This window comes from Coffea arabica, chromosome 2e (assembly GCF_036785885.1).
Source record: "Coffea arabica cultivar ET-39 chromosome 2e, Coffea Arabica ET-39 HiFi, whole genome shotgun sequence".
In the NCBI taxonomy this organism is placed as follows: domain Eukaryota; kingdom Viridiplantae; phylum Streptophyta; class Magnoliopsida; order Gentianales; family Rubiaceae; genus Coffea; species Coffea arabica.
This window is the reverse complement of record NC_092313.1, coordinates 71,496,368-71,619,727: the sequence shown is the minus strand read 5'-3', so window position 1 is coordinate 71,619,727 and position 123,360 is coordinate 71,496,368. Positions and strand designations below refer to the sequence as shown.

At 35.0% G+C, this 123,360-nt stretch overlaps 13 protein-coding genes and 1 pseudogene across 20 annotated transcripts in view; 7 read left to right on the top strand and 7 right to left on the bottom strand.

Annotated features, from left to right (window-relative positions):
• Positions 1–5,804: 5,804 nt before the first annotated feature.
• LOC113732931 (probable galacturonosyltransferase-like 6) lies at positions 5,805–8,009 on the top strand. 2 transcript variants are annotated; one of them, XM_027258986.2, is made up of 3 exons: positions 5,805–5,899; positions 6,141–6,970; positions 7,470–8,009. In XM_027258986.2, exons 2-3 carry the CDS (start codon positions 6,181–6,183, stop codon positions 7,811–7,813), a joined length of 1,134 nt encoding a protein of 377 aa, XP_027114787.1. In that variant the 5' UTR covers positions 5,805–5,899; positions 6,141–6,180; the 3' UTR covers positions 7,814–8,009. The 2 variants fall into 2 exon arrangements, with proteins under 2 accessions (XP_027114787.1, XP_071937033.1); XM_072080932.1 differs by having other exon boundaries at positions 5,876–5,935.
• A 107-nt stretch (positions 8,010–8,116) lies between these two features.
• Positions 8,117–9,230, top strand: LOC140036451 (probable galacturonosyltransferase-like 7; annotated as a pseudogene).
• Positions 9,231–9,918: 688 nt separating this feature from the next.
• On the bottom strand, positions 9,919–18,186 carry LOC113732930 (uncharacterized). Of its 2 annotated transcripts, XM_072080931.1 has the most exons (10): positions 17,839–18,186; positions 16,578–17,458; positions 15,068–15,169; positions 14,872–14,917; positions 14,568–14,643; positions 13,659–14,025; positions 12,414–12,663; positions 11,874–12,116; positions 11,673–11,792; positions 9,919–10,673 (listed from the first exon to the last, which is right to left on the bottom strand). In XM_072080931.1, the coding sequence occupies exons 2-10, from the start codon at positions 16,647–16,649 to the stop codon at positions 10,225–10,227; spliced, it is 1,725 nt and encodes a 574-aa protein (XP_071937032.1). In that variant the 5' UTR covers positions 16,650–17,458; positions 17,839–18,186; the 3' UTR covers positions 9,919–10,224. The 2 variants fall into 2 exon arrangements, with proteins under 2 accessions (XP_071937032.1, XP_027114786.1); XM_027258985.2 differs by lacking the exon at positions 17,839–18,186 and having other exon boundaries at positions 16,578–17,492.
• A 1,813-nt stretch (positions 18,187–19,999) lies between these two features.
• LOC113732929 (tlg2p-like protein a) lies at positions 20,000–27,335 on the bottom strand. Of its 2 annotated transcripts, none has more exons than XM_027258981.2 (8): positions 26,880–27,335; positions 23,902–24,178; positions 23,295–23,384; positions 21,619–21,696; positions 20,937–21,014; positions 20,779–20,844; positions 20,614–20,694; positions 20,000–20,495 (listed from the first exon to the last, which is right to left on the bottom strand). In XM_027258981.2, the coding sequence occupies exons 1-8, from the start codon at positions 27,083–27,085 to the stop codon at positions 20,385–20,387; spliced, it is 987 nt and encodes a 328-aa protein (XP_027114782.1). In that variant the 5' UTR covers positions 27,086–27,335; the 3' UTR covers positions 20,000–20,384. The 2 variants fall into 2 exon arrangements, with proteins under 2 accessions (XP_027114782.1, XP_027114783.1); XM_027258982.2 differs by having other exon boundaries at positions 20,377–20,495; positions 23,902–24,175; positions 26,880–27,233.
• Positions 27,336–31,985: 4,650 nt separating this feature from the next.
• Positions 31,986–37,937, top strand: LOC113732928 (protein DEHYDRATION-INDUCED 19 homolog 3). Its single transcript, XM_072080930.1, has 5 exons — positions 31,986–32,297; positions 32,468–32,643; positions 33,827–33,906; positions 34,323–34,577; positions 37,565–37,937. Exons 1-5 carry the CDS (start codon positions 32,222–32,224, stop codon positions 37,671–37,673), a joined length of 696 nt encoding a protein of 231 aa, XP_071937031.1. The 5' UTR covers positions 31,986–32,221; the 3' UTR covers positions 37,674–37,937.
• A 1,951-nt stretch (positions 37,938–39,888) lies between these two features.
• LOC113732927 (uncharacterized) lies at positions 39,889–44,159 on the bottom strand. 4 transcript variants are annotated; one of them, XM_072080929.1, is made up of 4 exons: positions 44,031–44,159; positions 42,150–43,435; positions 41,055–42,033; positions 39,889–40,487 (listed from the first exon to the last, which is right to left on the bottom strand). In XM_072080929.1, the coding sequence occupies exons 2-4, from the start codon at positions 43,401–43,403 to the stop codon at positions 40,222–40,224; spliced, it is 2,499 nt and encodes an 832-aa protein (XP_071937030.1). In that variant the 5' UTR covers positions 43,404–43,435; positions 44,031–44,159; the 3' UTR covers positions 39,889–40,221. The 4 variants fall into 4 exon arrangements, with proteins under 4 accessions (XP_071937030.1, XP_071937029.1, XP_027114778.1 ...); XM_072080928.1 differs by having other exon boundaries at positions 42,150–43,439; positions 44,031–44,158; XM_027258977.2 differs by having other exon boundaries at positions 42,150–44,062.
• A 16,597-nt stretch (positions 44,160–60,756) lies between these two features.
• LOC113732926 (kinesin-like protein KIN-14I) lies at positions 60,757–68,565 on the top strand. The gene is given in 20 exon segments (XM_072080927.1): positions 60,757–61,286; positions 61,667–61,833; positions 61,931–62,074; positions 62,255–62,512; positions 62,599–62,670; positions 63,238–63,306; positions 63,475–63,546; positions 63,723–63,794; positions 63,942–64,091; positions 64,177–64,258; positions 64,346–64,441; positions 64,525–64,698; positions 64,803–64,909; positions 65,019–65,285; positions 65,287–65,456; positions 65,688–65,941; positions 66,032–66,195; positions 66,461–66,652; positions 67,265–67,683; positions 68,002–68,565. Coding segments are annotated over 20 exon segments (3,168 nt in total). The 5' UTR covers positions 60,757–61,168; the 3' UTR covers positions 68,123–68,565.
• An 8,747-nt stretch (positions 68,566–77,312) lies between these two features.
• LOC113732925 (probable protein phosphatase 2C 5) lies at positions 77,313–81,238 on the top strand. The gene is made up of 8 exons (XM_027258974.2): positions 77,313–77,602; positions 77,938–78,197; positions 78,285–78,456; positions 78,555–78,769; positions 78,874–78,981; positions 79,055–79,180; positions 79,278–79,510; positions 80,721–81,238. The coding sequence occupies exons 2-8, from the start codon at positions 77,982–77,984 to the stop codon at positions 80,938–80,940; spliced, it is 1,290 nt and encodes a 429-aa protein (XP_027114775.1). The 5' UTR covers positions 77,313–77,602; positions 77,938–77,981; the 3' UTR covers positions 80,941–81,238.
• Positions 81,239–96,781: 15,543 nt separating this feature from the next.
• Positions 96,782–101,025, bottom strand: LOC113732924 (single-stranded DNA-binding protein, mitochondrial). The gene is made up of 6 exons (XM_027258973.2): positions 100,800–101,025; positions 100,285–100,472; positions 99,945–100,153; positions 99,773–99,873; positions 97,543–97,602; positions 96,782–97,200 (listed from the first exon to the last, which is right to left on the bottom strand). Exons 1-6 carry the CDS (start codon positions 100,870–100,872, stop codon positions 97,184–97,186), a joined length of 648 nt encoding a protein of 215 aa, XP_027114774.1. The 5' UTR covers positions 100,873–101,025; the 3' UTR covers positions 96,782–97,183.
• Positions 101,026–103,100: 2,075 nt separating this feature from the next.
• On the bottom strand, positions 103,101–112,956 carry LOC113732923 (eukaryotic translation initiation factor 3 subunit A). Of its 2 annotated transcripts, none has more exons than XM_027258971.2 (14): positions 112,816–112,956; positions 111,187–111,315; positions 110,615–111,090; positions 109,572–109,787; positions 109,081–109,449; positions 108,965–108,994; positions 108,156–108,383; positions 107,638–107,799; positions 106,611–106,832; positions 106,307–106,513; positions 106,023–106,229; positions 105,722–105,802; positions 104,591–104,792; positions 103,101–103,883 (listed from the first exon to the last, which is right to left on the bottom strand). In XM_027258971.2, the coding sequence occupies exons 2-14, from the start codon at positions 111,233–111,235 to the stop codon at positions 103,468–103,470; spliced, it is 2,865 nt and encodes a 954-aa protein (XP_027114772.1). In that variant the 5' UTR covers positions 111,236–111,315; positions 112,816–112,956; the 3' UTR covers positions 103,101–103,467. The 2 variants fall into 2 exon arrangements, with proteins under 2 accessions (XP_027114772.1, XP_027114773.1); XM_027258972.2 differs by having other exon boundaries at positions 111,187–111,292; positions 112,816–112,950.
• A 2,202-nt stretch (positions 112,957–115,158) lies between these two features.
• On the top strand, positions 115,159–116,194 carry LOC140037370 (uncharacterized). Its single transcript, XM_072081493.1, has 2 exons — positions 115,159–115,685; positions 115,777–116,194. Exons 1-2 carry the CDS (start codon positions 115,334–115,336, stop codon positions 116,076–116,078), a joined length of 654 nt encoding a protein of 217 aa, XP_071937594.1. The 5' UTR covers positions 115,159–115,333; the 3' UTR covers positions 116,079–116,194.
• Positions 116,195–116,869: 675 nt separating this feature from the next.
• On the bottom strand, positions 116,870–120,153 carry LOC113732922 (uncharacterized). The gene is made up of 6 exons (XM_027258969.2): positions 119,771–120,153; positions 119,542–119,663; positions 119,352–119,442; positions 118,700–118,829; positions 118,526–118,596; positions 116,870–117,585 (listed from the first exon to the last, which is right to left on the bottom strand). Exons 1-6 carry the CDS (start codon positions 120,058–120,060, stop codon positions 117,087–117,089), a joined length of 1,203 nt encoding a protein of 400 aa, XP_027114770.1. The 5' UTR covers positions 120,061–120,153; the 3' UTR covers positions 116,870–117,086.
• A 1,477-nt stretch (positions 120,154–121,630) lies between these two features.
• On the top strand, positions 121,631–122,428 carry LOC113729441 (uncharacterized). Its single transcript, XM_027253736.1, has one exon. The coding sequence runs from the start codon at positions 121,631–121,633 to the stop codon at positions 122,426–122,428; it is 798 nt and encodes a 265-aa protein (XP_027109537.1).
• A 145-nt stretch (positions 122,429–122,573) lies between these two features.
• LOC113732921 (thioredoxin-like protein CITRX, chloroplastic) overlaps positions 122,574–123,360 on the bottom strand; it is a 7,220-nt gene continuing 6,433 nt past the window's right edge. Inside the window, exon 3 of the mRNA XM_027258967.2 lies at positions 122,574–122,744. Coding sequence (XP_027114768.1) covers positions 122,703–122,744 — 42 coding nt within the window. The 3' untranslated portion in view covers positions 122,574–122,702. The remainder of the gene's footprint in view (positions 122,745–123,360) is intronic.

Here is a 123,360-nt window from a genome sequence, read left to right as displayed (position 1 = left end):
TATGACACCTCCATTAAATTTTTTTTGTTGCAGGTGGGGTTTGAACTCCCCACCTACACCCTTTCTTGGTGGCCAGTAATTTGTTCTGATCAATTAGTTTGGACTAACTTGATTTCAGATAAAATAATTTGCTTCACAAATTTCAACCATCTTTTTATCTTTTCAATTACCTTTTTATCTCACATATGTCACATCACAAAAAGTGCTACAGTAATTATCTCAAATAAATCATCCAAATAAACTCCTATCCAAACAAACTCAAAAAAATGAGTTTGTTTTACAGTGAGAGCTTTAGTTCATAATTCCATGCGCCTACTAGCCATAGGAGACGTGCAAGTTTCGAATTGGAGCTATATAAAAAAAAAATAGTCTCAGTGAGCATTGTGCTTAGAAAACATTAATCATCTTCAAATGTCTTTTCTTGATACTTTAACCTTGATTGCTAAAGAAACACGTGTAGTGTAATGGTACAAATGAACTAATTAAGTCAATGTCATTTGCTGAAGTTTGCAAAAGATCTTCCTTAGTTATGAATCATTGACACTATTTGTTAGGTGGGTTTGTTTGGAAAGTGTATTATTTGAAATATTATTTGGAATAATTACTGTAGCACTTTTTGTGATGTGATGTATGTGAGATAAAAAGGTGATTGAGAATATAAAAAGGTGGGTTGGAAAATGTGTCTATGATGCAAGTGAAATATTATTTGAAATAATTGGGGTATCCAAACAAACCATTATTATACAGATCAACATGGTTTAACTGCATTTTTTGGATTAGAAAGTGGGACTTGATCCTAGGCCTCATGATTGATTTAAGCAAATTTCAAACCTTACAAGCGAAAAGGATAATAGTGGGGGGTTTAGGCTTCGTTTTAGACTTAGAGGATTCAGGCAGAAAAAGAAAGGGAAATAAACGTGGGGATCTATTTGGATTCTTCCGATTTTCAAATAAAACATTCCAAAAAAATACTTCAAATAGACAATATCAAATGCAATTAACAAAATAACAAAAAAAAGTTTTTAAATATAACAAAATCTAGTGCCTCTTTCTTCTTCCACTCATCACTACCAATAGCCATCATCCAATTCCTTCCTCCCTACTCTATTGTCATCACTGCCCTTCTCCTATTTCTCATCGTCGTTGCTTTTCCTCTTCTTCCCTTTCCCTCCTTTTTCCTCCTTCCCTCCTTTTTTTCCCTTCCCTCATAACCCTTCTCTCCTCCCTCTTCCTTTGGTCGCGTCACAACTAGAAGGAGAGAGAGGAGATTGAAAGGAGGAGAAAGGAGGGGAGGAGATGAAGAGGAAGAGAATAAGAGGGAAGAGAGACTGTTGTATATGATGAAATATTCAATAATTTTTTAAAAATATTTCAATAAAATTTAAAACTTAAAAAAATATCTCAAAATACATCAATAGTGACAAATTTTTTTTGACATACAATGCTACAGTATTGTTGAAAAACACTCTGAAAAATATCTAATCTACACGGACCTATAAACTTTCAGTTGTTTGGAAGTTTTTTCGGAACAGAAAAGAAAAGAAACTGGCTGATTTGGACTAATACTGTAGATGCTTCAGTTTGAAAATGTTTTCTGCCCAATCTAGGTGAAAAAAGGACGAAAAGTTGGCTGGAACTTTTATACAAACCTTTTGAATGTCAATTTTATCTTTATATGTCTAGAACACATTTTTATCTATGTATACATCCAAAATCAATCCATTTCTTTCCTACACTTTTGAATAATATCAAAATCTCTTTCCTTCTCTTCTCTTCTTTTTGTTTCTTTCACAAATTAAAGTTTTTGTTCTTTTCTTTTCGATACAAAACTCTCAAACGAAGCCTTGGACCTGAAAGGAGAATGGGAAGAGCGTGGAATTTAAGAGCCCACTTGGACTGCTATTTTAGGAGTTGTAATAGAAAAAAAAAATATATATATATATATATATATATATATATATATGTATGTAAGATAAAAAAAAATGATTGAAAAATATATTTAGTGAAAACTTTTTGTAAAAATTTTTCTGTGAAAAATAGCAATTCAAAAGAGGCCATAATTTTTCTTTGGATGATAGCTTCAGATGCCATTTTCCAAAGCCCAGGGCAGAAGTTTTTTGACAAATATCCGGACCTAGCTTTTCGAGCTGGATCATGGGTTTGGACCCTTGGTTGTCCTTTATTTTTCTTGGGCAGAATCAGAGTTAACCTTCTATTTTGGGCTTCGGTGCTTGCCTTTGAGTCAAACAATATGGGTGGAGATGATGTTTAGGCCACAGCCCACAGGAGTAACGGGACAAAAAAGACTCGCCAACTATGATCAGTCCTTTTCTCAGAGCTGAACCAAGCCCCTGTTGATAATCAACCATTTGCTGTTCCACACCCCAAAGAGACAAGTTGATGCTATTTAATTAAAATGAGCCTTTAAATAAGAAAAAGAATTCATCAAACAAAAATTACAAAGTTAAAGTAATTAAGAAGACATTTGCTTGGTCAGTTTAGTCGTAGTCTACACTGACAAAGGCAAAAGTATCTTTAACACTAGAAACGGGCTCAAAAAAAAAAAAAAGAAACAGAGTTTAAGTAATAATTATTTATAATACATATGTATATCAATTATAGTTAATCACTGGGGTCGGCCTAATTGCCTCTCCACTAGGTTCGGGGTTCGAATTCTATATTTGGCAGTTAGGGGTGAAGAGCATGTGAGGAGGGGTGGGAGAGTGAAAAAAAAAAAGAAAAAGAAAAAGAAAGAATTAACAAAAAAGTATATCTATTATAGTCTAAATTATTTGTGTCTCATTGTTGTAAGGTGGAAAGGATGTGGGGAGCGAGGAGATTTAAGAAAAAGAATTTTAAAAAGTAGATATATTATATTCACTCCGATCCAATTATTTTGTCATGTTTAGGAAATTCAACCTTTTTAAAAATAGTAATTCGATTGTGATGTTTGTGCTTCTCTTTCTAATTTTACCTTCATAATTTTAAAATTTAAATTTAAATGATAACACGTATATGATTAAAGGGTGGGATTACATTAGAAGGAGAGAGTAAAAACTGCATTGATCTTCTCAAGATGACAAATAATTTGAAATATCTCAAAATAGAAAGTATGATACTCTTAATGAAACGAAACGAGAAGAGGGGAGTACTCTAAATCCTTCGTGTCCCCTGGTTGTGTGGTGTCTACATCATGCGGTAGGTGAAGACTCTTCAATTATGAGTGCTAAGAATCACTACAATTTTTGTCATGTGGTCATTCGTGTCGGTGTGAAATAAGTTTTACCCAACTTTAAAGTCTTGACATCTTTAAAAAAGAAAAGAAAGGTCTCAGGCTCATCGTCTGGAAAACCTGAAATAGACAGTTCTTGATTTGGATTTCTTAACATACGATGATTATAGAAGTGAAGAAGGAAGTGGTTGAAGTTTGGACTTTGGAGTTCCCAGTAGCATCCCCCCAATCGTCCTTATCAACAATTAAATAATAAGGTCTTGCCTAATATTAATGCTATTAGTCATCTGCCACGTGAAGCATAAAATGTCTACATACCCTTCCCATTTGAACTTTGAAGCAGGCGATTGGTATGTTGTGAATTTAGAAGTGTGAAAGGCTTACTACACCTAAAGCAATTTAGCTAGCTCTATAATCCCTAATTGTTCGGATTTAGATTTTTGAGAGTTTTTGTAAAAAAATATACTATAACAATATGATGTATGCGAGATAAAAAAAATTATAAAAATTTTTTCACAAAAGTTAGCAATCCAAACCTGCGAGTATTCCTTTTCTAGTAGCTGCAACTCTGAAGTATACGCACAGAACACACGCGCGCACACACACACACATATATACTCTCTCCCTTTTTTTATAACTGACGTTTAAGAAATTTGCTCTAGTGTACTTTTATCTGTCGTTTTATTATCCCCATACAGTAGTAATTATTTTTTCACAATTTTACCCTTTTATCTCTCTTTTCCAATACAGGGTTCTTAATTACTACTTTTGGCCTAGTAAAACAGCACTATTTAGTACTCTAGTGAGAGAAAACATTGGTGAATTGGACAATTAATGAGGGTACAAAAGGAAAGTAATGTACAGATTTAAGCAATGAAAAACTTTTCTTAATTGGTGTGCAAAACCTTAAACGTCAGTTATAAAAAAAGGGAGGAGTATATATAACCACTTTACTCCAAAATATATAAATGCAGCGGAAACTTATTCTAATAATCGAAGGTGATGTGAGTAACGTACAATAATGATTTTCATAAAAAACAAAAAAAAAAAAAGAAGAAGAAAAAAGTACAATGCTTAAATTGACTTTAACAAAAAGAAAGGAAAAGTATTATCGTACGATTAGTTAGCCAAGATTTTTTTGTATTATTATTATTATTTCTTCTATCTCTTCTGAAAGTTGTACATAGTTTGCCTTGCCCAATTAACCAATCGACCTCATCACTTTGAAATTTTCTTGGGATTAATCCATTGCTTAAGGACGAAGACATCAAAGAGGGAGACGTTGGAAATGGTCTGAGAATTAATTAGATGTGAATTGCCATCGGATATTATTAAATCCCTTACGTCAAACTCCACGGATCCATCGGATGCTTAGTACCATCATATTTTTTCTTTCTCGGTGGGTAAAAGTTGTTAAAGATTATTATTATTGTTAGAACGTTTCCTCGTAGCAAAAGCATGTGCTTTTGAAATCACCTCTCATCCATCACTCACCTAAATATGTATTATAACATTTATATATACCATTTTATGCACTAATGACTTTGATAATAATAAATTCGAGATTAGGATGAAACAAATTGAAATGGTATTTTTGTTCTTGGAATGTTTTTTTTTTAAAGATCATTGGGCGTGTAGAACTGAGAAGAATGCATAAACATAAATTTGAAGAGTAGGGAAAAAAGGGGATAAAAAAAGTGCTTAACTTATGAGCTTAGAAAAAATATGAAATCCCTAAATTTTTTATCTGAAAAATAAAAGAAAGAAAGTTGATATGTGTTGATATATGCTGCTATTTTATGTTTTATGTCCACTGAGTTTGGTGACTAGTAATTAATTTGGTGTGTCTTTTGATTAGTTTAATATTGAGTTGAAGATTTCTTCAAATGCGCATTGCGCTGTGCTTTCCTTTTCAAATCTGCCTCTTCCTTCTCAAAGAATAGAAGAATAATGCACTCTTCCAAGTTTCCCTAACTAAATATTACATTGTAAGATTTAAGAATTAAAGAAAAAGGATTTTTATTTTTTAAAAAAATTATTTGTGCATATAACATGGAGCAATTCCATCATTGAATATAAAACTTGTTAGGTCCAAAAAAGAATAAATCTAGTTTGAGAAGAATTGAAAGATGTAGAGGTGGGAAAAAAACTTAACTCATTTCCTGAAAAAATAGCTAATAATTAAGAAATCAAAATACCGAAATGTATAAAACTTATAGGGTCATAATTTTGGCTTGCTGAATTACTTGACTGGTGTTGCATAGACAAAAATTATGGGTAATGAATTCCTGACCTCTAGAAGAAAAATCCAACTTATTACATGAAATCCATTCAATTAATCTCACAATTGTTAAGAAATTTCGAATTTATGACGGAAAATTTAATGTCAATCTGGATCAACTTATGACAAAGTGGTTTTAAGGCTGCTAAGATTTGCAGATGACATTTAAGTCAACTTAAATACTCTATTAAAGAACTTGTTTAATGTTAAGGCATTTTGAAATAGAATTCAGTTTTTTTATTAATATATATATATATGCATTTGTGATCAATTAAAAAATGTCTGTTGGGATGGACACATCTTAAATAACGGTTAGTTTTGGCATTCCACATTTCCACTATTTCTCACCTTGTCAGTGGGGCGAGAAATTGTCAAGAATTTAAAAGGTAAAGACTCAGATATCTAAGTCAATTCATCCCCTAGTAAGGACTCCACCACTCCACATATGTCTGTGTGTAGTAGTATCTGTTTTTGTTGAGTTATATATGATCGATCACCTTAGAAAGATTGAAAATTGGATCAAGAAGAAAAGAACGTTGAGAAGCAGTCTCTAATTTGTAGCTTGTGTTCTTTTTTTTTTTTTGAAGATTGATTGATTTCTTGAAACATTTTCTGTTTCTGATATAGGTCTAGAAGAAATAGACACCAAGATTTTCTGATAAAGAAAATGTTGGCAATCGTCAAGGTTGCCAATTTAGTGACCATTTCAATCGGGATCATCCTATTTTGTCCATCTTTTCAATCATCTCCTCCTGCAGAAGCCATAAGATCAACCTCATTTTCAATCATTTCCCAGAAAAATTCAGTTCCCCACCTGCAGTTTTCCTACAGGAAGTCGGTGCCATTCAACAACGGAGAAAACAACAAATGCTTGTCTTCCACTTTCAGCAGCAATTCTTTGATGATGATCAATCATGGCCATCATCCCATGCAAGTGGCAGTATGCAATCCTTCTCTTATTCATTTAGTAATGACTCTTGATACTCAATTCCTCCGTGGCACAGTTGCTGCTGTTAATTCCATTCTGCAGAATGCTTTCTGCCCACAAAACATTTTTTTCCATTTCATACATTCGGATTCTGATCATCATCTTCAAACCCTTATTAGAGATATTTTTCCATCCTTGAATTTCAAGGCATACTATTTTAACCCTGAAACGGTACAGAACAAGATATCATCCACTATAAGAGAAACTCTTGAACAGCCACTGAATTATGCAAGAAATTACTTGGCTCATCTTCTTGAGCCTTGTGTGGAAAGAGTCATATATCTTGACTCTGATGTAGTTTTGGTTGATGATATATCAAAACTATGGAGGACAAGTCTTGGATCAGCAACTTTGGGATCACCTGAATATTGCCATGCAAACTTCACAAAGTATTTCACTCCCAACTTCTGGTCACAGAAGAAATTCTCCAGAGTCTTCTCTGGCCGGAAACCCTGTTACTTCAATACAGGTGAAATGTCAAGTTTTGTTACTTTTTTCTTTATTCTGTTTACTTTATCTTTAAGCCTGTTAAGACAATGACACCTGAGGTGCAGACTTTAATGCATGTCGTTATTGTTCCAAGTTTTCTCCTTTGCTTAAGTGCAGGTATTTATGGTGGATAAATAAAACAGTAGTGTCTCTTTAATTTTTTTTCCCCCATTTTTCTTCTAATTCTGTCTTGAGTTGGTAGTGTACTATAAGTTTCATTCACAATGCACCACCATATATGCTATTGGGGTTTTTTCCACAGTTATCCCTTATTTTTTATCGTAATTCTACATCAGTCTTGGGTGGAAACTCTCAATGTAGAAGAACTCTGCAAAGACTCTAGAGGACTTGCATAAAATATTCTTTGAGGACTTGCTTCTAAGTTTAAAACAGTTACCTGAACATATGGCATTGTTAAAAAGGGGAGGCTCTGAAAGTTGACTACGTGCTAATTTGAGCTGCTGATGACTTTTTCCCAGGTGTAATGGTGATTGACTTGGTCAAGTGGAGAAAGTTTAAATACACAAAGATGATTGAAAGATGGATGGAGATTCAAAGAAATCAGAGAATCTATGATCTTGGATCATTGCCTCCATTTCTTTTGGTATTTGCAGGAGAAATTGCACCAATCGACCACAGATGGAATCAGCATGGCCTTGGTGGTGATAATCTGAGTGGTAATTGTAGGCAACTGCATCCTGGTCCAGTTAGCCTGTTGCATTGGAGTGGAAAAGGCAAGCCCTGGATCAGGCTGGACTCTGGCAAGCCTTGCCCACTTGACATAATCTGGTCTCAGTATGACTTGTATGGCCAATCATTGTAACCAATAACTGCATATTTTCTCTCTGTTTTGCTAAGATTGGGTTGTTGAAAAGTTCCCAGCTAATGCCTCAGATACATTGGCAAAAAGTTTAAAAAGTATTTAATTACTGCAGTTAAGGTCAAGAAGTACAACCATGTTTGCATGCACTGCCTGCACCAGTGATACAGAGATAAAGAGTTACCTAAGCATTTGACCATTGTGACAATCTCTTTTGACTAGTTAACAGGAAATTCGGTTAAAAACTGAAGTCAAAACCACTTGTTTCTTTTTTTTTTTTTACTGGCTTTGGTTTCATGCAGATGAATGTTATCAGGAAGTGTTGGTAATGCATGTCAGGATCCCGCTGGGTGTTACATCCTACAGTTTGTTACTTTATACACACACCCGATGTTTCAACCTTACTACTAGCTGCTAAGTTACCCTCCCCACAACCAAGTCCACTGTCCATTGTCCATCTGCCCTTGTGTCTTCGTCTGGCTCCAATTCAATTGCAAATTAGCTGATTAATTTACTGAACTATGTTGGAAAATTTGCATAAACTTGTTAAGAAATGCATATCAAAATTATGGCAATCATCAAGTTTGCCGCTTTAGTATGAAGCTAATAGATCATCTCATTTCATCACATAAAGAAATCAGCTGTACTTTGAACAATTTTGCTACAATAAACCGCTGCTATTCAAGAATATACAAGAAAACAATGAATGTTCGTCTGCAACTTTGTTCAGCAGCAACCCCTTAGACACAAATCGTCCAACTCAAGTAGCATGTAACCCCTCTCTTGTTCATAGAGCCATGACCCTGGTAATCAGTACATTCTTTGCTACGATTGCTGCTATTCATTCCATACTTGAAAACATCTTTTTCCATTTCATATATTCTGATACAAATCCTCTTCTTCAGTCTCCTCTTAAATGGATTTTGCCATCACTGAAATACAAGGCATACTACTTCAGTCCTGATATTGTAAAGGACAAGAGGTCCTCCTCTGTGAAAAAAAAAAAACACATGAACAACCACTTAATTATGCAAGAAATTACTTGGTTTACCTTCTTGAGCCTTGTCTGGAAAGAGTAATCTACCTCAATTCTGATGTTATCTTGGTCAGCGATATCTCAAAACTTTGGAGGATAAATCTTGCCTCAGCAACCGTGGGATCACCAGAATATTGCCATGTAAACTTAACTCAAATTTTCACTGCCAACTTCTGGTCACAGACGAAATTCTCCTGAGTCTTCTCCGGCAGGAACCCGTGTTATTTCAACAAAGATGAAGTGCTATATGCATTCAAAGTCTTTCAGCATGATCTTTTTATTGATCAAAGCCACTTGCGTGCTGTAGTTTTTACAAGTTTGCTTAAATGCATGCCTACAATTGACACCATGCAGAATTACTATAAGGGTCACAAATACTGGTAAAATTATCTATCTAGATCAAGATGGCCTTACCCGTGTCTTTCCTTCTAAGATGCACATATATGGTCTTGTATTAGTTACTTCTGTGGACGTCCCGTGGCAATTCTTTATCTAGCTTACATTGGTATTGTGACTATTGTCCAGACAAGCCTAAGATGAACCTCTTATAGAACAATGCAATGCCACATTATTGTCGAGGTCCTAATTCAACTTTAGCTGCTCATCCATTCAGGTGTTATGGTGATTGAATTGGCTAAATGGACTAAGTTTCAACACACTCAGATGATTGAAGAATGAATGAAAGTTCAGAGAGAATAGAGGATCTACGGCCTTAGAGCCTTGCCTCCATTTCTTTTGGTATTTGCTGGAGACATTCCCCCAATCAACCGCAGATGGAATGAGGTTGGCTTTGGTGGTGACAATCTCAATGGTAATTGTAGGCAAGTAACCCCCGAGTCCATTTAGCTTGCTGCATTGTAATGGAAAAGAAAAGGCCTGGCTCAGCTGGCAGTCTTTCCTTGCTCCATTGATATATAATCTGGTCTCAGTATGACTTGTACGTTCCTGCAAAGCCATTTAGAGATGCATATCTTTTCTCTCAGTTGCATCTCTAGTTATCGGAATTACTAAGTTATTGGCTCTCTAGTCTTTGAAACATGCCAAAACACCTTCAGATAATTGTTCACGAAAGTAAGCACATGGAAACCTAATTTCTGCATTGGTTCAACCACCTCAAAGGTTAAACAGTCAATACCACTTCACGCCAGTTGATACTTGAGGCTACTGTTTTTCCTAGTCTGCTAAAGATTTGGCTAATGATCAACTCAAGATTTCATAAAACAAGCGGTAACCTAGAAATCCCTTTTTTTTTTTTTTTGCTTCCTCCTTTTGGGCAATGAACTTAAAACAAGTTCAAATTGTGAAAGCAGTGAAGAAAATCTATTTAACTTCACAAACTAGAGAAACATTCACAAAGGGCCTGAAAATCCTAAGCCACTTAATCTGACTCGGATGATTCTTCAGAATAGGGACTCAAAGTCCTGACCATATTAGACAGTGCCTCTCCAGCATCTACCAATTCCTCCTTGCCAAAACCCCAACTTCTAAGAAGTCCGGCTCCAAGCGCTCCTCGCTGAATACCAAACCTTTGAAGATTGTGCAATCTACTTTCCAGAAATGGCAAAATAGCGCTGCTGGAACGTAATCTTGCTGCCATGGGAATGGAATGGACATCAAGGGATCCCCTTGATGGAGAACCTAAAATTGGGGTTCCCAACAGCTCGCCATGTTGACCAACAAGGTTTCCAAAGATTGAGGGAAAAGGCAGAGGAATGGGAAGAGGGCATCGAGACACAGACAACTGTGAGAATCTGGGTCTTTGCAGTGCCTTTTCATAAGCATTCTGAACAGCACTTTTCACCTCAGAAACTGTGGCTTCGTGCACTCCTAAAAAGAAAAGAAACAAAAATAAAGATAAAAATTAAACAAACTGACTCTGTAACTCTCTCTCCCACGAAGCAGATTAAGCGTCAAACCACAAAGCAGCTATTAACTACTCGTCAAGGAGTCCAAGTAGAATATGCTTTCATCTTGGTAGTCTAAACATTCTTGCTAATGCAGTTCGTGGCCTCAAATATATGGAAACTTCATGATATACTGGCTAGTTTCCTTGCAACAATTTGTCCATTCAAGCATAAATTAAATTATTTTATGGTTACACTAAGGGTAGGTAGGCCTTCTAAGCAACTCTGGAATCCCACGAGTAACAAAGCTCAACCGGACCTTCATTCATTGGCTTCGCAAAGGCTTACAAACTCCAATATAAACCTCTGCATATTATAACCAAATTGGAAAATTAAATAGTTTTGATAATGGGTTAAAATCTGAATCATCTGATTAGATAATTTTTTTTTTTCTTTTTTCATCTAAATAGACAATTAAGATCAATGATTAGCTGCAAATTTCCAACTAGTTCCAGATACATGTGTTTTGCGTACAAATAAAGGTGGGGAAAAGGAAGATGATCCTTGGGATGACAAGAAGTTATCAGCTTATAGCAATGGAGAAACAGCTAAAGAAACCTGCATCTTATTTAGAGATCTTGGAAATCTCTACATTTCATCAAATAAAATTGGAGGGCATAATTTTTATATTACGTGCTGGACATGTTTAAGAATTTTTCTTTATTTGCTTGTAATCTTGTATATAGCTTCATGATTTACTATTCTTGTCACATTGAAATGCTGTGGATAAGTGTGCTGTTGAGTAGTCCATAGTCCAAACATCCTCTTAGGAAACCAGACAGGAAAGAGAAATGATTGCACAGCTTTCAAATATCAGTATAGTCTAGCACAACATGGACAAACTTAAGGCAAGGTAGACTAATTCACATATGTTTGTTTGACAAGACGAAGATAAATAAGTTAAAGCACACCAGCCAAATACCTGCCCCAAGTACTCCATGAACTGACATGGCCTCCACTGCTTGCAAGTCCTCAACATTTTCAGCTATCTCAGGCGTCAAAGGTTCCAAATTTTCAAGCAAGGATTGCTCAAGTTGGTTCCCTATGCATAAGAATTAAACTTAAAAAGCTAAAGAAATTAACAACTAAGAAAAGTCAAATTTCAACAGGCAGACCAACATACCAATCAAAGAAGGTGCTGGCATAGCGACATCCAAAATAGTGACCATATTCTGTCTTGCTTGTCCAGCTAACATATGTATGACCTCGTTCATATCCAGTGCACCAGACGCACAGGTCAGATCTGTAGTGGGCCCAATAGGTTCCATTCGAAAAGGGAGGCTGATGGAGTGCATGCCAGAGGCATAAACTGCACTGGAATGGTAAGGCTTCTCATCGTCTATGCAAAGATACCTGGAAGCTTTACCTTCACAGTTTTCCAGGCAGAAGAGTCAATGCAAGTTTTCTAGAATTTGACTAACCAACTGGGCAGCCGTTAACAGAAGCAGAGTACATATAAAGTTCTGCAGACATTCATGTCATTATTAAACTAGAAGAGGTAGAACCATAAAAGAAAGACTGCGCTGATTTTTAGTTCTTAAATAAGCTCCAATGAGCTCAAGAGGATCATCTGGTATTCCACAAAATGTATATGAATGAGGAGACAAGTATAAGAGAACAGGTCATATAAGTAAAACTCTTTTATGGAATGAGGACTGCTCACTTTTACTCAGGGAGGGTAGTCCAACAGGGACGATCAGTTTACAGAAGGTTGATAATCTTGAAAATGAAATTGCATCATGAAGACTACTAGAGATTGACTGCTTCTGACTTTTGGTGGTCATGTGCAAGCGAGGATTGCGGGCTGAATATAGTAATACAGGGATGTTGGTGTAATCATCTGCAATGTTCTCCAGAAACTCTGCAGCTACACCAGAAAACCCTCCAGAGTCATCAACAACAAATTGGATTCCCTATTCAGAAGGGTATGGAAGATTGAAGTAAGACATTCTGCCAATAAAGGAAGAAAATGCACAAGCATAATAGCAAGATCCGTGAGATCCATGTCAAGGATCTTTGCCCCTGAAAGTGCAGATATTTACATGATAACCGACTGTGATTGTCAAGGTTGCAGCATAATTTTAAGGCTCAAAGCATGCACCAAAGTGCCAAATTTAAAGCTTTAAATTTAAAGAGAAACAGAAGAAAAATGTAAACTTAATTCTCCTTTCCTTGAGGACAAGAAGGGAAATGTCAAAAATTATAGCTGATAGACCCAAAAGAAAGGCAAAGGAAAGAAACATAAGTTGTGTGGCAGAGACAGACGATTTGCATCCCATTCGAGTTTAAAGGCCAAAGCAAATATGGGAATTTCCTGCATTGGACAGACCAAGTAACTATGAAAAAGGATCCTACTGTTTCAGAATTTCCACAATACAAAAGTGAGAAGGCAGTCTAATTACTGGATGAGCCCTTAATTATACCTTTGTGTCGCATAAGTATCTAAAGAAATGTTTAATTAGAAAAGAACATGAAGGTTTACACCGACTAGATATAAGTCCTAATTTGTTGGAACAAATCACAATCTTCCAAAAGGTCCAACCAAAGCCAGACTCCTTGAACATTATCCTATCAACACAAAAAAGTTAAAGATATGTTGTACAAATGCCTCCTGTGAAGATTTGGACATATTAAATGGGTTCAATGCGACTATGATGTTATTTCTTCAACTTTCTGCTCATAACAGCGGACTGTCTTTAAGGACTAAACCCCCGCAGATAGCAAAAACAACACCCAGGTACCAGCTCACAAGCTTGAATTGAAGTTTTGACACAGACAAATCATATCCTTTATTCCCTTTACCACTTTTACGTCACAATGAGGAAAGACAGACAATACAATAGTTAATAAGAAGATAGGAAATATTGCCAAAACAGAAATTAAACTAAAGTATACATTTGATTTTTACCTGAATATGGTCACACTCCTCAATGAAAAAACGAAGCCTGTCATTTATTTCTTCTCCATGTCGGGCCCCAACAAATGCATCCCTTCCAATTCCATAGTTGTCAAACCCTTCACCATCCATCCACAGCCCATTTAGTTCATATAAGCTCTGTGGATGATAGTGAACTTTCGAAAAGTCTGTCCAATATTGAACACCATTTTCTAGACATTCAACAATGTCCTTGTCCTGGATTTCATTCTGAGATTCATTCTTCCCTGAGTCAAATCCGTTCACTGTATCCATCTTTTCCTGCTCTTCTTGATATAAACTCTGAAGGAACAGGTTTTTCTTTAGAGGCGCGGAAGCCTGAGTTGTAACTTTTCCACTCCTGCAGATTGGTGAGAAGACATTCAGTCTTTAACCTACTCATCTTAGAAAAAAAATTTTACTTAGAAAGAAAGGGAGATGAGCAGCAGTCAAAGTTCAGGATCATATTTTCAAATGCTTCCGAGTTTCAAATTTCAATAGAGTCCAAAAACTAGTTAAATGACTATTATGTAGCAATACCATCGAAGATCATATCCATTTACACAATGTCCAACTCCAAATTGCAAGGTTATCCTACTGTTAAAGTTGCTATCTGTATAAAAATGGAAACCCATATGAATGTAGCAGTTCTACACTTCACCAACACCATGTAAAATAAAAAATAACAATCAAGCACTGGAAAGCTACATTCTAGTCATTTTTCACTCGCAGTTCAATATGCAAGAGGAAGTAAAAATGTGCCTTTTTCATCAGTTTATCATCTTTTAAGCAATGTCATCAAAGACAAACCATAATGTGAAACAGCTATTCACTTTAAAGATTGCTCATACAACAAAAAACTTAAGAGAAAACAAAATAAAGCATCTAAGCTCAAACCCTTACCATGAGACAACATCCATTGGTCTAGAAGGAGCCTCGTTGTATAAGGTTCCACGTGAACTCATCGATCCAAGTGAGCCTGTCAAATCACATATTTGAATAACAATCTCAATCACAATGAATTATGCTTAAAGAGACATAATTGACATGAAATTAATATCTTTTAGTTTAATTCCCTGAAAGTAAGGTGTAAGCCACAGAATAAGGACTTCACAAAAATTCCCGATTCACTATCAGATAGTCCTACAACTTAGACCAAACAGAGGTAAGTATGAATGACCATCAGCATCACAATTAAATAATATACCTTGAAAATCTACTGAAACCAGGCGAGGGGTGTATGTTAAAATGCCCTGCACGTGATTAGCATGAATGATAAATATCAGAAGATTTTGCCAGAGAAATGAGAACTAATAAGAAATTTGTGGTATAAAGCTAGGCATTTTGAATATGAAGGTGCTTGAACCAAAATGTGCTAGCATAAAAATTTCAGCTACATTCACCTGCTGTGTTTCACCAGTTCGATAGAGAACATCCATATTAAGACCATGATTCTTGAATGCTGGATTAGTCTCAGAAGTATCAGCCAAACCAAGCAATTCATCCTTCAAGAAGGAAAGGAAACTAATTTCATGATTCAGGAAGAAGACAACACTAATACTGATCCAATAAGAAACACATCAAATTCTATTCATCATTTAAATCCCACCCTAAATCTCCATTACCCCTAAAAATTTTTGAGATTAAAGTAGGTTATAGTCCAAATATATATGTTTCAATAGAAAAGAGAAAATCAACAAACTAATAATGAATAACCTTTTCTTTTTTCAGGCAACAAGGAATAAGCTTTACTAGAAGAGATGCATCAAAGTTCTATTACTTCCTAAATCCCACCTAAGTCTGCACAAACCATTAGAACAATTCCAAGATTTCATAGCTTCTACAGTAAAACTGACAGACGTTAACCAATACAACTAAAAAAAAATTTTAATGTCAAAATGTGCCATTAACATTCTATGATATAACCAGTTGCATCAACTTTAATATGTTCTATCAAATCATAACAGCAAATGGTGCATTTAACTTATTTGTTAATGTTTTTCTTTTCCTTTTTTTTATTTACTCCACAACCTACATCACTCCAAATAGTGACCAGTCAAATAAGCTCTCTATGTCCAAGAAGACAGACATACACACACATATAGTTGAAAAGTTCCAACCAGGTCATGTATAATGCTTGAGATCCAAACGTAAATAAATCTTGCACCCTTTGATCAACTATAAACCATCAAGTTAACCATGCCAGAGCACCCAAACTATTGACTAAGTACCATTACAAAAACAACATATCCTACTGATGAGCCCTGAAGCATACCGTGTACTACACCTAATGACACAACTTGCTCCTTCAAATTCAAATGTTCCATCTGACCATTTCCCAAAACCAACCTATAATCCCAAAAACTTGCAAAAAATAGTACCCCATCTGTTCACTAGAGCAACCATAAATCGGCGAAGTTCATGATTACTCATTACCCCAGATCATCAATCATGATCAAATATCAGCTTCAACGCATGTATTCATCAAAATATACATTTCTTCACCCATCTATTCTCAACATCACACCAAGTAGCTTTTGTCTACTAGATATCAAACATCACTGGTAACAGCTTCTCATTTATGAACCACTAAGATATCACATAATGAAAGAACCATGATTTCTTGCCCCCAACAAGGTTCATGGTCAAAGTTTGAAACTTTAACGACTTATCAATTACTTACTATGCTTTTCCAAAACCCCACCTTGAGAAATAAAGTTTGCACCATTAAAACTCAAAACATTATTAAGTTAATTTTTTTCTACACCCTTCAACCATGTTAGTTAAAAAAATTAGCCTTTTCAATAAAAAAAAAACAACAAAAAACAAAAACAGATAAGCCCATTAGGATTTCATAATTTGTGAACTTAAAGAACCCAAAAACAGAAGCAAATTGACAAGATAAAGAATTACCTGAAAATTCCAAAAATGAGAACCGATGAAGTTCGCATAGCCCCCAACCTGGATGGTAACGATTTCCCTCATAGCTTAACGTAATTAATCTTCAGTAACTAAATCAGAGTGTAAAAGTAAGCTTTTATTCAAAAAGACAATTGGGTTCGTCGCGCAGGATGGACAGTATTGTGGCTTAGTTTAGAATTTGGCGGCTTCAGAAGTATTTCTCCGTTTAAGTAGGGGTGGGCACGGTTGGTGGGCCCGCCCCGTTCACCATTAAGCTAATTCGACCCACATCATATGGGTTAGCCATTTTCTGATTGGGAAAATGGTCAAATTCGTCCCTAAACTTTTTATTAATATCGATTTAATCCCTAACTTTTGTTTTCAGTCAATTTGATCTCTAAACTTATATTATGATTTCAATTAAGGATCTCTACGGCAGCGCCACCACGGAAAATAGATCAAACTCCACGTTGACCAATTAAACAGGGTATTTTAGGAACTTTTAGATATCTCCTCCCTCTATTATCAATTCCTACGGCCTACCAGCCACCTCCCTCTTCTACTCCTACCCTTCTTCTCCGACCTCTCCATTCCCTCCATCTATCATGTCCATCATCTTTGTTGCAGCCCACTAACTAGTCCTTGAGCAGCCCAAAACACAATCCTTCTTACATTGAAGAAGAGGCTTCCTTTTTCAAAAGAGATAGCAGTAAAAGCTTCTCTCTTTCTTGCTCCTACACAGCTATAGCCATGCCAAGTTCAAAGCAGGAATCAAAGGATTATCCCAAGCAGCCATCAAAATGACTTTTGTTGTGGTGGATGATGAGTGTTAGGCGAAGCCATGAAATCCTTGTTAGTTTCTTGGGAAATTTTGGCCTTGCTGAACTTGTACACTGCAAAAATAATATGGATACATTAAAATAAAGTTTTTCGTAGCTTTGGGTATAAGTGATACATCAAATCATGCCTCCAGTAGTCCTCCAGTTTTTACATATATGAACATGCCCTTTTTCTTCCATGGACGGAGGATAAAAATGAATTTAAAAAAAAAAAGAGAATTTACTCTTCACTCTCCATCCAATCCACCATTTTTGGTCCTATATTTGATTTTGATAATATAATGCTTACAAAACTCAAATTACTACTACTACTTGTATGTAGAGAATCACTGGATTAGATCCACCTTAATCAACAAAATCATTCCTAATGATTACCAAAAAAACAACATACTTCATCATGTCTAGATCTTCACTAGAACAGATCCGATACTTACCCAACATCTAGATTTGGGGCATCATATGGTTTCGGCTTCACCAATCCAAGGGAGTCTCTTTGCTTAGTTTTTGGAATATCTTGGCCCTCAAATCCCTCCCAAACTCTACCCTCTCTCCATCATTGGCTCCTCTTCGCACCCTTCTCTATCCCAGAAGTCAAAGTATCGCATCTTGTTCCTGATCGATTCTTAGTTGCAAAATTTATAGAGATGACTGACATAACAGAGAGAGGAGCAAAAGAGGTGGGAGAAGAAGGGTGAGAGGAGGAGGGAGGTGGCAGGTGGTGGAGATTGATGGTGCAAGGAGGACATATCAAAAGTTCCTAAAATACCCTTGTTTAGTTGATAAATTAGGAGTTTGATCTATTTTTCGTGGTGGCACGGCGTAGAGATCATTAATTGAAACCATAATAATTGGGATCAAATTGGCCGAAAACAAAAATCAAGAATTAAATCGACATTAACAAAAAGTTTAGGGATGAATTTGACCATTTTCTCGATTTTTATCTTGTGTATATTAGTGGATACCCGCTAAAATAGGGTCGGATCAATGAATATCCGACCCTATTTTATTTAAAAACAAATATTAATTTATATTAATTTTACTTTATATTTTATATATTCATCTAAGATTTAATAAATATTTTTTTCAAAAAAAGTCCCCTACTAAGAAACAAACATGTGAAGAGAATACAAGAAAAAAAATTAAAGAATTCAAAATCAATAAAAATTTAAAAACAAGTAGCACATTTTTTTAATTATATATTCTATATAAATTAAACTCTTTTCTAAAAAACATAAGATCATAACCTCTACAAATAAATCTCGTAAACAAACTATAGTATCCTATATTTGTAATGCAATTTGTTCAATGAAATTGTTTATTTAACTCTAAACGTATTATTTTATAGTATGCGTATAAAAATAATATATATACATGCGGAGCGAGTCGGATGCCCTACGAGTTTTTAATTATATGATCCTAAACCGCCTCACATCTAACTGGGTGTCCGACCCTCTTTTGATCCGATCAAATAATAGGAACGGGTATACTAATTTTTTGATTGGATATGGCGGGTTTTCAGGTTAACGGATATTTTTGTCTGCTCCTACTTCTCCATGTTTTTTTTGATTAATTACATTTAACTCCCCTGAAGCTTGGCAAATTGCGAGTCAGTATTTTGTTTTTTCACTTTCTAGTATTGCTGGGTAGGCTTCCAACGCTACCCATTGTCCCCATATTGTTATTATTAAAAAAAAAAAAAGGGATTATGAACAGGAACAGTGTCTCCATAGACAAAATTTTTATAAAAAAAACCATGGATTACAAAAGAACCAATGAATTGATACAGATTAATAGTTAAGATTAGGTATCTGAGAAATTAAATGCATGTATTTTAGATAGATGATATTGGCATTCTTGAAAATAGTTATGGCACTCCATCATTTTATTAACAGCCAAAAAGGAGTTGAAGCGCTTGAGTTCGTTTTTCTTTTCTATTTTGCTCTAAAAAAAATTTTACGCTTTTTGTACACATATTTCCTAACCATTTTTTTACCTCACATACATTAAATCGTTACACTACATTTTTCTACAAAAATTCCAAAAAAAAATGGCAGCCCAAACCGCCTCATAATTTGTCTCTTTTAAAACTAAATTCATTTGTGTTTCAGTTTTTAATTATCAATTTCAAAGATGCACAAATTAATGCAAGAAAAGGTCTGGTTTTTTTTATTCTTTTTATTGAGTTTAGCTAGCGAGTGCCTATGAGTACGGCCATGTGAAGAATATTTATTTTTTGTAAAAGCATGATTAATTTAAAAAAAAAGTGGTAAATGTAGAAAATGCAAACTCGAGTTCGAAATTCGATTGCAGCGCGAGAGCGCGGATATCCAGGGTAGAGGATAGTCACATGACAAATTCCTCAGGCTCACTTTTACAATAAGCAGAGATCTAATCATCGAAACAGTTGAAGATGAGAAAGAGCCAGACGGCTGTGTCCTCCTCGTACAGCCACATTCACTAGATCTACTAATGTAAAAGCAAAAATGAGTGTATCTTCCATTAAGTAGAGTTTGCACAAAGCGATTTACTGGAAGGGTTTTCCTAGCTCTGATGTTGGAACTACTACAAAAATTCAATGAAAAGACACAGGTCAAATGCAAAAACGATTTTCTTCATTTTGCATTTCAACAATTTATAGATACAGACAACTTATGTTACCTCATCCCAAAAGATGAGCATTACTGAATAATGCTACAAAATTCTCCCAGGGAAAAAAATTAAGTGTAAGTTTTCTTTTCCAATCTACCGTTGCTGAATAACACCAAATGCCTCTATACAGTGTCCCTGGAGCTGTCTATAGAAACCTTTTAAGAATACCATCCTCTCCCTCAGGCCTAGGAAAACAAAACATTTGAAAAAAAATAAAGCAGTGTAGAAACCGAAATCAGCCAAAAATCCCAGAAGTCGAGCAATATGCTTCCACTGTAAGTGCAGGGGAGGGTTCCAAAAATGGTAGAGGGTGTAACTGTATCTTCATGCATCAAATATGTAATATCGTCTTCAGAATCAGGAGGACTAGCATGATAAAACACATGATGACAAGTACAGTGGCGCACATAACCATCCCCCCTTGTTTTTGTGTTCTCTCGGCCTGCAAATTATTATAGAAAAGAAAAGGAAAGGTGAAGAGTCAAGAGTACAGGTAACAGGTCATAGAAGAAACACCATATAAAACGAGTGGGAAACTTAAAGCAAATGGGGATAGAGACCTTCTGCAACTGTTTAAGGCCCTCCTCAACTGATGCAGCGACATTTTGGATATTGTAGTCTATCCTATCAACAATTGTACCCTGCTTGGAAAGAAATGCAATTCATCACCATCCACTATGTATTTGAGTGCATCTACTAGATAAAACATATCTGTGGCTTATTACCTGGTCAATCACGAGGACCGACAGATCCTTCATTATTTGGGCAAGTTCATTAACTGATTCCACAACCTACAGATCCATGGAAAATAACATTAGCCCAAATGTAAAAGCAAGGTCATTCAGGGGAGTGACATTGAAGAAGTCCAAAACATTCAGTTTACCTGTTGAATTTCTCTCTCCCTCTCTGCTGTGAAAGCCTCACTTTTCTTTAATCTGGCCATTTGATGTTCATTAAATCCCTAAAAATACCAGTTAAATGGTGAAAAAAATTACTCAGACGGAGAAAAAAATGTGCAATGTAGATATCCAGTACCAACATCTCAAGAGCATGTGGTAGATGATTTTCGGAACCTTATCAAGTCAGGAGATCTTCTATAGAGACACTTTCTACAGAGAATTTACTGACACTTTCTATATAGTAACACGAAAATTAGTCAGAAACATATTATTACAGTCCTATTAAAATACAAACCTCAGGAGTACAAGTTATCAAAGGTCCTGAAAACAATCAAGTTCATACGAAACCCAAGAGCAGGTGTACGCCATCTGGTCGCAAAGAGAAAATACTGGGACACAGAAGCAATGTGGAAACATAGTTTGCCTTTGTTCTTCAATTAGCACTTGTGTTGCTTGAAACATTACTCATTTTTCACATGGACTTAGATTGTAATTTACTGGTATACTTAATGCACCACTTCTTACTAAAGGACATGAAATTGAAGAAAAGATGAAAGTAACAGTTAAAATATGGCACACAAGTCAATTTGATATATTAAACTATTAATTTACAGGGAGAGGTAGAAAAACCTGGATCTCAATACACAAAATTGCATATGAACATACCAGGTCATCAAAATCATCTTCAAACTGTTTGGAATGGCTTCCATTCAAGTTCATTTCCAAGTCAACTCCATCAGGACCCTACATAGAAAGGAACTGAATAAGAAAGCTTTTATCTATTAGAATAACTGTCAGGGTCAAATTAAAAAACAAAGTAAAAATCCATAGGATTTTGAAAAGGCTAATCCATTTGCTATACAGAAGCGCAATAAAACCTTAAAAATTAAAAAATTTTAAATTAAAAAAGGTACATTTTCAAACCAAGCACAAAAAAGTAAAAATCTTGGCTCAACTCAAATAAGCTCAAGATTGAAGTAGTGTATCAAGCAAAGGGCAACAACCGCGGCACATAATTCACCTCTAAAAGGATTTAACTAGTAGCCTGTTAATCTGCAATTCAATATTTCACAGAAACTAGACACTAGAATAAAATCTAGACCATTGATATCATCGTTCTCAATTGAAGACATCCATCTTTACGTACTAATATATCCGGTTTTAGTGCCTGTTTAATAACATAAAAAAGTGCTGAAACTGAATTCATTCAGACATTCAGATGTTGTGGGTGTTTGATAAATAAAAATTCACCTGCTGAACTTATTAAGTGGTGCTGAATTTGTATGTATTTTTTTCAGCACAAGAATCGTAGCTGAATGCTTAATTTGATAAGAATCAAGAGATTTACTTCAACTACTTTATCTTATCTACCAAATATGTCCCTGCTTGTTAATTACATTCAAAATCCTTATCTAATTAAACAACCTAATATTTCCTATTCAAAATCCTTATCTAATTAAACAAAACAACCTGATATTCTCTATTCAAATTTTTTTTTTAACAATAGTATTTTTTTGCAGTAATTTTTATCCACAAACATTTATATTTTGATATTTTTTTTTTTTGTGCAGACAAATATTATTTATGTGATGCAGCTTATCCACACACACGTGGCTTTATGACACCATATCGAAATATTAGATATTGGTTGTCTGATTTTCGAAATGCTTCTCGTCCAAGATCAAAAGAAGAACGCTTTAACCAAGCACATGCAAGATTGAGAAATGTAATTGAACGTGCTTTTGGAGTATTAAAAGCTCGTTTTCCCATTCTCAAAACGATGAAACCATACCCTTTTCCCACACAAAGAAACATTGTCATTGTATGCATTGCTCTTCATAATCATTGTTATTTTCATACCTAACAATTTTAAGTTAATTAAATCATAGGTTCTATTTCCTTTTTGGATTAAAAGATAGAAGGGCAAAATTGTACAATTTAGCTTATTAAGCATTAAGTTATGAATATTTATCAAACAGTATAAATAGATTCAGTATTAAGATTCAGACATTCATATATCTCTTTTCAGTGCTTAAAATTCAGCAAATTAATTATTTCAGTATTCAGAATTCAGAATTCAGATTCAGTGTTATCAAACGGAGCCTTAGTTAAATAATTCTCAAGGTCAAGCCCCCCCTTGGAATTAATAATCCAAATTGATAACCAGTCTAAACAATAAGAGGTTGTTTAATTACAAATTAGAACAAGTCCATTAATTTTTTATCAATGATCCATGATATCAACTGTGCAGTATGTTCAGGTCGATTGGAAACCCTATTCTACATATTGCAATTTGCAACCACCAAATTAAGTTTAAAAGTTCCAAGAAATCAGTAGCAAACCTCTTTCTGCTGTTGCAATCGCTTCAAATATGTTGATTGTTTCTTACGTAGTTCCACTGACAGACTCTGAAGGTCAGTAGCAAGAGATCTCTGTTGACAAAAGAAACCAAACATAAGCACAAAGCTCATAGGGCTTCTTTCAGTTTATGCACATACAAGCCGTAAGTGCAGACCTTATAGAACAACAAGCAGGTCAGAGAAAGAAATTAGTAAATCAGTAAGATACTGAAAAAGTACATAAAAATGACAGGAATCAAGGTCTTTCATCAGTGTGCAACTTTAAGTTCATTTTGACTACTGCTGCTTTCACAAACATCATATCTGTCACAATTTTCGATTCCCCTTTCTCTTAGGAGCAAAAAGAGGTAGTTAAGCTATATGCTTCCAATTTTTTAATCGAATGTCTCAGTATAAATTTCTGGGAACTATAAGCAAATTCAATGACAAGAAAAACTTAACTAACAATAACTCCGCCACCAAAAATAAGCCATTTGGTTCAAATTTCTACCAAATATCACTTCTACAACTGTAGTACATGATATTTGACTGCAATAGTACATGATCTTGCAGATAGTTGAAATGATGGTGTCAGTTATTTTAGCTATACCTGCACATTTTTTCGAACATTTGAATCCTCAGAAGGCCCACCTTGAGAGAGTCTCTGTAACTTCTTTTCTGACTTTCTTAAAAGATCAGTTATTTCTTGGGTAAGAGACTCAATCCTGCGTTGATCTTCTTTGCCATCCCCAAATGAGGGCATTAAAGCCTTTGCATGAGCCTTGGCTAGCTCTGCCATTTTTGCTCGAACACGTTGCACATTTGCTGCAATCTCTTCTGAAACATCTACCCAAGCTGGTGGCAGACCAACCGTTACTGCACCTCTACTGCAACAAAGAACAACAAACAATAATAAATTGCAGGGATTTACCTCTCCAGCGCAGAGTAAAGGACTTGCACAACAAGAGTACATAAAAGAATGAACTACAGAAATAGAGGATGAGCATCAAAGAATTTTTAATTGCAAAAAGATGACGGCAAAGGATACAAAGTTGCCACATAAAATTTCAGAAACAGAAACACCTAAGGAAACATTATGTATTGCAGGCTTTCAGTCACAGAGAGAAAATTAGGAATGTATAGAGCACATTTTGGTTTTTCTTTAAAAATCAGCATCCTTATCAATTCCATGAGTCAGTTGTCTCAGGTAAAGCAATGCAACAATCAAACTAGCATATTTGACCTTTCAGAAAAAAAGGACCTGAATTATATCAAAGCTTCCGCTGGAAGTCTAAACTACTAAACATACTTGAAGCATATAACAGATATAACCAAGAATTAATACCCTCATTGTCTTAAAATTATGAGATTGCTTAAGAAAATGCAATATGCACTACATAATTCTCCAAGTATCCTAGCAGTCAAACTTGACTTGCACTCATAAAAACAACGGCATAAAGTCCAAATATACATAAAGGCCTCTCCAAGTTTTATTGGATCTATCCAGCCTACCCGTCTTCAGACCATCTTTTGATCAGACAGACATGAACAACTTTCTAACAAGTATTGGTTGTAGATTCTAGTAAAATAATTATGCTCATAGGATAAACTAAAGAAATAAAAGCAGGGGGCTTTTGGCATACTTTTCCTAGTTAGCCCACTGCATGCTACAAGACTTTTCTTCATAGACTGTTTAAAGCAGTCCTAAACAGCATAAAAATGTCAAGAGGAATTTGGAAAAAGGATTTTCAAGGGTATATTCAGAAAATCAAATTCAGGGGTAAATTGATTCCTTGATGATCTGAAACAGGCAAATGATAAGTAAAGTTTCAAAGCAATAGAGGAAAAGACAGAATTGATTGAAGGGTTGACTTGAAAGATGATAGACAGTGCCAAGAAAAAGGAAACGTTTTGTACTTGTTCATTTTTTGTTCCAGTATTCCTTCTTTACGTTTGCTTGTTTTTCTAAATCATCCAAATCAATTATCGATGCACAGAAACTGAGATTTAAAATATATAATGAAGCCAGAAGAAATTAGTGAAACTCACAGGAATGGACCTACAGTTAGCATATAGGGGCTGAAACAGTAGGAAGAAGATCAGAAGGAGAAGGAGGGAAGATCGAAAACCATCAGATAGCACGTATTGAGCCTCTGATATTTAGGAGAAAACCCCCAATGAAATCATTTTGGAATTCTTACTATTCACAAAGGAGTTTGAGTCTTTGACTCTTACATCATCAGAAAAGGACCACGACATGCATCCTACACCTACAACAAGCTGATGCACTGGCCAGACAAATATCAGATACCCCATGTAAAGGTTCTGATATTAAGGAAAAAACCTCAAATAAAATCATTATGTAATTTTTATAATTGACTGATACTAAAGATCCACTGCCAGCTGTTTAATGAATCCTGTGGCCATCTTTCAGTATAAATTGAACATAAACAACACCAAGTGGCCATGTCTTCTTGATCTCTACGTCTCCCTTTTATTCTTAATCTCTAAGTTTGGTCCACAACTTAATCAGCTTACTGAAGCATCACAATCCAAAATTCATGAAGTTTCATATAAAGTACAAAACTCAGCATCCGGTCCCACCGTTTGCTGTACCAGAAGGCTGATATCCTTCCATATCCATGGTGTGTGTGCATACAACATCCAGAGTCACCCGCAAATATAATGATCTAAAAGGATAATTTGTCATTAACTATTATTCGTCCTGAAATATGTATGCTCGTGTACTATCTTTTTCCCACAATGGACAACAGTTGGTTTCCAGATGCATTCCATTTCTTTCATTTCAACTTCTCTTTACTATTACTATACCACAATATGCTCTATTATTGGTTTTGTAAACCTAGCAAATCATAATGCACTAAGGGGAGATCAATCTTAAAAATCAGAAGTATAGAAAAACACCATAAACCTCATAGTTGCCAACACGACCTCACATCAAAAGAACACCGTGTGGGGTGAAAGGCAAAGTAGAAAAACTTACAGACACATTTGCATTGCAACTGATCACTACTTCTGGCCATCTAATCAAACCCATAGAACTGAATTCTAGCAGTTTCTGAATTACATTTCTAAAGTCACAAATCCCAAAGCCCACATTTAGACAAAGCAGTCGCAAAATTATCTTTTACCAAAACCGAAATAGTCTAGGAGTTTCCATTCAGCTAGTACCATTATACATCTTTAATCCTAATCCCCCTACATTCTTCCATCCTCTTACCCAAGAAAATCTAAAGCTCTTACAAAATACTGTCTTCGGAGGAGAATACATCACGTCGGATGATGTCTTTCTTCCACAATGGCAAGACGGTTCAATTCTCACTGTTCTCCTCCTCTCCCCGCCCGTTTCTTCCCTCCCAGACCTACCCTTGCAAAACAATGTTTTCATTTTTTTTTTAAAGGAAAAAGAAAAAACTACAATCTTGGTTGCTCTTTTCTCCATAGAACATGAATATTAATTTCAAGACTATGCAATCATTCAAGGACCTGAAAATTTCATGGAATCACGCAAATAATAGGCAAAAAAAAATTTAAATATAAAGAATAGAAAGACGAACGTACAATTACCTAGAGGTTCCAGGATCTTCAGTGCTGAGGGGAGTATAAGCCCGATTGGGGTGGAGCAACGACGTCGTAGACAACTCGATCACGGGGCCACCGCCGGAGGAGCTCGACGAGGGCGACGGCAAGGAGCCACCACCGGCCGGAATTCTAACGCTCTTTAATGCATCCCTATATTTTCTAAACAAAATCGTCCTATTTCTCGTTGCCATTGAGAATAATAAATCCCACAAAAGCAAAAAAAAAAATTTACGAATTACAAAAAATTATTTGATTCCAATTAATGGGTTGTTCTAATTAGATCTGAAAGGAGTATGGTCAAAATTGAATAAGGACGGGTTCATAATTCGGGCCAAAAAAACGACCCGGTTGGGGGCGTGGCGTAGGTGTTGGATCGGGTTAGCAAGAGATCGTTGAGTCGGGGGGGTTCCGGCGAAGTTGGAAAAAAAAAATTTTTGCTGGAGCTGAGTTAGGGCGGGGTTAGACCGAGTCAAGTTGAGCTGAGTTAGAGTGGCGAGTTGGGGTGTTAGTTGCAGTATGAGTAATTCTCCATTGTTAAGGAAGATGAGGATGACGAGTGAAATGAAATCAGAAAAAATGGGAATTGGGGAGGGAAGTTGGGAGTGGGGTCGAGTGGGAGCCACTTCAGCCAGCTAAGACTGAGGAATTTGGGAGTTCCCCAATTTTAACTTTTGGGTTAATATCAGAAACCTCCCTTAAAATTTCTCTTAATATCACTTGGCACCCCTGAAGTTTTAGAAATATCACTTGCACTAATTTCATTCTTTGCTCATATGACTAGTCTACAAAGATTGAAATTTATATTGTTTTATTTGCTGCACATTTTTTTAAAACAGATCAGTAAATATTTGGACAGTGTAGTTCTCAATGCATTTACATGGGCAAATAAGGTTGTTGGTTCTCTTCATTGAAAGTTTTGTAGATTATAAATGAGTCAAAAGTTAATTGTATGAAAGTATTAATTCATTATCTCTGCAATTTATTCTAGAGACATGTACTTTATTAGATTTGAAGCGTATTGGACATCTTAGATAATGCTTAAGCAAATAGATGATGTTGCTCTAATTTGTCAGGCAAGAATTGATATTTGCAATTATAAGATTCTTCTTAAATCTCTGCAATTTTATCATTTTTTCGATTCTATTCGAATAGAGGCCCTATTTGGAAGCGGAGTTTTTGGCCAAGTTTTTATTCTACAAGTTTTTTAATAACTTTGGTTATAGTAACCTCAAAAAACATCTCAAAATTTTTAAACTACACATTTCAAAATATCAAAAAGTGCATAAAAAATTGCCTTCCTTCCTTGCTTCTTCTTTTTCTCCTATCTCAACCCATCACCATCTTCACCTCGCACAACGATGCCAGTGCCAGCACTAGCACCAGCGCCTCTTTTTTTTTTCTTTCTTCTTTCCTTCTCCTCCTCCCCTCTTTTTGCTTCCTCTCCCCTTCTCCCTCTCTCCATCCCCTCTTTGACCAGATCTAGTCGCGTTAGGGGAAGGGGAAGGGAAGGGTAGTTAGGAAAGGGAAGGAGCAGGAGATAACGGGGGAGAGGAGAGGAGGGGAATAGAGGGGGAGAGAGGAGGAGGAGAGGGAGAGAAAGAGGGAAGGAGAGAAGATGGAGGAAGAAGAGAGAGGGAAAAAAAAGTTTTGCGACTGAGGATCGGTTAGTGGGGAGGGAGGGAGAAAAAGATTGCAGTAAGGTGGGGTAGAATAAGAGGAAAGGAAAGAAAGGGGAAAAGAAAAAAAAATGGAAAAAAAGGGAAAAAGAAGGAAATTTTTTTAAAGAAAAATTTTTGCACGCATCAAAAACATTTTTTCTTAAAATAAAAAAAATTACACATATCAAAGAAAAAAATTTTCTTAAAGAAAAACTTTTTGATATATGTAAAAAATTTTCTACAAATTCAACAGTAAAATTTTGGACAAACACCCAAAAAACTCACTTACTAAACGGGGCCTTAGTTTACAAAGTTATGAAGGTGTTTGTTCATGTTCCATATTCGGAAATGGAATTAGCATCATGAACCCTACTATGAGTATAGATTTTGATCATTTATCTTTGCATGTTTAGTTTAGTTTGGGAGTGGAATGGGTTGTAATTGATTTAAGAATTAATCAATATAAAACTTGAAATCAAACTGTAATTGATGAATAATAGGGCATAAGATGTAACATTTTCCATATGATAGACATTTTTGCCCTTTTAAGATTGATCGTAGGTCATGTACTATTTCAAACCAAAATTTGATTTTTAGTGATTTGGACCATGTTAGTAATTTGGACTACATTGGCCTAATTTGCTTTTGTAAGGGATATAAAGTAAGCAATCTATATGTGAGGGTCAAAAAAATTATTTTGGCAAAATGTGAGAATGTTTTATGAGATTTGGCCCTTTTTATTTGGCTAATTCTTTCTCCTTCTCATTTCTCTCATTTTTGTTTTTTTTTTTTGGGGGGTTTAGTGGTTCATATGGTTGATATGCTTTACATTTTGCATTTTTTTAAGGGTTTAGAATTAAATATTCCAATCCAAAACTCAATTTATCTAAGAGGTCAAGATTGTAAAACTGCTATTTAATCATTCAATTTATTTGGTAAAGCGAATATTGGCTATGAGGTGCTTTGATTCCTTGGTTATGACTTTCTCAAGTTCAAGCCGTTTCCTTTTCCTCTCAGAACTTCATAACAATACTATCGTACAAATTGAACCTGTCTCGTTGCATTAATAAATTTTATTCCCGACTGAGATGGAAAATAGTATAAAGTAATATCTGCATACATTTTCTATTTTTTTCCCAAGTAGACATAGCTGGGGATGCAATTGTTGAATGGCTGCCACTTGCTCACAGTTTATCGTAGCCATTGGTTTCGCTGAACCGAGATTCTTCCCTCTTCTAGAATCTTTTTTGCTGCTTATTCCTTTCCCAAGAATAGACCTAGTATCTCGAATTTTGCTATCTTAATTGGTCGATCACTGGTTTCATGAATGACAACTATGTAAAATTTAAAATTTAATTGTTACACATGTATCATAGATTAAACGGTGATAGTGTATGCATTGTTAGTGTATATAAGATTTACGCATTCGATAAAGTGTAATAAAACAATAGTTAATCTTATATACACTGAGAGTGTATACACTATCACGGTTGGATACATGATGCATATGTAAAATGAATGAATTTTTCTTACACTGACAGTGAGCGTTGAATGAATGATCACTATGTAAAATTTGTACATGTGTCATGGATTTAACGGTGATAGTGTATGCACTGTCAGTGCATATAAAATTTATTAATATAAAATTTAGATTTTAAATTTAAATTTAAATTATGTGTCATGCATTTAATAATGAAAATATATATACCGTTAGTCCATAAAATAAAAGAAATAATAAGTAATAATCTACTCTCTTGTTCTCTTCTCATTTATTAAATTTCATCCCTTCCCCGCAATATTTTTTTTTTCTTTTAAAAGTTAGTAATCTAGGGAAGATTCTTTCTGCTGGGTGGCGTTTTCTAAGCATGTTAATAGTCAGGCATGAACTGGATCCCAACAGGCCTATTCAGTTTTAGGCCAACGTTCAGAACACATAGGATAGGGGCAATCATGAATGGATCAAATTACACGAAAATTTCAAATAAAAGAACCTTTTTTTTCTAATAAAAAAAAGGAACCTTTTTTTTTCTTCTTTTTATTGTCCAAACTAATCACAACATAAACCGTCATCAAGTAAGGAGATTTTTTATGAAATACATAAAAAATTATAATCTAAACACTTTTTTGACACATTTTCCTTACACTATTGGTGTGCAAGAACAACTTTCTTTTTTCTTTTTCAAAATTGCGTAAACTAATATATGTGCAAGTAATCCATCTAATAATTTTTTGATCAATTTTTCTTACACTAAAGATTTATTTACAAGCATATTAATTACCAGCATTACACATAATTTATGTTCAATTTTGAACTACTTTCACGTACATGTGTCATGTATCTAAACTTGTATCAACGTTTACATTTGAGTGTGTTTGGATAGAGATAATTTAAAAAAAGGTAATTTGTCTCACAAATTCCAATTACCTTTTTATCTTTTCAATCACCGTTTTATCTCACATACATCATATCACAAAAAGTGTTACAGTAATTATTTCAAATAAATCATCCAAATAAACTCTTATCCAAACAAATGCAGGGAAAATCAATTCAAATATCTGCAGGGAAAATCAATTCAAATATCTTACCAAAAAAATGTAATAATAATTTGTCTCTTGACCCTTTATGAATAACGTTTTCTTTAGCACAGATTTACGGGGGAAAAAAAAAAAAGGGTGCACTGCTAGTATACTTCCCCGTTGTTGGTGATCATTCTTTGGGACCAAGTGATTAAACCGACCTAGACAGGCAAAACGTAGACACTAGCCATTGGTTGGGCCAACACAGCCAGCCAACAACTAAATTGATATGCATTCATTTTCACAAAGGTAGTAAATTTTATTGCCATTTCGTCACGGCTAATTTCTTTTTGAATATCAAATGAAAAAAAAATTGTACAAATATATTGAGCTTTTCTTCAACTCTGCACAGGCTTGAGAAATATATATTTTTTTAAAAAAAATTGAAGGCTGCTGGACTGACTCGCTCAGGATGTTGTTTTGAAAATCAAAGTTTCGTCCAATTTTAAGAAAAAAACAAGGAAAAAAAAGTAAAAATCCAAGGGGTATGCACTATGCAAAATATCAAATAAAATTAATTTTTAGATGACAATTACGAATTATCTAACAGTCTAACATAATAATTTCATATAATAATATGAAAATACTATGATTTAACCAATTTTCAAGCAATATTTTCTGAAACATATAAAAATTGAAATGAAATAATTAGTAATATTATTGATAGCACACTACTACTTCAATTACCAAAAATAAAACATAATAAAAAAAACAATATGAAAGGGTATGTGGATGACAAAAAAGGGTCGGCCTTTCCTTCCTTTCGGTGGATTTTCATGTGTTTTCATTTCACCTGCACCCAACAAAAAGAGAAAAAGAAAAAATATACATATATATAAAAGCCAAAGCCAGCAAAGCTCTCTCTTCTCTTGTCTTCTGCCTCTCAGCACCAGATTTCTCACTCCTCACAATTCACAGCCCTACCACCGACCCTTTGTGTATCTTCAACTATTTCTTCACCCCAATCAGTAATCAAAGGGATCATTTCAGGATCAGACCCCAGCTCGATTCTTGTGGCAGAATACCAGCTAATATTTTGCCACCCCTTGCAATTATTGTCACTGTTTTGGCTTAGCAAATCAAGAAATAGCCATGGATGCTGAATCTTGGAGTGCCCGTTTGTCTTCTGCCTCTAGGAGTTATAAATCTGCTCTTCAATCTCGATCTGGTAAGCCTTCCTACAACCCCCTCCCCCCAAGAAAAGATTTTCTTTTTCTTCCTTTTGTTTTGTGTGAATTTGGGATTTGTTTTAGCTCAGATATGGACTTTCGTAGCTTGGATGCTGTAAAGATTGGATTTTTATGATGGATTTTTTCTTTTTTTCTGAGTTGTGGATAGGTGGGACAAAGTGGGATGGTTTTGATGCAGAATTATTGATGGGGTTCGAGGAAATTGAGGTTGCAGATGATGATATCAGGGAAGAATATCCATGCCCTTTTTGTTCAGAGTATTTTGATATTGTCGGACTCTGCTGCCATATTGATGATGAGCATCCTGTCGAGGCCAGGAATGGGGTGGGTATCTGTCTTTGATCACTTTTTCTTTTCTTTTTTTCTGGTATATGTTACCTAGACTGTATTGCAACTGTTAGGAGCTCTTTTCCCATATATGGATGTGTAAAGATTAGATTTTAAAGAAAAGGTTAAAAATTTTTATTGCAGTTTTGGAGTATGCTTGCTAGCCAGTTTCAGTAATTTTGACTTTTTTTTAATATTAAAGAAAATAAGACAGAAACTTGAATTACTAAGAAAAAATAATAAGTATCATTTCTAAGGTATGAATATGGATAAGTATCTTTATTGCCTTTCGGCTTTGCAGTTTTCAATTGGACTTTGTCAAGTTTGATTGTAATTTCAGAAGTTTCAGAAAAAGATTTCACGTTTCAATTTCTTTTCCTTTCCCTTAATCTTCAACAAATCCTAGGTCTTCGATGGGGCTTTTGAAATCTTCAGTTTTTCCTTTTCTTCTATACCTATCCCATAGGTATAGGAAAATGATTTATTTGAGATTATGGATGACTGGTTACACAGGAACCATTTCATTTTCGTAGGCTGGTCTGGCCTATTGTTCTTTCTTTGTGCTTATTTCCCTTTATGGGGTTGGCGTAAAACAAAAAAAATCAGTTGATGGGACTGGGGGCATACTATCTATAATGATTCCACCGTTCAAAAAATAAAAAGAAAAGCCATTCCATTTCGACAACAGACCGACACCCAAGTTCGATATCTTTTGGTCCGCTATCCCACCATCTTTTTACAGTCCATTCAGTAATAATTGGCTTACTTCTCATTTGAGTTCTTTCATCTCTAAATTGCAGTGTATCAATTGCGTATAAATATTTTAACAACTGATAAGGTTGTGGTTTGTCCGGTTATGTTAGTGCTCATATTCACAGAGTCATTTGCTTATATTGCTATCTAGTCCTGTTTTTTATGCATTTGGACTACTGTTAACCAACTTTGGAAAAGAAATCACCCTATTTCCTTTCAAATAGACTACAATTACAATGAGGCAATTTTACTTGATAAATGAATTGACAATCATTTTAGAGCTGTAAGAACTCAGACAATCTAACATCATGCTTGCGCATATTTACTTGCTCAGTGACACAGCCTCAGTTTCTTTTTATGATTAAACTTTGTTGAAGAATGCTTTATATATGACATCTTGCTAATTGATATTTTCGTGTCCGTGCAGGTTTGTCCGGTTTGTGCAATGAGGGTGGGGGTTGACATGGTTGCGCACATAACTTTGCAACATGGGAACATCTTCAAGATATCCTTTCTTTTTAAGTCCATGTTTCTTTGTTATTTTTTTTTTAGTTTAATCAATATTCTTTTTGGTGCTTAAAAATTTGTGATGCATGCTGCATGCTATGGGCTTTTCTAACTGAAAAATTCTCTCGATTCTTCTACAAGACTCCCCTTTCTTTGTTGTATTTTAGACAGGTTGTGATACATTTGCAGGTTGATTATCCATTCCACAATTCTACATTTTGGCCTTGAGGGTATCCGGTTGTTCTTTTGAATTCTCTAAATACACTTGCTTTATTATGAAAACTCAAATATCTTGCCTTTTTGAGCTTAACCACTTGGCTTTGACAACTGAAGAAAATAATACTGGTTTCCCTTTTTTGTATATTAAGTTTTTTATCATGATGAGGATTTATGGGTTCCTTGACCATAGATTACATGCAGCGCAAGAGGAAATCACGTAAAGGTGGCTCACATTCAACACTTTCTATGTTGAGGAGGGAGCTGAGAGAAGGAAATTTGCAGTCTCTTTTTGGGGGATCTTCATGTATAGTTTCTTCAAGCAGTGCTGCTCCTGACCCGTTGTTGTCATCATTTATTCTGCCAATGGCTGAAGATTATGGGAGCCACCAATCCCATTCTTCTACTGAAACAGTTACCGTCAAGAAAAGCAGCAGTGAAGTTACCGCAGAAAGGTATTGCTTGCATTTTTAAGCAATTTATATACCAGTTTGTTGGCAATGTATGAATATTGAAGAGTCCTACTTCAAATCCAAACCATGAATATGAGGACAAATCACTTGAGCAAATGGATTCAGACCTGTAAAAACTTAGGCACGAGGCTTTTAGCTGTTTATTGGTCTAATTGAACTAAACTTTCTCCATATCTGCTTCAAAGGAAGTTCTGAACTTTAGATTTTGATTGCTTATAATTGCTTTGATTTCCATCTCATTCTCATTGCTGATCATTTGGTAAATTCTGTCAGTATGCCAGACCTGGACATAACTCAATGTTTTTTATTTATTATCTTCTTCAACTCTCAGCTCGAAAAATTCCTTTAATAAGGGGTTTTCGTTGGGAGGGTATTTTTAATAGGGCTAGTGTTTTCTTTTTTCGTTTATCATGTCTGTCTGGCTAGTGTGTTCATTCATTTTAAATAGTCTTAGTGTACATTTTTCTATCAGAAGGCTTCCTTTTTTTGCAGTATCACCTCTTTAAGCTGTTTTTTGATTTGTTTGCAATTTAGTTATTTGTTTCTGAAAGAATTGCATCTCCTTCCAATTTCCTTGTGGGTTTGTTTTTTTTTTTTTGGGCCCCCTTTTGTGTTTTGCTTGTTTCCATTGAGTGGGAATGCATGGTTGAAGTCTTTATCCCAAGGTTGCGAGACTGAATTTTGGGAACTCAGAAGAGTTGATGTTAGTTGCAACTACAAATCTTGTCAGTAACAAGAAAAATTAGTTATTAGCTGTTTTTATTATAACCAGAAATGACATCTTTTCTGGGCATGAAATTTTTAGCAGACATTACTTCATTTGAGATCGCAAACAAGATCTAGAACTGTTTGTTGGCCCTTTGGCTTTTCTACATAGTTGATCGGTTTTAAAATCAGCAGTAGGTGTGTATTGCACATACAGTAACAGTTGGGCAGAAACCTAAAGAAGTAGGTGGGCATACGTCAAACAGCAAATTCTACTTTAGATTGAATTAGAGGAAATTTTTTTTACACTGCACTGGAGGAATGAATTAGAGCAAATTATCCCGCTGCTCAAGACCTCTGAAACTTGGGTTCAATTAGTTCCATCAACATACAGAAATAGGTAAATTCCTCAGCTGCTGCAATCTTGTCGGTGTTTGGAGGCCGGCAGCATTTAGAGTTGGATATTCATATCGCAACTTATTGTTGCTAGGATATGAATACTTGGCATTTTTTTCCTGCCTCTCTCTTACCCATTCTCCATTCACTGATTTATCAGTGCTTCAGTTTGCTCGTATTCCTTTCCAAACAGATTCGGAAAACTTTCATCCTATCATTTTCTGTTTAATTCAACCATCCTTGTATCATGCATTTGATTTTGAAACAAGCTTGAAGCCATGGTGGCTAAGCTCATTACTTTGTAAGTTACAACAGTTTCAACTGCTTTTTTTTTACCGTTGTTCTGATAAATATTGATTGAGCACCAAGAGCTAAAACCAAGAATCATGCAGTATAGATTGTAAACAGACGCAATTGGAGAGTAGGAACTTAGTTATGACAAACAGGACATGTTAGAACTGGTTTACAGTGTTTTTGAATTTAAACTCAGTAGTTTGTGTCTAGATCACATAATTCTGGTCTAAGGGGGGTTTGCTTAGGTAGTCACCTGAACTGAGAGAAGGAATGCTTGTGCAATCTTATCATATAATGTCTGAAGTGCCATTATCTTTACTGGAAGACTGTGAATAGCCTTGTTGTAAAAGATGAATGCGAAAAGAAACTATTTGGGCAATCTGGTCCTAGATACCTCAAATACTGGGTTATCTCAAGGACCACAAACATATGCTTTTTCCTTTTAGTAGCAGTCTTAAAGGACAACTAAATTCACCCCTTGGTTGATAATCTTTCGTTCAAATGCTGAGCCTATTCTGTGTTGTACTAGTTGTATGATATATAAGAGATTTGCAGGGCCTTGAGTGACGTATTTCTTTCTCCTTCTTTGCACACCCGGGTTGGGGATTGCGAAAGAAAAGAAAAATAGATCACACTTTAGTTAGGAGAGAATTAAACATTATATTGTTATTTTCTTTTGGTATGAGGAGAAAAGAGGTAAACATGTATTACAATGTGGGGTTTTTTCAGGCTTATTATTCATCATCACACAGAAATAGGTAATTCCTGATGTTTGTTTGATGGGAAAAGTGGCACTGCAAATAGTTTTAGTGCTAAATCTACTTTCTTGTCGTTGAAGTGTACAGAAAAAACCAGTAAGAAAGCTGGGCGTTTAGACCCAGAGCAGGGCTGGGAGGGGCTTGTCCCCACCCACCCACAACCCCCCCCCCCCCACCACAAAAAAAAAAACCAACAAAAAAAGAAGATCCACTATTCACCTGTTAGAAAGTTAACATTTCTGATACAACTTAAATAGTTTACCAGCGGAGTCTTTAAAGAGTGAATTCTATTCCCCGCCTAGGTCAGTGTATTTTTTGCTTTCTGCCTGTGAATGTGAGTTTTAAGGATCTCCCCATGCTTTGGCTTATCTCCATCTTATAACTCCTCAATGAACAAACGTTAGATTTTTGTTTCCAAATCTTTTCTTCCATAAGTGAAAAAATTGCCTATTTCTGCGAGTGACAGTTTTAAAATTATGCATTTTTTATCAAAACAATCTGATAAAGAGAATGTGTTGAGTGTTATAGTAGCTTCAAGTTTTAGTGTAAGCTCTCTTCTCTGCACCTCATAATGCTGCAAGAAGAAATTTCAGTCTGTTCAGTGCGAGCATGAAAGAGGTGTTTCATCCTTTCATTTGTTTCCGTTTATTTATCTAGCTATTATACTATTTGGTGTCACATAATACGGTCGTTAACTCTTTAAGAACTTGAAAGAAGGGTTACTGTGAATTGATTTGAGTAGCTTGCTTTACTATTCTTAGTTGAACATTGTATAACAAGCCATCTCAGAATCTGTATTGGATGCTCTGTTTGCAGAAAAGTCCAACAACCTCCCTTGTCTATTAAAGATCAAGAGGAGAAGACGAAGAGGTCTCAGTTTGTCCAAGGACTACTCTTGTCTACAATTCTTGATGATAACTTATGAAGTTCCAGTGGGGGGATGCTTCGGTCACAGAGATAAGTTTACCGGAGAAACCGCTTGATCAGTGGTTTGTCTCTAGCGCTTATGCCAGTGTATGGATAAGCTAAGATTGAAATAATCTGTAGTAATAAATGTAATTTATGTTGCCTGTAGAATTTAGTTATGTAGGCAGGAAAAGAAAGGAACTCATGTATCATCTTTCTTCAAGTGCAGTTTATACTTTGATAAAGAAGATGAATAAACTTACCGGTAGTGCCTGTATGAGTTTCTGATCTGTGTTTTGATTTCTTCTTTGCTCCTCTCATTTTCATGGAGGTGATCTTTTATTTGACTGCCAATCAGGCATAGAAGGTCGTCTACTGATGGAAAACCTTCATGCTGGTATTACTAAGTCGGATGATACTGTATTGTAAAACTGGTATGTTACAGAAATGAGCTTTATGGCCATCCATCCATACTAGTGTCATTTGATTCGTACCATTACATTTCTTGTTCTGGAGATGTGATATCTTCTCCATCGAACATTTCTGTTTCATATCATAACATAAACAACATGATGACTGATCTTTTGGATTGGGGCGTCAACAGGCAGGCTGTTCACGACTCATGTAGGCCATCTATTTACACACACATAGATACATATATATGTACACACAAGCACACACACACACACACGCATATATATATATATGAAGAGTTCGCACGGCCTAGACAAGATTGGGGAACATCAAACTTGGCTTAATTGGAGCCATCAATTGCTGTTGACAGTTGCCGCAGGCAATCACCGGACAGCCCCTTGACTGAATGAACACTTGCATTAGCTACCATCTGATCTGAAAGGTTTGATGTTTGCCACTGACAACCATAGACAAGTTCAATTAAGATAAACAACGCTCTTAAAAGGATTTCACAACCCCTTCCATCAATGAACACTTGCATCAGTCATTAACTGAGGTTTGATGTTTGCAACTGACAACCTTTCGACAAATTCAATCAACAGAAACAAACGCCCTTAAAATAAAATAAAATACAAAAAAAGGGTTTTCAGGGGTTAAAAAAAAAAGGCAGGTTTGCTTAAAAGGGATTTCATTCACAAGAAAAGACATGGGGCCTCAATAATTGGTAATTTTGTGCCAGTAGTACAATATCGTGCACAGTTGCACACCTCCTAACCATTTTCACAGACTACTAAGAGCATCTCCAACGGTGGTGTAATGTCTGACATTGTAATGGGTTATTACATGGTCACCCCATTGTGGCCGTGTAATACCCATGATGCGTGTAATGTGTGGCTCCCATTACAAAATTTAAGAGTCGGACAAACTTTTGGCCAGTAACTTCGATCAGGTTCATTTTTTGCAACGGTAAATTTGCAACGTTAATTATTTGTTATTATTCGTATTTTATTTGATTTAAATCATGTAATATTATGTTATGGAGTTCAACTAATTACATTCCGAATTATTAATTAAGTATGGATTATTATGATATCTTCGCATTGGAGGTATCAAATATTTGTTTAATTTTCTGCATAATTATTTTTCAAAAAATAACAATATATTATTTTTGAGAGATAGAAAAAGATATATTGTTCAAACTTAAAAATTAATAATATCATTTTTAGAAAATAAAAAATTCAAAAGGTAAAAAATTTAATGAAAGTTAATACTGTATTTTTTAAAAATAACAAAATTATTTTTAAAAATTACTTTATTTATTTATGGGATATGAGTTATGCATTATTAAAATAAATATTTGATTTAATTGTGGACCTATGCTATTACACCTTGTGGAGTGTAATCCATTATGAGTTGAAGTGTGCTAAAAGAGGAGAAAGTGAAATGCTGACGTGGCATGTGAATTACACTCTGAAGAGTGTAAATTGTGGATGCCCCAAATCTCGTGACAAACTGTTTTAGTGAACCAATGAGCTTCAGTTCAGTGATCCAGTCTATATCGAGTTTGAGGCTTATTAGGAGCCATGCACACCTTTTATGAGTCATGCACACCTTTTTGGAAATTTTTTTATTGTGCATCATTAAATTTAAACTGCACAATCATAATGTCAACTCTCATGCTATAAACAACATGGCGAATTGAGACTTGAGGCTACTCCATCCATTGTCGATACAGGCTGCTAACTTTCTGGAAGAAAGAAGTTAATAATTGAAATAATTTGCTGCTATCTACAATAATAAAGAAATGAAGGGTTAAGGGATGCTTAAGAAAAATTCAACAATTTTACATGAAAGACAGTGGAAATAGACTGTCCCACAGAGTCACAAAATCTTCAAGTTTGTCAAAGAACACAAATCTTTAAATTGACAGTGGGAAAGCTCGCAATTTCTCAAGAAATGGCGACTAAAAAATGTCTCCTGTATAGACAACAAATGACTAATTATTACCCCCCAAAAGTCAATGATTGACAAGGAGACGACCCATTCTTCTATAATTCTTTCCATTATCAACAGCCTAAGTAGAAAAAATCTATAAAAACGAGTTGCCCAATGGGGTCAATGGATGGACAGAAAGAATGGTAAGCCAAGCAATATCAACCTAACTGAATCGAGCCCTTGGAGGAGAGTGCAACTCTGGTGTTCATTATCTCTCTCACCACATTCCTCACAAGCAAATCAAAACAAGATGAGCAGTGATCTTTAGAAGGACTTGATTGTCCACCTGCCTTTTGCTCTGCATGTGAGCAGATTATTAAGAGTGCTTGCATAGGGTAGACTTCATTCAAGCGGTGCTCAAGCCCACATGCAGCTAAAATGGTGTGTGTAGAGCTCCTTGCAACATCCTTGAAGGTACTGTAGTCTGCAGCAACGTATGATAACATTTTTCAGCTTTGCCGTTATCTTAAACTTGAAGAAAGAGATCAAGGAAGGGAAACGGGAATAGAGGAACAAAACTTCTTTAAACCATTAAATGATTGGAAGACGCATTTATAGGCACTAGAAAATTGTCTTATGCTCGACCACTTCAGGACTAGAAAAAACAATATGATTAAAATTCACAGGAGAAGGGCATTTTTCAATGTAAGCAAGTGTTGCTGCATATTAAACTTTTCTATTGGAAAGAAGGCACCTAAATGTTCTGATGGAGGACAAGAATCAGGAAAACAAAGAGGATACTTCTAACATGAGTATGCCAAGATGGCCAGTTAGTTTTTAGAACGCATGTTTGTAAAAATGATAAGTGTTAGTTGTTGTAACTCAAGACTCAAGATAGGCAAAATGCATCTATCATTTAACTGAAGAGCTCAGTAATAAATGTTATATTAGAACATGAAGAACCCTTCTAGTCTATTGCATACTATTTAGAATTTTAAAGCGCACTTCTGCCATATGCAGTTAAAAGCGGATGATTTCAAACTAAACATACCTAACTCCAATTCTTGAGATAAGCTTTTTAAATGACTTTTAACCATTGATTGCACTTGTTCCTTTCCAACATTACGTGGGCTCACCTCTCTACATTGATGAGGAGACAGATTTGCATCAGACCCAATATTGGATCTACCACTGCAGGGATGTATTTGTTGATGACCAGATCCTAAACTGTTCCTGGTACTGAACCCAGGAAAACCCTTCTGTAAGGATCCACCAAAAGAACCATCACCAGATGTTGAAGCTTGAGATGGAGTCACTGGTGCTCTCAAATGAGTCGGTATAGGAGGAAAAGCATCACTATTTTGCACAAGGTGTGTAGCAGTGTTCTGGACTCTTCCCTGAAAAGGTATATGAGATGCTATCCTCTCATCTGGCACTACTGCATGTTGAGGTGCTAATTCCCGAATCCGACCAACTTGAGAGCCAAAAAGGCCATTCCCGGAGACTGTAGGCCGTATACCATTAATTCCTGTGTCCTGTTGTCTTCTGTTGGAAAATATTTGGTGTATCTGACGCTGTATTCTGCGTCTTTCATATAACGTAAAAGCCCCAGATCCAGAAGCAGGTGAAGTTGCTTGAAAGTCTGCTCCAAATAGCCTAGGAGATGGCTGTCCAGCTACCTGAGTCAATGGTGTGTCAGGAACATATGCTTCATTGAGATCGAAAGTCTCCCTTACAGTGGTAATGGGGGATGATACACCTGCCAAGCTGTTACTTGTTCTATGATTGGGTGTAGGATTCAGACCTTGGGGATTCAAGGAATCAAGAGCAGTTGGTCTGCAGCCTTCACAATACCAGTTACCTTCAGGAACTTCACGTCCAAGCCCAACACAATAGGTGTGAGCAGGTGAATCACATAGATCACAGAGAAGCATGAGAGCGTCATCTCCCCCATGGTTGCATTCAGTACATATTACATTTTCATATGGATCCAGATAGCCCCGAAGCTCTTCCTCAGATGGTTGATAAACCTGTACACCAAAAAAGGACATTCACTAGAAGAACAATACAAGCTGCACACTTCAATTGAAATATCAAATTATCTAATTTTACTCCAAGGAGATTTAAATGAATGGCTGTATAATACCTGGTCACGCTCAGGAATCTGAATAATCATAGTCCTCAATTCAAATCCAGTGTCCGACCTTGCAGGTTTGCTTATTGTCGCAAACCTTTGCTTACAGAGGGGGCAACGGGATTCCACCTTAGACCATTCAATAATGCAAGCAAAACAGAAGTAGTGACTGCAACAATTCAGTGTCCCTCTGACAGTCCTCTTCCCTTCTTCAGACAAACAAATTCCACACACCTGCTTTCCTGTTTCAATTTTCAAATCCTCTTCCTTTTCCTTACCCTTTCTTACTAGACGTTTTCTTTGCGGATAAACAGATTCTTCATCCTCCCTCGACTTCTTTACAGGAGTAGAACTCCTCAAAGTAGTCGTCAGACTTCTGCAGAATTCATTAGCTTCTCTAACCTGTTCTCTCTCTTCCTCCGAGATTGTATACTCATAATCAGATAAACCAGAATTGACAAAATCTGAATCAGATTCCAAAAGCACCCTCCTTCTCCCTCCCCGTCCTGTTATCTTCTTGTTCTTTTCGACCATTCTAGTTTTACTTTTTCTAAACTCCCCATCAGTATTATGCCTTGATTTCCTTGGCAACCCATGATTCTCTCTTTGTTTCTTTCTAACCATCTTCTTGGAAACCTTGGTGTTCCTCTTTCTTTTCTGACCTTTGGAAATCCTCTTCTCTGGCATCCGAGGCCTACCCAACTTTTTATTTTTCTTTCTCTCCACCATCACGTCTTCATCATCTACATCATCATGAATTTCATCAAGCGTAAACTCCTCATCATCATCGTCGTCGTCATCATCATCTTCTTCATTCAAATCATCATAATTGTCATCATCTCGTTCTCTATAAGAAGTTCTTTTTTTCTTTCTTGGCTCTGCAATTTCATTTCTCCTTCCACCAACATATTCATCTGAGTCATCACACTCATCTTCTTCACTATAGGAAACCCGTTTCTTAGTTTTTGGCTTAACAGCTCCATTTTGTTTTTTCCGAGGGAAACGCTTTTTGGGTCTACCGACCTTCTTCACTTTGTTCAACTTCTTTTGTACAAATTCCTCTTCCTCATCCTCCTCTTCTTCCTCAAACTCACCCAAACTGTCTTCTGATTCATCCTCATCGACAAACTCCTCTTCTTCCGACTCATCAAATCCTTCATCCTCACCCACTATATAATCCTCATCTGACTCATCCGAACCCTCATCTATTCGCCTAACCCTCCTCCTACTTCCCTGCTTGAACCCAACCTTGCCTCCCCTCCCCATCAATTCACACACCGACTGGAACACAAAATACCCTGTCTTCAAATTAAATCAAATCATATAACAAAACCCTTGAGCAAATCAAATCAAAACTGGTAAATACAAGATCCTATCAATACTTCCTCCAAAAAACACCTCTCCTATTAAAATCCCTGATTCTCAACACCAAGAAGGTCTCCAATTTGAGCTATCTAGGCAACAAACAAATCTTCTAGTTATTCTCCAAATTTATTCACTTCTAAATAAGCACCTTCCCATATGGCAACTTACAGCATCAAGATCAGATTTTGATCGCATATAAATACATGATAACAACAATATTCCGATCTGGGATTCTCCAGAAATGAAACCCCAATAGCAAAAGAGCACAAAAAAACAAAAACCCCAGATCGAGATAATTACTATGCTACAGTACCCAGCTTCAATAATACCTCCAAAGTTCCTTAATCTTAACTTAAGGTTCAAATTCAGGACCCAGTCAGATGAGTTTCTTAGTTAAAGAACAATTCTAACCATATATGGCAAGGTCAAATTTTCTCAATAGAAAAACCACAACTTCTTGTTGAAAATTAAGGAGATAAAAAAAAAGGGAATAAATAAAGGGCGGGGAGAAGTCGGGAGGTTTGGTACCTGCTTTTTGGGGGAGAAAGCTCCAAGAAGCAAACTTCAATTTGCAAAGATTTTTACCTCCTCATTATTTATACAGACATAGATGGGAATACATACTTATACGTACATATGTGCGTACACCTGTACGTAAATAAACGTAGATATAGGGGCCGAATACGTATGGTGGCGAAAGAAAGCCTAGCCAGCGAGGGGTGCGTGGGTGTGTGTGTGAAAATTGTAGTGTAAAGTGCGTGTTTCTGTCATGATGATGAGACTTGACAACGTTAAAGCTTACGAGAGGAAAACGTATATTAGGAGGTATCTAATCCATATCTTAATCTAATCATAGAGTTAGTGGGGGGGGATTTTGATTTGGGTTGGAAATGGGGTTGATGTGAGATTACTAAATTACCCCTGAATGCCGGTTTCTGTCCATGTGTTGAATTTTCGATCTTGGTTTTGGTTGGCCAAAAGTGGTTGAGGAGCCAAACTAATAAATTGGAAAAAGGCAAATTTGCTGTAATGGGACCCCAGATTTTGGAACTTTTCTGTTCCACTTGAACAAATGTTTGGGGTTAGCTTTATTTTGGTCCTCCAACAATGACCAAAGTTTCCAATAGATTGAGTCCCTAAAAGTGAAAGAGGTTTCAATTTGACCTTCCAACATTGAAAAGTTGTTAGAAAATTTTACTTTTTTGGATTGAAGTTTTTTGCAGAAAATTTTTTATGTTTTTCTGGTGATCACATTTTTTAAACACTTTTTTTTATCTCGTATATCAAATCACTATAGTATATCTTTTGACAAAAAATTCAGAAAATGGAAATCCATTAGGAAAAAAGAAGTTGCGAAGATAAACAAATTTTGTTCTTTAAGGGTCAAATTCGAACTTTTTGACTTTAATTTGGGGTCTCAATTGAAATTCCTTACTTCTTTAGAAGGTCAATATAAACTCATCCATGATTTTTTTTTTTTGAAGTAATTAATCCTACTGTCTATTATTGCTAATGCGTTATCGCCATAACACTACAAATTCTCATTCTTGGAACAAAAAAAAAAAGGCATTAATTTATACACTGAGTTGAAATATGCATTCAATAGTTCTTGAGAATTGCATATTCATAGAAATTTTATTCTGTTTGTTTTCCATACTATCTTATATGTAGAATTTATAAGATTTCATGGACAATTTAATAAAAGCAATGTTTCCAGTGTATAATACTGTATGATTTCATAAATATTTTTTTTTAAGGTTTAAGGGATCTCAAAAAGATTATTCTGTAAGAAAATCAACCCAAAAGATTGCAATGTATGGGGGTTTTTTTTTTCTATTTTTCATTATGATTTTAGTTCAAAAATTTTGTGAAGCTATATACTTTCTCATGTCCTAGTTTATATATTTTTACAAAGCCGCTTTTCTATTTCAAGTTGAAAATTGCAAGAGAGGTTTCAATATGGATCATGACTTTGATTTGTTGTTAATCATAATCATATGAATTTTGACAATTAGCTAAACAATGGCTTGATGCTTGACAATGCTTTTATAGCCACACAAACAACAACTCAACAGATTATTCCAATCACAATTATCTATATTTATAGAATAAGTTGATTTGTTACTCAAAACTAAAGGATATTTATTAGCTTCAAAAAAAAAAAAAAATCTTCAATCCAGTATAAGTATCATTTATCCTTAAATTTATTGTTTGTAACTGAAAATTGTGTAATTAATAATGTAGTGACTAGTGATTAATAATTCTTAAAAAAGGCTTGTTGAGGATCTTCACAATTAGACACTTGTCTCAATTTCTTTACACACGCACCAAAGTATTTAGCTAAAAATGTTTCACTTAGAAATTGGGACAAACTTCAGAGTTGAGCATGTGAGATTGGAGAAAATTTATTTTCCAGCTTACACTGGGAAATTCTTGCAAGTTTCTATACAAGAAAAAGAAAAAGAAATTCTTACAAGGCTATGCATATTTGCATTCTCAATAGACTTTAATGTACTCCATATTTAGAATTGCAATTATGAGAAGCATGGCGATTAATAATATATATACTATCGATGTATATAAGATTTACTCTATTATATATGTACTTTCTAAGTCTGAAATAAATTATCTTTCTACTCTTTTTTCTTTTCTTTTTTTGTACACAAGTTTGCACGCAGAATGGATAATCAGCTGAAGGCTAACATTCAACATAAATAGTTTCGTTTAAATGAAACATTCAATTTTGAAGGAAGGAATGATATATTTCTATCTATAAACCATGCAGAAGGGATTTGATATTAAATTTTATGTCATCTCCTGGTTTTCTCCCAGTTGGATTGTTATTTTCTGGAATTTTTGTAAAAAAATATACTATGGCAATTTAATGTATATCAGATAAAAAGGTGATTAAAAAAACATACTCACGAAAAACTTAAAAACTTTTGGTAGAAAACTCCAATCCAAACACCAAATTTATCCTCACCATATTAAAGATTTATTAAAAATAACTGCTTGAGTTTAGCAACTTCTAGTAACTTCTATTTCTTTCTATGTATAACGCATGAGAGGAGATTTGGTTTTAAAATTTTACCCTTATAAAAGTAGAAATTTACTAAAAATAACTACTTAAATTTAATAGCTTTTAATAGCTTCCACTTCGAATAGTTTCTTTTTTTTTGTGTTTGCCAAAAAAGAATAACTTCTTTTTTTTGACAAAAAAAGGACCTTTGATAACTTTCATTGATTTTAATAGAAATAATTTAATTTTTTTTCTTAATTTGCACACCACACAGAGCATATTCGCCTTTTCGCTCTAGTCTCAGGGTGTGGCAGCCAAAGAGAAGTGACGGTGAAGATCAAGTCCGGCCGTGCAAGTTGGATTGACATTGATGGTTAGGATTTAGGCACGTCAGTTTATACTAATTTATTTCTGCTCCTATATTGGATTCCTTCTGTTCAGTGCATAAGATATCATGGGAGCAAAATATTCCGTTACCCATTGAACTTTTTGAATAGTTAAAATTTGGCCACTAAATTATTAATAGTATGTTTTTATCCATTAAACTATCAAGTACTTAGATTTTGGACCATTCTGTCTGATTTCACCATTCACTCTGCCAAATCTAAGGGTCTACACGATTTACAAGACATACTATTAACAGTTAGATTTTTCAGAGTTAATAGTAAAATCAAACAGAATGATCCAAAATTTATACCTTTAACAATTCAATGAAAAAAATATACTATTAATAGTTAAGTAGTTAAAACTCAACTTTTCAAAAGGTTCAGTGATTACCCACATAATTTGCTCAATATCATGGTAATGTCAAAGTTTTCAACTGCGTTATCATGCGACTTGGAGCGGCATCTGCGATTACGCCCCACATTCACCACGGCTTCTATTATACATGTGGGGTTCGGGGATAATAAATTTCAGAAGAATTTGTCAAGATCTTTTGGTAGGACCAAGCGTTAAATTCATTGTAGAGTTTGCAATTAAAACGTACGTATTAAATTGAGTATAAAATATGCGAGATAATTATTTTATTAGTCATACTATTGAGGTACTACTTAGAAAAGGATTGGTATTATACTCGTAATTAAAAAAAAAAGGCAAAAATTCCATACTCCCTACCTTTTAACCCTCAAGAAACTTAACTGCTTACACATAATATATGCAGACGCATATGATCTTGTATATTAGCCCATTACTAACTACTAGCTATCGAGACACACTCGATGCGTGTGCAATTTGCAAAAAAAAAATATTATTAATTAAAAAATCAAAAAATTAGTGCAAGTGAATATAACTATTTTGTGTAATGTGTAACAAAAAGTGTATTGTACAGAAATATGTACAATTGGAAGTAAACAGACGGTTGGTAAGCGAGAACGTGAGAATTAGAGAGAGGTAGTTTTGGCTGTGCAGAAATTGTATGCCAGATGATAATAGAAATGAGGGTTAATGGATAATAAAGATGAGGGTAAATTTGAAAACTAACAAATTTAACACCAAATTAACTACCTACATAAGCTTTATTATTGTAAAGATATTGAGTCCTCCGTTCATCTTTTACCTGATCTTTGGGATCATGGGCACTTGCGGTTGGTAGTCCAAAAGTAGGGCAAGAACTCAGCATAATTATGTTATGTATAGTTCTGCTCAGTTGTTGTACATGTTTAAATTTTTGAATATTTTATTCACGTAAAACACTTTTATTTTAAATACAATAATGTAATATAATTATACATCAAATAATATAAAAAATATAACAGTCGGGAATCGTACTAGACTTCAACTGCACTAGCCCCTCTCCCCCGAAGGTATGGTGTTGTTCTATCTTGAATTGGAACACATGCTAAGTTGTTGAATTCAAAATTTCACAAGCTTAAAAATCGACGACTAAAATCGACTCGAACTCGTTTACTTCGATGTGAGCCGTGTATAGGATGATACGATTGGTAATACGATTTGTTTCAAAACCCTACCCCTTTTATGTTTCTAAACAAATTAGAAAATAGATAGACTAAAAGCTTGTTAGACCTGATCTCTTTTTTTTTTTTTTTAATTTATCTAGGCCTGATCTCTAGATCCACAAAAAATAGATAGAAAAAAGCTTGTATAGCCTTGGCCTCTGGAACCACTTAGAGATCATGTGATAAATATAATAGTAACTGAATTTTCTTATATATTTTATATTGCTAGCTGTTATTTTTTTTCTAACATCATCATACTCATTATTTAGTTTTTCCTTATATTATCTTATAACATTTTAACAGGAAGCATTATTAATCACATCATAATACCACACATTTTAGATTAGCTCTAATAAATTTGTTAAGCCAAGTGGGGAACATCTAAGATGCACCAAAATTTCTTTTGCTATCTCTTTTCCTTTACATCTTAGTAGTTAAATGAATAAAAGGTCAAAATTGAAACAGAAATTGAGCTAAAATAACCATTGTAATTGACTTGATAAATGCTTCTCATTGTCCTTGCTAACTACATCTCATTTTTTTTGCAACAATTATTTGATTGCTTGATTTTCCTTCAAGGAAATATAAATTACTCGAACTAATCCAGTGTAAAATACTCAACAAAGAGGAAAAAACATGATAAAACGACTCAGATTTTGATTTCGAAATCTGAACCATTCTCTGAACATATTCGATGAGTAATGATTGTTTATTTGGTGGTTAGTGAACAAAAAAATTGATTTCCATGTGATCAAGAGAGTTTGAGAGCGAAAGAGTAGAGGTTGCAGGTGGGTTTGGTAGGTCAACAATAGTAGCTTTGACTAACAAGAGTAAAATTTCCCTTTTTTTTTTCAATTTCTTGATAAAGCATTATAATTTTCTTTTTGCTACACAGAAATAAAGCCAGCCCACATAATGTAGAAGATATATTATATACAATCCAAAATATTTAGCATAGTTAGATAGTGGTTAAATCAATTTCTAGCTTGAGATATCAGAATTCAACTAATTTCTGAGGCTTTTTTTAATAATAAGAAAAAATAAAAGTAGGTATTCTCGTACTGATTTCACTTATAGTGACACTCATAAAAAAAAAAAAAAGAACCACATAATCATCTGGGGAACTAGTTAGTTATTAATCACAATCCAGCATAAAAGTCACAAGATAATTAAAAAAAAAAAGCTTTACTGCGACAATTAAATAAATTTAATTTTAATATTTGATGGCATTTGCTTATGGATACTTCTTTTTGCTATATATTTGTTTCAATGATGATGAGTAAAGTAAGTATTGTCTTAAACAAGGGGTATCTAACGTTAGCTATTTATATTGTTAGCTTTGCATATTCATGTGAAGCATCTAATTGTTGAACAAATCGACAATTTATTCATCACGTTTATGATCATAAGATTTTCACGCTTTATCTAGTGTTCTAAAATATGACAAAAGGATCAAGATTCAAACATGCTATGCACAATCTCGTCTCAGGCTTTTATTTGGAAATCATTTGTATCAGTACAGTGAACTACGACTCACACTTGGATAGATCAGATTTTAAAAAATTTAATGGTCTAGATCGTGTCACATTATGGTGTGATGTGGCACAATTTGGACGATTAAATTTTTGAAAATCGGGTTTACCAGAATTTTGGATCTAAACTAATACACAGTTGTGGTTTTACTTTTTTTTTTTTTCCTGAATTTTGGACGATATAAAAGTTAAAACTATTACTAAATGCCATATTCACATCAAATTAAACATTTCTCAAAAAGTTGTGTTGAATTTAATTTAATGTTAGTGTTCGCCTCACTATTTGTGGGTTAAGTTGTAAATCTATTTATATTGATCCAACCACAATTGACTGAATTGTGAACTTGACTTTCTTGAGCAAAATGATTATGAACGTGCCATTTTGTAGATTTGGGACTTCACACACAGTATACAGTTTCGATTCTCTTTTCTGCAATCTTCTAATCTAGAAGCACTTAGATATCGTTTACTTTCATACGAGTCAACATGAAGATTTGAACGTAATAATTGGCTCAGCTCCACAAGGAATTGAGAGCCAATCCAAATGAAAAGCAATAAATAGACAACTCACAACAGTTAGCCGACATGCAAATGAATACAAGAAAAGAACAAACATTTAACTGGTAGCGTATACGTGTGGGTTTCGGCTTCTTAGCCGTCAAATCTGCTAAAGAATCTAAACGTGCATGAATTTTTGTATTTATGTGCCGCCTCAGAAATACTGGGCTGACTAAAGTTGATTTGATAGCTATGAATAGGTCAATTGCCCTTGTCAAAGTTGGGTTAGAAGATTAAATGATAATAGGCCCAAATGACAACTATACGACTGGAGTCACTGCCTACGTCCAATGTCTCTAGTGCTACGTTTGTCCAAGCTAATCTAGGATTCAGACAATCCAAGATTCCTGAGGAACTTACATAATCAGTGTAGATTATTCATCTTGGCGGAATTGCCACATATGAAATTGAACACAATTTTACAAAGAAATAACCCACTTATTTCTCGAGAAGAGATGGGAAACATGCTCAATATCATTTGATTGAATAGTTGACCCGGTCCTGTGTTTAATTTAGAATATATATTAATGTAGAGCAAATATATATAAATTTTTTATCAACTTGGGTTAATCACTTTTTTTTTAAAATTTTTTTTTGTAGATTCGTCTATCTAAATGATCTGATAATACGTGTAGTATGTTTTGTAAATGCTAATTCACCATAGTTAACAAAAGTTTTATGTTTTAATGGTTAATTATCTTTACATTCCCTCCTAACCTTTTTCGCTTTTTGTCTGTGAACTTTATTTATTGATGTATGGGGAGATCCTTAATCCTCCATGTATGCAGTTTATCAGCTGAAATTGAATACAAGCACTTGCTTGCTGTGGAGTGTTACTTGTAACGATTTGAAATATCATATGATATAAAATAAGGGTAAATCACCTTTTACCAATTTGGTGTTTATCATATATCCCCATAGTTTAAAAATTTATGTATAACTACTGCTTCATAATTTGGGTTAATATGTCATCATTAGTTTTCTGTTAAAACTAACGGTCAATAGTAAAACGTCAAATTTAAACTAATAAATTGACAAATTTATCCTTCCATTACTTCTATTTTTTCTCCAAACATAAAAAAGAAGAAATTGAAATATAAAATAGATAAATGAAAAACAGAAAATACCATTAAAGATTTGGTTTGAAAACCTACAATCATATTTGTAGTAAAAAAAGATTTTGTATTTTTTGTATCTTATTTATTTGTTTTATATTTCCCTTCCTTCTTTTTTGTTTCTTATTTATTTATTTTTTGTCTTCCTTCCAACTCTTTTGTATTTGGAGAAGCTTAAGATTTTAAGAATCAAAGTATAGGATTTCAAAATCATCTCCTCTCTTCCCAAAAAAAAAAAAAGAGAGAGAAAGAAAAGGAAAAAAGGAAAAAGAAGAAAAAGTAGTGAAAGAGTGAATTTGTCAATTTATTAGTTTGACTTTGACTCTTTACTATTAACCATTAGTTTTAACAGAAAAACTAACAGTAACACTTTAACCTAAACTATGAGGGTGTTATATATAGATTTTTAAACTATAAGAGAGTGATGTGATAAAGTACCAAATTATATGAGGTAAAAGGTAATCTACCCGAAAAAATAATCAAACGGACGAATTGAAAACTTAAAGACCAAAGTTCAATTCTAACGTTGGTGTGATGTGATCTAAGTTCTAAATTCTAATGTTGGACATACCTTTCTGTCTTTTTAAGTACTTAGAAACAATTCGCTTTCTCCAACATTGTGCTTTAGAAAATGTCATTCGTCTCCTTTTCAAACATGGCAGAGGGAACTTTAGAAACGTTGAGTTGTTCCAGTTCACTGATTAGCAGAATGGGGGGGGGGGGGGGGATATGCTCATGACGTCCATATGTTTTTAACTAGTAATAATTAGCTCAAATTTCTCAATTTATCACATCAAGGCCTAATCAGGGGACCAAAGTGTGTATAATAATGGAAAAAGTAGTATTTACAGCATGAAGAGACGGAATAAAGATGGTTTATCACTTCATAAAATAGAAAAAAATGGGGACCTTTGCTCCTAAAAAGAAAAACATCCCCATTGAGGAGAGCCAAGTCCCTGATTATCAATTTGTAGTCAATCCTCCCCCCTCAGTGCCCTCAATGCCGACATTATCTAATTTAAAGGTTTAAGGAGGTAGGCGTGGATTATAATTTGACCTATTGCTTTGCCAAAAAAGGATTATTAAAACATGTCAATCAATTAGAGTTACTGTTTAATTATTTCACTTGATTTTAGACTCTAATAATTGAACTTCTGATGTTCTCGTTTACTTTTGTGAAAGCCAAAATCTAAAACAAATCCAAGAATGACTTTTGTCGATTCTGATTAATTATCTTTTTTGCAAAATCAGCAACAACCAAGAACAGTCCCTATGTTATACCTTTGGCTGTCGCATCAATAACATGGCATTTTTTTCCAAAATCTAGTGAAGCATTATATACTTAAAACGGGTGAGTAGTTAGCCATAGTGATTCCCTGTTTGGCACTTGAGTTTTTTGTCAAGTTCATCTGCTACAAGTTTTTAAAAAACTTTTGCTACAGCAATCTCAAAAAACTTCTCAAAATTTTTAAACTATACACTTCAAAATATTCAAAAATTTATACACTTCAAAAATTTTTTAAAAAACTTCTACAATAAGCTACAGTAAAGTTTAGACAAACACCCAAAAAATTACTTTTGTATCAACATTGTCAGATATTCAAACTCTAACAACACTAGATATAATTACTTTTTCATTGTGCTGATTTTGTATCCTCCAACTCCTGTGCACCTAAAAGGATATCAAGTATTTTTCTTGTTAAGTGAAGTTCTCCTAATGCAGTAGAGGTTGATGCTGGTTGTAAAAAGCTCATACTTTTCTTGTACTTTCAACTGCAATTTGTTGATCCAGACAAGATAATTTGTAAAGAAATGCCAGTAATCATGATTAAAACTCGGGGGCCATAATGATTTGTTGGGAATAAATTCATCAACTTGTTAGTTTAGTTCATTCTTTAGCTTCTTTGTACTATATACTGCATGATTACTCTTAAAAAGTCTACGATACTTCATCAATTGCTGGAGATTGAGGGCTAAAATCTCATGTCTTTTGTGTCAAATAAATTAATCAGCAGAACTTATTCAAATGCAAAAGGATGGGGGAGAAGAATGAAGGGCCAGGTTGCAGCGGCTCATAGGAAATAGGAGGCCATCTGTTCGAAAAATATTCAACTATGACTTTGGAAAAGAAGTAGTCTTGACTAAATAAAGTTAAAACTTTTTTAAAAAAGAAAAAAAAAAGTAAGCTCAGAAAATAACCTATCAAGCTATTAGCTAGGAGCTAGGGGCTAGGAGCTAATGCTTTTGGTTTTTGTCGTTTAGGACTTGAAGAAATTAATAATAAAACTAGAAATTGTCATTTTCATATGCAAATTTTGGTTTAATTATTGCAATTAAGAACTATGGTTCAAGAATGACAAATGTTTCTCAATCTACAGCTTAATCAACCTTGAGCCATAAATCTCTTGACCTATTTATGGCCCTTGAGAATATCAAACAAGATAATAAGACTTTAAAACAAACTATGGTCAACATTCACAATTATCAACCCACAAATAGCATTAGCCAGACTTGAACGCAAAACCTCTTATTCCTGATTTTCAATCCCATTTTTAAAACTTGATCATGAAGACCTCATTGCCCTAAAAGGGGACCAAAATTTTGTGACAATCGTTATCAAGAGTCAGTTTATCGTTTGGTAAGGAGCATACACTTTTGCTTCTCAATGCCGGTACCAAAAAGATGTGTCGCTCCTCTCAAAGCTTTGGGGCATCAAGTAATTGACATGATAGTGATTAAGAGAGTGAGCCCTATACATGTCTGAATCTGATGCCAACGTTGCTAAATTTGGAAGAGGATGTTTTGACTGTTTTGTAGAAGGGAAAGAGCAAAGCTTTTAATCTCCTAACACACTGCAGCAAGGAGAGATGGCATTTACCTTCACAAGGAAAAGGCATTTTTCTGTGAATGGTCCATCCACAATGAGGGACTAATTTTGTTACTTCTACAGGTTATGCCCACGATATATAAGTAATTAAGTTGGAGTTAATTATACACGAGTATACCATGTGATTGTTGATAATTATACAACTTTTTCATGTAGTTTTAAATTTACAGCATCACTCTTTTATCTTCAGGACCGAGAGATCTCGAGTTTAAACTCTAATTGAAGCCAAATAGTACTAGAAAATGTTTTATATCATGTTTGAATTTGAGTTATACATTGTTGGTTTTAACAAATGGTTTGATTTTAGACTTTCCTTTTACAAATAAGATTGGCAAAAGACTAATAGCAACGGGAAAAAGTTAATAGAGGAGGCCATCATAATTCCAGGAAGCCATAGAGAAATGTTTTTGTATTTTATGACAAATTTTAAGGAAGTTCTAGATTTCTTGATTAATAACATTCCTGCTGGCATTAGAAATCCCTGCATTGAATTTTTTTTGCTTGATTGTATTCTCCTTTGGTTTATGCTCGTTAGTTATTTGCACAAGCATTTTGGAGATGAGTCTACTCGAGATAGTTAGATAGATTCACCGAAAAAAGTCAATACAAGTTAGTTCAATTGATAAGGATGAATTGCTTCCCCACAAAAGATTGTAAGCGATGTATAATTTGAGTAGTGATAATTGCAAGAAGAAATTATACTACAAATGTTTGGGACTGACTGTTTCCATGAACAAATGTGAAATATTAAAAAAAAAATGAAGTGCAAACCTAGAGGATAAAAAAATTTCTTAAACTTACGGCATATATTTGTTTAATTAGTTTTGATTCCCACTTTAACGATTTCAATTCTTATGCCAATTGCCAAATGGATGACAAATGGAAGAACTAACAACATCAAAGTCAAGCCTAGTCAAGTTCACTTTCAAATGAACAAGAGAGCCCTACCCAAACTCTAGAAAACACAGACACGCGTCCACCCAAAAAAAAGGAGTTATCAATATGATGAGAATATTATTTATTTATTTAGTTATTATAGTTTTTCTCTCATATTTTTCACCATTGGCTAATTTAAATTTGCTTTTTTTCCCTCAAATCTTCCAATCAGAGGAAGAGATATTTGGGATCTAGCCTAAAATAATTCTAAATGCCTTATTTTCAATTTTGATTGTAGAGGAGTTAATTTTTGTTCTATTCTCAATTACTTTTCAAAATATGTTCTTAGCTCTTTCATAAGTTTTTTTTTTTTAAAAAAAAAAAATCAGAGGTGCTACAACTTCTAATTCTATTTTAAAAAATCATATTAAATTCAAAACAAAGTTTATGATACTTCTCAGAAAAAGGAAGGTTGAGTTGGATGATAAGATAGGAGAGGTTGTAAATAAAAATTTTAGACTCAGGATCTCCCACTTACAAAAGATTTAAAAGAATATTCCACATAAATAATTTCTTTCAATAACATAATTATACGAAACATCAGCACAAAAAGGATGATATTTTAAATAGCTTTTGTGCTTAATACAAGTCTATTAATTCGAAGGTGCCAAACCGGAAATACTGCTAAAATATTGGGTGACCAAAATAATACATGCTTCTTTGTTAACATGTTTTGGCGGGCCTTTGGCCAAGCGTTGGGCCCCTTTTTGCCGCAAAGATCGATTTCCCGCCGGCCGCGGGCAGCCGGCGTGCAGTTTTATGGGGGCCCCACGTTGGTAAAACAAGCCTAGTCCGAACCTAATCACATAGATAGCTTTCGGTTCAATCCTGTATTTAAACTGATGGTGTTTATTAATTGACCATAAAGCCCCTTGGCGGCAATGAGTTTAAGCCAAATCATTTAAAGCATTAAGGAGTGGAGCAATTAGAGACAAATTTCAGTTAATCACATGTTTATCTCACAAGAATGTATATTAAATGATGATATTGTGCTGTTTTGGAGTTACCATTATAACAAGAATGTGATCATGTTACACATCAAAATTTCCTCTGAATTCTTTTGTTCTTAGCCCTTAAGGAGTGGAGCAATTAGAGACATTTTCTCTTGGGCTAGAATCTATGGTTGGCTTGTTCTTGGTTGTTATGGAGTGGAGCAATTAGAAGTGCGTTATGAATGTTTAACAAGGATTGACCAAATTTTGGATTGCTATTTTTATAGTTTTGTGATTTTGATGGCAAGACCTATAAGTTTGATATAGAGTACTTATAAAAAAAGAATACAAAAGAGTTTGAGAGAGTGTTAGGAAAGATACAACTATGGAATAAGAGTAACGACAGGAGGGGAAAAAAAGGATGGTTAGACTACCATAGGTTAGAATTTCACTACATTACAAGAGAAAAACTACACTGCATAAGTTTTGGACTCAAAAAGCAATTAATATTCATATAAATCTTTGGATGACGTTTAAACAACTCTTGTTTGTAATTATGGCCAACTATTTAGAGCATCAATAACATATTAATGTATTTTTTTTGGGTAAAGTATAACATATGAATGTCTTTGACATACTATGCGTTGTCTGACTAATTTGTTGTGATGTTTGATCTCTCAAGGTTCCTTTTTTTTATTCGTAACTATTCTTGATATCTTGAAGATATAATTAGAATACATGTAAAACAATATGATTTGAACTATTTCGCATACCAACTTTATTTCAAACCATAAGGTTTGTTTTCAAGTATTAACAGAAAACATATTTTCTGCCAATTACCTCGTACAGATCTTCTGTTTCACTCTCTGTGTCACTCTTTATTTTACTTTTTATTATATTGCTATTTTTCCTTCATAAATACCATGTTTTAGTTCTTTTTTGTTTCCTTAACATCTAATAACTATTAATTGAGTAAAAAATAAATACCATAGTTTAAAAAAAGTAATATATAATGAAAAATTAAAAAATACAGTAGAAAATTCATAAAAAATCTCAAATTTTATGCATTTTGATTTTTTGAGTTTGCTAAATTTTGTATATTACTCAATTAATAGTTATTGGATTTTAAGGAAATAAAAAAGAACTAAAACATGATGTTTATGAAGGAAAAATATCAATATAATAAAAAGTAAGACAGAGAGTGACACAGAAAATGAAACAGAAGATCCGTTATGCAATTAGCCCCACTCAATTCCCCAACTTTAGGAAATAATCCATCTATATCCTTGGTTCCTATATTGGACATCTCACGTGCTTCTTTCCCGCAATCTCATTTTGTTCTCTATTTGCAGGAATTTGTGTCAATTAACAAGCTTCACAAATCACATATCTTGCTCTTGAAAGGAAAAAAATAAATCTTGAGATATGCTTCAATATTGGAATATTGACGAACATAGCATGTGATCCCAATCTGTTTGTGCAAAAAAATTTGATTCATCGATCGTTCTATTCTTATCATTTATGTTCAATGAGTGTAATGTGAGAGGTACAAGACATATATGGGGTTATCCTTTGCAGAAGCATAATTTGTCCTCCTTTTTCCATCCTCAGTCTTATTTTTCTAAACCTGTCTTCATATCCAGTAGTGGAGTTGAAAAAGAAATCTTTAGGTCATACCTACAGATGTACAAGGTCCCTCATATTGCACTTCTTTTGCTTTTCCATTGTATCTGTCCAAAGATTTCCGTATACTTCAGTTTAGAAATAACCCCTCAAGATAGGACTTCTCATATGATGGGATAAACTTATGATTATGTGTTTGATCTTTCGGATTTTGGACTGTTGCTGGAAAGGAAAATGCCCTTTTTTTCTCTTTTCTATCCTCAATTAAACCAGAACATGGTTGGAGTCAATTTTGTGGACTAATTTCACACACTGACAATGTAGTTTGCTCGTAAAACTTTGGCCATTGTAGTTGAATTTGCTACAATTACCTCCCAATATTAGTATCTTGATTTGATTCTTAACATATTTGGCCTGTAATACACCAAATAAAGGAGCACTAAGATATCATGCCCTGTGATGTTAGGACAAATACAGCCACTTCCAAAACATTTCCGCCTGAATTTAACAATAGTATATGGATTGAGCTAAAATTAAGCAACCAAATGACGATAGGGTACAAGCTACTACAAGATCTGAAGTGAAATTACCCAACTTTGGTTGAATCTTGGGTGTTGTTAGCTTCCTAATAATTGGGACGAAAATGTATTCTCAACCATATTTATTCTTGTCCCCTCGGGGCCATCCAGGACAGGAAGCAACATCTCTTATCCAAAAATGTTAGCTTTAAGAGATGCAAACTTTTGCAATGATTTTGTGAATTTAATTCATGACTAAATTTCTTTGTCCATGGCTTCCTGTTTTGTTGGTCAGATATCTGATGTAGCATATACTGATGGAGAGAGATGTTAACAACATCATTAGTTACCTTGAATACTAATTAAGATGTGGAGTTGTAGATTAAGCTATTTGTCCTTAGCACTTAAAGTCCATAATAACAAACATGTGCGAAAAAAAAAACTGAATTAGGAAGTAAGTTTTTAAGGGCACATTGGAATATAATTTTAATCTATGGCTAAGTACATCAAAAGTTGGAAAGATTTCCGTTTAGATGATTTCGGATAAACTTCCTCTCCTGCTTGATGTTATTAGCATTTTTTGGGTTTTACTTCAAATTTACGTTTGGTTGATGTGCAACCTTTATAACAGTATAGCGACTAATTAAGTTGTTAACCACCTAATCACGTAAAGAAAGTGGTTATAAATTCACTGTGGATGACAACTTTTCAGTGTCTAGGTCTCAAGAATATAACTAGATTAAGATAATCATGTCATTACAAGCATTAACTTCTTCTTCTTCTTCTGTCCGAATAGGTTTGTGAACCGAATAGTATCCTAGAATTGGTCCAAACTTATGAATGATGATGAGATAAATAGCTTTTTGAACTGAGTAAATGTGTATATGGCTACTACTTACAAACTATTGAGTTTACACTCAAGAGGATGGAAATGAACTACTGATATTCTTCATCATATGCATGCCATTATCATTGTCTAAGCAACATTCTGACAAAGTAATAGTAAGGTCGTGTCGGGTTGCAATTTTTTAGAGTTTTTATAAAAAAAATGTACTATAGCGATTTGATATATATGAGATAAAATGATAATTAAAAAATGTGTTCACGAAAAATATAGACTTTTTTTTGGTGAAAAATCCCTTTCCAAACAATAAGTTTTCATGGTTAAAGAAACATCATCTATCCTAATGCTTTCAAAAGCACCTTCAAGTATTCGTGGTTGTGGTCTTCCTAGTTATCTAAAGCATAGTTGATCAACATTGCCATATTCTAGGGTTTAATAGACAAATTTCTGCAGGTATTATAGAATAAATTAACCAATTAGACTACAATGCCCTAACATCTATCATAAAATAAAAAATATGCTTTTAATTCTCTAAAATTAATTGTGAGAAGAAAAAGAGAAAAAAAAAGGGTAGTCATAGGTGTGTAACTAGTCTTTTCAACAGACCACTAGCTAGAATTACCAAGAAAATTTTTTCCTTTTTCCTTTTTTTTTGTGTCTGAAAGTAGACTCCAAACCTTACAAAAGGGAAGGAAAAAAGAAAAAGATCTGAAAAAAAGTCAAGCCAAGAACCTCAAAATAGCTTGACTAATGTCTCTATTTGCTAAATTAAGCTATCCAGACCCTAGAAAAATGGGCAAAGTCAATAATATGTCTATTTTGATTCTAAATGAAAAATGAATTTGCATGAATTATTGCTTTGAACTCGATTTTTTATTCACGACTTTTTTGGCCCTGAACCTCTTGTCTAGACGAACTCTTCTAGTAAACTCGCGTTTAAAAGTTAGTGTAATTAAAAAAAATGGGGATTAACCCAAATCTAATTATAATGCACTAATAAAGAAGTAAATTTTATAATGCTACATAAGATTAGTATGAGAAACTTAAAAGAAAAGTAAAAGGTTAAAAAAAAGAACAAAGGGCAAAATGGGAACAAAGATATCCCAAATAAAAATGAAAAAAGTTCTGGTTAGTGAAATACTCCCTCTAAAATATGGGTGACATTTCTCTCTCCAAAACGGGTGGAATATAAACCATCAGGAGCCCGAACCACAAGGCTAGGAAACTGCCTCGGCCTTCTGGTTTACTCCCCATTTGCCTTCCTCCCTTCTTCCCTCCGCCACCTTTCTCTGCATCTAAACACAAAAGTATAACAAGAAAATAAAAAGAAAAGGATCGTCCCCCAACAGTCCCCTCCCAAGCAATGTAGAGGACAAAGAGTATTAACTATTCTACAGTTTCAAAAAAGACCAATTTTCAAATACAACTCAAAGAAAAAAAAAGGAAAAAAAAGGCAAAAGAAAGAAAGAAAGGGAGAAAAAGAACACATCCCGGTTTTTCTTTTTCTCTCTCTCTCTCCTGCGTTGCTATAACTGGCCCTTCATTTTCCTCTGAACATTCATCTTCTTCCCTTGACAAGCCTCTGTTTTTCTTTGACGTATAAGTATAAAAGATTCAAACTGGAAAGTGATATAGGCATGCATTGTGGCCGTTTTGGAGATTTGGGATGATGAAAGTTTAGGATTCTTGAATTGTTCTTGAGGTTTTTGATCAAGGATCAAGTTTTTCTTGCTGCAATTGAACAATGGCTACAGAGGAATTACTGGATTTTTCTGTGGCGTCAATGGTGGAGAACGTTCTTCATCAGCATGGAAAGAGGCTTAATGACATTGATTTGGCTTCAAGAAAGGCTGAGGAAGCTTGTATGATCATTTTCAAAATTCATGTCTTTATTGTATTCTGCACTCTATTTTTGTTCATTAATCTCCGTCTCTTTGTGTTTATCCTATCCATATTTTAATCTTCTTAAAAATGACGCGATTCTATTCTTGTGGGTTGTAATGCATTCTTTCCATGTATGAGGTGTATTTATGTGATCGTAAGTGTAACATTCACCTACCCGAATCAGCTTACTTTCTTTCACATGTACAAAAGATTCCAGTCGAATACTTGTGTTTCAGCATTGTCCATGTTATCATAGCTAATTGGGGTGGGGTGGACATTGGTTTGTGGATTCATCGTATTGTGCATGGTTTCTGTTTTTTGTGTGTTTGTTACCTGAGGATGTATAATGGTGTTGTAGCGTTGAGAAGATATGAAGCAGCTGGATGGTTGAGGAAGGCAGTTGGAGTTGTTGGGGGCAAAGATTTGCCGGCAGAGCCTTCAGAAGAAGATTTTAGACTCGGATTGCGAAGTGGGATAATACTTTGCAATGTTCTAAACAAGGTTCAGCCTGGTGCAGTCCAAAAAGTAGGATTAATTGAGCTTTTTAATTTGGTACGGTGTTATTTTTTGTTTGGTGGTTCAATGTGTTGATGAATTTTTTACTTTTCTCTTTGGCTATTAGGTAGTTGAAATGCCTTGTGATTCTGTTAATGTGCCTGATGGGGCTGCACTTTCAGCATACCAGTACTTTGAAAATGTGAGGAACTTTCTTGTAGCTATAGAGGAGATGGGGCTTCCTACATTTGAAGCCTCTGATTTGGAACAGGTATGTGGGTCATCTTTGCAGTTGCAGGCTACTACTTCTCAAAATACACGTAGGAGATAATCAATTTCTCCAATTTGATGCAAAATGCTCACATGAATTGCAATTTCACAATTAGATGCTGCAAAATCCGTCATTTGCTTGGTCTTCCATGACAAATTTTCCCATGTGTTCAATACTTAGGGAGGGAAAGCCTCAAGAGTGGTGAATTGTGTACTAGCACTGAAGTCATATAGTGATTGGAAACAAGGAGGTGCAAATGGATCGTGGAAATTTGGAAATGTCAAAGCTGCCCCATCTGGAAAGCAATTTGTACTGAGAAATTCAGAACCATTCATGAATTCCGTATCAAGGACTTCGTCCATGAGTGACAAAACCCTTGATAGGTCATTGAGCGAGCAGTTATCATTCAGTGATCTAGGATTGGAAAACAGTGAAATGGTAAGTTAGTTTACCAAGTTGCAAATGTAATTTTCACTATGTTATACCGATAGCATGTAAATCTTCTTCTGCATTTTCATTTTCAGTGTAAAACTCCATCTCTAAACATGCTTGTCCGTGAACTTCTTTTGGATAAGAAGCAGGAAGATATCCCAATTGTAAGTCATTTTAAATCTTATTTATTGCTATCATCTAATTTTTTAGCAAAGGGTTTTCATCTGATAGGTTGATCAGGACGGCCTTGCTTTGCCTGTCTGAGCATTCAGTCATCATTGTTAACTAGTCTGCTTTTCTAATATAATTTTATGAGACAAGCACACTTGAAAAAAATGCAAAAATAGCATTTTTCTGACAAAATGATTTTATGAGATGTTAGCATGTCATATATTCTTTCTAGCTTTTGTTATTTGAGGATGTGAATCACTCCTCTTAGATCCCATGCCTGAGAGGAGAATTCTCACAGATCCAGATGAAGATGATGCGGCTGTAACCTAATAGACTAGCATCAATTGCTTTGATCCTTGACATGGTCATATCTTATGTCAATTTTTAATGAGTTTGTAGTATAAATATCCTTTGTGCCGGATTACCTTTCCTGTGTCACAGAGTCCACTTTAAAAGCACATTGACATTGTGAAGAATTTCTCCCTTGCATCTTTAGGTAAGGTAGATTTTACTTGCCAAGTGCGCTTTTTGAGATTGAAGATTTCCTCCATTTGTTACAGGTTGTGGAGAACATGCTAAGCAAAGTTATGGAGGAATTTGAGCACCGCTTAGCAACCCAAAATGGCCAGGTTAGCTGAACCTCTCTTCTTATTTCCACTGTAGATGACAATTATATTGCCTAAAAATTTTTTTGATGACTTGTTGATATTTTCTTATTTCTGTAACTTGTTATAATTGATCTTCTGTTATCTAGTCAAATAAATATTGATAGGTTTGAGTCTTTTGTGGTTTAGCAGATACAAGCATCTTTAAGAGAAAAGGCTGTTTCAGGTTCTTATGAATCTCCAATGATACCATCTCCTATGGAGGTATCCAATTTTTATCCCAATCTCATCTTATTTCCACTGTAGATGACAATTATATTGCCTAACAAATTTTTTGATGACTTGTTGACATTTTCTTATTTCTGTAAGTTGTTATAATTGATCTTCTGTTATCTAGTGAAATAAATATTGATAGGTTTGAGTCTTTTGTGGTTTAGCAGATACAAGCATCTTTAAGAGATAAGGCTGTTTCAGGTTCTTATGAATCTCCAATGATACCATCTCCTATGGAGGTATCCAATTTTTATCATATTTCCACAAATTCAATTGGAATTTTATAAGATAAATCTAATTGTAGGTTATCTAACTCATCTAGAACTGAATTTTTATGGATCTTATCTAAGATGGATCATGTGTTTGTTTCTGTTTTAATGGTTAAGATGGAAACTAGGACACCTCCTGAAATACTACACAAAAAATGCTGCGACAAAAAAGACACTGATGATGGAATATCAGACAACCAGAAACAGCCTAAACAGACACTGGTGAGGCAACTGAAGTTGGTTGAGAAGCAGCATACAGAGATTCAGGTGTGCTGCTGCATGACTGAATTCTGAAATACTTAATTGCTTGTGAGTTAAAGGTGCTTAGCATGATGATTTTGATTTTAAATAGGTATTGAAGTCTACCATCCAATCTACAAAAGCAGACCTAAACCTTCTGCAAATGAAGTATAATGAGGAAGTTAGCAACCTAGGTACATGGTCCGTTTCCTGCTGGTAGATATTTGTCGATAGAGATTGAGAAAAGAAACTATAAGTCACTGCACCATTTTCCTTTCCAGGGACGCACTTGCGCAGCCTAGCCCATGCTGCTTCAGGATATCAGAGAGTTCTTGAAGAAAATAGGAAGCTATACAATCAAGTGCAGGACCTCAAAGGTAATCATTTTAATATCTGGTTGAAGTTATATGCTTCATGGCAATACTTCTCTATACCATACAATGATTTCATTTCTGTACAGGAAATATTAGGGTTTATTGTCGAGTGAGACCTGTAAAAGGGCAATCTAATGAACTGAGCTCTGTGGACCACATAGATGATGGTAGTATTACAATAATTACCCCTTCCAAATATGGAAAAGAAGGGAGGAAATCATTCACTTTCAACAAGGCTTTTGGTCCATCTGCAAGCCAAGGTCACTAGGTTTCCAAATTTACATTCTTTACAGATCCTGTTTATAACCATTTTTTAGCACTAATTCTTTCTTTCATTTTCTGTGGATATATAAACAATATGCAGCGGAAGTATTTGCAGACACTCAACCTCTGATACGATCTGTCCTTGATGGTTATAATGTATGCATATTTGCTTACGGTCAAACAGGATCTGGGAAAACTCATACGATGGTTAGACTTTCTATGGTTACTGTGCTTGAAAGTTCAGGCATTTAATGCATCCATCTAGCACATTCTTTTCCTATAATTTGATAAACGCTACTTATTTGGTTTTGAACAGACCGGACCTGACGTTATTACAGAGAAAACCATGGGGGTGAACTACCGGGCATTGAGTGATTTATTTATGATCTCAGATCAAAGAAAAGATACGATTTCCTATGATATCTCAGTTCAGATGATTGAAATTTACAATGAGCAAGTCAGGGATCTTCTAGTGGCTGATGGTGTTAACAAAAGATATCCTTTCTATTACATGCTGGTGTCTTCAACTATTATTATTATTATCAACATAAGTTTTACTGATATTGTACTTGTGTCCTTAACTCCTACAAACATTAGAAATTCGAAACAGTTCGCAAAATGGTCTAAATGTTCCAGATGCAAATCTTGTGCCGGTAAAATCAACTTCTGGTGTCATTAGTCTGATGAACCTTGGACAGAAAAATCGTGCAGTTGGTTCCACAGCTATGAATGATCGCAGTAGTCGTTCTCACAGGTATAGACTTAAATTATTGATCATTCAACACAGTCCTTTGTTTATCCTGTTGGATGTGGAGGTTCATGCAATGTGCTCTGTGTTTCTTTTATGTGTGGTAATTAATTAAAAAGGAAGAGATTTAATGCTTTATCTATGTTTGTGGAGCAAGAAATCAATTGATACATTGAGCTTGGGAGTCTTCAGCTATCCTGGTCTGCATCTTTATCTTGCATCGGCTTAATTTTGCAGTTGTCTCACGGTTCATGTTCAAGGAAAAAACTTGTCGTCTGGCACACTCCTTCGTGGTTGCATGCATCTTGTTGACCTGGCAGGAAGTGAAAGAGTTGACAAAACTGAGGCAGTGGGTGAACGATTGAAAGAGGCTCAACACATCAATAAGTCGCTTTCAGCACTAGGTGATGTGATTTCTTCTCTCGCCCAAAAGAATTCCCATGTTCCCTACAGGAACAGCAAACTCACACAGTTGCTGCAAGATTCACTTGGTAATTCTGTGGTATTCTAGTTTTTTCCCATAAAGCGGTTGTTTTATTTTTCCTTGCATAAATATAGCTATTGGCCTTCAAAATTTTCAGGAGGGCAAGCAAAGACATTAATGTTTGTTCACATCGCCCCTGAGCATGATGCTATTGGAGAAACGATCAGCACTCTTAAGTTTGCAGAACGGGTTTCTTCTGTTGAGCTTGGTGCTGCTCGAGCAAACAAAGAAAATTCTGATGTGAAGGAGCTAAAAGAACAGGTCTTCATTCTAACTTCTTTGAGTCCTTCTAAACCAACTCCCTCGTTAGTCCTCTCAGCCTTTTTAACAAAAGATCAGAGGAAGTTCTATCATTATTTCACTCGTACAACTTGCTCAGAGCTACCACTGTTTCATTTCATTCATAAAACTTGCATAGAGCTACCACTGCTTTCATTCTTCTCTTATAAGTGGCAGTCACCTTCTTGTGGTTTTCATTTTTAGTTTCTCGCCAAAAGAAAATTTCCATTATGCTTTTTTTCTTCAGATTGCTAGCCTCAAGGCGGCTTTAGCAAGAAAGGAAGGAGAACCAGTGCGCCTTCAGTACTCAGGATCTAGCAGTCCAGAGAGATTCAGGTTGAAGTCTTCAGCTGGATCTTCACCTTCACGCTCTAGTTGGCAAAGTTCAAGTATCTCTGGTGATCATAAGCAACAGATAGAAGACATGGATAACCTAGAGGTATGAACTGAAATTTTTTTTCCTTATTGTCAATATTTTGGATTACTGGGCTGCTTGAATTTTTTTCAAGTTATTGGTTATTCATCCTGGAACAAGTTGCCATTTTTTTTCCCTGCAGGGGGAGGAGGAGTGTTGTCAGGGTCAAAACTGATAGTCTTTGTATATGCAGTTTCTGCACTACTTTCTTTTTCTTTTTTCTTTTGTCTTCAAAAATAGTTCTTCAAAAAATGTTTTATTTTTGGTGAAGCAATGCACTTAGTCTGCTGCAGGAGTTGTCTGCTGGTACATGGTTTAATGTGTTTGCTCACATCTACTCAGTCATTGTTTTCCTTTTCCCTTTATCCTTTTCCAAATGTGACCCCTGTCATCCTCGGCCCTTCTCTGTCTTTCTGTTTCATTCTTTGTTCCAGAAGCTGCAAATCGAACAATAACTTGCAAAGGCAACACAGCTTCGAAACCACCCCAGACAGGTTCTTAAAGTGATGGCAAATTTAAGAGACTTGAAGAATTTCTCAGAGGATTAGAAGATTACTTTTATTTATACACATTTCTAATCAATGCCAGTTGATGACATTGGAATTGAGGCTTGACAATTTGCAATCCTATCTGCAGATTATGAATAACTGTGCATCAAAGCCAAAAAGGAAAAGCTTAGATCTCCAGGACTTACTAATGAACTCGCCTCCTTGGCTACCTGTTGGAAGTCCTGGTCTGAAGGATGATGAGAAAGAACGTGATTGGGTGGACAAGGTTATGGTTATTAAGCAAGAAGGTGGAAGAAGAGATAACACGCTAGGATCATGGGAAGAAGAAAGTAGACAGCTACCCGACATGTTTTATCATAAACAGAACAGTAGAAATCAGATGGTTACAGATGATTCTGATGAGTTAGAAGCTACAACCAGTGATTCTTCTGAGCAGGATTTTCTTTGGCAACCCAATGTTCACAAAGTTACCAATGTGTCCAACAGCACAGGGTCAAAGTTAAAGAAACCTAGTCCAAAACAAGTGAAGAGCTCTCCAGAGATAAGGTATTGCAGCTAATTTTCTTTCCTGTTTCTCTTCACACTCCTATGACAGTCTTTCCTTTTTAAAATCTATTTCCACCCTTTTGGCCACTGGTTTGACCACTGAAATGAAAAGCCCCTTTAGAAAGCATATAGATGTTTCATTCCAAATCCAACTTCTTAAGCAGGAAATATATGATTATCAATTTTCAAATTAAGGAAGGCATAGTTGGTAACAAGACCAAATGTGATTGAGGGATTGAAGAAAACTTTTCCCTGGTGTTTATTGTGTCTTCAGAATTGTGCAATATTGGTCTAATTTGTATGTTTTGATGTTATTAGGAGTTTAATTCCTGCTCCACCATCAAGAAGACTTTCCAATGGGATTAATTCACCAATAACAAAGGCTGGGAAGCAAGCACTTTCCAGTGAGGCAAAAAGAAAAGCAGGGAACAGCAAGTGAGAAACGCGGTATGAGATTTGCTTTGGGGGCAATAGAAAGGGCTAAAAACAGCCATGCAGTTTCTCCGGAGGGATTTTGTTTCCTTGCTCTTTCCTTTCTCTTTTCGTGTTCACAAGCTTTCTGGTGTGGATTGCAAAGACAGAGACAGAAAGACAGGAAGATACATAGACAGAGAAATGACATGAAGTGGTAATAGAAACAGTTCCAGTAACTGGGAGTGTCCAGTGGTGATCTTGAAATTTTTGGTGCCCCACTGATGAGTGTGTTACATAGTTGTTTATAGTAGTTTTTCTTGATTTTCCTTCTGTAAATTTGCTGCCTTTCTTATTGGCTCCATAGCAGAAATGGGGAGAATATATGGATAAGAACAAAACTGATATAGAAATCATTTATGTCGTCTGTTCTTTACTCTCTTTTTCTGTTGTATGTACCATATTCAGCAAGATTGTTCGAGCAGGAGGGGAATAGGAGATGAGTAAACCACCAGGCATGGTTGGTGCATATTTCTGCATCTAGTTACAGCAGTTTTGCATTCATTGAGATAGATCATTGAGTCATTGACCATGAGATTAATATTTTTTTAAAAAAAAATCCAGAAAGCCAAATCTAATATATCACAAGTGGATAATAGACCTTCAAGCATGTAGTCCACCACTTCCATGATGTTAGGAAAAGCTCAATTGGTTTGAGTATGATTGTATCCCAAAAATTAGCAACTGAAAGCTGATGCCTAGAGACTGATTTAGAATGATGTATGATGAACATTTCAAAAAAAAAAAAAAAACCTCTGATATTAGGTATATGTTCCAAATAATCCAAAAAATTAACTATTGATCAAGTGTAAATCCATACCAAAAAAAGAAAAGAAAAATTAAAAACAAAGCCAGCATGGTTCCATCACGACCTCCGCCATTCATGGCCAATCATTCACGCCTGCAATTCTTGATTCCCTTTTCCTTTATTAGTTTGGATAATCCTTATGGGTTCGCCTGTCAAAGGCATATTCAAAGAGACTTTGGTTTAAGTACAATGCCTTTAAATTTGGTGTAGTTGTGATGTTTGGTAGTATATAAAATTAGTAATTGATTTCTTACCATTCCTTTATGACAATTTCATGATTTTTAATTTCTTGTCATTCTCATGATTATCTTCTTTTTACGATCGTGCATGTTTAGCATGTCATTAAAACCAGTGACGTAAAAAAATGGACAGTGATATAAATCAAATCGTGCTAAACGATTTTCAGCAATCCGTTAATAAAATTTGCTTCTTATGAAAAGAAAAAGAAAAATCGGGGTCAATGGAGTTGAAACTTGGGACTTCTACAATGCAATCAATTGAACAAGGCACCCCTTTTACATTTTTCCTATGTAATATATAGTTGTACTCTGTTATCTTCTCCTGCTTGTGGTTAATTTGTAGTGTTATTCAATTGTAATTTTCACCATCCATGACATAGTTTTGTAAAATTATAATTTATTTATAACTATCTTATTTTATCTTTATGGAGAAAGAGTTGTCCTAAGTGGAATTTTTTTTTCCACCCTTGTTTTGCCAGGAATGCACATAAATGTCCTCAAGTAAAAGGTGGAAGTAAAAGAGTTTGGCAAACTTCACCCAAATTTGGACATTTAAACGTTAGAATTAAGTTTTTATCCACTGTTAATGTAGTGAATTTTTTACACTAACAAGTGTAGATATATGTCACATATGTAGAAAATGAATTTCAAATTTGAAATCACATTATGTGTCATACATCTAAACCCGCTCGTGTATACACTAACAGTGCATAAAAAAATTACTACAAACGTTATCCCCCGAGATAAATTTTTTCTCCTTTACTAAAAATTGAAAAACTGGAAACTGCAGTTAACCCTTTTTACTAGTTAAAAAAAAAAAAGACTTTAGCTTTTCCTTTGCTTCAAAACAAGGAAGTTGAATCCTGCCAATCTGAAATTAAACTTCACAGTTCAATCAACAGTTCCAGACGATTTCACAGATTGAAAACATTTGGTTTTAGAACATTTCACGAAATGCATTAAAAATGAAAATGAATAAAAAATTGAAATTCGTGACCCGGAAATTATTTTGGAATTATAAAATGTCTGACAACTCAGAAATGCATTACCAACTCCTAAATGTGTGATCAAGGATGGAGTTTAAAGATAAACAACTAGAAATCATAATATTAATATCACTAATATATATGAAGTAGACCAACCTGGAGAACATGCAATGTTTACAAAAGTTATGCTAATTGTCAAAGAATACATACATCTGGAACTGAACCGTCACAATGAATATTAGACATTCCAATTATTAGTACTAATAGATTGGAGATATTTGGGATTGCAGGCCGGCCTGTTGACGAGGATTTGGTGTCAAATGATTCGGAATTAATGCACTACACTTGTTGGTTTGGTAGACGGCATTATGAACATTTGAGGTTGTTGTGAATAAAAAAATTATAGAGATTGCTCTCTGTATAGATAATGCTATGAAGACTTTGAGCTCAATTAAAGAAGATTTCCAAATCAAATTGCATCTCTGCTCCACTGTAAATTGATGACACTTTGTTCATTTTCTCTTATATTTGAGGTTTTTGCCATTTCGAGACAGAAAAAATGTCTTGAAAGCCATTTGAGCTTAATTTTGATGACATTTTGAGCTTAATTGTTTGGAAAGCCATTTTTCGTGAACATATTTTCTAATCATCTTTTTATCGAATACATATCAAATCACTATATACATTTTCTACAAAAACTCCAAAAAATTGCAATCCAAATAGGCAAATTATTTTTTAGAAGGTGAACAAAAGGGTTCCGAAAGAAAAAACAAAAAAGGGACCAAAAGGGATTTATCTCTTGTTTCAAGATCAATACAAAATCATTCAACACTTATTCTCTTTAATTTTAATAAACCAAAAAATTCTTTCATAGATGTGGATTGCATCATCGTCACAAGTAGTACCATGTTGTGTTTAGAAGAATTTGTGTAGTTTGGTAATGGAAGTCATTATTGATGCAAGAGCTTGCTTTTGCCATCTTTCATAGTATCGTATGCTAAAACATTAAAATTAGACTAATCATTTGGCCGGTTGTATTCCTTCAAAGTGTCTTCGAGGTTGTGTTGGTTTACCAAAGAAAATTGAAATATTGCTACATGGCTCTACTTTGTCTACCTTAAGTATCAAGTTCATCTTATATTACCTCAACTTTATCAGGTACTTAAAGATTGGAAAAACTTCTCTGCTTGGATTCAAGAGTTTTTCAAATACTATTTTTAAAATTTTAAAAAAGTACTCTAAAAAGTAACCTAAATTTTTTTTAATGTTTAAAAAATATCTCAAAATATATTCTAAAAACTCTTCTACTTTTAAATATCCCAAAATATTTTCTAAAAATATTCCAAACATACTATAAAAACTCTGCTACAATAAAAAAATTTTGAAACACCTTCAAAAATAACTAATCCAAACGGATGCGTTATGCATCAAGAAGGTATATGGTTGGCTTGTATAGAAAGTGGAATCCGTGAAGGACATTTTGTCGTCCAAATGGGGTTGCATGGCACTTAAGTCCGACCATTGTTTACAAGAAGTTTATGTATCTTATCAGCATGATTCCGTATCAGTTCAACCAATTAGCTTCTAATGTCTTGGGAACCCATCAACTCTGATATTGACATGACTAGGGCCAGGTTAGTGAATTTTTGTGTAGGAAAATTTACCTCTCATGGTTTTTATTATATGTTACTTGACTCGATTATTCCTCCAGTAGAGCTCAAATGAATTTTTATCAAATCGAATCCAAATAGTATGATGTTTTTATATATAAATATCAAATTTTATGCTAATCGCGCTAACCTTGAGTTTAGTTCTAAAGTTTAACCAACACAAAATGATATTCATGTTTGGTTTAATTAGTTAGCGAGCCAAATTCGAACAAATTTTTATTGGGCTAAGTTTTATTTTTAGTATCAAATAATTTGGTGCATCTTTCAATTGTATAATCTTTTTTATTTATTTTTTGTCTTTCAAGACGTATGGATTTAAGTTATTTAAAATGACAGCCACATATAATGGTAAGTGATAGGAGACAAGATTTGAACCCTTGACCTCCCACCCCATCAAGCCTTAAAGGCTTTGGTGGTCGGGTTGTTGCTTTCAACCGTATGATCCACAATTATGATTTCAATACACCAGATAACTCATTCAAATTGTAACTGACCCTCACACTTACTGTTTGAGTTCACAATAGTGAAAAATACTAGTAAAAATTTAAATAGAATTCAAAAATAGTAAAACTCAAAAATCCTTGTTCCCACGTCGGTGGTGATAAGTATGTGTGTGTAGGATTTAAGATCCTCAGGTTTACTCATAAGTCAGTAATTGCCTTTTGAGTAAACTTGTGAAGTTATCTTAGATTTTGGGTATGTGTGTATATTATCTATTGTTGAAAGTAAAACTCGAACGATCACAAACGCCCAAATGGTCAGATGTTACTTCTGTGTATGAATATGTAGTCGTTGGTTGGTGTTATCGCCACAGCAATAATAACGTAAATGTCAGGACAAATTTTTTTAATACCTATTAATAACCTTGTCACAGCAGTAATTATGGTCAATTCTTGTAAAGGTGATTAGTGATATGGACATTGAAAACAATATTGCTGTGGCAATAAAACTTGGCTAATAACAATGGGTTGACTAACGGCTGTCCTTAAGGTAATTGTTAACACAAATAATATTCATCTAACCTACCATATATATATATATGCTAAAAATTATTATCCTCCATTGTATTTATATACTTTCTCAATTTAATCTTGCACACCCTCTCTTGTATTTATTTATTTTTTCTAATTAATTTTAGATTTAAAAAAATATAACACCTGAAATATATCTTAACGAGTGCCCTATAAACACCTGTTAGACAAACCAAATAACAAAATATCATTTTTTTCCTCTAACTTTTTCAATGGGGGAGGGGCTTATAGCAATATCATTTGCTGTAGTTTTCAAAAATATTAGGAAAGAGATTTTCCATAAAAAATCTCTACGTTTTCAGTGAATACATTTTCTAATCACCTTTTTATTTCACAGAAATCAAATCGCTACATTACATTTTCTACAAAAACTTCAGAAAATTGCAATCCAAACACGACCAACATTTAAAGGGAGAAAGATATTAAATATTCACTTATATATTTGCCATAATTTGGGTGAATTAATTTGTTTAAGGGTATATTTAACGAGTATTTATTAAATAGAGTTTAGTATTGATATTTTGAAAAAATAGAGAGTTATAGGAAAAGTATAAAAATGCAAAGATATGGTAATAATAATTGGCTTAGTGACTATAGTTGAGGTCTCAAGATCTAAAGATCATGAGTTCGAATCTCTTGTCTCTCTTTATTTATTAAATCTCACTTCTGTCATATTAAGAAAGAAACAAATACAGGGCAATAATTTGTAATAGGTGCACTTACATAATAATTTAGATATGTTAGTTTTTACTAGACAGGAAAGGGGCCAGTGCGGTTGGAACCTAGTATGGTTCGATTGTTATACTTTTTACATTATTTGATATACAATTCCATTGCATTATTCTATTTGAGGTAAAAGTGATGTACATGAATAGAGGAAAATCTTATACTAAGCGACAAAAATAAATTAATGGATAACTCACCTTCTTGATTTTAGAATTTCCACGTTTGTATTTATTGGTTACGAATGTGGTGAGTTGCTTTTTATAAATAGACTCATGAATAAAAAATTTGACATATATTTAGTACAATTTTATCCTATATTTATACACTAAAAATTTAAACATATACTCCCTCCCTTTTTTTATAACTGACGTTTAAGAAATTTGCTCTAGTGTACTTTTATCTGTCGTTTTATTATCCCCATACAGTATTAATTATTTTTTCACAATTTTACCCTTTTATCTCTCTTTTCCAATACAGGGTTCTTAATTACTACTTTTGGCCTAGTAAAACAGCACCATTTATTACTCTAGTGAGAGAAAATATGGGTGAATTGGATAATTAATGAGGGTACAAAAGGAAAGTAGTGTACAGATTTAAGCAATGAAAAACTTTTCTTAATTGGTGTGCAAAACCTTAAACATCAGTTATAAAAAAAGGAAGGGAGTATATGATTAGACGAAACCTTATAAAACACAATTATGCTGTGTACTTGTCTTCCACCAGACGCCTGTTAGAAAATCCCGCCTTCCACAAAATTCCATGACAGCCTTAGAATACTCCGGTCCCGGCAGGTGGACTTCAACATCATCTCAATCAACCATTAGCAATTCTCTCTCATAATCTCAATCTTTTTGTTTTGATAAAAGAAAATTGTATCAACAGATTGCTTGAAATCATCCAACATGATTTGATTTATATTATTATCTTAATGACGGGTTAAATATGTAATAAAAATTACATATTTACAATTTAATATATAGAATAAATTTGAAAAAAATTACTAATAAAACTTAAAAAATACAATAATTTTCATAATTGTCTTCTAATAGATAAATCGCTACAATTATCTTCTGTGCAATGATGGAGCCAAGGGGGGGCAGAGGGGGGCCATGGCCCCCCCTAAGTTTTGAAAATTTTAATTCATAATATGTAAATATATGTATAAGTTAAATGTGGCCCCCCCTAATTTTTTATAATTTTAGTTTATATTATGAGAGCTTATATATATATATATATATATATATATATATATATATATATATATATATATATATATCTGTGTGTGTATATGAATTAGCCACCTTTTGATTTAATTTTTTCTTCAAAAAAAAGTTATTTATTTTTTATTGTACTAATTATTTAACATTCAAAAAATTAAACATATAATTTGATAATCCATAGTAAATTGACCCAATTTGATGTATTATAATGAAAGACTCAATTCATAATTATCAATGGGCTAAAATAAAAATAATTACTTTATTGGTCCATATACAAATATACACCTTAGCCTAATTGATAAAAAATTTAAAATTAGTGATCTATCCTCTTGTTGACTCATATACAAATATACAAATAATTACTTGAAAGCTTGGTGAAAACAAGAAATTGAGTGATACATCCTGTTATTGGCAGATTGATTATATTTGTTCTCACTCTTTCTGTATTAACTGCAACTATAGAACATACATTTTCAATTGTGAATATAATCAAAACAAGATAAAAGATAATTTCTTGAATGATTGTCTAACAATGTACATAAAAAAAAGGATGATCAAAATTTAGCACCGATTCAATTATAGATGAATTTAGTTCTATGAAAGAACGTAAATCTCAATTTACTTTTAATAAAAGAGGATGAAATTTCAAGGTATATTAACATAACTTTTATCTTTTTTTTAATTGAAAATAATTATATTTATATTACATAGTTATATTTTTTTTTTTGCACAGGTGACATATTGGAGCATCTTCTCATAATGTACAACTTAAGTGGTTTGTGATGTTATAAGATATTTAATCAAATGTTATTTCTTATCTTAATTTTAGTTCTGACTATGCTACATATTTATAAAATAGATATACCTTTATAATTAAAATTAAAATTTGATATTTTAAGATGTCATATATTTAAATAAATAAAAATTAGTTTGAACATAACATATTAAGATAATTTTGATCGAAAAAATTTTGGCCCCCCCAAGGAAAAAATCCTGGCTCCGTCACTGCTTCTGTGCATATTGTAATCACCAGATTCTCTAGTTTTAAAAGATAATTACAACAAAATCTCATTAAAGATCGTGTTTTCATATTTAAAAAAGAAATTCTACTCTTATATCATTATTGCTCAACAAATTACTATAACTCCAAGAAATTTTATATGCTTATTGTTTTTTTTTAACCAAAAATTTAAAGCTTCTAGCCAAAAATTTGTTTGAGAAAATTTTTATTTAGTAATTTTCTCAAAAAGTTAATGCCTTGTTTGGAAAGCCATTTTCCACCAAAAAATTTATAAATTTTTCGTGAATATATTTTTCAATCATCTTTTTATCTCATATATATCAAATATTACAGCACATTTTTTACAAAACTTCAAAAAATTGCAATCCAAATAGGAGATAAATACATCAACATGTATCAATGATCAATGATGAGGGGATCATAGTCCATTTTACCGAAAAGAATATTTTGATTTGAGACAAGGAAAAAAGACATAGGTGTGTTTGATAAAAGTGAAATCTAAAAATTGAAATCTAAAGTCTGAATCTATTAAATTATTAAATCATTAATTTTAAATCAAATACATTTGAATGTATATCATTTTCAATGATATGTAAATAGTTTCTCACTTATTTTTAGAAGCAAATTTTGCCTAGAAAATTCAGTGTTACTTAATTAATTCAGATGTTCAATTTTTGGTTATCAAATGCGTCTGAATATATTAAAATCTGAATCCATTAGAATTAAATATTAAATCAGGTTATTAAACATGGCCATACATACAAGAAAGAAAAGCAAATTAAACTTGGAGATGGACTTTTAATAGTAGCATAAAGGAGTCTAATTAAGTCCACACTCTTGCCTTTCAAGCATATAATTTTTTTTATATTTGTAGGTTTAGATTATACCACCTAACATGAATTTAAATTTGAGTTTCAAATCATGCACATGTGACATACATTTAAAATCACTAGTGTAAAAAAATCACTACACAATTGGTACATAAAAATTAATCCTTACCATATGGATTTGTTTAACAAGATTGAAATTGTGTCTAAATTCAACTTATTTATTCTTTAAGCTAAAGTTAATTAATTTGAATTATTTACATATGAATTATCGATTTTTTTTACACGTATAAGTCGAGCTCATAGTATGTTGTTTTATAAGGGATTAGTTTGAACGAGTTTTTACTTTTTAGTAATTTATTGCTCTTTTAACTTCAATTAAGACACAAATGTCATTTTCCAATCCCTTCCCCCCCCCCCCCCCCCCCCCCACACACACACACCCCTCCCCCAAAAAAAAAAGAAAAAGAAAACAAGTTATCCAAAAAAATTTTTAAAAACATATATGTCATAATCTAAATAACACTTGGGTTGGGCCCATCAATTCCCTCCTTTTTTCTTTCACATTATATATTTTTCGTGCCCAATTTCCGCGTCTTCTCCTCGTCTCTAGATTTTTTCTCTCGCTCCAACCCAAATCAAATCACAGATTCAGCTCAGCTCAGCTCAGCTTAGCACTCCTCTTGGACACAAAAATACAACCCAGTCACACGCTCTCTCCTCCCTCTCTCTCTCTCTCTCTCTCTCTCTCACACACACACACACACACACACACACTCTATCTAGGGTTTCCAAATTTCCCCAAATCCAGTCCACCCCATACATTCTACTAATCTGGTACTGGTACTGCAGTTTCCACCATCTTCCAGATGTTGCTCTCTATTTCCTTCTCAATTTGATTTCCCCTCAATGCCTTCTCTGTAAGTGTAGGCTCTCTCTCTCTGTCTCCCCTGATGTTCTTCTTTACACATTTTTGTATTTTTCCATACAAAATTTCCTTTTCTCTTTTTGTTATTTGGTGTTTCCAAAAGATTCATATGATTTATGAAGGTAATGTAGGAGTATATGAGATTGATGTATGACTGTTGATTGAAGAATTAAGCTCTCATTGTAATTAATCTGTTGATCTGTGTGCTGGGTTTTGCTTAATTCCTTGTCTTTTGTAAAATGCTTCTCAATTGTTCGATGATTTGGTTCAAAGAAAATGAATTTTTGAGTTTTGTGATTTATAGTCTAATTTTTTTTGGGTTAATAGGGTGGGGACAATGAGGCTTTGGCACTATTGGGACGAAAAATAGAATGAGTAAAGCGGAGATTTCGAAGATGAAGCAAAAGCCACCACTTGTTCCTCTTGGGGCTCTGATTGGTCGTGAGCTCAGGAATGAGAAGGTGGAGAAGCGCACTGTCAAGTATGGGCAGACTGCTCTGGCCAAAAAAGGGGAGGACTATTTTTTGATCAAGCCAGATTGTCAGAGAGTTGTGGACAATCAGTCGACTTCTTTCTCGGTTTTTGCGGTAATTACCAACTTTTATTAATTTTTTTTTAAAGAGTGTATGACTTTGGTAAATGGGGTTGCTGATTGTGTGCCTTCTGTTTGGTAGATTTTCGATGGCCATAATGGTATATCGGCTGCTATCTTTGCGAAAGAGAATTTGTTGAAAAATGTTTTGAGTGCTATACCTGAAGGACTTGGTGGGGAGGAGTGGCTTCAAGCCCTTCCTCGTGCATTGGTTGCTGGGTTTGTGAAAACTGATATAGAATTTCGGCAAGGAGGTAGGTATCATTTTATACCTACTATTAGATTTTTGGAGGATCTGTCCTGTTTTACCTTGATGGGTTTCTCAGTTTTCGGCGATTGATATGTATAACAGGTGAGAAATCAGGAACAACTGTTACATTTGTTGTGATTGATGGGTGGACTGTGACTGTTGCATCTGTTGGAGATTCTAGGTGCATATTGGATACACAAGGTGGTGTGGTTTCTCTTTTAACAGGTAACCATAGATTGGAAGAAAATGCTGAAGAACGAGAGCGTGTTACTGCTAGTGGTGGTGAAGTTGGCAGGCTTAATGTTGGGGGAAATGAGGTACGGGCGATATGTTAGTTATTTGGCATTGAAATAGGTTATAGCTGACAAATTTAGTCAACCGAATGATCCATTTGGAATCAAAACTTCTTGTTGGTATCTAGGTTGGTCCATTGCGATGCTGGCCAGGTGGATTGTGTCTTTCCAGGTCAATTGGTGACACGGATGTTGGAGAATTCATTGTACCTGTTCCTCATGTTAAGCAAGTGAAGGTTTGTATTTGTTGGAAAATCATTTTTCTTATTTGTTAGTATGTTTCTTAACCATACTTCCTTTGGTTGTCAGCTTTCCAGTGCTGGAGGAAGACTTATAATTGCCTCTGATAGTATATGGGATGCATTGTCATCTGATCAGGCTGCGCAGTCTTGCCGGGGCTTGCCAGCCGATCTTGCTGCAAAATTAGTTGTTAAGGTGATGTGAGATGGAGATTTTTTTTTTCCATTATTTGAAGTTCTTTTCTCTTTCACTTAGTTCTTTGTACTAATTCTTGTTTACTTTTGACATTCAGGAGGCTCTTAGGTCACGAGGTCTGAAGGATGATACTACCTGCTTGGTTGTTGATATTATTCCTTATGATCACCCTGTCTTGCCTCCTACTCCTAAAAAGAAACATACACTTCTTAATTCACTTTTCTTTGGGAAGAGGTCCGAGAATTCTATGAACAAAGGAAGTAGTAAGCTCTCTGCCGTTGGGGCTGTGGAGGAATTGTTTGAAGAAGGCTCTGCAATGCTTGCAGAAAGGTACTGAAGTTTCCTTTTCATGTAAGCCTTATGAAATGAGAGTAGGATGTTTAATTTTATCCAAATGAAGAGACACCTAGCATGCAGAAGTTAAGGTTTAATTATAAGTGCATGTTGTAGGTGCAGGATCTTTTGTGTTGGTAATCCTTATTACTACTCAATTTTCATTTTTGCTGGAGCACATATTATTTAAAGGTGCCTAGGTGCTTAGGAGTACATTGTGCTCTGGTTTTGGTTTCATGATGGAACCTATAGATGAGGGCAAGCTGGGTGACCAATACTATATCACATATTGTCTCTGCTCTTTATTAATACGAAGATAATTGTGTTCAATACCTCAATAACTCTAATGGAGGACGATGACATTATTATTGAGCCGTCAAAATCTAGCAGTGCCTACAGGCTATTGTTGAACTTCTGTTACATAGGGTGTATAGAACCTTATGTGTCATTCCTTCTTCTTAGGCCTCATTCAAATTTTACTTTCTTTGGATATAGAAGTGTGGATCTTCTCTTGCATTCAGAAGCTTAAAAGTATGGTTTGTCTATCATCTTTTCTTTGGACTGCTGAAAAATATGCCCAGAATTTGATGATACAGAAGGTTTGCATACTCTATTTTTAGCTCCGGTGTGGTCTGGTTGGCTTCAAAAGTGCTATCCTGCAACGGATGATCAAATGCACAAACTCTTCATTATTGCGTTTTGGGTTAAACTGCCCCATGATTGCATTTGAAGTTGTCCTAACTTACTGGCTGTTGCTGAGCTAAAAGTTCTAATTTAAAAGTGCTATTTAATGCTGGTTTCCTTTCTCTGAAGCTGGGTAGTAAATTGATGACTTCTCAGAGGGTGGATGAGTTGATATTCTTGGGAATTTTTATGAATTGAGGATGGAAAAATGCCACTATTCTTCCTTGTTGATAATTTTTACAGAAGTCTGTTTAATTGTCTTTGTATTGATGCCTGGCAAATGATTTTTTGTGAATGATAGACCTGAAGTGTCAATCTGTTTCTGGTTTTGCTATTTGTTCCAACTCCACACTTGGTGGGCTACTGAGTTTTTATCTCGTGGAGATGCATGTACGTCCTCAAACATATAGCTGCTTTAATTGATGCAAAACTATCTTTCCCCCCAATCCTGAGTTAAAAGGCCACATGTGTCATGTTGCGTTATGCCTGTTTTTTAAACTCTGTTCATCTTGACTACATGCAGGTTAGGTAAGGATTTTCCTTTGAACTCAAATTCTGGGCTGTTCAAATGTGCGATATGCCAAGTGGATCAGCAGCCCAGTGATGGCTTATCTGTTAATTCAGGGCCTTTTTTCTCACCTGGATCAAAGCCATGGGAAGGGCCCTTCCTTTGTGCAACCTGTCGTAAGAAGAAGGATGCCATGGAAGGAAAAAGGCCCAGTAAACCCGCGATAACTGCTTAATCCGGTAATGAAGTATATATAGATATATTTTTTCTCTGGCAATGTGAGCTCTCATGGTTACTCTGCCATGGATATTGTTATAGTTTCATGTAAGAAATGCTGTAGCGATATAGTGAGTCGGTAGGTGTTCCGGAGAGTGGTAGAAGTTTGTGATTGTTCTGGTTGTGCTTGGCTGTTGGACTAACTGACCTTGACAGACATACTAATAGATATGATTGTGGTAATCGGAACACTAATTGCTTGAATTTGTGTATTTAAAGGATGAAGTGTCGAAATGCTATGTCTTGCAGTTTCTCTATTTTTTTTTTCTTGCATCTGTCATTCATATTAGAATGTTCACACTATGCTTCCAGTGGTCGTTACCATGCTTAATACATCTATTAAAATCTACTCGGAAGTAAACAAAAACAGCTCTCTCATAATTAAAGTCTCCTATACCTTCCAGGACTAAATCCTTTTTGCTCTCTTGCTTTCTCTGTCTGCGTTGGTGGATTAGTAGCCTCCTTATTTTCTACGCCACTATCATCATCAACTTGTAAGCATGTCTTCAGTTTGGATGTCCATCTTGTATAGCGTTGTACTCCAGCTGGAATGATTCTAAAGATAATAAAACTGTCAAGGGATTGTTGTAGGGCTTGTCCACCCATGTGCTAGTGTCTATTTTGCACTTTGAAATCTGTGGTGGTGTAGGCCCGCGGGCCCTATGCGTGCAAATGGGGTGACTTATTGCCAGCATTAGGTACCTAATTGGCATATTTCTTTAGGATTTTTTCCAGTTTGGTTGCTGGCTTAGCGTGTGACTGGAAGTTATTTTTAATATCTTTGGGGGCCATATTGCTTGTTTTTTTTTTTTTTTTTTCGGGAAAACGATGGCCATATTGCTTGTTCAATTACCAGATATGGTGTGGAGCTCCCCTTTTCCCTAAAATATATTATTGTTCAACTTGATAAGATAGCCAAGCTTGAATTCAATTGATTTAGAGGATCCATCCCAAAGGAAAAAAAAAGTCTGATTATTACTGTAAAGCTTGCTCACTTTGTTTAATACTATATATGTTATCGTCTTTCATAAAAATAATCAACGTGTAAGCAGTGTGAAACTTGGATTGCTTCATGATTAAGTTCCTTTAATTCTTGTCAATGTTTCTTACATTCTTTTATCACTATCAGCGTGTCATATTAATTTATTTTTAGGTTAATTGCAACTATTTAATTTAACATAAGAAAGTAATAGTCCAAGTTTCTGCATTAAAAAAAAAATTGATAATTTGTGGGTGACACGTTTGACTTTTAATGTTAGGGCGATGCATTGGATCTTTTAGGTTGGGTGTTAGGAGAAGTAGAGAAATCCAATGGGTAGACTGATCAAGTCCTTGAACTATTTCTAAAAACTTCAAATTGGCTTTTTTTTTTTTTTTTTCAGAGACGATAATTATTGTATAACCTAATCTATCCTACACTAGAGGGAGGGGTGGACCTAAGGAGGTCCAGGGGTAATTCGGAGAGGACTGAACTATCACCGGACTAAACGGGTGTATTATGCACCCGCCTGAATTTTTTTAAGTAAATCCACTTCAAATTGGCTTCGATCTCAAACTTTCTCTCTCTTGAGACTTTCTATTGTGAAACGTGGATTACTTAATTTCTAAACAGCACTTTAATGTAGTTTGAGAGAGTGAAATTGGAAATTCAAAAAATTTCTGTTTTATCTCCGAAAAGATAAAAACTGTCAAATAAGTGAAGCAAAAAGAATCGGATGAAATCATGCTCACCTGTCTATTTCTCTTAATTCTCCCGTCCGCCCCAGTCACCCCTGCAAATGTTTGATCACCCGACCAATGCCGCCACTCGCCAGCATTCTCCACAGAACTCTCAATAAAAGCAGCTTGCCTGCCTACAGCTGTGGCCCCCCGGGGGGTGTAGTAAAAGTGTTATAAGGTAAAAGAAACACAGATTTATCATCATTCTTTCTTGCTAGTATTGCAAACGATTCGAATTAAGTTGAATTTTGATTTAATTGAATCGAGTCGAATTTTGGTCTAATCGAATCGAGTTTTGATTTGATTTTATCAAATTTGAGCTCAATAAACTCTTAATGTAAAACTCAGGTTTGAGCTCGACTTCAAATTCGAACTGAGTCAAACTCGAACTCGAGCTTAAAAAGAATTTAAAATAAATAAAATAGTAAATTTTTAATAAATAATAAAATATTATGAATATCTATGTAATTTTATTATTAAAATAATATATATATATATAGTCGAGTTGGTTCGCGAGCTAACGAGTTGAGTATCTTTAAACTTGAATTTGAGCTTGAACTCGACTTGGTTAGCTTGAGTTTGACTCGAACTTAGTGTTTATCGAATTTGAGTTGAGTTTTGACTCGAGCTGCTCGCGATCAGGAGCCGATCGACTGATATGCAGCCCAATTTTATAGATTGATACGCAGCCCTATTTTTGCTTGCAAATTTGATTTTGTGCATTCATATATCTCTCCAAACTAGGGTCTAAAAGCGCCCGCAAAGTCTGACTTTTACTCGAGGGTGATCGACTCAAGGCGTTATATGCAGGAGTCGAACTTGCAACCTTTCATTGGCATTAGTAACCTGTTTACCAACTGCCCCAAGCTTATGGGTTGTTTAAAAAATAATAAAAAAAAGTCTGTTTCAGCAAGAAGAGGGGCAACTCTAACCTGTTGAGGTGAGAATCTCATTCAAAAACAACAACAATTAATTCATCAAAATAACCAACTGTAGCTTATGAGAATATTATTGACTGTTGGACATGGATTCACGGCTTAGGAACTCAAGTCAGAAGACATGGTTTACCTCGTCTATGTGGAGCTTTGTTAGGGATCATTTCTTGTTGAATGTATCATACTTGATAGGGAATAGAAAAAAAGAGAGAGTAAACAGCAAGATTCTCTAAAGGATCTAAGAGATTTCACAAAAAAAAAAAAAAAAAAGGCTTAATATTTCGATAAACATGTTATGTGCTTATATTAATTTGGAATTTTGTAAACGAAAGATCTGATTCAGCATTTTGTAGCATATAGCAATTTCGTGGAAACAAATCATAATCTTAGGAAAGAGGGTGGGCTGGGTGCCTTCTCCGGCCTGCCCGCCTCCCCTGGGTCGCGCAATGGCCCGATGTCGCCTTTAACTTTGTGCCACAGACATTTACACGTTTTCAATCTTCATGGAATCTTCTCTGTTTCACGCGGACTTACGAAGTCAATTTCAGAGTATAAATCGTTCACATCTCCAAAACACAGCACAAGTCGTGAGAATTAAATGTAGAGTGAGATGTCCAAGAAAATTCTAACGTATTGTATTGTTTGAAGATGTGTAATCCCATGTGCAAGATCCTATCTTAAACAAAATAGTCATTGTTTTATGTGAAGATTTCATGTGCTGGGAAGTTTCATAAATTTCTAGGTCGATTAATGTTCCTGCTCATAACCTTGCTAGGTATGCTGTTAATCTTTCAGATTCTTGTATATGGAGAAACTCTCCTCCATCTTTTATTTGTTCTGCACTTGCTGCAGATTCGATCTCATGATTAATAAAATTATTCTATTTTATTATTACAAAAAAAAAAAAAGTCATTGATATGATTGGAATTCCTTAAAAAGTTGATACGAGACATGAATTATTTTTTTTAACAATATCATAATTTATCATAATTGACGAGTAACATAAACCCGTAAAGGATAAAAAAAATAACAATAAAATTACATTTGACCATAAGTAGACTTACTTGTACAATTGCGACATAATAAAGTAAGACTAATAGAGAAGCCAAACCTTGGGGGCACAATTATTTTTGGTTACACATCAAAGAAGAAAAAGAGAAACGAAATGAAAGGGCATGAGCAACAACCTTAGAAGGATGACTACAACATTTTATCACACTTAAAATGAGCTCCACTTGAAAATGTGTTTTCCAGATAAAAATGTCGGCCTCGCAAAGAGGATCTCTCATTCTCACTTGGAGGCAGCCATTGTAGCTCAATGCCAAAATGCCATGCATTAACATCTCCTGACTTGAGATCAACCACAGAAGTGTAAGCACTGCATCCTCCTAAGTCCTACCCTTGCTCGAATTCGATGTGAAGTCATGGATGAATCCTTGAGATAAGAGCAGCAAAGCGTGTTTCAACATTCCTTTTCCTTAACTTTCTCCTTGAACAGCCTACAACGGCTTGTTAAAGAACAATTTAACGGTGATAGAAGAGTGCTATCAGAATCACTTAAACAGCATCATGGTATTACGCGCATAAATATTGAAAGGAGAGTTATCATCAATCCTTAGACCACCTAAAGAAAGATCAGATGATTGGCAAGTATTAGCCTAGTTGTATTCTGATAATGCTCAAGATTTGGTAGTGAAATCCTTGGGCTGATACAAATTTTAGGCTGCCATTATTGCAGGAGACATTATACTTGGAGTTTTCACAGTTGGCAGGGGATATGGAACATCCATTTTGCCACATTTGGATCATTGAGTAAATGTTTATGCACAACTTGATGAAACAAGTGAAAGAAGAATCAGAACTAACATGGTTAAACTTCTAATGATTGAGTGTCAAAGTACCAACGAAGCAAGAATCACTAGAGTCTTACATCTATTTATACGAAACCATTACACATTACATCACACAAAAAAAAGGATAATCCATGCAATGCACGAAAACATGCACTAAATGTAATTGTCCAATCGACATGGTGACAAATGATAGGTTGGTACAGTCACTAATAGTACATTTTTGAACCGACCAATAATTATGTGGCACATTGAAAGTTTATCATATGTGGTAGAAAAGGTATGGTATTTGGTTGAAACTCGGTTACACTAATAAAATTAGGCCGATGATACATTTACTCCAAATTTAATTAGTTTCTTTCAATCTTTGCCTTTTCTCATCCATTTTTTATAAAAAGAAAATTTTATTACTATGATTGCTAGAAATTGTTTAGCAAGAAATGATTGACAAAAGTTGAAAGAGAATTCCAGAGGGATTGAATATAGTCACAAGATTTGACATAAAGAGTGAATTCATGGGTAACTTTATTTGCATCTTCTAAGAACCCAATTTATATCAATAGAGTGATGACCTGATAAAACCATTATAATATCATCAATCAAAGGCCCCGATAGAAGTGTCGCGCCCCATTTTTTGAAAAATAAAATTACGGGTTATAAAAAATGAATTTTTGATTAATTTTGAGTGAAAATGAGTTTTTGATTTTTAGAAAATAAATAAAGAAAAAGGGTCTAAAATGGGACTTAAAAAGTGCGACGATTTGGGTCCAAAATAATAGTTTAAAATGGGTTTTAAAGAAAAAATAGGAATCCACACTTGGTATTGAGTTAAGGTGTACCAAGTTACCCAAAAATGTATTTTTAAATAAAAAATATAGAAAACCTTTTTTTAGACGACTCCAAGTCTTCGAAAAACAAGAGAAAAGGGTTCGGGAGTCACGATTGAAAAAGTGGAAGGTAAGGATAAAATCCAAGACACCCTTTCAACCTAACCAAAGCTAGTTGCGTGATTTAGTCGAAAAATTTCTTAATTTAACCTATAAACCTTATCACATTTGGATGTTACTATATGGATACAAGTCTAGATCTAATGAATATCTAAAGGGTCGGAATGTCTCTTCAAAGTTTAATTGGTACAAATCACATTAATTGTAATGCTCCAAAATGACCCTAAGAAAAGATCACGAACATGCAAAGTGAGATTCGAAGAAAAGAAGAATTATAATATATAAGATAAGTATATGTGACCTAAGAGAGGGATGCAACATGACGGGTACGGGGGACTAAATTCGTGACTAGATTTTCCGTTTTTTTATAGAGGAGATACGAGCGTGCTAAGGCTAAGAGGTCATACTCGTCCATATCCCATATTTGAAGGGTGACTCTCCTATTTAATCAAGCAAATGCACTAACCTATTTCTAATTTTTCTTAAATGGAATACAAGTCTAAATGTTATGTTTCACACATAGGGGTAGGGAACATACATATAGAGGAAATATCATGCAAATGGTAAAGATCCTAAAAAGTAGAAAATATGCATGAAATGTAGTGATTGTCACGTAAATATGATCTAGCGTGTGGACGGTCTCTAAGGGTCTAGCATTTGACTAACCCATGTCTATAAGTTCTCACTAGTGTTGGACTAGTGAGAAATCGGGGAGAAAGGCCACAATTAGCGTTAGACTAGTATGGTGACGTCATGCATTTATTATAAATAAATAAATAAATCATATAAAACATGATAAAGCAAGTAAACACATAGAACACATAGCACATAAGCATGATATCTAGATGCAAAGACTCTAAGAAAGCGAGTAAACACACAAACATGCAAGCAAATAGATTCCTAACTATTACATTTGGGGCCCTAACTACAATCTAAGGGGGGAAAAGATAAAATAATAAACCTAACTATTACATTTATCTAACTAATTATACTTTTGGTAAGAATTAAAACCTATCTATAACATAATATATCTAAATAGATGTCTTAAACCCCTATCTATTACAAGTTGGCATTTAAATGTCTATCAAATAATCATCAAAATTAAATTAAATATATGAAACTTAAAACAAATAAAACGAATAACTAAAAGAAAAATCACTCAAAAAATATGCGATTACACACATAAAAACACATAAAGGCACATAATGGGATTTAAAATAACACAAGAAGATACCTCCCTTGAAGTAGTAGCTAATTGGGGGGGGGAGGGGTTGGATTTGCCCTATTTAACTCCAAAATAAACAAAAAATGATCAAGACACCAATTTAACTAACAAATAAATCACAAGAAAATGGAAATAAATATGAGATCTATCAATTTAGGCATTCAAATGGAATATAATGAATAATTAAAAAAAAAAGCAACTTCTATTGAGAAATCAAACAAACAAGTACTTAATTGTAAACAATTGAGAAAGTTTTGGGGTCAAATCATAATTATCACAACTATTAAGGGTCAAAATCAAAGCAAAATAAAGGTCAAAAAATTAATTAAGCTCTAATTACCTTCTAAAACCAGAAAATGAACTTGTCTAAAACATGGTTAATATATAAAAAAATGATTGAATTTAAAAAGGGTAAAATTGATTGATTTTTTCATATTTTTGGGCCATATTAGCATTATGGGGAACTTGAGGGGCTGAAGTGGAATTGTCAAAATCGTTCATGCATCTTCTTCACAACCATTATTCTTTCTTCTGCAACATTCCTGTTTTCCGGCTACCCTTATTCAATCACAAGAAAATCAGCCGCAAGTTCAAACAAAACCCATTGATTCATCAACTAACATAGGAACTTCAACCCAACAACGTAACAACACGAAATTAATGGCTTAAGACCTCCCCCCTCTCTTACTTTCCTTCTCGGGTTTGCAAATAGAAAAAGAAACAGAAAACTTTCATTTACAAAACCTTGAAAACGTGACTCAGATCATGAACTATAAAGCGTGTTAGAGATAAATAAGAACAACACTGATGGCCTTTACATCAACTTTCCAGCGTTTTTCATCTCTTTAATAAGATGCATCAGACCCAATAACACGCATAAGGCAAGTGCAAAGAAAACTCATGAAGAAATAATCTGACAGGGTCCTTGTTTAATGGGTTCAACTCTTTTGCATGTGGATTGCAGCAAGCAAGGGAAGGATTAAGATTAACCTTTGATGCTTGAAGATGCAAAATAAACGCACGAAATCCAAGGAAAGTGAGATTCAAAGCTAAAATCTGAAAATCAAAACCCTTGTTGCAGAAATTTCAGCATGGATGATCTCGTTATTTTGAGCTGGAATTTGAGAGGGTTGAAAACATTTTTGCTAATCGATTTCTAACAAAAGTTGTTCATGGGCATCCAAAGATGGTGCAGAAAAAAAGAACTCACTCAAAAAAACCAGAAATCAATCGGAAATTGATCAGGAAAGAGGCTGGTCGATCAGCCTGATCCTAAGAAAAAATTTCTGCAAAATGCTCTCTTCCTTCTATTCTCTTTTTTGCCTTTCGTTTATTTTGCTGTTTTCCTTTCTAATCTTCCCTAGATTTCCCCAGGTTCTCCCTTTTTCTCCTCTCCCTTTTTCCCTTCCTTTTTTTCCTTTTCTTCCTCTCCTCCCCCCTTTCTTTCTTTCTCTCTTTCGTTCCCCCCTTTTTCTCCTCTCCTTGCCCGAAACCCTCTTCCTTGTTTCTTCCTTTTTTTTCAGATCTCTTTTCCCCTCAAAGCTCCCTCTCTCTTTTCTTTCTTGTTTCCAGATTTTTCCTCCAACCCCCACATGTTCTTGCCACCTAGCCCCTAAATGTTGTGGTGTGCAAAAAGCCAAAACCACATGGCTCATTTGCATGCATTCCACTTAACTATCTTGCATGTATTCCACCTATGTTCTTATTATTTTTTATTTTATTTTTCTTTGCAAAGCAAATTTAGGGTAAACAAAAATGTTAAATTCCTATTTGAGATTGCCTTGCAAATTTTCATTTATTTTGAAGAAATTAAATTTGAAAAGATTAAAAACAAATTTTTGTGAGAATTTTCTTTTTCCGAAAATTTAATACAAAAAAAATGTTTGTTTTGTTTATTATTTTTAATATAAGATGAACCTAATTCAATAAAAATAGCTAACTATCATTTTGCGAACTTTGGTTAAATAAAAAAAAAAAACCAAATAAAATAAAATTAAAATTTTGGTGTCTACAAGAAGAAAGGATATCCTCAATAGAGTGCGTAATTTGAATGACTTCAAATGCATCACAAACAAATTTTTGGCCATAAAGATAACTTCCCTAGTTGCAGTTGCCTCGACCATTTCCGGAGGAGCAATATCGGAAATTATTTTGTTAGGCCGGGGATGAAAATATCCCTATCATCCTATCCATATGAAATTACCCCTACCCCTATGGAATGAATGGATATTTGAAATGACTATTTGACTCTAAAAACGAAGTAAAAGGGAACTCATGAGTCCCAATCCCTTCCCTTCGACTAAGCCTCAAAAAGAAGCGAGTTGGTGCAAAAGTGTATTAATGGGTGCATTATCATCCGAAAATACTACTATATGCGGCCATAGAAACGTCGTGATTCAACATTAGTGGCAACATATTAGAAATTCTTTAGATAGTACTAGATACTTTCAGCACCTTTTCAATTGTTTTTCCCTTCTACCAAATCATCGCACCCCAAATGCCACGATGGGATACAGGACTCCAAGAGTAGTAGGTACCTTTTAGAATGCCTCTTTTCCTTTCTAAAATCGGTGCTCTTGAATTGCCACGTTAACCAAATATGGATGGTTGATCATTTATAAATATTTGTTTGCTTGTACCATTAATATATTTTTCAACTATTTTTTTTATTTTATATACACCACATCAAAAAAGTGCTATAATATTTTTTTTAAAAAAATTCTCTTACTCTCATTATTGGCAATTAGCCAATGAAAATAAGCCAAACATCAAAGCCCAAAAGAAAGTGTAGAGTTTCAAAAAAGTCAATTAGCAACGTGTTGATTGCATTCTCTGAAGTTTATAAGGTATCAATAAGTGGCTTCTTCTTCTTTTTTTTTCCATTATCTGAAGTTTATAAGGCACGGCTTACTCCGTCCAACTTGTGCGACAATGCATTCATCCACCTTACAATATGAAAACTTTATGCTTAACCTTATGAATTAATTCTATTATCAATTGCTGAGCAATTAGGTAGTCAATTAATTAATTAATTGTGCTATTTCAAATTCATCATTGGAGGAGCTTTCCATCCCTGGGAACATATGCTTACTTAAATTAATCAGACGGGTGGCAGATTCCAACAATATAATAGGCCTGCAAAAATCCCAGTTCTTTTGTCCACTTTGCGGAAGTTTCTGTAGAAACCATTTGCCTAGTTGTGAGGGAATATTCACCAAAAACTCCAAGAACTTTTTCTGTCTTTTGTTTTTATTTTAAATAAAAGTTGGAAACTTGCAATCCACGAGAAGGAAAGTTTCCTAACGTTTGTTTATGCTGTCAAAAATATGTTTGGGGACGTTATGGTTGGTAAAGTAGTCCTACCCCTACCCTAGAGATTAATTCATATTTTCTAGTCTTCTACTGTGTCACCTCCATCTTGCTTTGGCTAATTATGAAAATCTTAAAATTATGTTCTGGAGTTTTTTTTTTTTTTGAAATCTAGTATAAATAAATCATCGTGTAAGAAGGTGCATGATCCATGATTGCACTTGCATGCAATTACAGTTTCCATGACATGTGACCAGGGCGGTAAACGAATTGACTCGGATTGACTTTTGATCTAATCGAGTCAAGCATTGACTTAGTTTTATCGAACTCGAATTCGAACTCGAGTTCGACGAGCTGACAATTTTGAAGTTCGAGCTCGAAAAAATAAAAATAATTATTTTATTTTTTAAAAAATAAATAAAATAATATTTTTTTCTTAATAAATAATAAAATATTAAGGATATATATGTAATTTTACTATTAGAATAAAAAATTAAAAATATATATATATATTCGAACTCGCGAGCCGGCTCGCGAGCTAACGAGTTTAATATTTTGAGATCGAATTCGACTTGGCCAGCTCGAGTTCGATATTGATCGAACTCGAGTCGAGCTTAATTCGAGTGGCTTGATTCGTTTGCAACCTTACATGTGACACGTTGCATGAGTGTCATGCAACACTTTTCTCACTGGTTTTTCTTTTTTCAAGAAAAAAAGGCACTAATCTTTTATTTTTTTGGGGGTGGGGGTTGGGGAAGGGGTTTCATGATAAAAGGATAATGGGGTAAGAACCATTCCATTTTCTTCGTGTCTTTGAGTTTGTATCTTGGAAGATGTTATTAAAGCTATAATAGGAGTTAGCAAGTTTTGAATTTCGTAAAGAGAAGCTTTTTGGAATTGATTTTCAAACTTTGTAATGCAAACCTTTTGAGTTCATCAATCTTGGATGATACCGCGGTGGTTGGATCTTGGATGTCTAGAGATTAGAGTTTTAACTCCTACAGCTAACTTGAGAAGTAGTCAAAAAATGAAAATTTCAATCTAGTGTGATATCATAATGATGAGTAACAAAATATGCTTATTGCCGATAACTCACCAGAGTTAAACATGTTGGATTAATCTTGTATACAATGAGAATGTATACACTAGCGAATATTGATCATTGATGCATGTTATATATATATATATATAAATTGAAGTTTAAATTCAATTTAGAGTTAGGTCCATACCAATTATTGTCGTAAAAAAAAAATTTATTCAGTACCTTATCCCACTTTTCTAAACATATTATTCACTGTACTCGAGCACATAAATTTATTTATTTTATTTTTGATCAAACGCACTTAGCTTCAATTGATACCAGCAAGATTATTTGATAAAGAGTGATTTACACGAAAATCATACGCTTTATCACAAATCCTAAAACGTATGAAACTGCATCTGGTTAGATATGTTCCTTTTTAACGTATTAAACTACATATGGTAGCCAAAAAAAAAAAAAAACTACATATGGTTAGATATGTTCCTTTTTAATGTCCCTCTATGTTGTGATAACTTGTGTACATTGTCCCCCTTTGGGTTAGTGTTAATGATGCAACTTACACATCAAAGCGTTGCGATTACAGATTCAGAATTTAGATATTCAGTTTTTTTTTTTTGATGCTATTGTTTGCTTTTACATCTAAATCTCAATTTTTTTTAATTAGTAAAAAAGGCTAAAATCTACCAAATACAAGCTTTAGCTAATTATTTGAATTATTCTCTATGACCACTTCTGATAATCAACACATTTGCATATATAATCTACAGCAAACAAGAACAAGCCTAATCATTCTGGAATAACATAAAAAGAAGGGAGTTGAGCAGGCATAGTAGGCAATCATGGTCAAGTTACTACTACAAGATGTGAACCCATCCAAGCACACACTATCAAGCATGAACAGCCACTGGTACTCATGATTTTCATATATATGAAAGGGGACAACCATTGCAGCTTATCACGGCACAATACAACATCGATCTCCAGGATGCATCCCTTGGAAATTTGTTTGCCATTCGAATGATGTATCACTTTTACACTCCCAACCGGAGAGTCTCGGTTGGAGGTAGCCATTGCAACTCAATGCCAAACTGCCAATCATCAACAGTGGAGGATTTTAGATCAACTGCAGAGGTATAAGCACTGCATCCTCCAACTCTGATCCTTATTCTATGTGAATTCATGGATGAATCTTTGAGGTAAGAGCAGCAAAGCGTGTTTCGACATCCCTTTCCCTCCTTAACCTTGTCTTCAAACACCCTGCAAGGGCTTGTTAAAGAACAATTTAGTGGTGACAGAAGAATGTTATCAGAACAGTTAAATAGCATCACGGTGTTTCTTGAAGAAATATTGAAAGGAGAGTTATCATCTATCCTTAGGCCACCCAAAGAAAGATCAGAAGATTGGCAAGTGCGTTTTTGAATTAGGGGAGGGCTGATTATTAGCCTATTTTCAAGCTGATTAATACTGAGGATTTGGTAGTAGAACCCTTCAGCTGATAAGAATTCTAGGCTGCCATTCTTGCAGTAGACCTTATAGTTGGAGAGTCCACAGGTTTCATGGGTGCTAAGGGGATAGGGAACATCCAAATTGCCACATTTTGGGCATGCATTACTAAGTAATGATGCATGGGAAGTTGATGAAACAAGTGAAAAAAGAATCAGAACCAGCATGGTAAAAGTAACAGTGATTGATGGTGATGCTACTGATTATTAGATTACCAATGGAGCAAGGATTACTACTTATATTGTTGCACCTATTTATAGGCGAACCATGGAGAGGGACGTATTATGGCCTACCCAAATATTTTAATCAATTGATTTGTGCAACAGACATAATTAGTTAAACCAGAAAAATTATTACCAAGACAACCAATTCTTCGCACTACTTAATCTATCTTTCCAAAAGCGGTAAAAACAAAAAATCTTATTTGCCATAAGAGTGGAAGAAGCACAAACTTGAACTTCTGCATAGGATTGATCTGGTAGTTAAAAATGTCTTTTCTTTCTAGACTTACAACGAGGGTTTTGGTTATCATGGTCCCCCTTTTTCCTTCCACCTTCTTTCCCACTACTCCCCTTTCGGAAGAAATTAAAAAATAAATTAATGCCTTATCATCCTAATATCCAATCCATTTCAACAAAAATATCTTGTCTCAACTCCCATGGCAAGATAAGTATCAAATTAATGCCTTATCATCCTAATATTAATTTTTAAATCATATATACAGGAAGGGTCTGTCTAACGTGAATTCATTGAGAGCTTGTTAAATTATATTTCAGTTATTAGATTTTTGAAATGATAAGAGATTAATTAGGAAAATTGTAAAAGTGTAAGGAATAGTAATAATTCTTTATATGTGGATATACATAATAGATTATGTGAAATTTAAGTGTGTTAACGGATGACCATCCATTATACAGAATTATAGTTCAGTCATCAATTAAGCTGATCTCCATGCATATTGAATCTGATTAGCTATTTCTGTCACTAGGACTCAATGAGTAATTTTCTCCAGATACTAGAACACTTTTAAGTACTTTTCCATTATTTACTGCCTTCCAACAAATCAGGTCCTCCCAAATGGCCCAACAAGAGAACAGAATTCCCAAAACAATCATTAACCATTTAAATTCTCCCTTTCTTTATATGATTGGTGTTTTCAAATTGCCATTGGATTCATATTATTGGGTTTAGAAATGGAAATGGGAAATCTCCAAACAATTTAGTAACTTATCTCCTCTCCACGTTTGCTTTCTTTTATTGGTAGTTAACAACTAAATAAAAGGCCAATCGTCAAGCCTGTAAAGGAAGTGAGTTTGCGGAAAGTCCACTGTGCATGAATGCCAATGACATACTATGGATCTGTTTGGAACCCATATGTTTTTTATCCAATTTTTCTTCTACAACTATACTTATAGTGATATCAAAAACTCCCCGAAATTTTTTAAATACACACCTCAAATACCCAAACAAATTTTCCCTTCTTTCTTCTTCTTCCTCCCCATACCTCAGGCTACCACCACCTCCACCAACGCCAGCGAGGATAGCGGGGTGGTGGCAGCAGGGAAGGAGGGAAGGAGGGAAGAGGGATAGAGGAAGAAAAAAAGGAAAAAAGAAAAGAAAAAGGAAAATTTGTCTTTCTAATTTTCAAATACACAAAAATTTTCTACTGATTCTACAGTAAGTTACAGTAAAATTTAATACAAATACCCAAAAAACACACATTTCAAACAGACCCTAGTAAGCTCAGTAACCCTAGAATTCTAGGACCATGTTCAGCATACCTTAACCAGCTTGGGCAGCTGGCCATGTTCTGTTGTTAATAGGAAGGAGTTCAATTAAGAGCTTCAAAGATAAAATCTCTCACTCAAAATCGATCAGTTGCAACATCAACAAATAGTTGGAAATCCTCAATTTGCCTGCCTAATCCAACTTTATCAATTCACTTATTAGCTGTATATAGCTAAAAAATGGCTTACACATTCTCTATACCCGGAAATTGTTTCTAATAGTTTCTTACGTAAGTGCTGACTAAGTTCATCATCAGCAGGAGCTTTCATTCAATTAATCAGACGCTCGTTAACGGCTTAACACTACAATTACCCTACAAAACCCTGCACTAGGAGTACAATGTTCTTATTCAATTCAGGGTTCTTGAGGGACCATTTTGCCTGATAAGGGAAACCCTGCACTAGGAGTACTGAGCCCTCAAAAAATTATACAAAATGTTAGAACTTCATATAAGAGCAGAGAGACAAAATTATATAAGTTACAAAAGTTTGCTAATGTTTGTCATAGCCTGTCCAGATATGATTGGCCAACTGAATAAAATCTATTCACGCTTTTGGTGGCACAGTCATACCTCTACAAATTGCTATTTTCCACTGACCAATGTGTCATCACCATGATGCTTTTGGCCATGACAACCGTAAAATGCACATTCAAACATCATTTTTATTTTAATCTTTTTCGTCGAGCAACAACAAAAAAATTTTTTTTTTTTTTTTTGAAATCTGTTTGCTGAGTTGCAATCATCATTCTTGGTGTAAAAAATGGTCTAAGTTGCAGTATCTAAGCCTGAGACACATGGCAAGGGTGATATGCAACACATCTGTTCTGTCTTTGTTTCTTTTCACTAATCCTACTTTCCACTCTCAAGATAATCTGCTTGTCATATGTTTGATCATGATGACTTCTTGGTTGTGGTAATTCATCCTTCAACACTATAATATAGCTAAATTTAGGTTCTAGATATTTAAAGAGATTTATATCTGTCTACGGAGCCTGAGATGATTATTAGAGAACTGATAAGAGGAATGTATGCCGTGTGGAACCTAAGTAGGCAGTTTTAACACTTGGGCTTCTACCAAAAATCAAGATGATTTGAAGATTTTACTGATTCTTTTTCAGCAGGTTGTTTTTCTTTTTTTCTTATAGGAATTTCAGCAGATTTTCGAGGACGAAAGAGTCGCACACCCGAGCCTGGACAAGCTGTTCGGTTTTTTACTTTTTAGTGCAGTCACAGTTTAGGGAGTCCTTTGCCAACCCTTCAAAGTGCCCTGTTCTTCCCATATTCTTTGATGTCGAAGGGGTGGGTTTGCTAGAGTACATAAATAAATGTATGATTTGGTCGGTCCCAAGTCAAAGGGGGTCAGGGCTAATGCCACAATAACAAATGTTACATAAAGATCAAGTGGAAGGCTATGTAATGATCCATCTTCCTTTGGCATAAGTTTGGCCATCAATCCTGCTGCATTATCTTCAAGATATACGTTAATCCAAGAATCTCAGGAAACAAAATATGTATTCAGGCATCCGTCCTAGACTTCCAATTCTAATCCAGAACTGAAAGTTCTAGAAAGCCACGCAAAGCAAAAACATGATATTAACTTCTTTGCCAGCAAAAGAAATACATCAATTGACATTTCATGATTCTGGATAATATTCAAGCCATAAAACAAATAAACTCTAAAGCACCTATGGTCGCCAGATTGGAAGTTGCAAACTATTCCCAATGCTCTGAGTTTTAGAAAGCTACGCAAGCCAGTTAGACCTTAATGCCTAATCTGGAAGCAAATCATTGAGGTAGGAATAATATAGATTCTTGCAGTAGCAAGACTTTTCAACTTCCCCATTTTTCCGAACCATGTTTGCACAAAATGGAATTGGACATGACTACAGCAACCCTTCACCTGCCAGCAACATATGGCAGTATTAGGCGTGTTAGAACCAAAGTTATAGAATCAACCTAGTTTCAAACTACAGGGATGTAAAGAACATATCCAAAACAAAGTACCACATAGATATTAAAGTAAACCTTTGGCAGAGCATGCATTTCCAAATTGGATTCAATCACATACAAAGATTTGAAATTCATTTTTGCCCTGGCCAACTCAGTAATTGTTGAAATAGCAACAGATTGACCGGTAATAAGGAGTTTTGAGCGGGTAACAGTAGCAGCAGCTATAGGGATAGGTAACATCAGGCATCACCATCATAGCTGAGCAATATCCAAAAAGTACAGGATCACTTACGGAGCTCTTCAAAAGAAATATTGCTGATACCCTCTCCTGTTTTTATTAGCCGAACCCTTCCTGCAAGAGAAGATAAAAGCATGTTTAAACCCTTTCAAATTATCAGTACTCCATATTTGTAGTCTATTATCTATCATATGGCCAAAAACCATGAGTCCAATGCAGAGTGCACCCTTTGCCTTCTGTTTCTGTGGCGAACAAGCAAAACGTTGAATTGTTACATAAGTAAGAGAAAGCACACTCATTATTATTCAACAAATGATAAAAGTTTAAAATCTTGTGGCATTCCTTCAAATTGGAAGAACATAGAGAGACAGGAGATAATTTTTGCAGCATACATACAGCTTCAAGTAATGGCCAGGATCCAACTTAACGAGATCCTTATGCAACACTCAATATCAAAAAGTGGGGCTCAAAACTGCAAACCAACCAAGCCACTAACTAACCAGGAAAGATATGCTTGACTTGGCTTGCTGAGTTCAGCACAAAGTCAAGTGGTACTTTCATTGCATGAAAAGTTGTTAAAGCCAGAGACAAGTAATAAGAGAAATGTTGCTAAACTGGCAAATACACAGCAACCCAGGTTCTTCAGCCTACATCATGCAGGTACCACAGATGTTAGCTTACAAAACTGCGGGTCATGTTATAGCAATAATATTTTAATGTATCATATACTTTCTTAAGTAGATCAAATTTTGGTATCTGAATTACAAATTACCATTTAAAATTCAGCATTAAGAGTTGTACATGTTTATTTTGTGTTTAGAGTTGTGGATGGTAATATTTCATTTAAGGTTACCATTTCGATCCCACCGCCTGAATGAGCAATTCTAAGATATTGGTTCTCTCGTTTTTGAGCCTATCAGGTAGTTGTCCTTGGTCTTTGCAAGCATGGCAAAATTACATCAGCAAATGGTTGATAAACCAAGACAAAAGTCCAAGTTGGATGTAAATTGGGCGAAAATCAAAACAAGTGAAGAGTCTTTTTCATCCTACTTGTGACATTAATAATAATTTTAAATCACATGCTTCTTTTAGTAATTCTTTCCCTAACCATATAAAGGATGTTTACCCATACCACAAAACTTCAAGGGTAGGTCGCATAGAGGGTACTTGAAGGATTTTAAGCCTCTTGGACAAGAAAAGGGTAAAACTTGAAATGGATACATAAGTTTTTACGCTCCTTCCCCTACCATTCCTTGTGCTAGAAGACATTTAGAAAGTTAAGTACCCAAGAGTTCTCTATCCCCTAAACATGATATTGCATCAGCCACTGAACACAAAACTAGTGCATGTTTGGCAGTGTACAAATAAAACCTCTGTATCATGATGTGACATTACAGCAAATGGAAATGAATAAACGATAAGAACAGAATGAGCATTTTTAGCGATTGAGAAACAGTCACATGTTAGTAACATCATATAAATTATTAGTTACTGAATATGAACTCAAGCAGTAAAGCATATCTACTGGAACACAGAAAAAAATGTCTGCCTGAAATAGGGATACCAATCAAAAGTCAAAAAAGAGGGCAAAACATAATGTTTTGTTGCAAAAAAAAAATTCAATGGAACTCCAAAAGCAGACAAAGCTTTAAATCAAGGATGACGTCCTATAACAAGTAAATTCAGTTCTCAAAATCAGGAAGCAATTAGACAGATCAACAATTTATGTATAAGAAGCATTTTTACACTTGCATAGGTGAAATTACAGACATACGAAAACGTATTCCGTCAGTTCAAAAATAACTGAAGAGCTCCCAGCATGGATATTGACCATTCAATTTCAGTTCAGTTTATTCTAATGCTGGCATGGGAAGGAATGATGCCTACTGACTGAATACCCGTGATTTGAGTAGTAAGAGTGGCTCTAAGATTTCTTGCTCAGTGGAAAATGTGGTAATCTAGGTATGGGTTTCTTCAGCTCACATTTTTCACTTGAAGAAATGGGAACCATGAGAACAGATAAAACTTCAAAATTTCCATTATTTAGCACGGTTTTTGAACCTGTTTCTTTATTGAATTTTTAAGCACATTTGGCAAATTGTTTCATGCTTGATTGCAGACACCAAAATACTGTGGTTCATCATGAAAGGCCGGGAAATTGCATCATTATTGATGGCAAACAAAATGAAACAATGCCCTCTCTTGCAAGCTACGATTTGTTGCCCTGTTTGAGAATGGGTATATTCCTGCTTCTTATGATATTGAAAGAACATAAATGGCATACCATCACGGCGCACACAAATTTCTGGAATGTTCTTAACTTCACCATTGATACTGTCGTTGTAGACTCTGGTTTCAATTTCACCCTCAACATACACCGAAGAGCTGTATAGGTTCTATGATTAGATAGACACAAAAAATTCAGTATCTAGTACATCAAAACGATTGATCCATACTTTTTTGCAAGCTGTTGAACTGCATAAGCCCCCAGCATTTCATTATGAACTGCAATACGATGCCACTGAGCTGGTTTTGGCAAGTCTTGAGCTTCTGAAATTCTCTGATCGTACATACCCCCAGTTCCAACTGTAAAGATTGTTACAGTTCGACCATTTCTCAAAATCTTCTGAACCGGGGCTTGCCCAACTTTGCCACATAGATATGCCTGACATAGAAAGCAGTAATTAAAGTTGACATGACATCTAAAGTTCCAAACTATTCCAAACCAAATATAATTCACAATCAACCAGTTCGTACAGTTTTAAAAAAACTCTTCTCATTTCAAACAGCATGTACCTTGTGGACACCCCGATAATTCCATCCCCTTTTCGGATCCACACCCTGAACTTGTAGCTCAGGCTTTTCAGGAAGAAAATCACCATCCTCAATCTCTAAATCATGATCACTGTTATCCTCCTTGTCATGATCATTATCAAACGGACCAGATGAGTAACACAACTTGAAATTTCCTTGCATACCCAGTGCTACATTTCACCACAAAAAACAGATAATGAACTCAATGCACCAGAAAATTGCATAAACATTAAGGAATACCTAGCAAAGGCGTACCAACTGTTTGCAAAAACTCCTCAAAGAACACACACGAACCAAAAAAATCCATTTTGCAAAATAGACTAACCAAGATAATTTTTTTGAACTCAACCCATTAAAAATAATCGGAAAAACATCCAAAGAGATGAAAACTATTTGATTTGGGAAGCAGTATCCTGACACGTCAAGAAATGCACAGTCATGCATGTGTGAAACACTGAGTAAAAGTGGGCGTGTATGTAAAAGGTGAGAAATTTTACCAAATGGAGATGCAGGTTTTATACCGGGAGAGATTCTTAAGAGTTTGACGAGTTTAGAACTGAGAGAATTCATTGTCTCAAACCAAGAAGAAAATTTCAGCACAGTGGGGTTTTGTGATGAAAATGGAGGGGTTGAAGAAGGGTTCTAGGAATAGTTCATTTTCATGACGGGTTACTTTATGCGGGTCTGGATTACTGGGTCGGAATGATTCACGAGTTTCAGGGTCGAACCTTTCACCAGGGCCAGGCACACAATAAGGCAAAGTATTGTAATTTTCTTAGCGAATGGTAAAGGAGTTCATTGATGACACCACCTTATTCATCAATCGCATTCCCTTTGACCTTGTTTGACATATAAAATTTAGATAAAATTGCCTCTCTCAATGCATTGAATTTAAAAAGTACCTATTTTTTTATGAAATTGTAGAGCAATTAAAATGAAACAAAATGGCATTTTTATTCTTTCACAAGAGTTAAACAGTTAAGGGAACGGTTATACGAAAATGAGAGTGCCAATAACGTTTTCTTAAAATTATTACCATTCTATCACCTATAATTTTTATGTCAATGGCCTATTTATGTTGACATCAAAAAGGTTTTAAGTTTGAAAACTGAGCTTTAGTTCTACTAGTAATTACTGATTAAGACACATTCGATCTGCAACTTAAAAAAGATTTAAAAAAATATCCGTAAAGTTGCAGATATTTTTATCTTAAGCTTAGATTTCTATGGAGACATATTCAACACTTATTCGTATTTCCTTAGTGATCAATGTCCAAATAATATAGTCTGCTTCAAATTCTTTGAAGTCAAAGGAAAAGAAATTAATATTACATAAATTCATAATCGACTTGTATGTTATACAAATTTTATAAGTCGGATCATAGGTCAATGGTTCACTGGCTTATTGAAAATTTTAACAATTGGAAAGTTGTTAACAGTTGCAACTAATTGACTCATTCTTTGCCTAGTCATCAACAATTCAACATGTTCAACTCTTCATCAGGTGATGATTTATTTAGATTGTGTTATCTGTTGCTTCTTCATTTTATGGTTTGATTATATGTTCGGAATTACAATTCTTGACTACAATACTGACTAAATAAGGGACAGGTGAATCTGGTAAAACATAATATTTCAATATATCCAAGCAAACATGTTATAACTATTGGGATTGGCTGAATGGCCAAGAAAGAACTTTTAGAGTTTTCACAGGATTCGAATCAATCCTGCGTCTGACAGTAGGATGTGGATAGAGGTGGAAGAGAACAAAAAGGAAAAAAAAATTCAAAAGAAATACACATATTATATCCTCCCCAACTCCAAAAATACAATATGTCATGGTTACGGGAAACAAATATCCTCTCTTTTGAAAAGAAATTTTGTTCAAGGAAGCAAATATGTCACGATTACAGGAGTCTATTCATCGCGTATAGATTTTAGGGGCATTGTGGCATAACCCTAGAGGTGAAGTCGAGGCCTAAAAGATCAAATAAAACGATATATAGATAAGTTAATCTTTTATGAATTATAAGATACTCCCTTAATTATTAAGAATTAAGATATTCAACATTCAAAGGGAAGCAGACTACTCAAGAATCTTACGCATCTTCATTTATTGAATCAGATATTGAATAAAGAATTAAGAAAATCAAAATAAACCAAAGATGTAATCCACGGAATCTTGCTTGGTGTTTACCAAGAACTTGAGTAAGGAGATTCAAAAGTAGTACACATGTTATATCCCCCCCAACTCCCAGAATACATACCTTAAACATTAAACAATACAATAAAGAAGTAGACCCCAGAGCATTAAAAATTGTTTATTAATGATCACCCCAAAAAAAATGAAAAACACAAGCACTCACAGCAAAAGATCGACTTTGGTTGTCAGCTTACGAAGCAAATTATTATGAAAAAAAATAAGATATGTAACTTCTTTATCCTGAAGAAACAAACAGATTGAGAGTGATTACACAGTGGACTAACACACTTATAATGAATTGTGATAAATGCAAGTTTCATATCTTGCATTCAGATACCACTTCTGCATGATTTTTCATCAATACACCGTCGGCAGTCAGCGTCGCTGCTACATTCACGGTAATAACACGTCACTTCTGATAGCCCTCCTTGCATCTTTGAGACAGACAAAACTGCATGTTACATAGAATAACCAGATACAAAAATGTTTTCCTTCAGCCACGAAAAAGCCAATAGAATTATTTCGATCTTTCCCGTCAAACCAAATAGACACAAAGGGGCAAATTGGAAATTATAAGATAGCACTAAAGGGGTTGGTTACACTAAAACTGTCGTGCTTTGTTATTAATATATAAAAGGTGGAAATTGGCTACTTCACCTCAAAATGACTTCCAGCCCAGGAAGTCTCCCATAGATTTTCTACAGTATTACCAAGAGCATTTGAAGGAAATGCAGTTTGTCGATATTGAAAGGGAAAAGCGTAAAGAAGGGACAAACAAAGGATCTTTTGCCGAGAAGGGAAGGAACATTACTCGAGGAAAAAGCTAAATGCCTCTAAAAAGAGCCCAAAAAAAAAACTCAAAATTAAGGGCAGCAGTTAGCCCTGAATTTAGTCTCCATTGGCGACCAATCTCCATGCTCAAAGAAATCGAGCTCTCAAAAGTTCTCTTGAATGCATTGTATTTTAACGTCCAGATGATGATGACCAGGAAGACCTTGAGCCGCTACCACCACCAAAACCATAAGTGGGGCGTCGATCATCACTGCGCCACCTGTCACTTGGTTGGGAGCGTTCATCTGCCCTTCCATTGCCCCACTGCATAGAATCTGGTGTAGGACCCTGCCCAGAATTGTCAAGCCGCTGCTTAAATTTAGGAACATACCTTCCAAGGGGTGGTCCTGCTGATGCTGCTGGAGCAGTAGCAGATGTTCTGGAGTCAGATCCACTTCCTCCACCATTCAGATCAGAATGTCTCGCAGGGCCGTCGCTTGATTTTCTCAGCCTTTCTTCTATTTCTTGTTCCCGTTGCCTCTGCTTTTCTGCTATACGATCTAACTTTGCTTGGTGCTCAGCTGCTTCCTTCTTTTGCCTCTCTGCCTCTGTATATATAAATGCAGAAATTCACAAATAGAATACACAAGCAAGTACATACACCTCAGATGAATAAAGGAGACGATTTAGGCATTCCCCTTTCTTATAAACTCCAAATCAACTTAACTTCTCCGAAAAACTTATCATTCAAATAACAATAATAGAATCTTAAGTTGTAATTGTGGATAGATGAAAAGGGCAAAATTGTCACAAAAATGAATAAACAATAAATAAAAAAGAGGGGTATATGAATGAAAATGGGACCGCAAAGACTCTCCTAAAAAAACCATATAGAAAAAAGTTTAACCTATAAAGCATAATTTCGAGATTTTAAGAAAACAGCTTTCAATTATAGTTTTGCATGAGCTTGCAATGATTATAGAGTTATTCTGTAAGCAGTAGTACCGTGCCGATTATCACCAGAAATTGTCATTGCAACAAGAAGCATCAGATTATGACTGGCCCGCGCAGCTAATCTAGGCTGTTCTAAAAGTTAGAGATCAAGAAGCTTATATTTCCTCAGTAACAAGCTACTAAGCTTGGTATCCCCATATTAGTTTCTTCTTTAGTTCCAGCCCATACATACATAGAAAAGCAACAGAAATACTCGAAGTAGAATGCCGTCACTTACACGAGTGTATATTAGCAAAACAAGATAGCATAATCATTCTTTAATTCTCAAACAAAACCACTGACTAAATGAAGGAGAGCCTACCTTCATGCTTACGAGCTTCCTCCTCTTCCTGCAATTTTTTCAGCCTTTGCTCTTCAGATTTCAAAAAGAACAACATCTTCCTCTTAATTTCCATCTCCTGTCTCCTCTGTTGGAGAATGTGATTGATCCTTTCTGCTCTCTCAGTTTTCAGCCTGTCATATTCTGTCTGCCGACGGTTCATGACTTTATCCTGGAACTGGTGCTGTACAGATAAGGTGAAATTTCAATACCAAGTTGACTGAAAATCAACACCAACATCTCTTCATAATGTAAGCCGTGTAGTTAAAAGTAACCGTGCTTAACCAACATATGATCAACTGAATAAAGTTTGCATTTCATTTCAAAATTCAAAAATTGCTGTTCACTTATGCAACCAGACAATGTTGAAAGGCACAAAGAAAACCTACAACAAATAAATAAGTGTAGTTGCTCATCCCTCAAAATCTACAATTTTACCTCCTCCTAAGAAGCTGGTAAACTTTTCATTCATACCATGCCTATCTTCATTATGCACCCAACTTTTTCAATTTCATTTGAACACAAGGACAACAGATAAATTTAATAGTGCTAAAGCAATATCGACAACCAATGACAACTTTCCAAGTCAATCTGGCCAAGGGTACTTATATAGAGTGACATAGAAATGATGGATGTGATAGCAAGCTTTCAACTGGATTTAACAAAAAGTTTGGTGGCTGCTGGAGCAAGGTGCAAATTAAAGTGGAACATGGTCCGCTAGACTAATTGCAGCATTCTCTGAAAACAAAAAGTAAAAGGATATAAGAAAGAGGCATATTGAAAATTGTTGTAGCAACGTCATTTTCTCAATAGAAAACCACAATTCCAAATTTCAATTATCATGCCAATCAGAGACAAAAGAGGAGCCCATCTATCTGTATCGCAAATCAAGATTCTAACTGACTTGGCAAGGGTATTAAGAAAATTTGAAATAATACAATAACTTAAAGAGAAAGCAGAAATCAAATATGGAACACCACATTAGTCAATTCAAGGCAAGTGCAAATTCTGAAATACTTAATATTTAACAGGAAATACTTTTCTACAAGAAAGCACATTTAAAAAGGTGAACAGATATTAATACACTTAATATGGGATTGAGGGGCTACAAACCTTATGTTCGAACATCCGCACCAATCTTTTCTTCTCCTTGAGATCTCCATCATGGCGCTCTCTACTCAACTCAATTTCTTGCTAAAGCGGCACCGATTTAGTAAAATGTAAATTATGGCAATTTGTGACAAGAAAATATGTTGCAAAGTAGAAACCAAAAAAAAATGTTGCAAAGTTACAGTGCAGTAATACTTTAAAGCAAACAAAAATAGCAAAAGAGAGCCCTCGAAACAATTTAAGGAACTTAGGTATCAACAGCTGCCAACCATGGCAGCAGCAAATTGACAAATAAAAGCCATACCCGCTGTTCGCGTTCATGAAGGATCTTCTCTTCAATCAGACGATGTTGAAAGGCAGATTCAATTAAAAGGGCTGCTTCTTCTCTTTTTGCTCTTTCTAAAAAATCCATTGTCTTAACAAGCTTCTGCAATTTTTTTTCCATTTCCAATCTTTCTCTGAGTTGCTCACTCAGTGCCAACTCCATTAGAGTTTGCTTTGTCACTTTTTCCTGAAAATCAAACAATTGTGAATGATGTATTTTTTAACTCTCAGATGAGACATAGATGATAGTGACAATTGACTTACTCCCTCTAGGACAGGCTTCTTTCCCTTCTTTTTACTGCGCTTTTCAGCCTCCTGGAGTAATGCTTGTGCTTCTTCAAGTTCTCTCTCCTCTATTTCTTTAAGTATTCGTTGATTCTTCCTTTGTTCATACTCTGATGCAAGCCGCTTTTGTTCTGCCTCTTCAGTTAACTTTTGTAGTTTTAGCCTTTTAGTTTCCTCTTCCCGCTCCTTTAAAAAATCATTCATCCAAATTATTATTAAAAAAAAGACAGGTAACTGTCAAGCATTAAAAACAAGCCAAAATGGTCTGAAGATTCATCCATACCATCTCCAAAAGTAGGCGTTCTTGTTCTTCCTTGCGTTTCTCAATAATTGACTTCCTAGCAAGAAGTCTCTTGTGCTCCTTTTCAACAGTCTCTGACAGACCTGGAAGCACAAGTCCGATTTTAGAAGCTTTCTCTTCTGGTCGGTGTATCATTGCCCTTGATTTATTCAATAACTCAGCCAAAAACATCAGTTGGCCCCGGAAGCCCTCAGCTTCGATATCCTGAAACCAAATTATCATTGTAGTTACCCAATTGGTAATTTGAACAGTCTACTTATTGCTCTTATGGACAACTCAGGCAATTGAGCCACAAAAAAAAAAACAAAAAAAAAAACTACTTTAGCATGAAGAAGCTGTAATAAGTAAGAATGAGGCAGTTGAAAATGGACAATCTCCAAATCCATGAATTCTTTAATTTGCTAGAACACTTAGAATGCAATGTGTTCTAGTTCTTGCATTATCCATCAAAACAAAATTAAAGTGAATAGCCACCAACTTGTTCCAAAAAAGAAACAACCATCTGGATACATGCACCAGTATTCACTGATAAATCAAATTGCTGTCTGCATAGACCACCCTGATAGAAAGGCATTCAACTTCTTTTCCTGGCTACTCTGTAAAAGTAAATGTCCTAATACCCTATACAAAACAAAAGAAAATCAACCCAACAAGCTCAGAAGTGCCGCTGGACCGAGAAACTCATATTTCCAAAAGTCTAAATGCTGATCAAGAATGCCGCCAGACAAAACACAATTACCCTGTGTTTCTAGCTCACCCAAAAGGAGAAGCTAAATCAACTTGCACCTAGGTCTTGCTTAAGAGTTCTAAAAGCACGAAAAAAAAATGCCAAACAAGAGACAGCTTGCTTTCTAAGCATCATGCAGAATAAAATGTCCAGGAAGGCATTCCCAAATTCCATGTCTAAAAAATGAACAAATATCATATCTTTTGCACGCCAGTCAAAAAGAACTCTTTATAGGTCCAAAGTGGGAACTGGAAACTATTAGTCTTGTAAGAATCAACTCACCATGCTACTAAAAATAACAGCATTCTTTATGTGATCAATTTTCATGGAGAGAAAATTGTACTTGACAGCATCCATAGAAATTTTCTCCAAGAAGGAAAATTCAACAAAGGGAATCATCTTGCATAAGCTGTCAATTTTCATTGTCTGATACACTTCAGACACCTGAAATGCCAACACAAGATAAATGTTATTAGCAAGTGGGACAGCAATGCTGTCAAGAAGAGTCCCTACAAAGTCATTGCAAAAAAAATTCAAAGGGCTTATTGACCATTCTTTTGTGGCTATGCCAAGGTGGAGATTTTGTGCATTGACATGAAAAAAGAACAAAATGAACATCTATGGCAGTATGATTGGGCAAGAAACTTGTTATAGTTATACTATAAACAAATTCAAGGACAACCTCCTAAAGATTTGTCACACAGCAGAATAGCCTTCCAGATACTATACTATCTCAAAGACAAACTATAAGCTATGGATGGAGAAGCCAATCAATTAGAGGTTGCAACAAAAACATTCACCTGCTTCAGCAATCTCAGGGCAGCTAGTTTCTCCAGTGCAGAAACATATTGTGATAGCTGCACTTCTGGTAGAGAGGATGCTGAAGAAAGTTTACCACCAATCTTGGATATCTTGGACAACAACGGCTGTACTTTTGATGCAAGATCAAGAGGAAGAAACTCAAGCTCCAAAAGATAATAGAGGTCCTTTACTTCTGGCATTACACAGGACAGGATACCTTTGGAAGCCTGTCAATTTGTACAGAGGGAGGCAGGAAAAAAGACAATATCTAAGTGAGAGAAGAAAAGAAAGAAGATGCAATTTGCTTTTGAATCCCATAGAATTAAGGCACAAATCCATATAGGTTTGCAGTAATATAGAATCAACATCAGCAATAGAAACATTGAAGCAGCTCGTGGTTCCTATTATTCCTCAAGGGAAAAAGAAAAAATGAAAATTATGGTGGCTGGCAGACGTAGATTGTGCTTGATATAGTAAATACAGCACATCCTAATACTTTGCATTGTTCTGAAACCTATTCAATTATTCAGGCTGGCTTAAAGAAACCACCATAGGCCTCTGCATGATCAGGAACAAAGGCCTCAAACCAGCAATAGTCAGCTAGGAGGGGACATCATGCACTCACAGACAGCCAATGGCTAAACTATCTCTAAGCCCATAAATTCTCCTATTTCACGCTTCAGTCTAGGATCAGCTTGACCATCAAACTTGAGATCTTATCAAAATTGAAGCAACAAAAAAATGAAAATTTTGTTTAGGTATTTGGATTCAGGATTAAACTATACAAACCAAAGACTTCAGATCTTACCACTTCTGACAGAAGGGATGACCGTGAGAGCTGAAAGAAGAACAAAGAATCATGTTTAGAAATGAGGAACCATTTGAAAGATATAATGAACGTCATCAACTTTCAATGGCAATTACCACTTCTCTACCCTCAAGTTTAGGGTCAAGTATGAACCCTATGAGATTAGCCATCCTTGAGTTGCGTTCTTTTCCATTTTCTTGTTCCACATGAGATGTCCCATGCCCACGATTATAGGGAGGAACTGAGAGAGCAGCTAAGACCACAGCTGATGCAATTAATTGTAAATCCTTCTGAGTCAAGTTTTTATTGAAGCTTTTCTGAAAAGAAAAAAGCTTCAACCAAGCATAAGCATGATACAGATGGCTAGAGGACATCCAAAATATCTCTGTCAACTTGGCATAGTAAACAACCAGTAGAGATGGTTTTGGTTGCTTTTTGACCATGCACATTAGTCCATGTATATCTTCTACTGAACGAAATGCTTCCTGCAGAAAACCATTTCACAAAATAAGCAACATATAATAACCAGCAAGAGCACAGACCCCAGAGTGAAAACTGTGTAGTAAATGCATACTCTTGTCTGATCAGAAACAAACTAAGCACAAACCTGCCAGAGCTCAAGTTCTGTTGCAATTTTTAACTGCTCAAATCTCGTATCAAGAAACAGTTGCAGGCTTTCAGGAGCAGATAGATCAGGACGGTCCCTTTGGTCCCTGTACTTGTTAAGGTTTACCAGATGGTTCCGGATTATCTCACACAAGCGACGAAACTCTGTCGTGCGTTTGTATTGTCTGCAGAACTGAAAAGCACGGTGTGCAGTCATCTACAAGACAAGACATGGAGTTACATAAGGACCTGCTGACTTTATATTCAACTTTAGAAGGAACAAAACACAGCACAAGCTAATATAAACCAAACTTCTCTCAGCTTTTATTAGCCTCGGAAAGTAGGTTTTAGAAAAGTTTAACCTCCAAATTCTGATGGCATTATTAGCTTAATGAAAGCATTGCTATCCTAGAAGTATTCCATCCATTTTCCATTGTATGACACCTTTCTTGCCTATCAACATCTATACCATAAGAGGAGCATGTGCAATTTTCTCCAGATTTCTTAAACTGCTCAACAAAATATAATTTCCCAAAATGATGCTTTAAAAGTAGCTTTTACAAGCACATATCCAAAACTTTCGGCAATCCAATATTTTAAAAATCCAAAAGTTATTTTCAAAAACACCTTGAGGATTGATTCTATTTTTTTTGTCCTTTTACATTACACAGATATTTGCATAGGACTTCACGCTGCCAGTAATTATCTCAAACTGCAACTGGGGGGTGGGAAAGAAAAGAACTAGTGTCTGTGTGATCAACATCATTCCTTGCAACAAGGCAGAAGAGTGTTTGTCACTACCAAACAGCAGTTGTTATCAAACAAAGTACAACACAAAGTTTACCAAGACATTTGAAGTCTACCCCGCTCAGTAATTATTCTTGTAAAATGAAATCGCATACAGCCATGCCTCAAAGTTCAAGTTGCTACATGCTCAAATAAGCAGATTTAGCAAATTCTAAAACACAACAGGTTCACAGGTTTGTGCCAAAGAAGTTATTTACTCATATGTGCAATGCCAAGAGATGTTCAATAAGGCCATACCGCATAAAGTGCCTCCAACTTTGAATTGTTCCGTAATATTTCAAGCACTGTTCTGTAGGTTTCCCATAAGAATTTAAACCACGGTGTCACAAGCTCTCTGTCAGACCTATCCTTTCCCTTCTGGCCACTGACATAACTCAACATCAGATCTTCTGGCCTCCTATCAGCCTCTAGATCATCAACATCAAGGGCTTCTTCCAAGGCATCAGCCTGACTACGAGCCAGCTCAGCTCTCTCCGTAGAAAGATGCATAAAGTGCTTTATGACTTCTTCTAATGAGCTGACATTGACTTGCTGGCACATAATCCGATACTGGTTCAAACCATCCCTAGCACCCTTACGCATTTCAACACAAAGCTCAATATATTTGAACATGATTCTTTCAAGCGTCTTAGTCCATGCCCTATATCTCCTTGAGGTGATAAGTCGATGAATGGTATCCCAGGCTTCTTGCTTCTGTCCGACATTTAACAACTCTAAAATGTAGAAATGTTAAATGAGGTCAGTTAAATCATAATCGGACCGAAAAAAAAGAAATGTAAGATAAGGATGAAATTAAGGCCACTATTTACCTTCAGCACGCTTCAAAGCATTCTCTGGCTTAGCAAATGCAGTCGTCATATTGATCAGTTGAAAAGTTTCACTTACTGAAAGTATGTGGCGTCAATCAACTCTGACCTGTTGCACAAGGCCAACAGTATCTATCAAAGAAAAAGAATATTATCGTCAAAAATCCAAAATATACAGAAAAAGCAGAAATAATATAGAGGGCTTGTCCTTGGTTGATTATCTTAGCTGATTATAGATTCTGATTTTGAATAATCTATTATTGTGATTTTCTCGTCTGCTTTTCTATTAGGTTTATAGATATTTTAATAGCCAAAAAAGTAAAACACATAAGTAACTAAAGAGTAGCATTTGTTGATTCTAATTATTCTTTTTAATCACTTTTCATAATCAGATTTTGCAAAATCTAGAGCAAATAAGAACAATGCCACAATGCAAATAGAAATATCGAACTAAACGAGGGAAAACCCAAAAAGAAGCAAAAGAAAAGAAAAAGCTGAGAAGAATCAACATGACATCTAGAACAGAATTTGGCTTAGCATCAGAGTCACCTAATAAATCAGTTTAACAACATAAATTACAAGTCCAAACAGATGAAGACTTCTCACACCGTACAAATCTTAAGAGATACCCAAAGAACTTTGTAATAGATAAATGATGACTGTAACTCTCTCAAGCCATTTTCCTACCATTTTCTTTACTTTTTCACTCTTTACCCTCTTTCTGCTGCCAAGTACTGGCTTGCCTCTTTTATTTTATTTTGTATTTCTTCCCATTGCTTACCTTTTTATTTTATTGTTTTTCTTTTTTGCCTTTTTTGTTCCCAAAAGAGGAACTATTCCATTCAGTGGTTCTTAGCACACACGAGAGCTTAGAAACAAACAAAGCTGGCACGATTTACAAAGTTAATGAGCCAATCTAAAATCCTTCACTGCTGCTTCAACTCTCCATTACAGCAAGACAAACTTTCAATGAGGACTGACTTATTACTGTGATATGTTATTACCGAATTCAAAAAGGTAATCCCACTAAATATATAAAGTCAAATGGGAGAAACTACATCGCCCGGGGCCCTCCTTGCATTCGTTGTTTCATACGAAGATAAGCCATTTCAAAGAAAACATAATCACTACAAATTATATTGCCTTAGCAATCCTAATACGCCATTTGGGACAAAAGTACCAATGCTGTAAAAGGTTTACTAGACCATATATTATGACTGGGTTATATGCATATGCAAGTTGATTCTTACAACAGAAAAGTAATTATTACGTCCAAATTGTAGTATTTTCCTACATTGCCTAGAGCCTAATGTCGAAGCATCATTCAAATAATGAATTTAAACCACAACGGAAAAGAAAATCCAAAATATCAATAGAAAAATAAGTAACTTGGCAATGCGCACTCAAATCATCCATCATATAACAACAGCGATAATCATAATCACAATGCACGAATATATAATTCAGATGAACTACAGAAAATCCGAATTAATTTTATTTCCAGATGAGCACGTAAAACCCGCGACTGATATAGACTTACTGAGAACGAGGAACTCCGCAGAGCAAAAAAAAAAGTTTATTTTCAATTTGCGCATGCGAAGGAAAGAGTTCAAAAACATAAAAGAAATTTACCTGAAAAGGTCAATGCGGCGACGTTTGAGGAGGAGAGGACGTGTACGGCGGTGAAGCGGTGGCGGAGAGAAGTGGAGGTGCTGTTTTGGCGGCAAACGAGGGAAACTTGCACGACGCGGCGATAAAGTGGCTAGGGTTTATTACTTTATTCGAGACTAAAGATGCATGCAAAGTTAACGCCTAGCGGTGGAATTTGTACCCAAGTCCTTAAGGATTCACCTGATTCAAACTTTAGCACTTTTTTGTTGGATAGTGTTAATTTACGCCCATCTTCTATTTTCCCAAATGCAAAATTCCCAACTCATGAAAAACTACTTGATTAGAAAATATGTACATAAATAAGAGGTTAAAAAGCTGTTTATAGGAGGAGAGATGGGTTGGATGGTTCAAACAAGAAAATGTAAATGAGAGATCCCGAATTTGAATACTACCATTTACACTACAAAAAAATAAGGCTATTGATAATTTGTGGTGCCTCAAAAATGCTTCCTTGAAAAAAATTTTCCATAAGACGTCATTTAACACATTTCAATAAGATGTCATACTCTATTTCAAGGAAAGCATCTAGTTTTGACGAGAGTGGGATCATTGCAGTGGGTCCAATTCCTAATGGATTGTCAAAATGTATTGCCAAAATATGCGCGTCAATTCACAATGTAAATCTGCCAGAATGTACCCGTTCGTCAGTTCACAATGCAAGCATCTAGTTTCGATGAGAGTGAGATCGCTACGATGGAGTCTAATTTCTACTGGATTACTAAAATGTATTGTCAGAGTGTACTCGAGCGTCAGTTTGCAACGTAGATGTGTTAAGAGGAGAAAATTTTAAAATTATTATGACAAAAAAAAAGTTTTCCATTTGAGGGGTTGTTGGTGTTGGGGTTTCTAAGAATAGATAGTTCGCATTTGCCGAATACGAGCTCACAAATACGATTTATTATTGAATTTCTGATTTTGTAAAAATCTAAAAAAAAAATTTTGCTTCAGACCTCGCATTTGAATTTGTGGTTTGGATGCGAGGTCAGGCATCCAAACCTCCATCTTTGGACTTCTGAATCAGGTCCGGCCACATCTGCGTTTCCATGTTTCCAATAAATTTCCACACACTTAACATGAATAGTTTGCAAAAAGCGTATAAATGCATGTAAAAATTAGTACTAATATGTCTGAAACTGAAGTCCAGGGGAGGAGAGCTGTACGGACTTGCGAAGTGCTGCGAGGATAATGGATGGCATCGGAGATTAGAACTTTCCGTTTGCCATCAATCACTAAAGCACGGCGATCCAACGTAACATTGGCAGCGAATGATGCCAAAACGGCAGAAAGAAAAACAATTATGAACAGGAACAACACCATTGTTGTTGTTCCTCTCATTTTCTGCAAATTTAGCTCCTTCGTTCTGCTATCTTTTTTTTTTTGGTTTAAAAAAAATGCTAGTAGTTCAACTTGGAGGATATTCAACTGGTAAGTAATTAATACTAATAAATTGGAATTTTAATGGCGGGTTTTTTTTTATTAAGATTTTTACAAAATCAGAAATTCAATAATAAATCGCATTTGCTGAATGTAAGTTCAGTGAGCACGCATTCGGCAAATGCGAACATCACTTAGACAGAATGCTACACTCAAAAAGCCTCATTTGTAGAAATTTTTCTGTGTTAGAGTGTACCCGATCATCAATTCACAATATAGATCTATCTAGTTTCGACGAGAGCGAAATTGATACGATTCGAGAGTGAAATTGATACGATTCGATCCAATTCCTGCTGGATCGCCAAAATGTACTCGGGCGTCAGTTTGCGACATAGATTTTCAAAAAAATAAAAGATACCCGATTTAATTTCCCTAACTTATATAGGGTTGCCTGGTCTAATTGCAAGAGGCAATATTGAGACCAACACAACAAATATAGATCTTATCAAGGTTTTAAAATCGAATTTAAATTGGGGCAATTTAGAAGTCATAGATCAGATCATATCTACTATCACAGAATTAAAACTCTACTAAAAATATTAAAAATCAATATCTGTTTATTTGTAGTTTATAGTTCATGATCTATTTATCTGTGAGTTTATAGTCATGAAAACATATATGAATAGATTTAGAAAATGAAATGTTAGGCGAGCAAACAAATTTCTTCAGTTAATGTATATAACAGTTGTGCTCTTCCCACCCGTTAAAAACAAACTGAGAGATTTTATAGCTATGATCAATCGCCATCTTAACAGATTGGCATATTTTGCCGTGGTAATTCTTTAAAAATGTGCGTAAGAAGAGTTCTAACGAGTAATTATATATCACTAACCCACCTTCCCTTCTTCACTCACCCCACTCTCCCCCACTTCCATCTTTATACGGAAAGAAACTGCACATAGATAACAATGCCTACTTAAGTTGCTCAGAACCAAGGCAGCAGCATATTGGCAATGAACACCTAGAACCTTGACAATTGTATGCCTGTTGTCCTGCATAAAACTTCTTTCACATAACTCCATCCACGCATATAATCAGCTTATCCATGTCTCTGCTTAAAGTAAAACTTAAGTTACTCATCCAGTTGTTGAGAAAAAGGAAACCCGAGTCTAGGGAGAAAAATTCTGGGCATTGCAGCAGGGGAAAAGGGTGGTCGAAAACCAAAAGCTTTCTGTCGAAGCATATTGGCTCAGTTTTCTCCGAAGCTTTAGGTAATAACGAGTCACAAGAGATGTTGAGCATCTCCCAGGAACAGGAAGGAAAGCATGATAGGATTGATCGTTCTACAACTAAGGAACATTCGGAAGGACAAGGGATTGCACCAAACGATCAAGAAGTGCTTGGTAGACGAGGAGAAGTCTTTGGTGAAAGAAGTTTGCAGCAGTCAGTTAATGCTGGTAAGCCCTCAAGTTTCATATCTTCTTACATCACCAAATGCAAATGGAAATCGAATGAAGTATACAAATACTGACACTGGTTTATCGATAGGCAATAGTTTTTCTGGTAGTTTTGCCACCAATGTCAATCTTTCAGGGGAACAGGAGAGGTCAAAGCAATTGGCTCGAATTCCAAGCAGGAGATGTAGCAGTCACAAGAAGCGTAGGCACGCAAAGTTGAAGCTAAAGAAAGGCATCCAACAGGGTAAAGAAAGTGAAGAAGAAGATGAAGAAAGCGGAGGAATTGAATTGTGCAAGAAGAAGATTCTAATGGGAGGAAAGTGCCGGCCCCTCAACAAATCAGGCACACTTCAGTATGATGAAAATGGCATTCTGTTGCCAGAAGTACCATAAGTAGTGCTCAACAGCCTTCTTGCATGTTATGTAATTAGGGAATTGAATCCGCTTCAATAGTCCTTATGCCCAACAATATTGTGAGCTAGACTTTCTTGCATGTTATAAATAGCATCCGCCGCATGGTCCTCGTACCACTTCCAGAACAGAGCCTCATTTCTCCAGCCGGCCGAAGCATCTGCAATGCTCTATTTCTGTGTTCATATTCGTTTTAACGCAGTTCGGAAAAAACAAAGAACTTACACATTCCAACCTCTAGTTGTGCTTGGCCCATTTGCACATAATACAGCAAATACATACGCTCCTCCATACTCACTGTAGCTTCGGAACTTACTAGAAGCACTCGTGTTAAATTTGATTCACCTGTTTGCATGGAAGGCAACTTTAATTTACTTTTACATGTAGCTTCCACGTATCTGCTTCAACAGAAACTTTTCTGTGTCCAAAGTGGCCATCTCAAGTACTGATGGCCCTCCTGGCATGTTTTTCGCGAAGCCAACAGATGTTGCCCCTCCTGGGCAGCTCATCTGGCAGCGCACGCCTCCTTAGGAGCACTTGCCAGGGGTTCGAGTCGTGCAGGGTTACCGTGCTTGGGGGGATGGGGCCTCTCCTCCCGGGTCGCTGGGGATTAATCGAGCCGCCTTCGGGTCTTGATCCGGACACCCCAGTGTCGACAAAAAAAAAAAAAAATCTGATGGCCCCATGCAAATAATTTAGTTGAACAAGCTAAATCCAGGCCATAGATCATTTCTACAGTGGTCACATGGAAAAAATTTGGAAGTAAGAGCAAGTTGTCTGTACAAATACACTGCCAATATCACATTAGTGAAGCAAACAGATTTTGACAAACTATCCTTTTGATAATAGAAACAAGCTAAAGAAAATACCAAGTCCTGATAACGATTTCAAGTAGCAAATCCGACATAAGAGCCCTGGTGTTTACAAATCCGCCACCAAACGCAAGCAAGCAATAACACACATAACACATGCAGCTACAAAGTTTTCTAATTATAGCTTCAAAGGTTTCAAACCAAGGGATGCACGAAGTCTATTTGCCTCTGCAATCTCTGGATCTGGATGGTCAGTTCCATCATCCTTCTTCTTCTCCTTCTCTTTCTTCTTCTTTGGCTCATCCCGAGTGGTACTATCATCAGGTCCATCCCCACGCCTTCTGGGACTGGCACTGCTGCGAGCATGTCTTTTACGACGCTCTTCATCACGGTCCTTGCGATCTCTACTTCTACTTCGGCTCCTTGAGTGACTTCTACGCCGGCCACGATCCCTGTCTCTCCTATCACGTTCCCTACCTTCTCTTTCACGTTCTCTCTCCCGACCATATTCCTTATCTTCTCTCAGGCGATGGCGGTCCCTATCCCTCTCCCGCTCTCGATCCCTATCTCTATCTCGTCCCCTGCCACGATCCCTGTCATAGTCTCTATCTCTATCATAGTCCCGATCTCGATCATAATCTCGATCCCTATCATAGTCTCGGTCATAATCTCGATCCCTGGAAACACAATTTAAATTAGAAACCTTGGCCAAGCAAGAACATCACAACTGTTGATCAAAAACTCTAAAGGCAAAACTATACATGTTACTTTCACTAAATTATAGTTACTGGAAGTTTCAGTATCATAAAAGTAAGCATAGAGAAATATTTGTTGCTCAGTAATTTTTTTTCTTAATGCCTTCACAGACCTGAGATCCATTAGTCATTAGTGGATTGCTTCTTTTCTAAATACCTTCCTTTTTTATCCTTGGTATGTGGAGAAGAAAAATTAAACCAAAAAAAAAAGAAAACAAATCATAGTGAGGTAGAATTAGGAAGGGAACAAACCGCAGAAATGTAAAAACAAATGAAAAGGGCAAAAAGATTAAGAAGTTAATAGAAATGGGAGCACTTGCATTCCAGTAATTATAAAGATGTATGACCCATCATACTTCTCACTGCACACTGTCAGTGCAGAGAAACCTGGCAGGATCATGAAAAATTGTTCTAGGAAGCTGTTTTTAAGCCATGATGGGGAACCAAAATCCACAGCACTGGCAACACCCTTTATTATATTATATTTAAACATGGACGGTACAATCTACTATGTGCGCGTGTGCATGTGGTACAGCAATTCTCATGACAGCTTCCACTAGAAAATAGCTAAGACTAAGAATAATACTCTATTGAGAAAGCTGTCAGATATTCAAACGCATCATCTAGCAATATCTTAAAAATCACAGAAAAATAGTACTCATCAAGCTTATGCCAAATACTTGTGCAAAATGGGAATGAGCATTCCACATCATCAAGCTCAAGTACATTTGACTTTAAGATGCAGGTAAGAATAAATTCTGCCATGTTCCAACAGAGCCAAAAACTGAGGAGTACTAATAACCAAAATTTCTCCCCAAGCCATGATGAAAAGGGAACAGAGGTAAAGAGCAACAAGACCAACCTGTATCTATGACTGTCTCGTCTTCTATCCCGATCTCTTTCCCTTGTTGGACTACGTCCGCGGTAGTAATCCTGTTTCCCAAAGAAAAACCAAGAATATGAAAGTTAGGAGACACTTTCAAATTTCAAATGCAAACATATTTTCTCTCAACAAAAATCAAGCTAAAGAATGGACCTTCTCATGATCCCCATCATCTGACCCTGCAGCTAGTTGGTCGTCTTCATCCTTTTCTTCCTCTTCCTCAAAATCATCTTCCAGAGCACTTCTTCTAGGTTCTAAAGAACCTAAGGCTTCAAGAGTCCACCTGGCAGTAAAACAAGAATATGCAAGTTAAGAGCAGAAAATCACGATAAACCCCAGGCTCCCCTGCCCCGCGGGCCCCGAGGGGGGGGTGTTGATGGGAACCACATCCTAAGTTGGAGTTTGTAAACAGAAAGTCCAGATCCACTTGAATAACCAATCAATCCCACCCACCTACAAATTTATCTGCACTGGAGCCACCATAATCATTGGAATTCATATATAATCCAAACAAGAATTCATTTGAGCATGTTGATTCTTCATTATACCAAACATGTACAGAAAGATTTCCCCAATTTTAGTTCTATCTAGTAGTAAAATGCTCCCTCTTCAATTCTAAGCATTCATACAATTTCCTGCAGACCTCAGTGATGTTCAACAACCACATGATGGAGTGAATAAGATTGTGCAGTCACTTTATATCCCATTCGCCATGCACTTACATATTGTTCTAGTCACCAATCACATATGTTCTCAAACATGTAATACAAAATTCACATTTGGGACAATATAGATAGAACCTAACCTTTTCTTGATACGGGGCAATGAAATATCACACGAGTAATCTGTTGTCAAAAGTTCATCAATGAACTCATCCACATGAGTCAAACCGAATCCTGAAACGAATCAACAACACAGCTAAGCAAGAAAGACCCCAAACTTTGAACTAAATTAGATTGGGGGAAAAAACCCTAGAAAGAGCTCAATTTACTTACTTCCATCATTCGTTTTTTGCCTGAGCTTTCTATAATCATTATACAAGGGCTCCAAATACCGATAAACATCAATATCTGTCCCTGTCAATCTCAAATAGAATGCTCCAAGAACACGGACATATCTGCTCAACCAAAATTGCAAATTTCCCAAATCAACGAAAAGGTATTCTACCAAAATTTTCAAGAAAAACAAAAGAAACTGAACAAATACCAATAAACAAAAACCCACTTGTAATCTTCGTTCTTGATGAACTCGACAACAATCTCTTTGTCAGGTTGAATTTGGAGCATTTTGGTGACAAGGCAAATGAAAGGAGTGGGTTTGCGACTGCCTCCGTAGGTCCCGCCGAGGTGGTCGAGCTCCATTGCTTTATCGACTAGGGTTTCGGCCGTAAGACCAAAGCATTGCTCCTTCCAGTAGGTGTTTTGGTAAATCTTGGACCGGACAATCTTCTCCACCAGATTTTGAGGATTCGTCCCCCTTATGCTCTTCGCCGACGGGTCCGTCCGGTTCGCCATCTTTCCAGCCTCAACGATGTTGGAGCCAGAGGATTTTGAGAAGATGGGTAGGTTTAACAAGAGTTGTTCTTTATTAAAGTACTAAAAGAACATCGTTCAAAAATCTCTCTTCTAGGGTAAATTTTCTTTTAACCCCCTATAATTTGGTTGGTGTTTTACCACATAATCCTCTATAATTTAAAAGAATAAATCTTATATACACTGACGGTGCATACACTATCACTATTAAATTCATAACACATATACAAAGATTGAATTTCAAATTCAAATTTTACATCGTTATCATTCATCCAACGCTGAAATATTAATCTAATTTAAAAACGTATATATAACTTGTCTATAATTTGGGTTAAGGTGTTACCGTTAGTTTTTTCATTAATCCTTTAAAACTAACAATTAATATTAAAGATTTAAAATCAAACTAATAAATTGATAAATTCACCTGTTCACTACTTTTTTTCCCTTTTTTTCTTTTTTCCTTTTCTTTTTCTCTTTTTTTTCGGAAGAAAAGTGATGATTTTGAAAACTTATACTTTGATCTACAAAATCTTAATTTTCTCCAAATACAAAAGAAATGGAAAGGAAACAAAAAATAAATAAATAAGAAACAAAAAAGATGGAAGGGAAATATAAAACAAACAAATAAGAAACAAAAAAATACCTAATTTTTTTTTACTACAAATATCATTATAGGTTTTTTAGCCAAGTTTTAATGGTATTTTTTGTTTTTTATTTATCTATTTTTTATTTCAATTTCTTATTTTGTATATTTAGAGGGGAAAAAGAAGTAATGAAAGGGTAAATTTATCAAGTTATTAGTTTGATTTTGACTTTTTACTATTGACCATTAGTTTTAAACAATGACACCCTAACTTAAATCATAAGGGAGTTGTATATAAGTATTTAAACTATTGGAGGTTATGTGATAAAATACCAAACTACATGATAAAAAACCAAAGATAATTTATCCTTTCTTTTATGATCTGTTTGATAACTGAATTCAACACTCAAAGTTAATGGATTTAAATCTTAACAGGTTTAAATACGTTTAATAACTAAAAATAGAACATCTTAATTAACTAAGTAGAGTGATAAGCTATTCATTTATCATTTAATGTGATACACACTCAAATGTATCAAATTTAGTATTTAACAATTCAGTAATTTAACGGATTCAGATTTCATATTTTACGTCCCAATTTTCAAATTTCAATTTTATCAAATGTTGGATTAAACTTGTATACAATAATAGTTTTGGATTAAACGTTGGATGACACGCTAACTTAAATCATAAGGGAGTTGTATATAAGTATTTAGACTATTGGAGGTTATGTGATAAAATACCAAACTACATGGGGTCAACGATAATTTATCCTTTCTTTTATGATCTGTTTGATAACTGAATTCAACACTCAAAGTTAATGGATTCAAATTTTAACATGTTTAAATACGTTTAATAACTAAAAATAGGAGCAGGCAAGGCAATCCATTGTGTAAATGTTGTGAGGCCTGCTCAGAGTCGACTGAACATATGCTGTTTCTATGTTGTCATGCAGAATCTATTTGGAAAATGGCTCCAGTTCAGTGGGATGGCTTGGAAAGTTTGAGAGGGAAGTTTTGGTTGTGGTGGACTGAGTTGGTGGAGGCAACTATTAGGGAGAAAGGGGAGGAGCATATTACGTTTACAGTCAACCTGCTATGGCACATTTGGAAGGATAGAAACGAGATAAATTTCAATGGGAAAGGTAGGGATCCAGGAGTGGTGGTACACAAAGCATTAACAGAATGGCTGGAATACCAGGAGGTCCAGTATGAGGGAAAGGAGGAAGGGAGGGAATCAAGGCTAGAAGCAGGGAAGAAAGGAAGTTGGGCAGCTCCTAACAAAGGGTGGATCAAGCTGAACACTGATGCGGCTTTGAACCAGCAGTCCAACAAAGCTGGCTGGGGTATTGTGGCTAGAGATTGGAAGGGGAAGCTGGTTGCTACGTGGGCTTGTCCTTCTTTTACATGCTCAGTCCCAGTACTTGAGGAGGCTTTGGCAATCAGAACTGCAATGGTTAAAGCTGCTTTGGAAGGCTGGGAAAGGATCATCATTGAATCCGACTGTAAGGTTGTAATAGACAGAATTCAGGGAGATTCGGATGATGTGCTTATCTCCACAGTCTTGCAGGATATTAAGTTGTTAAAACAAAACTTTAAGGAATGTTGTTTCTCCTTTGTTCATAGGGAGTTCAACTCTGTTAGTCATACGTTTGCTAGATATGCTCTAAATCTAGGATCTATTGTTGATTGGAAAGCTTGTTTTCCAGTTTGGTTGCTTGATATTGCTCAAGCAGACGTTGAGGAGCAGTTGCTCCAGGATGTGTAATTGGGGTTTGATGAATGAAAGTGTTGCCGTTCTGACAAAAAAAAAAAAAGTAGAGTGATAAGCTATTCATTTATCATTTAATGTGATACACACTCAAATGTATCAAATTTAGTATTTAACAATTCAGTAATTTAACGGATTCAGATTTCATATTTTACGTCCCAATTTTCAAATTTCAATTTTATCAAACATTGGATTAAACTTGTATACAATAATAGTTTTGGACTAGAGTTGCTTATGATCGGGTATCCAAATCTAACAACTCGATAAAAAATCATATAATAACCACCCCATGGTCATAGTTGTTTCTGGATACCTGCATGAACTCAAACCAATATTTAAGTTAGAAAGATTACATTTTAATAATAAATAATTAAAAACTAATTAGAAGTGTAAAAAAATCATTATTGATTCATCATTCATTAATAATGATCACATAACATAACCATCAATCCTCGCATATTTACATAGCAAACAAGTTTTTAAAATAAAATTTGTTTATTACAACAAAAAATAAAAATTTATATAATTTAATAGATTCAACAAGTTAACAACCTTACACCGTTGAAATAATAAAGTACCTCATTTCGAACATGAAAATTTGATGAAAGATGGTTAGGTTTTCCTCCATTAATTTTAGTTTTAATGAATAAATTTATAAGTTTACCTTTATATATCAAGTGGGTCAAGCACCCGTGGCTTACCCAAAAGAAAAAAAATGTGAACCACAACCTGACCCTATAAAACCCGAACCATAATCCACCTCTCTCATAAGTGGATTGGTTACCTAAGATTTTCTGGATCGAGACAAGTTGATTTCCTCGATTTTTTGGTTTTTCGAGTCAATTTGAACAACCTTAGTTTGGATAGCAGGTTTTTTAAAATATTATTCTACTTGCATCATAAACATATGTTCCCATCACAATTCTTTT

Bases quoted from the DNA above. Each gene is read 5' to 3' on its own strand.
- LOC113732923 (XM_027258971.2), bottom strand. From the start codon at position 111,235: ATGACGACTGCATTTGCTAAGCCAGAGAATGCTTTGAAGCGTGCTGAA. The intron at 109,788-110,614 runs GTATGGCCTTAT...CTTGTCTTGTAG, and splicing joins AGTTGGAGGCACTTTATGCG to ATGACTGCACACCGTGCTTT. The intron at 109,450-109,571 runs GTTTGTGCTTAG...GGTTTTCTGCAG, and splicing joins CAGAACTTGAGCTCTGGCAG to GAAGCATTTCGTTCAGTAGA.
- LOC113732922 (XM_027258969.2), bottom strand. From the start codon at position 120,060: ATGGCGAACCGGACGGACCCGTCGGCGAAGAGCATAAGGGGGACGAAT. The intron at 119,664-119,770 runs GTGGGTTTTTGT...TTGGTTGAGCAG, and splicing joins ATCAAGAACGAAGATTACAA to ATATGTCCGTGTTCTTGGAG. The intron at 118,597-118,699 runs GTCCATTCTTTA...TTTGGGAAACAG, and splicing joins ATGATGGGGATCATGAGAAG to GATTACTACCGCGGACGTAG.
- LOC113732924 (XM_027258973.2), bottom strand. From the start codon at position 100,872: ATGAATTCTCTCAGTTCTAAACTCGTCAAACTCTTAAGAATCTCTCCC. The intron at 100,473-100,799 runs GTAAAATTTCTC...GGTGAAATGTAG, and splicing joins AAAACCTGCATCTCCATTTG to CACTGGGTATGCAAGGAAAT. The intron at 99,874-99,944 runs GTATGGATCAAT...GAACCTATACAG, and splicing joins GTTCAACAGCTTGCAAAAAA to CTCTTCGGTGTATGTTGAGG.
- LOC113732930 (XM_072080931.1), bottom strand. From the start codon at position 16,649: ATGAGGGAAATCGTTACCATCCAGGTTGGGGGCTATGCGAACTTCATC. The intron at 12,664-13,658 runs GTAAAAATCAAA...CCTTCTGAATAG, and splicing joins AGGAGTGTGACCATATTCAG to GGAATCCAATTTGTTGTTGA. The intron at 11,793-11,873 runs GTATGTTGGTCT...TCTTATGCATAG, and splicing joins GCCAGCACCTTCTTTGATTG to GGAACCAACTTGAGCAATCC.
- LOC113732928 (XM_072080930.1), top strand. From the start codon at position 32,222: ATGGATGCTGAATCTTGGAGTGCCCGTTTGTCTTCTGCCTCTAGGAGT. The intron at 32,644-33,826 runs GTGGGTATCTGT...GTGTCCGTGCAG, and splicing joins CTGTCGAGGCCAGGAATGGG to GTTTGTCCGGTTTGTGCAAT. The intron at 34,578-37,564 runs GTATTGCTTGCA...CTCTGTTTGCAG, and splicing joins AGTGAAGTTACCGCAGAAAG to AAAAGTCCAACAACCTCCCT.
- LOC113732931 (XM_027258986.2), top strand. From the start codon at position 6,181: ATGTTGGCAATCGTCAAGGTTGCCAATTTAGTGACCATTTCAATCGGG. The intron at 6,971-7,469 runs GTGAAATGTCAA...ACTTTTTCCCAG, and splicing joins ACCCTGTTACTTCAATACAG to GTGTAATGGTGATTGACTTG.
- LOC113729441 (XM_027253736.1), top strand. From the start codon at position 121,631: ATGGCTCCAGTTCAGTGGGATGGCTTGGAAAGTTTGAGAGGGAAGTTT.
- LOC113732929 (XM_027258981.2), bottom strand. From the start codon at position 27,085: ATGGCAACGAGAAATAGGACGATTTTGTTTAGAAAATATAGGGATGCA. The intron at 23,385-23,901 runs GTATAGCTAAAA...TTTTGTCAACAG, and splicing joins ATGTTCGAAAAAATGTGCAG to AGATCTCTTGCTACTGACCT. The intron at 21,015-21,618 runs GTATGTTCATAT...TGGTATTTTTAG, and splicing joins AAGATGATTTTGATGACCTG to GGATTTAATGAACATCAAAT.
- LOC140037370 (XM_072081493.1), top strand. From the start codon at position 115,334: ATGTCTCTGCTTAAAGTAAAACTTAAGTTACTCATCCAGTTGTTGAGA. The intron at 115,686-115,776 runs GTAAGCCCTCAA...GTTTATCGATAG, and splicing joins GCAGCAGTCAGTTAATGCTG to GCAATAGTTTTTCTGGTAGT.
- LOC113732927 (XM_072080929.1), bottom strand. From the start codon at position 43,403: ATGGGGAGGGGAGGCAAGGTTGGGTTCAAGCAGGGAAGTAGGAGGAGG. The intron at 42,034-42,149 runs GTATTATACAGC...TTTGGTGTACAG, and splicing joins AGATTCCTGAGCGTGACCAG to GTTTATCAACCATCTGAGGA. The intron at 40,488-41,054 runs GTATGTTTAGTT...ACGTTGCTGCAG, and splicing joins ATCTCAAGAATTGGAGTTAG to ACTACAGTACCTTCAAGGAT.
- LOC113732925 (XM_027258974.2), top strand. From the start codon at position 77,982: ATGAGTAAAGCGGAGATTTCGAAGATGAAGCAAAAGCCACCACTTGTT. The intron at 78,770-78,873 runs GTACGGGCGATA...GTTGGTATCTAG, and splicing joins TTAATGTTGGGGGAAATGAG to GTTGGTCCATTGCGATGCTG. The intron at 79,511-80,720 runs GTACTGAAGTTT...GACTACATGCAG, and splicing joins TCTGCAATGCTTGCAGAAAG to GTTAGGTAAGGATTTTCCTT.